Source organism: Eublepharis macularius, chromosome 12 (assembly GCF_028583425.1).
Source record: "Eublepharis macularius isolate TG4126 chromosome 12, MPM_Emac_v1.0, whole genome shotgun sequence".
Classification (NCBI taxonomy): Eukaryota; Metazoa; Chordata; class Lepidosauria; order Squamata; family Eublepharidae; genus Eublepharis; species Eublepharis macularius.
The window spans coordinates 13,022,159-13,150,498 of record NC_072801.1 but is presented as its reverse complement, the minus strand read 5'-3'; the positions used below and the strand labels follow the sequence as shown (position 1 = coordinate 13,150,498).

Here is a 128,340-nt window from a genome sequence, read left to right as displayed (position 1 = left end):
CGGCTTCGCAGCCCCCCGTGCTGCTTTCATCTGCCCCGCAGTACAGGGGGCGGCCGGCTTGCCACGCACCCCCTGCCCTGCAGGGCAGGCAAAGGGCAGCACAGCTGCCCACACCATTCGCCTGCCCCGCAGGAGAGGGGGCAGCCAGCCGCCACCTGTCCTGCAGGGCAGGTGTATGGCGCGGGCGGCCTCGCAGCCCCCCCGTGCTACCTTTCTCCTGCCCTGCAGGCCAGAGGGGTGCGCAGCAAACCGGGCGCCCCCTGTCCTGCGGGGCAGGCGAAAGGCAACGCAGGGGGGCTGCGAGGCTGCCCGCACTGCTGCCTGCGCCCGCTGGCAGCTGCTCCCGGCGCCCCCTCCCTGGTGGCGCCAGGGGAAGACTATCCCCCCTGCCCCCCCTCAATTCGGCCCTGAGGGGCAGTGCCATGTAAAGTGCATTACTGTATAAAAAAATTAAGTTCTAATGTCTGTGGAAATTTTCCAGATTGTATTTATTGTATGGACTTTTGATTTTACTGTATTGCCATTTTTTAATTTTTGTAGCCAATTCTCTACAAGGCAGGCAGAACATAAACCTAATTTGAATGTAATCATAGTATGGATTACTGGGACCCAAGTGGAAAAGCCCTTCCTTTCTTTGGGGGCAATTGCAGTCTTGTGTTATGGGGGCAGGCCGTATCAGCAGCGTTAGGGCGCGGTCGCTTTGAAACACACACCCGTCCTTCTCATCCCACAAACTCCGAATAGTTTTAAAAAAGTAATAGTTTCATGTTATATCAGAACTGGGTTTGTGTGTTTTTGTTGCTGAATCTATTTTCAATGGCTGTTACTGTTGTAGATGGTTTCAGATGATAGTTGCACTAGTAGAACAGAATCGGAGTCCCGTAGCATCTTAAAGTAGAGCTTCATTATAACAGAATGATTCAGGAAGATTGTTTTACTAAAGAGACTGGATTATACCATTGTGTAGAGTACATACTCTCTGTTGCTGTGTGTATTATCCTGTTATATAATTTATGCTTTGTTTAATATGCCATGTTAATAATACTTATGCTTTGTTTCAGATTATTTAGTTTTGATTTCCACATCCCAATCCTATCACATTGCTTATTGGATGTCCCCTCTTAATGATGTCATTGATTTACACTCTGTAATCCCCCTTGAGTCTCAGTGAGAAAGGAGGACTATAAATAAAGTAAATAAATAAATTAAATAAGGAAGAATACAATTTCCCACGGTATAAGCTTTTGTGTGTCAAAGCTCATGTCATGAGATACAAACAGAATGGAACGCAGTTCTAGACAATTGATGTTGACCTCAGCAGTGAAATCATAAATCGATTTAATTCATTCTAAATTCATAAACTTCAATGGAATTAGAAAGGCTAATGCAGTTACATGGCCATGCAACCCCACAGGTAAGTGAGTAAGAAAGGGACTTACTTTCCACAACGTTAGGTGTTATATATCAGTTGTATAAAAGTGGATACACTGCTGATAAATTCTGATCAGGAAAACAGTATGCAAAGTAGAGGATTAAACATAGCAACCACCTTATCGCTGCTTTCCCAAATAAATGACCAACCCCCTTCTTGGAGACTGCTCGCAAGTGAAAATTAAAATGTCTGGAGATCAGATCAGTGATCTCTGGTGTCTCCTCTGTTTGTGCCCTTAGGCACAGTTGGATGTCATAAGAACCCTGTCTAACCTGGAAGCTTTTCCTGCTAAACTGGTTGTGTAGGGATTGTTTGTGCTTACTCCACGAAGAGGAAAACATTCTGTATGTGCCCAAAGGCTCCCTATCATTTCATCCAATTCAGAACTGATATAAGTTCTGGGACTAAGCACTGGCTGACATTTATCATGCATAGAGTCATACCTAAACACAGGAGTCAATGTGTTTGGGCTTTTCCTTCCCAACTTCCCGCAAGTTCCCCTCCCCTCTCCTTCGTCCTTCAGGTGGAACACTTTCCTTTTTCTTGTTTAAAGTGATGCTTGTATGATGGGTTATGTGGTATCCTTTAAAAAAATTAAATATCACTACATTCAGTATTGTACGTATGTCTGCATGTCTGATTAAAAGTGAATACACTTCCATAGCAGCCCTCCTACTCAAGTTCTGTTCAACTTCCGTTCATACATTCTGATTATATAGTTATAACATTATTCTAGCGTTTTACTCTGTCAAGCGTACTTTTCCTCTTCTTCTGTATTGGAAAATTAAAAATAGAAATGATTTCTTTACTCCATTGGCCAACATCAATGAAAATAATTTTTATAAAAAGTAAATGCAAACAGAACTCCAATTGGTAATATAACTATGCACTTCAATTACAATGATTACAGGAAATTTCTAAGCAATATACATGCAAATAGCATTATTTGGGCTCATCATACTGCCATTAATCCAGATTATATGCAACAGTTATAATCATCGATATGTTTATCAATTTTTTTAACAATTAAAGCCTCATCAACCCCCACACGCTTTCATAGTGGGCTTACTTGCATATATTGATCCAGGTGCCTTGCAGATTGAAAAAGTCTGTGTGCACAGAGTACATTAAAAAAGATGTCACCTCGTGAGAAATCAAAATACAATTTGCAGTGCAATTGGGGGGGGGGAAGCATTCTAGGAGTTGACCAGGAGTTACACCGCTGTATCTTGGACTTACGCCACCATAACCACCCCACACTGGTGCCCAGGCCCTCCACCAGCATCTGCCCACCTCAGCCAAGTGTGGGTGTAAATGTGACATAAGTCACAGCACCGGCATGCCAGGGGGCGGGCCAGGGTGGGGATGGGGTGTGAGTTAGTTGGCTCCCGAAGCTGTTTCAGGCTCAAGAACGCCCCCAGCAGCGGTGGAAAGTTATTCCATGGAAAATGATAGCATAGCCCATAAACGCCCATTGTACAGGAAGTCAATGCCCACCCCACACCCCACCCTATGCCAGGCCCCAGTGGCACATAGGATGCCAACTACCTTGGAGACCAATCTGTTTGCATCCCCGTGACAGCTAAGCCCTCTTCCCTATGCCTAATCAGCTCCTTGGGCACGCTACATAACCTCTGGTCCATGACCCCAGGTAAGTAAGGAGGTGGCCGGAGGCTCTGCCCACAAGCCCCCTCCTGTGGGGACAGAGTGCAAGGCAGGAGAGGATGCTCGTGGTGGCAGGGCAGGAGTGCACAGGAGAAACTGCAAAATTCAGGGTGTGCCTCACACTCCTATATGGGAGGAGAGCCACGTCCAGAATTTCTGACTAACAACTACCTGTCTCCTGAGTCCTGGTTCAGGGAGGGGCGCGGGCACAATGACAGGCAAGAATGAGCTGCAGAGGCAGCTGTCCCAGTTTGCTTGTGTGCACTGGTCTCCCCTCTCTCTTCACCCCCACCCCCACAAACATTGGCCTCTGTGGTTGAGGCTCGCCAGTGAGAAGGGGTGCAGCCCCTGCTCCTGAGCCAGCACGGCCCATGCATGCCACAGAGGCAGTCACTCAGGGAGCCACGCTCAACACAGCTGTTTCAGGGGGCTCCAGTAACTCATGTCTGGGCTCCATTCAGACTCACTCAGCCGGGCTCCCGCTCGGGCAGAGGAGAGAGCACATGGCTGCCAGTCGAGGTGAATGGGTGCTTGCTTTCATGACTCCCCTATAACGGCAGGCGCACAACCCCATGATTGTCTCCCTCACAGGATCAGAGCTCCCAGCAGCCATGCAGCAGCAGAACATCCAGATGCAGACAAGAGCACTTTTTCCCTAAGGGGCATCCATCATCTGGTTGCTGGCAGCACCTGTGGTGATGGAGGCCCCCCCTCCAGCCATGGACATTTTCCCAGGATGTGGCAGACCTGGCTGTGGCTTGCGTGAGGTCAGGCCTGTTGCCACACATCTCCATTTCTCTTTTAGGCAGGCCACAACCCGTTAGGAAGGCTGAGGAACATGGCTGTTCCAGGCCCCAGTAATCCTCGACTGCCATTTGAGCCAGCCCCAGGAGTGGTGCCCCAGGCAGCCCACAAATCAACCCCACTCCTGAGAAAGCAGCACGAGGAATGGTCCTCCTGGCCCCAAGTGCCGCACTAACAGGTGCAGCTCCTTACCCAGGTGAGGGAAGTTGGCAACACATCCAGACATCCTCTTCGGTTTCGGCTGTTCAATAAAGTCTGTGTCGAACAACAACTCCCTCCCTGTTTGCTTGTCTGTGCATGACAGTAGCTCCCCCTCCACTTCCCCATAAGGCTGCCCTTTCACACCTCCCAGCGAATGGTCTCTGGCTCTGGGCTGTTACTGATGGGGTGGCCCCGAAGAGGCTTCAGATGCCTCCGTGGCTCTGCTGCCAAAAGGAGGAGGTGTCCAGTGGCACCTTGCAGGCTCCAGGCCAGCCAAGCTTCCCTCTCCACCTTCTCCCCCTCAAATTCACTGCAGGTAGCGGGGTGGGACTTGGAGTATTGCCCAAGTGTGTCTGGCCAGGGGCGCCATGGAGAACTCTCATTCTCCAACAGAGTTGTTGGCTTCTGATAAGCCAGGCAGAAGACTGCTGCATGTAGGGGGAAAGGTTGATGCCAGGATATGGAGGGGGTGTGGAGCAATGTTCCAGGATCTCTGGGGCTCCTTCCATGCAAGGCCAGATCATAGAATCATAGAGTTGGAAGGGGCCATACAGACCATCTAGTCCAACCCCCTGCCCAGTGCAGGATCAGCCTAAAGCATCTCTGACAAATATTCATCCAGCCTCTTCTTGAAAACTGTCAGTGAAGGGGAGCTCACCCCCTCCCTAGGCAGCTGCTTCCACTTTTGAACTGCTCTGACTGTGAAAAAGTTTTTCCTAATATCCAGCTGGTACCTTTCTGCATGTAATTTAAGCCCGTTGCTTCGGGTCCTACCCTCTGCTGCCAACTGGAACAGCTCCCTGCCCTCCTCCAAATGACAGCCTTTCAAATACTTAGAGAGCAATCATGTCCCCCCTCAATCTCCTCTTCTCCAAACTAAACATTCCCAAGGCCCTCAGCCTTTCCTCGTAGGGCTCAGTCTCCAGACCCCTGATCACTCTCGTTGCTCTCTTCTGCACCATCTCGATTTTGTCCACATCCTTTCTGAAGTGAGGCCTCCAGAACAGCACACAATACTCCAGGTGCGGCCTGACCAAGGCAGTATAGAGAGGGGCTATGACCTCCTGCAATTTCAATGCTATCATTCTCCCTTTTGTTGTTTGCGGAGGCAGGGATGGACTTCGGGAATCATGCACTGGAGGGTGGGATGATGGCCCTAGAGGAGTTTCTCTAGTCCCAAAGCCATCGTTCCCCTCTGGGGGCCATCATCCAGACACTGGCGCACTTCTCTCAAGGTCCACCCCACAGTCTCCTCTCATCTTTTTGATGCAGTGATGTATTTAAGTGGAGCCTCTGCAAGTCGATGGACATTCACGGCTCCCATCTTAGCCAAGGTGCCTTCCAGCCTCTTTCCAGTGGGCATTTTTGTGATTCATTTCAGAACCTGCCACCTGCTTGCCTTTAGGGAGCTGCCTCTCCAAGACTTGGAGCTGATCCTTAGTGCCAGGAACTGCGGGTACAACCCTTGCTGGTCCCGCTGCCTTTCTGGTGTTACTTTTCAAGGGAGGGCATGTTTCTTAGTGGTGGCAGGGTGAGGAGAGGGGGAGTTTGCAAGCGAGTGGTGCTTCAGCTGCCAGACTGGCCCTTGTGGGACAGGAGGGGTGGTACTGTCAAGCCCGTTCCCCAGTGATCACCACCGACTGAGCCTCGCATCCAGGTCCTTCCCCATGTCCTTTAAGCTCCTGCCGCTGGCACTGCATCTGCTGGACTAATCCAGTAGGTAGCTAGTTGCCACTGCCCCCTTCTCCCCAAGGTCAGGGGGATCAGGGATATAACACCCCCAAAGAAAAGACCTAGCAAATAAAATAGACTTCCAAAAAACAGTGCCTTCCTCACCTCCAAAGGGAGCCCATTCCACCAGGTGGGTACCACAACAAGCTCCGGTAGATGCCAAGTGAGCAATCTTATGGGGGGCGATCTGAGGGGGACAGCTGGAGGACTATAACTGGGGTTCATCTTAAGGTGCTTGTTCTTGAATCTGTCATGATACATCCAGAAGGCCATCTCTTCTGGTGTAGGGACATGGGCGCCGATGCTTTCTGCTTGTTGTGTGGGATGATATGTTCATCTATAGGGCTGGCTACAGGATTTTTCAGTCCAGTCAGTCCAGAGGAGGTAAGGAGAGCAACCTCCTTGTTGATCTTAGAGATTCTGCAAAGACAATGCTTTTTCAGAGAGCTCTCTATTAAGTTTGCTGTAAAGTTTGGTAGTAGGATTGGCTTCTCATTGGTATGTTGATGCCACAGATTTATTCTTTCTTTCTTTCTTTCTTTCTTTCTTTCTTTCTTTCTTTCTTTCTTTCTTTCTTTCTTTCTTTCTTTCTTTCTTTCTTTCTTTCTTTCTTTCTTTCTTTCTTTCTTTCTTTCATTTATGCAGTTGCAATATTCTAAGCTGTTTTGGCCTCATGATTTCAGGAGAAAATGTGGGTTATATACATATCTTAAATAAAGGTAACTAGAACAGAAGTAGAGGAGTTAGCCGTGTTAGTCTGTGGTAGCAAAATCAAAAAGAGTCCAGTAGCACCTTTAAGACTAACCAATTTTATTTTAGCATAAGCTTTCGAGAATCAAGTTCTCTTCGTCAGATGCCTGATACAGAGACTCTGACGAAGAGAACTTGATTCTCGAAAGCTTATGCTAAAATAAAATTGGTTAGTCTTAAAGGTGCTACTGGACTCTTTTTGATAGAACAGAAGTGAATCCTTTCTTCATTGATCCTCACTTCTCCGTGCCTCCCTGTCCCTCTTCATTGTCTCTCTTGTGTCCATTTTTAAAGCTCCTTTTAAGCCCATATTCTTATATTCCATTAAAAGCAATGCACGTGGATTGAGCAATATGAACGAAACAAAACAAAAACCACACCCCACTTTTAGAGTAATCTCAACAGTTTGAATGGCATTTACTGCAGGGGAAACTGTTCCCCGATCTCAGGCTGCATAGGAGTGGAGTATTGGGCCGAGCTGTCCATTGTGAGGGTCTAACAGCACCATGTTGCCTTGTTGACTTAATGTCCCGTGCCTTGATATCACGGTGCTGTGCAAACAGAGAAGGCTTTCTAAGAGTGATAACAAGATACCGTTCCTTTCTGCTCATCAATAGAGTATATGCTTAAGCCAAACAAACACATTCTCATTTGCGCAAAATAAATGGCCTGACGCCAGTTAGATCTGCTGCTCTGTTCTAAAGCTCATTTTGGTAAACTAGCGCTGATTTGATTCTGTGTTTGATCCTGAAATCCTGTTTGAACACCGGCAACTTCTGCACTGCAGGAAACCTCCTCTGCGCCTGTAATTTAAAAGGCAGTTTTGGAAAACAGAGGTGAACGGCACACCAGCTGCAGCTGTGGATTCAATAGCCAGATGCCTTTCCTCACTAGTTAGCCAACACATTGGGAGCTGGTAAGGAAAGCCTGTCGTGAGAGATGCACCCCTGACCCAGTGGAGGGGGACATACAAAGCAAGGGAAGCAAAGCTATTACTTTAACATCAAGGATGTGGCTGCATTTCTCTCTTTATCGAAGGACAACCTTTCCCCCTCATTAGTCAAGCTGTACATCTTCAAGGTGACATACTGCTTGACCCATGCACAGGACCAGGGCTTTTTTTCAGCTGGAACACGGTGGAACGGAGTTCCGGCACCTCTTGAAAATGGTCACATGGCTGGTGGCCCCGCCCCCTGATCTCCAGACAGAGGGGAGTTTAGATTGCCCTCCGTGCTGCCAAGCAGCACGGAGGGCAATCTCAACTCCCCTCTGTCTGGAGATCAGGGGGCGGGGCCACGAGCCATGTGACCATTTTCTCCGAGGGCAACCCACTGAGTTCCACCACCTCTTTTCCCAGGAAAAAAAGCCCTGCACAGGACCATATTCTAGGCGAATTCAGTTGGTTCTGGCAAATTTTGAATGTTACTCCAGAGCATCTATATCAGCCCACTTCTATTTCATCCTGCCCTCTTGATAGAAGGGCAGACTACAATAAATTGTAATAAAAGTAAATGTACAACGTAAATGTAAAATAAATATAAAACATACAGTTTCTTTGGTAATTTTTATTTGAACCAATGTGGCTAGCTGGAACCCCTTTGCTCAGATTATTTTACTCTAGTTTTAAAGTAGTTTTTGCTGTGGGTTGTTTTTGCGTTATATGATACAGTCTGGAAATACTCCAAACACTGGTTGTTTAGGTTTCATTGGTTGGATTGTTGTGACTTTTTCTTTTTGGTATGCATACATCAAGAATATATTATCACAGTAAGCACTTTCACTTTCTCTCTCCCTCTCTCAAACACACATACACACACACACACACACACACACACACAAATTGGAAAGAAGCCAGCATGCTTAGAACTTGGAATACTGCAGTCTCTCCTTTTTGGTGCCAACGAAATTTCACAGTTACTTGTTTGTCTTTGACGTTCAAATGTAGTGGCTTCATAATGGAAAAGAATTCTTCATAACAAAGAGTCTAATCAAAGAGAGAGGCTGTGGTGGTGAAGCAGAGGGTGGGTGAAAAAACAACCAATCCTTGAACTCTTTTAACTCATTTTAATTAGGTAAACCAGGAGTCCCCAGATTTATTAAGCCCTGCAAAACTTTTTGAATTTTGTGAACGGGCAGTGGGCTCCATTACAAAATGGAGCCCATGGAAGGCAGAACCAATCATAAAATGGCAGGCATAGGGGCAATTATAAAGTGCTGGGAGAGAGCAAGCTCTGTATCCTCCTATGATAAGAGTAAACTGTTTCTAAAAAGGTACTTTGGATACCCAAAGGTGATGCCTTCTGGAGTCTTCCAGAGCACCTCCTGCTCTGTTGAGGTCGAAGAAAGCCATGATTGGTTCTTTGTGGAAGAGGTGTTTCGGGGAAGAAGTAAGTGGGCAGCAGTAAACATATTGGTGGGTACCACTGTGCTTATGGTCAGCATGTTTGAGATCATTGGGATAAATGAAAATGAGGACACAGATAGCTAAGCCAGTCCATGGCAAAATCCAAAATTAAGTGGAATGTAGTACTTTTGGTCTTAACCAAAGATCTCAGTAAAGGGTATTACACAACTTTGTTTCTGGCGTACATGAAAGTATGTCAGAGGGAAACTAACCTGCATTTTAAAAAAAAATCACACAAGTCTACTTGGCTAGCAAAACCATAAACAGTGTTAATGGTGCACTCCTATACAGAGTTACTCTAGTCTAAGCCATTGAAAGCAAGGGGCTCAGATTAGAGCAACTGTGCATGAGACCATAGAGTGTAATTCTAAGCAAAGTTAGACCTTCTAAGCCCACTGACTTCAAGAGGCTAAAAACGGTTTACCTATGCATAGGATTTTACTATTTGTCTTCCAGCCACTGAAAAACAGTTTTCCTATTATAATGACTGTGTGCCATGTTAAAGACGCACAGTGCCCGTTGTAAAAATCATATGCTACCAACTAATTATCTCCCGAAATTGCGAAAAGATAAAGGAATTATTCGGACCAGTCTAATTTTAAAAGGGGTGGGTAAAAATTCAAACCACTCAACTCTCTTTGGCTTGGTTTGATTTGCTTCTTATTTGAGCAGCGAAGGTTAGGTTGCAAACTTGCATGGGAACTGCGCTGTTGGTTCAAAGGCAGGCAGAATCTCAGCTGGGGGTCAGAGGGGCTGAATGCTTAATAATCTAGGGGAGGAGACATAGCTTGAAAATGAATGAATAATATGCTGTTGAATTGCAACCATCTCATAGGACATCATCAATCAGGAGTTCAAGGCAAGAGCCGAGCTGAGGTGGTTGGCCATTGCTGCTGTCTGCGTAGCAACCCGTGTCTTCCTCGGTAGTCCCCCACCCAAGTATTAATGAGGGCTGACCCTGCTTAGTTTCCAAGTTCTGATAAGCCCAGGGTAAGCTGGGCAATTCATTCTGTTTCAATGACCCAACCAGTTCCCAAAACTGCATTCTTGCATTCATAGTATTAGGGTTGCCAACTCCAGGTTAGGAAATTTCTGGAGATACGGGGGCAGAGCCTGGGGAGGGCAGGGACTTCAGCAAGGTTTACTGCCATACCCTCCACCCTCATGGGGTCATCTGCAGATCCGCCAAAGGATCAGCTCCCCGCTCACAACAGGCGAGCAGGAGTTGAACTGGAGGTTGTTCGAGTATATCGAGTTCCCACCCCACGTCACTATAATATCAGCCCCATGCTGATGTAGATGGAAACATTTATTTCTTCAACAGATCTATTTCTATCTATTTCTTTAACACTTGAACAGCTTGGTGGCTTGCTGTCACAAGGCATCTGCTGTCAGCTGAAAAACGGAAACAATCCGTCCCTCTTTTCTTTCACTGATATGCACTCACGGTTGCAATTGTACAGAGTATCATTTGATGGGGCTTAAATAGTGCTCAAAATTCCCTGTCTTGACAGCAAGTTATGTATGTCTGGGAAGGCTGACTGTGTGATCTTCCCATTTCTGGCAAACGGGCAGGTCAAGAGTAAAACGGGGCATGAAAAACACCTCCCCCAGGGACTCTGGGTCTCATATCTGACTGCGGGAAATGAGAACAGCATGGGCTTACCCTCCCCTCTACCTTACACAGGAATCCCGGTCAGCCGCCCTTCCTGTCTGCTCTAGTGGCTCTTTCTTTCCAGTTGCAAGTTCCATGTCTTCTGTGATCATTGTAGCTCTAGGGGGGGAAACATGAGCTTCCTTAGGTACTGCTTACTGGAATTTCTGCCTCTGCTTGGCAGCCCTGTGGAGAAGAGGGGCATGTTATATACTGGCCTGAACTCCATCACCTCCTCTCTGTTCCGCCCCCCTCTTGGCACTAAGATGGGCTGGCTGGTTTCAGCCTATGAGACTCTGCCTGCGGCTTCAGATATTTTACAATGATGCTAGTGCTGAGGCAGCATTCATTGTTACAAGAATGCACTTTGTTTTCAATAGTATTGGGGAAGCAGAATGATGGTTATAGTCAGGGGTCATTTCGTAGAAAAAGAGCTAGAGGAACTCATTAGCATATCACATTTGCATAACTCATTAGCATATGCCACACCCCTTGACATCACCAGAAGTGTGTCATTAGCATAACTGATTTCCATATGCCACACTCCCTGACATCACTTATCCTGGCTGTTTAGGACCCAATCCTGGCCATTCAGGGCCAAAATTGGGCTCAAAATTGTAAAAAGGGGCCCTAAATGACCAAAAGTGGCCATTTTGGACCCTTTCAGGCCTGGTTTGGGGCTGAAATGGCCCAGATTGGGTCAGTGCTGGGTAGAGGAGGATTCCCCTGCCCGGCACCGATCCAATCCAGGCTGTTTTGGCCCCAATCCAGGCCGAAACGGGCCCAAAATGGCTGAAAGGCAGGTGGGTGGGGCCACCTGACGTGAACTCTTTGGAGAACTGCCGGAACTGCATTCCTGCGCGCGTTCCCCCTCGAAATGAGCCGATTATAGTGTCACAACCTATGAATGCATGAAAAAAACAGTATTTTACTTGTGTATTGGCTCTAGTGTCGATAAAAGTTAGGCTCCTTCCACTCTGATTCTCATTGGATGTTTTCAGTTGGCAGCAGCCAATCACCCTCTCTAAATAAAGGCCAATCACATTCATGTAAATATGTTATATTGTAGAAAGTTCATGCAAATAGTGGTATCCTAAGGTGTTTGTTGCTATTGGTTGATAGTTAATTCAGGGGCGGGGTTTGTATATATATATTGGGGCTTTCTGTTCTGTTGAGTGTCTGTCTGTTCTGGCTGGCAATAAAGCATGTTGTGCCGAGCTGAAATCACTCTGGCTGAAATCATTTGGTGCACCAAGCTCAATATTTAATATCACTCTTCTCCTCATCAGTTTCTGTAGCAATAAGACAACCATCTCAGTAGGTGAACTTCATCCCAGTACTGGAACTGGGATTGGAACTAGGGTTGCCAGTCCCCCACTGGAGGTGGGGGATCCCCCTCTCCCACCCTCCATACCTGTCCCTGCTTACCTAGCTGGCAGGGGGAAAGGTAGAGAACATGCCCCCTGAGGTGCACTCCCAGGTGGCGCAGCACACTCCACAGTGGGCTGATTTGGGCCCCAAACGGGCTGAATCGGGCCTGTGTGGGACCAAAATTGGCCTGCTGCAAAGTGCAGGAGCTCTCCAGGGCCTGTTGCACCATACCAGCAGCGTTCCCACACTCTGCAGTAGGCCAATTTAGGCCACAAACAGCCTTGATTCAACCTGTTTTGGAGTATGGGAGTGTTGCTGGGAGGGCCTGGGAGAGCTACTGTGCTTCACAGTGGGCCAATTTAGGCCCCAAAACTGACCCACTGCAGAGCACGGGAGTGCTCCTAGGGGTGGCACAAGGCCCTGCACAATAACATCACTTCCTGGAAGTGACGTAATCACACAGGGCTGGAAGCTACAAATGTGATTGCTAGGTCTCCTGCCTCCCACCCGCTTTTCTGCTGAGGACAAAGGATGGAGAGGTCCTCACTGACCATGAAAAAGGGGCTACACCGGGGATCATAGGACGTGGATATACAAAAGCCATTTTGGGTGGTGGTTAAATTAAAGGGGGAAATTGGGTGAGATTGGATTAAAAAGAAGGCTGGATCCAACACCTTATCTGCAGTTAATCCAGTGGGAATCTGAAGAAAGAATAGCATAGCGAGGACTATGATATTAAAACCGTTCTGACTAGAATTCTTAAACCACCACTAACTAATGAGGGCAGCAGCATGAGCTGAGGATGATTCTTGAGTCAGTTCCTCATGAGTGAGTGGAGCAACGTTACTGGTGTCAAAATGATTGGAATTGGAAATGACTAGCACGCCGTATGTGCTGATCTGGATCACGTTGCCAACTCTCTTTCGAGATCATCTCTGCAGGAAAGTTGAACAGTTCCATCTTGTTTTCATCAACTCTTTGGAAGTCGTGCCAGTTGGTGGGCAGCCCTGCTAAGGAAGTCATTCTATATCTGATGTCTATGTTCATTTGACAAGTTGGCCAGCCTAACCCACAAAGAATATGAGGGCTACCAAGGCTGTTCACCAAATCAAACCTGTCAAGAACTCGTGCGCTCCTTTTGGGATGAGTGAAATCTGACTCTGAGAAAAAAAAAACTTAACTGTGCATAGACTTTGCACCAGGTTTGAGTTTTCCAAGTGCTGTAATAGCTGGTGGCCAGGAATGACTTGCGTATTTCAAGACATCTTTGAGATCTCTTGAGATATTTAATCACTTGCCAACTTTGGAAAAATATTCAGATCTTTTTAATAGCACTGCTTTGTTCCTTGTTTGGAAACAGCATCCTTTCCTTCCTTTGCCCAATACAAGGAACAGTTCCGCAAAATTATGCTGTCCTTTGTCCAGCAAAGAAGTTTTGTTGCCCAAAACATTCCCAACTCTGTCTGCTCAATATTGTATGTAGGCAGGGCATTTTTTCAGTGGGAATGCAGTGGAACGGAGTTCTGGCACCTCTTAAAAATGGTCACATGGCTGGTGGCCCCGCCCCCTGCTCTCCAGACAGAGGGGAGTTTAGATTGCCCTCCGCACTGCTGGAGTAGCGCAGGGGGTAATCTAAACTTCCCTCAGTTTGGAGATCAGGGGGCGGGGCCACCAGCCATGTGACCATTTTCAAGAGGTTCCAGAACACCGTTCCACCACGTTCCAGCTGAAAAAAAGCCCTGCCTCCAACAAAGACCAGGGTTGCAGAGGCAAGCAATGGCAAGCTAACTCTGTTAATCTCTTGCCTTGAAAACTCTAGCACCCGGGGGAGGGGGTGGTCACCATGTCAGCTATGAGTTGATGGCACTTTCCATCACCAAGATTGGGCCACAAGTCCAGAAATGGTTACAATCCATTTATCTTTGAGATGTGTGGTGTGTACCCATAGTCGCAGCACATGATTCTTCAAGACAAGCTGTGCTCATATTGCTAACAATCAGTTGGCATGGGCTTTAGAAACTGCATTCCCAGATCCCATTTCATTTATGGTCATTTCCACATGTCTTACCTGCCTGTGGTACATTGCACAAAAAACCCAGAAGACACCGTCTTCTTGCGCGAAATTGTGCCAGGAAGACGTTGTTATCCGGGAATTTTGAGCAAAATTGTGCAAAACTCCCAGATAACAGCACCTTCCTGGTGCAATTTCGCGTGAGAAGACGGTGTCTTCCGGGTCTTTCTCGCGATGTTCCGCAGGCAGGTAAGACGTGTGGAAACGGCCAACATCAAATATGGAGGTTAATTTGCAACTGGTATACAATATAAGCAAGTTAAATAACATCTTGTGTAAAATCTAGCAGAATTTGTATATTGATTTGAAATCACTGGCTACAATTTGGGTTGTAAGCCTAGGGGGATCTACTTTCCTTAAAGCAGGAGTTTCCACCAGTATTTTGTGTCAATAAGATGCTGGTTAGTAAAGCCATAATTATGGCCCACAAGCAACCACGCAAGCCCTCGGCCTTGCATTACTAATTCCTTCCCAAGTCATTATCTTCATGATTTGATTCTTTAAACCCATTTAATTCAAACATTTTCTAAAAGCACCACCGTCGAATTAGCCGATGTTTGCTAGGTCATTTCAATCAAGACGGGGTGCTTTCATCTGAAATTTGTTTCTTGAGCTTCTCAGCATTTGCAAATATTTGCTAGGGCATCTCTTTTGTTTTTCCGGTGAGGGGAAAAGGGCCTGGAGATGAAAGCATTTCTGTTAGCTCCTGAAAATCCAATTCTCACTATGTCCATCATCATCATCATCAGTCGGTAGTTCATTTTTTACCATTCCAAGAACTGCAAGGAATCGATGCTGTATTATCTCCTTCTAACCATCTCTCTCCTTCCTCCACAGCCTCTAAGTGAAATTATGGGTTGGTGCAATTTGCTGTTAGAAAGCCTGGTCCAACATTGATTGGGCTTGTTAGGTACCTGGAAAGCACATGAGAAATGAAGAGAGCCAAGGAGAGCTGATCCAACTTGAAGGAATGCCATGACGAAGGGACAATGCTGTAGAATGAAAACAAGTGAATGCCTCTCGCTGTATTTGTTTCCTTGGCATCTGGCAGCCTACAGCGTCTGTTCCAAAAGGAGTGCAAGAAATGGCTGAAGGATTAGCTGGATTCACGGGCAGACATCAGAGACACACAGAGATACTAACCGTAAGTCTCAATTAAAAAATCTCAAACAGAATTCTCCCCTTGTGCATCTTTTAAAATTGGGGGTGGCGAATGAGCGGTGGGGAGGGTTGCTGTGAAAAAGTACTGTGATCATACAAGAAAGCAGGGCAAGCAAACAAAATCAATTAAATTAATTCAGACACATCTGAACAGTTTGAAAAACAGTGGACTCCTCCTTGCTCACAGCTAGTAAGTAGGACATGAACTAAACTGGTGAGTGCTCCAAATGCCTGTTTCCAGGGCTTTTTTCTGGGAAAAGAGGTGGTGGAACTCAGTGGGTTGCCCTCGGAGAAAATGGTCACATGGCTGGTGGCCCCGCCCCCTGATCTCCAGACAGAGGGGAGTTTAGATTGCCCTCATGGATAGTAATCTCAACTCCCCTCTGTCTGGAGATCAGGGGGCGGGGCCACCGGCCATGTGACCATTTTCAAGAGGTTCTGGAACTCCGTTCCCCCACATTCCAGCCGAAAAAAAGCCCTGCCTATTTCTAATGATTATCCAAACGGTACTCTTGCTTTTGTGAGATCTGGCTTCTGGGATTCACTACGAATTTTCACGCACATTATTTCACTTTTATGGGCTAGAAATACAGGGGGGAGAAACAGTGAATCTCAGATCTTCAGGAAACTGAATCCCGCATCAAATACAGCATTCTGCATCTGTTTGGCACATGACAGACTCACAAAATATAAACAACCCTCCGTGTAATCCTAGATGTTCATAGTTTCGTTACGGTACTGAGCTAGTGGAGAGCTCCCGCTCTTTTACAAAATTACGGTCCTCATCTTTATGGTGAAACCATTATGTGGTTTGACTGTCTAGACATGACCGTAAAGATGCAGGAACCCTCTCTAGGTGTGGGCCTGGCCATCCCAAAAAGCTCCTGATCCATTTTGCTGGGTTCAACTACTTAAGAAAAGTTTAAGCACTGCCGGGTCTTATCTATTATTGTGCTTTATTATTTATATGGATCTCCCCCGACTCTGAGACATCCCTTCAACAGCATTGGGCTGGCAGCACGGGTTGTAAAATTTCTTAAATAAAGAAAGGACTCCAAGCCCTTGGTACAAACAAGGCTATATATACTTCAGGGCCAGCTCAAGAGATTTAGTCACCCTAAGCAAGGTAAACCACCCCTTCCTGGGCCCTGTGCCACCAGTGAGAAGTACAGAAGATTTGGCTACCGATGCCCATTGAGAAATAATCTTTACCCCAAAGGCACCGTGATGCCACAATTAACAATCTGTCGGCCACATTCAATTCTCTCCTTCAATCAGGGCCTTTTAACTTTTCACAAACACTCATATATACAACCACTACCTCCCCTCATTTTTTTCTTCGTACTGCAGTCTCTGCAACCAAAGGTGGTTTTTTAAAAAATGAACAAGAAGTTTGAAGAAAATCCACTCAGCTGTTTCTGAGTTATCGGAGCATGAAAATAACATCTGGTTTAGAGGGGGAAAGAAAAGACAGCCCCCTCCCTTTTCTTTCACTCTCCACTCATCAGATTCTAAGGAAGAAAAAAAAGAAAAAGAAAAAAAGAAAAAAGGATGTGATTTAATGCATCTAATTTGGCATGTACACACTCTCCTCTGGAGAATGGAAGGCAACACTTTCATTGATTAATTGGGGACGGACTTTGATTGCAAAGTAACAAAATTAGAGAAGTCCGAGTGCAAATCTGGCATGTTCTTTTGCTGCTGGGAACAACAACTTCAATCAATGGAAGTGTACAAAGGGTGGGGGGAGTGACTAAGAGAAAGCTCATACATGTGGCCTGGTGCAATGGCACAGGAAGTGAAGCAGGGACCACTGAGCAGCTGGAATATTTGTGGCCGTTCCATAAGGTCACACCAGTTCAAGAAAATCTGTGTCAGGGGCTTTGCTGCTGTAAATAAAATGAACTACGACAACACAAAGCACATATATTACATGTACCTCGACACCACTTACTTCTAGGTACCCCTATATGGATCCCCCATTAAATAGCTTCCTTTGCTATATACACAATCTCGCATCACTAGAAATGGTTGTGTGCACATTTTTTTGGCTTCACCTTGAGAAAACAGCCCGATTAACAACTCTGTCTCCGCCTTCTGTATTCCTGAGCTGGATGAGTGAACCAGCGGAGTCATCTCTGACAAGGAGATGCGCTGAGCCCGTCTGTTACCGGATTCTAATGCAATCTTACACATCAAGAGGATGGGAGCGACGAGAATGAATGGCACGGGCCAACCGTATGCCTTGATGTTCTGATGAATTGATGGGCCAGCACATCCATCATTCTGTCCCGCTGTCAAGAGAAATTCCAGGTCTGGAAGATGAGTGTGTTTTTTTAACATGGCATTCTAGAGGAAGAAAAAAATGTAAATTAAAAAGGCTTACTTCACACTACGGAGCCCAAGATACAGAACCCCACGGTGCAGCTTCCGAACAAGGCACCATCTGAAACCATCAACATTGGGGATGATATTCATCCTGCTTGCAGACGCAGGGGGGGAAAAAAAACCTTTTCAGTTGAGAGAAAAAAATCATAGAATCGTAGGTTTGGAAGGGACCTCCAGGGTCATCTAGTCCAACCCCCTGCACAATGCAGGAAATTCACAACTATCTCCCCCACACACTACCAGTGACCCCTGCTCTTTCCCCAGAAGATGGCAAAACACCGTCAAGATCCCCAGTCAAACTGGCCTGGGGAAAATTGCTACCTAACCCGAAGGTGGCAATTGGCCTTACCCTGGGCATGTAAGAAGGGGCCACGAGAACTAAGCACTGTTAATGGCAGAGGGACAGGATGGAGGTCTATAAAATTAGACAGAGGGGGAGAAAGTAGACTAAGAGAGCTTTTTCTCCCTCTCCTGTAACAATAGAATTCATGGGCACCTAACGAAGATCATGGGCCATATATTCAAGACGGACAAAGGAAGTACTTCTGAATTCAATGAGCAACTACATTGTGGGACTCACTGCCAGCAGATGCAGTGATGGCCACTAGCATAGATCCAGAGGGGTTAGCCGTGTTAGTCTGTAGTAGCAAAATAGTAAAGAGTCCAGTAGCACCTTTAAGACTAACCAACTTTATTACAGCATAAGCTTTTGAGAAGCACAGCTCTCTTCATCAGATGCAACTTTATTACAGCATAAGCTTTTGAGAAGCACAGCTCTCTTCACCAGATGCAACTTGATTACAGCATAAGCTTTCGAGAACGACAGCTCTCTTCATCAGATGCATCTGACGAAGAGAGCTGTGGCTCTTGAAAGCTTATGCTACAATAATTTTGGTTAGTCTTAAAGGTGCTACTGGACTCTTTATTATTTGGCCACTAGCACGGATGGCTTTACAGTGGGGATTTGACAAATTCATAGTCCATCAATGGCAACTAGCCACAGTGACTACAGGGAATGTCCACACCCGAGGCAGCCAACTTCCGAACATCAGTGCTAGCAAATAACATAGGGGAAGGCCTTGGCCTCTAAGCTCCCTTCATTGCCTCTAAAGGACAACTGGTTAGCTGCTATGTGAGACGGGAATGCTGGACTAGATAGACCAGCACATAAGTTTCACCAAGGTTAGTAACAGGGTAGGCCTTATGGTCAGGTTACTGTGTTGATTTCCGTACAGGGTTAACAGAGCCATGTAGATCAGACCACATCTTAGAGGACAGTTCGATAGCCCTTGGGCTTATATACAGATCAAGTCACATCTAAATGTATTTATCTCTGTTACCTTTTTTATTTCATCCTTCCTCCAAGAAATACGGGATGGTGTCACACTATTCTGTCCAAAAAAAACACAACACTTTATCAAGGCAGCCAATAATAAAACAATCCTCATAAAAACAAAGTTGTACAGAATAAGATTCATTAGTCAAAACAGAGAAAAGGGGCTTCCCAGACCACAAGATTTAGCTGATCTATAGAATCATGCAGGGCTTTTTTTCCGCTGGAACGTGGCGGAACGGAGTTCCGGAACCTCTTGAAAATGGTCACGTGGCTGGTGGCCCCGCCCTCTGATCTCCAGACAGAGGGGAGTTGAGATTGCCCTCCACACCACGGCAATCTCAACTCCCCTCTGTCTGGAGGTCAGGGGGCGGGGCCACCAGCCATGTGACCGTTTTCTCCGAGGGCAACCCACTGAGTTCCACCACCTCTTTTCCCAGAAAAAAAGCCCTGGAATCCAGCAGCTAAAGCAACCGGTCTACATCCAATGCCCTCTAGACCAATTAACAGTTCAATCCTAGGCCAAGTTACTCCAGTCGAAATCCATGTATTTCAATAGCCTTAGACTGGAGTAATTCTGCATAGGGCTGCTTTGCATCTGTGCCTCACAACAGAAAACAATTTATCCCGAGTGTTTGCCCACTCCATAGTGAAGGAGACATTGGGAATTTGATCTAAGATTTTGGGTCATTTCACAGGAGAAGGTAATCCTTCGACGCTTTTGGTCCCAGAACATTCATAGCTAAATTCTTGACTGGGGCCATACTGCCCTCCAGAGGGCAACCTATGAATAGGAGGCAGGGGTATTCAGAATTTTAGTAGGCTTTTGGGATTTTAGGCAGCCCCCTCTCTCCTCTCGCAATGGCTTCTGACAAGTTGTTTCATGCTGCTCTGATAATCCAGTCCCAGATCTTAGGTCTCCCTGATGCCAGCCCTTAAAAAGCAAAATAGCCAGAACTAACAGCCTCATATGCTGGACCACAGAATTGACTTTCATATCCAAGCACACAAAGCCACAAAACAGAGAAGATGAAAATAATTTTTTTCGGACTTGAAATTGCATCTTGAGAGTGAATGGAGAGTCCCCGGTTCCTCCTTATGCTCATTTATACAAGCCCCCATCTGAAGTCTGGACCAGTGATTCTTAATGGGGATGATTTAAGAGGCATCCAGAACTTTGAGGGGCAAACATGGGGCACTCCGGATTTTTTTCAGGGGGAACGTGGTGGAACAGAGTTCCGGCACCTCTTGAAAATGGTCACATGGCCGGTGGCCCCACCCCCTGATCTCCAGACAGAGGGGAGTTTAGATTGCCCTCTGTCTGGAGATCAGGGGGTGGGGCCACCGGCCATGTGACCATTTTCACCAAGGGTGATTTAAACTTTAACCCTCCCCCCCGTTCCAGCTGACCCAAAGTAATGTCATTGTGCAGTCCTGAGTTCCACCACTGAGTTCCACCACCTCTTTTCCCAGAAAAAAAGCCCTGGATACCACCTATGTAATGCACATCTTTTCTTTAAAAGGGGGGTCCTCCTACAGATGATACAACAGTGTCAAACGAAGAAACAAACCCTAGGAATATACATCAGAAGATGTAAAGTGTTCTAGAACAAAGGCAACCTTTGACAGTAATAGGGTCTTTCTCACTTGCCTAGTCCCTTGTGCGGGCCTGTGGTTTAAAACATGGTGCTATGTATTCCTTCTGCCCCAGCACGTCCACTGCATTTTCAATAGATGAGTCATAGAACTAAATCCAGAGGAGTTAGCTGTATTAAGTCTATAGTTGTAAAATAGCAAAGAGGTCAGTAGCACCTTTAAGACTAACCAAGCTTTTGAGAACCACAGCTTTGTCAGATGCATCGTCAGATGCATCTGACGAAGAGAGCTGTGGTTCTCGAAAGCTTATGCTACAATAAAGTTGGTTAGTCTTAAAGCTGCTACTGGACTCTGCTATTAAAGAACTAGATGTTAATGATCACTCAGAACTCACAAAGCAGCTAATACTTTCTGTTAAAGGATTTTTGGAAGAGAAGCCAGTTTTCTCCATTTGGGCCTAGAAAGAAAACCAAAGTGAAGTTGGTCTTGGCTCTTATATTTCCCCTGATATTTTCTTTCCCCATTCTCATATTAATTGTGTAATCTAAAGAGGAATGTGGTGAAAGGAAGGCCATTTGAAGAGACAGAGTGTTTGGGGTAGCGTGTTTGGAACAGGCTCCAGGGAAGAAACCTTGAAGGTTATAGATTTTTTCATAGCATGCTCCCTCCCAGCCTTGCGTATGCTCCTTCGGGGGTTTTCAAAGACATCAAGCAAAGCCAAGCCAGTCACTTACGTCCTTTTAGTTTATATGACCTGCTTAAATTTAAAGCTGACCTGTCACTTGTTTGCATTCATTATAAATCTTTGAAATTCCATTTAATTTCTGTTTGCCTGTCTGTGCAAATTCTTTATATTTATAAACAATATTGTTTATTTTGCTCAGTCGATGAGAAGGTATAAATGCTAGTCTAAAAATCTTTTTCTGGGTATGCTCTATTGCTGTATGAGTGCATTAAGTTTATGTGAGGCTCTCTCTCAATAAGATTTTCCTTTTTTAACCACCAAAGTGTCGTCTGCCTTGACAAGCTAAAAACTGGGCTCTCCAAAATTGGAGAAGTGGAGAAAATCCCTTCAGACTATCCTAAAGAGTAATAAGTCAGAGGAAGCAGGGCTTGGAGGGATGAAAGCATGCCGATGTAAAGCAAAAATACAGAGATTCAGAAAGAATACTAATAAAATCTGGGTGGCATTACATTCTTTACTAGGTGAAAATCTGCTTCCCACCCTTCCTTCCTTCCTGATCTTCTAGTAAGTCTCTTTTGCTACAACATCAGGAGAGAAGAACACCTTCGGTCAAAACTGCATCTCTATACTATGAAAAACCACACTGGTTGAATTTCTGCCAGCCACACAGCTGTTAAGGACGCTGAGGAGCCTGCTGCACAAAAAGGTACCCCGGTAAGAGCTCAGGGCTAGAGATGGGCATGAACCACAAAAAAAAACGAACCATGAGGTTCATGGCTCATGGGTTTTCACAAACCAGGAACCACGAACTGGCATGAACTGGGGCAAGTTCACGAACTGGTTCGTGGTTCATGGGGTTTAAACGGTGGGAAGGCCATTTGGGGCCTCCTTTGCCACCGTGCAGGCCTGCAGGGCGGTGGAGGAGGCCAAAAATGGCCTTCCCGCCCCTCAAATGGCTGCCGCGGCAGCCATTTAAGGGGTGGGAAGGCCATTTTTGGCTTCCTCCACTACCAGCGGGCCCGCAGGGTGGTGGAGGAGGCCAAAAAGGGAAATGGCCATTTAAACTGCCCCTTTAATACGAACCAAACGAACCAGTAGACCAGTTCATGGACGTTTGTGGAAATGAGCTTCCACGAACCACTGGTTCGTGAACCACGAACCGGGCTGGTTCGTGTTTTTTTTGGTTCATATTTGGATTCGTGTCCATCTCTACTCAGGGCTCACCCAGAATATGCTAGTTGAAAGAAGTCTTGCCAATGTAACCGAGGCAGCACAAAGATTGCCGTTGATGGTGTGCTTTGATTATAACTTGGAAAGGCAGCTTATCCCCCAAATTCCCCGTTCTGGATTCTGATTGCTGTTTCAGATGCCCTTGGTTGCTCCCTGGAGATCGGGAAGCTGTCATGCTTGTGACAGTATTTGCAAAGCATGCAAATGTTTGCCCTTTCTGAGTGCCTCTTGCAAAGTGAGAATGGTGACACTGCGCAGGTAACGAGGACTTGGCCAGTTGGGGGGCAGGAATGACTGGCAAATACCTGATGTGAGCATCTGGCACTCGACCAGGAAGCCTGTCTTCTCGTTTTGCTTGTTTCTGGACTTGTAGACGTCTGCCTCCAGCAGGGGGCAATACATACCTTTGAGAGCATTCTGCCTTCTATCCCATTTCCCAAACGGAAGTTGTCACTGCATAGCCTAAAGCGAAAGGCAGGGGGATTTGGGAGGTCCTGCTCAGCTCCAGACCTATGTAGAAAATAGAGAAGTTTTAGGATAGTTTAAATCATGCCAGCACAAAAGTTCAGATAGCTTTGGCAGAGCTCCATTTTGAAGCACCGAAGAGCTTCAGCTCCTTGATTGTCAAGGCAAGCAGAGGTTCTCAGACTTTTTGATGGGAGTCTCACTTCTAAACCTACACCACCTTTTAGGACCCACCTCCACAGTTCCACTGGTTGCCAACACTGCTGGTTTAACAGGCAATGAGCATTTGGATACATCCTTCCTCTCCTGTGCCTGGTGAGGCTGGTGCAAGGTGAACCACTGGGGATGGGACACTTCCACCCTCTCTTCTCTCCCCACGCTTGGGATCAGGTGGCCCAAAGCCTGCTCTCCAAGCTGAGGGCTTGTGCCTTGGACACATGGTCGTGAACAGGGCTTTTTTTCTGGAAAAAGAGGTGGTGGAAGTCAGTGAGTTGCCCTCGGAGAAAATCGTCACATGGCTGGTGGCCCCGCCCCCTGATCTCCAGGCAGAGGGGAGTTTAGAGTGCCGGAGGGCAATCTCAACCCCCCTCTGTCTGGAGATCAGGGGGCGGGGCCACCAGCCATGTGACCATTTTCAAAAGGTTCCAGAATTCCGTTCCACCACGTTCCTGCTGAAAAAAAGCCCTGGTCGTGAACCACTCTGAGGTCCCACAACCCACAGTTTGAGATCTGGGGATTCAGCTTGGCTAAAACAACAATGCTTTCTATTTGATGCCTGGGTAAAGGTTGGGAAGGAAAGAACGTAGGACTCTTAAAATGATCATCTATGGCACTGGACAGTAATTCTCTGGTTAGACCTCACCTAGAGTATTGTGTTCAGTTTTGGACACCACAATTTAAGAAGGATATAGATAAGCTGGAACATGTCCAGAGGAGGGGAACGAAGATGGGGAGGGGTCTAGAGGCCAAGTCCTATGAGGAAAAGCTGAAGGAGCTTGGTATGTTTAGCCTGGAGAGAAGACGACTGAGAGGTGATATGATAACCATCTTCAAGTACTTGAAGGGCTGTCATATAGAGGATGGTGTGGAGATGTTTTCCTTTGCCCCAGAAGGCAGGACCAGAACCAACGAGTTGAAATTAAAAGAGTTTTCAGCTAAACATGAGGAAGAATTTCCTGACAGTTAGAGCAGTCAGGCAGTGGAAGAGGCTTCCTCGGGAGGTGGTGGGCTCTCCTTTTCAGGAGGTTTTTAAGCAGAGGCTAGATGGACATCTGACAGCAGTGTTGGTTCTGTGAACCTAGGCAGATCATGAGGGGAAGGGAAGGAAAAGTTACATCAGTGCTTAGTTCTTGTGGACCCTTCTTACACGCCCGGGGTGTAATGGCAATCACCACTTTGGGGTCAGGAAGCAATTTTCCCCAGGCCAGTTTGGCTAGGGATCCTGGAGGTGTTTTGCCATCTTCAAGGTATGGAGCAGGGGTCACTGAATATGTGTGTGTGTGTGGGGGGGGGAATAGTTGTCAATTTCCTGCATTATGCACGGGGTTGGACTAGATGACCCCGGAGGTCCCTTCCAACCCTATGATTCTATGATTCCTCAACATGGCACCTATGGATGTCAAGGGACCCTCTGTTGTGTTTCCTGGAACCCGCTTACATCTTCCCTGAACCAAAGAGCGAGGCCTGGCTTCTCTCCGTCTTATTGGAGCAGGAGTTGCCCAGCCTTTGCATCTCCAGGGAGCATGCATTTGGAAACAGCTGTCATAGGAGGACGCTTGGCTTGCAATCTCCCAATATTTTGTGATTGTCCCCAGCATCCCGGGGGGGGGGGGCTGCCTACTCGATGTTCTCAAAATTCCAAAAGTGCCCACAGGCTCCACAAGGTTGAGGACTCCAGCGACAGCCCAGCTGAAACTTGCTGGTACACAATGCTGAGGTCCCCCGAAGAGGTAGCAGGAAAGACCCTGGAGAAAGGGAGTGCCGGCAACCCACCTAGCTACCCTTTGCAGTAACCCCGAGAGAGAGAGAGAGCTTTTTTCAATACGATTAAGAGTTGCCAAGGGAGACATTAATATGAGGCCACTGCCTGCCACAGAGCTAGCGGATGTGCCTTGGCCGAAAACAGGCACAAGAATGTTATTAATGTAGTGGTACAAATTCAATTACTGGGCAATTACTCAGATTAATTACATACCCGCGCAACAACCTCTCAAGATCTTGGCATTAGATCCTTGATACGGTGATCATACTAAGGGCTCCGGCACACGGAAGATTCATTGCAGCTCAGGACCTCCAGAGTCAACCAGGTAAAGTGTACGGGGGAGGTTTTGACACAGAACTGAGCAGCCACAGACCCCACTCCAACGCAGACCACAGCAGGGCAGTCATTATCAGATTCTCTGCACCCCGCCCGGAACCCATACAGGGGAAACAGCACCTGCCCGGGATTCTACATCAGCCTCTGGCAGGGTGGTGGTGCAAATTTTGTTGATTGTTCTGTCTTGGGCAGCTGGGCCCTGAAGTAGAGTATGGACTTCTCAGGAGCAGGGATCTGTGCAGTATCTAGAGGCTGGATCTGTCCTTTGGAGCAGCACATCGTTCAAGGTCACAGTCTGGATTGTCCAGGTTGAGATTCACAGTGAGAACAGAAACCCATTGGTTGTGCGAACTAGTTAGCCCAGGGCTTACGTATTTTGGAGAGCAAGAGGCTCCACCTATTCCTGGACTTCGTCCAGCCAGTGCTCGATTCAGTCCTGATCCTGCAAAGCTCTATATGCGCGCAGAAAGTGGTCGGGCGCTGTAGCTGGAACACAAGCCGCCGACATAGTGCCTTGTCATTCTGAGCTGACTCCCACTTTCAAATCTATTTTAAGGTCTAGAAACATTTTAACGATTAAAATGAAACTGACATTCAAAGTATACTGAGTCATGCATCAAATTCTATGAAAACCCATGAACCCCCCCTCCCAGATAAGATCCTAAATTTTGCAATATAATGAATAAATGCATGCATGTTTATGTGTGTACACATGCTTGCATTCTCTTCCCAGCCCCCAATCATGCCCACTGCAGCTTCTCTTACGTTCCATCCCATTCCATCCGCTATTGCCACAATATGACTCCAGGAAGGGCTGTTCATCTCATGAGAGGCATTTGCATTATGGGATAATAATATAAATGCTTATTGGTTGTAACCTCTGGATCTAATATATCTACAATAATGGAATCATGGTGCTGCATGTTGATTGCCCCATTATGCAAGGACATTTTAGCGAGACATTTTGCAGTGTCTCAGCAGGCTAGGAGCTTATTCACACAACCCCCATAGCACAATGTGATGTAATGCATATAAGATTGGTAGATAATGTCACAAAGGTTGTAACTAGGGATGCCAGACCCCCGTCCCTGCCCCCCACACCCCACCCCCACTTACCTGGCCAGCGGAGGGGTGCACACCTTCCATGCGCGCACTCCTGCAGTGCTGTGCGCTCCCGCGTGCAGCAGCCATCAGGATTGGGCCCGTTTGGGCCCAGATTGGGGCTGCTGCAGAGTGCGGGAGCGCTCCAGCGCTCCACAGCGGCCCAAAACAGTCAGTAGCTAGAGCCGACTAACCACAACCATACGGAAGGCAATATACAATGAACTATAACATTAAAGAAACATAGTACTATGTTTCTTTAATGTTATAGTTCATTGTATATTGCTGTCCGTATGGTTGTGGTTAGTTATTTTGTCAAGTGGTGGCACCCCTTTGTTTTTTGCAGTAGCTAGAGCCAGGCAGCTGAGGAAGAAGCTGGTTGCTGGGGAGCTTGGTAATAATTAATGTGCTCTTATCACAGTGAATAAGGGAATCAGAAATGTTGTATGTGAACAATATGACTAAAAGTGGTGTGTGTGTATAGTATTTGGTGGGTGTTATTCCTGGGATTGTATTGTTCTCGCAGGGCAGTAATTCCCCAAGAAGAGGACAGAAGCCTGGGTTCCAGTTGCTTCAAATTGGAAGGACAGTGAAAAAAGACTCTTATCACTTGGTAGGATCTGACAAGTTGAACTGTTTCCCTTTCCAAAGACATTGTTGGCTGAAAGTTTCTGTATGGTTGCACTTGTGAGTTCAGTTAAAGAAAAGAAAAAATAGTTGTATTGTACTAATTGTTAAAAGGTTTGAAAAAAATTCTTTTTCTTAATTTACGTCCGTGTGAAAATTGCTTCCTAAATTAGCCCCATAGAACCTATACGACAGAGCTTACAGATGCAGTGTGATCCTGGTGGCAGCATAGCTTGTGGGAAGACCTGGGTTCCAATCCTCCACTCAGCCATGCTACTGAGCAACCTTAGGCCACTTACTCTTTCAGCCTAACCTACTTCACAGGGCTGTTGTGAGCATAAAATGGACTAGCACCAAGTTGCATGTGCTGCCTAAAATTCTGTAAAGGAAAGATTGGATGAGAGAGAGACAGAGACTGAGACATTAACGCTACATTTAATTGATTCATCAAGTAAGAAAAACCTTTGACCATCTCATAAAGATGCCCCCATTAATTAAGCAGCACTTTAAAACATTACTATTGTTAATAATTGCACTTATGAAAAATTGCCACCTCTGGAGAGACGTTTCACCTTCTTTCACACAGAGCAAGGCAGTGCAGCTTCAAGATGATGCTGTCTACAATGAACATATGCATCACCTAAAAAACAAGGTGTGCTCTTAAAAAGAACGTATTTTACTTGAAATCAAATTCATGCAAATGTTACTAGTTGATCCAAGACTGGCTCAAGGTATTTTGTTGCCCTATGCAGGGTGCACCCATAGGCAGCCCCCCAGCCTTTGAATCCAACCCCTCACCCTTCCCCCCCAATACAACCGTATTTATTTAAACAATAGACAGTGAACATAAGAAAAGACACAGCAATCTAAAAACCAAACTAACAGTACATATAAACACGAGAAAACAAACAGGAAAAGCAATTAATAATAATATAAAGAAAATACAAAATAGAAAGATAAAAAAGAAAAGAGAAACAAAACTACAAATTGAGTTCCGATTTTCTCCATGACAAATATATATCATTTTCAAAGTCTCACTTATTCTGTGTTAGAAATAAGAGCCCTCTTTTTTCTATTGTTTATCATTCTTAATCCATAAATTCAGATATCATTAAATCATTGTTATCTATTTAATGTAAAAAGTCTATAAACAGTTTCCATTCAAGAATCCAATCCCTCACCCTCGAGAAATTGAGGAGAAGTTGGGGGGGAATGGCTCAAAAATAACTTCCACAGTGATGTTCTAGGAATTTCCCCATCTCTATGTTCTTTACCATGGAGATTAGGGAAGATTCCTAAAGTGTCACCCGGATGTAATGTCACATTCTCCTCAAACTCCACCCACCCCAGGTATTATCATCAACATCCTCTCGCATTGGCAAAGGCTGTTTCATGGACCATGGACCATTCACGGACCCGCCCCAGTTCGTGGACCGGTTTGCTGGTCCATGGTCCATCATTTCCAGGGGCCCTAGCACCTCCCTCTTCACACTGAGAGACGCCAAACTTGCAGCATGTCTTCAACAGACTCTCCTCCAGCCGCTTTCCAAGTTTGGCCAAGATTGCATTTCGGACATCCAAGTTACAGACCCCCAACGCGGCCACCCCCAGGAAACTTCCAGTACATAGAATAGGAGCCACAAAGCCAACTGACTTGCATTGGCTTGCAGCAATTGGCAGAGCCATAGGCTTGTCCAACACTCCACAATCAAATAAGAATTGAAAGGGGGGGGGGTAAGACAGAAGAGTGAGCCCTCAAGGCGACCAATAAGCTGCAAGAGCCTGACTGCAGCTTTGAGACTGGGTTGGGGAACAGCCCTAGGCTATCCCACAGCCCCACAACCAAATAAGAATTGAAAGGGAAAAAAAGAGAAACAAGTGTGAGCCGAGGAAACCCAATAAGCTTGCACCCAGAGCCTGACTGCAGCACAAACCTCAAGCCTCCCACTGGTGCAATCTGAAAAAAACACCCACAACAAGCAGTTCCTCTGAGCCAGTAACCAGCTGGAAGGTGAAACTGTGCCTCAGCGCTATGTCTTATATACTAAATGCTCACATAGAAAATAATGGGAGCTTTCTGGTTGGCAGCCAGAGCTGCCTATCAAGGTTTTCAGGGTAAGTCTGGTGTGTTTCAAGGGCAGCAGAAGGTCTGCAGGCGGCTCCTACGTTGCCTAGGAAATTGATTGCTTGGCGCCGGGATGTCCCATGACCCACCGACTTGTGAACGTCGAACCAGCCTGGTCTGTGTAAAATTTTGGTCTGTTTTTTGGTCCGTGCCCACCTCTACTGTGGATGCAAATGCAGCAAAGAGGGAAGTCAAACAGCATCCTGTGTGAACTGAGTGAACCACACGTCAGATAAATAATTCTGCCAAAATGAGCGATGGCCACCATATGAACAGTTACTTGAGGCAATGTTAGGGTTGCATGGAGATCACGTTTGCAGGTAGCTGCACCAGAAACACAAGAAACTGCACAAGACAGCCATTTTTAGGGGTTGCCAGTGAAGCCACACACAGGGCATTCCACAATCCCTCTAATTTGTATAGGACAGTCATATTTTAAGGAGTATTGATGAAGCCACAAACCGTGCATCCCACAATCTCATGCCATGTCTGCAATACCCACAATCCCTTGCAAAGTCTCAGAAAAACAGCAGGATTTGAACTCAGTGGCACCTTAAGAGACCAATAAGATTTTTAGTGTATAGGTTTTTGAGACTCAGTGCCCCCTTCTTCTGCTGCAGACTAACACAGCCCCCACCTAAAACTAATGTCACAGAAGAGTTGCTCTACAGTCAGTCAGGGCCAGCGCGCCCATAGAGGCCAGGTAGGTGGTGGCCTCAGGTGCGAGGGCCCTGGAGAGGCACCAGAGGGGGTGTCGGGGGTGGAGGCATGCGCCGCGGAGCTGGCATGGATGGCCCGCAGCTGCTGCAGCCATCCATCCCCGTGCCGCTGCTGCCGCCGCTACCGCTACACGCCCCCAGCCGGGCGCAGCAGCCACGAGCTGCTGCCGGGGCGGCATGCGGAGCGCGGAGCAGCCTCCGCCCGCCACCCTAGCCATCTGCCAGCAAGTGCCCCGGCTTGCGCTGCGCGATGATGTCATTGTGCAGTCCGGGGGGGGGTTGCCACAGGGGGTTGCCACAGGCGCCAGAGAGTCTGGCGCCGGCAGTGCAGTCGGTGCTCACAATTTTATCATTTTATACATCAACAACCTAGATTTAGAGGTCAGCCAGGTATGTGCCCTTTTTTCACACACATGGGAGGCTCTACACAGCTCATCCCTTTACAGTCTACTAGGAGGGAGGGCAGACACTTAAAATTTGAAATGATCAATAAATGCTTACTTAATCAAAAAGCATTGGCTACTAAGCTGCATGCATTTCATGACCTTTCAAACACAGGTACGTAAAAGTACGTGATTATTAAAAACCTGAGCATGATACAGGCTGCCCTGAGCGAAATGCTGACGTTCTAGTTCTTACCCTCATCAGTAAAAACAATGAAAGGTGATGATTGTTGTGAACATATTTACAAAAATGGGATTCCAGAATTTTTAGGAAAGCACGCTCCTAGGTCTGTAATGTCTGAGGGAACGCTCCTGCTCCTGAAAAAAAGGGAGGGAGGCCGACATCACACAAGTTGCTGTTTCAGACCTTCAGGGTTGCAAATCCCAACGCAGCCCTTTGGTGAAACTGTAACGAGCTGTTTTTCAGTGTAGCACTTTGCTTCAAATTTTTTGAACAGCAGGAAGAGACCAGAGACCGATGTGGGTAGTACTCAAGTCATCTCTACCAAGAGAAATTCTTTTTGTCTCTCCACCAAAAGATTTGAAAGTTTTATTTCCCATGGTGTGCGCACGTAGGGAGAAGTGACCGAGATCCTCAATTCACATGGAATTTCATACTCTCCTGGAGATTTTCGATCAGCATAGGAAAACAGCTTGAAAGAAACGTACAGTCAGTGGCAATGAGTTGGACAGGCCTAGAAACAGACTAACAAGGCTATTATCTGGAACTGAGGTGGAAGGGATGAGAATAGCTGTTTCGGCAAAACGCACGTACACTCCTCCCTCCCGCCCCCGCCCCGCTCTCTGCACTTTTTCAGGGGGACACAGCCTGGGGGGATTTGGCTACCTTACATGCAGTTTTCTAAAAAAACCATTAGGGTGCATTTTTAAAGGGAAAAAAGGAGAAAAGTATTTTCAATTAGCAATGCATAGCCATAGTGCATAGACCCCAACGAAGGATGAGATTGCTTTCTGCTTAGGGGAGGCAAGCACAAATCCACACAGTGTGCCGTCGGAGTCGACAGATACAGACTTTGCTCTCTGAAATAGGATTTGCTTAGCTCCAAGGCGGCCTTATCTGCCCAATCAGCAGCCAACAGAGTCAAACTGTACATTATATAAAGTTTTCCCTCAAGGGATTTTTTTGGGTTGTTATTGCTTGCAAGGCTGTTGGGTGGAACTTGGAGCTGAACTGTCAGAAGATTGTAAGGGGAAGCAGAAGCTGTCTCCCCATTTCATTGCCAGCTGTTTTCTCTCCTCAAAATTAGCCTTGCTTGGTTTTTTCCCTGCTCAAAGACGTAAAGCTGTGGATTCCCATGGGCTTTCTGAGCTCCCATTTCTGCTTCCCCTTCCTAAGCAACATTTAAAACAGGTGCTTGACATCTATAGTTTGTATGGGTCTGTCTTTAGGGCTTCTTACAGATAAACGGGAGAAACTGGGACAAAGATTTGGAGGCCTTTCTCAATTCCTGCAAATGTCAATGGAGTACCAATTATGGGTGATATTTCCTCCCCATGTAATTTGGGGAAGTCAAAATAGATGTGCTTTCCAGTGTTGGTCTTCAACTGGTGAGTCAGGATGCTACGCTTGACTGATGGCGGGATGCCATTCATGATATGCATGGTTATTGTTTGCCACTTCCTGTTTTGTTTGTTTCTGTATCTAATTTTTAAGTGAAGGAAAGGCTGCAGTGGGAGAAACAATGAGGAAGGAGAAAACTGAGTGCGTGTGGCGCTAAGAGAAGGACCACTTTATAGCGTAAAAATGGGTCCCATTAGAAGCTTGTCTCAAGGCTGAACACTAAGAGCCAAGCTACAAGTGACGAATAACACTTGAACAGCAAGTGAACGGACTCATGTGTATTCCTCCCTGTTCACTTGCGCTCCACTTGATCACTATGTGATCACTACGTGATCAAGTGGAGCACAAGTGGAGCGCAAGTGAACAGGGAGGAATACACGTCAGTCCGTTCACTTGCCGTTCAAGTGTCATTCGTCACTTGTAGCTTGGCCCTGTTTTTTAAAAACATATGAAGCTACCTTCTGCTGAGGTAGGCTGTTGGTCTATCTAGCTCAGGATCTTCTACTCGGACAGGCAGCCACTCTTCAGGGCTTTGGATGGGGGGTGGGACTGAATCTGTTATCTCCTGCATGCAAAGTTGATGCTATTCACTGAAGAGCCAGCATAGTATAAATGCTGCAAGTGTGGCACTGGGATCCAGGAGACCCAGGTTCGAATCCCCGCCTGGCCATGGAAGGTCATTGAGTGACCTTGGGCCACTCATTCTCTCTCGGTCTATCCTACCTCACAGGGCTTTGAGGATAAAATGGAAGAGAGGGGAGAATGGCATTGTAAGGTGCTTTAGGCCACCACTGGGAAGAAAAGTGTGGTGTAAATATATAAATAGTTCCTCTCAGGGCTTTTTTTCAGCAGGAACGCAGGGGAATGGAATTCCGGAACCTCTTGAAAATGGTCACATGGCCGGTGGCCCCGCCCCCTGATCTCCAGACAGAGGGGAGTTGAGATTGCCCTACGTGGAATTCCGGAACCTCTTGAAAACGGTCACATGGCTGGTGGCCCCGCCCCCTGATCTCCAAACAGAGGGGAGTTGAGATTGCCCTCCGCGCTGCTGCGTGGAGGGCAATCTCAACTCCCCTCTGTCTGGAGATCAGGGGGCGGGACCACCGGCCATGTGACCGTTTTCTCCGAGGGCAACCCACTGAGTTCTGCCACCTCTTTCCCCAGAAAAGAAGCCCTGGTTACGACCCCCTTTACCCCTTCTTTTAAAAAAGTGCTCCTTGGCCCAGAGAGAATTTGCAAAGCCTCCAAAATTGGGGGGGGGGGCACTAAGATAAAATATTTATGCATTGGCAGAGGGCAATGCCCTCTGATAATGATTTGTAACTATTGTACCGATAATGTTTGTAATTATGAAAAGGGGGAAAAAACAGGCCTGGATGTTTGCCGCGGCTAAATCGAATTTAAATAAACTACTAAGAACACTGCCTGGGAAAAGAGTTTGCATTCTTACTCAGTAACTGTGACATCACAGGGCATACTTAGAGGCTGCCCACAGCATTTGTTTATGCAATTCATATTCACCCCAAAAGCTCTGAGCAGGGTACATGAATATTTGAACACAAACCTTCAAAATGAGAAATAAAAAACGCCCTCCAGAATGGTCTTCTGTCTGCTGATGGTTCTTGCAAGGAGGGAGAGCATGCAATCTCCCAACATTTGGCAAGGAGGAAACATTTTTTTTTCCACTGCAAGGTCCTGTTGGTAAGAAAAAGAAGCACGGATGGAAGAGCGGCCTCAAGGAGCCATATGCAACAAAGGATTAATATGTGCTAATTGTGCAGAAAAGCCCTGAACTTTGTCCCTGACAAATGCCATTTCTTTAGCAATCAAAAAAACAAAAGTACAAACTCCTCTTCTTCTACCTCACAACATTCCTGCAAGGTAGGCCAAGGTGGGTTATAGAAGGGGAAGTGAGGCTGAAGTATAACAATTTCTCCAAAGGTGACCAGCAGAAATCTCCCACTAGGTCACCCTCTCTGGTGTCTTTGATCTGATTTTTTTCCTTCTGGACAGAAACATTTCAAAAGTGATGTTAGAGTGACAAACTAGGACCTTGGACAACTGGGTTCCGATTTCCGTTCGGCCATGGATGCTGTCTTGGTGTCCTCGGCCAGTCATTGTCTCTCAGCCTAACCTACTACTTCGTAAGTTTGTTGCTGTGAAGATAAGGTGAAGTGTGGGAGAACGATGTGAGAAGCTGCAAGGCGTCCCAATTAGGGAGAAAAGTAAGATTGTTACCCAAATAGGAGGTCTCCTTAATTGGTTGGGGAATTAGCATTAAGGAGGCAAGCGAGAGTGGGTAACTAGGAATCTCCACCAATGTTTACGGGGATTATTTCCTTAGAGAACTCTCAAATAAATCAGGCAGATGGTCAACCGGAAAGGGTTTTTAAAAAAATTAAAGAGAAATAAAAGGCAAACTTACAGAAAACCACATGCAGCACGCATATAAGGCTAAATAAGAAAATAAAGGAGGAAAATGAGAGAAAGCAGTTTCAGGGAGGATGATAATTACGAGCTTGAAGAGCAGAGGTCCACGACCAGCCTTTCACAAAGAGAAGAGAAGCCCAAACGAATTTGGGTGTGTGTGGATGGATCCAGAACATACAAACAGAGCACATGGCTGGGGAGCCCAGTTATAGAGTGAAATGCTCCCTGGGGCAAGCTAACATCTGTCCCAAAAACAATGGTTTAATGGGTTGTTCAGAGGTTGGACAATAAGTTTGATGGTTCCTATCTGAGGTAGATTATAGGTGAGAAGTGTTTGATGATGCGTTAAACACCAGGTGGGAAAGCTACCAGGTTTGCTGAACAACGTGAGTGTTGCTTGGTTAGGGTGGCTAAGTGAGAGGAAGCCAGGTTGGGTGTTGTTGGGATGAGTCAGGCCCTTCCTTGGGGGGCTCATTGTCCTAAGTTATGCATCTCTGGGGCATGGAGGGAGAGGTTGGCATCCATTCTGCCTTGGGTCAGGCAGCACCTTGTGCTTATGGAATATGAGAAACGGGTTTATGATATTTCATCTATAAACTGCCCTCTTAGCGCGAGGAGGCAATCTGACTGCTAACAAGATATAAATTAAAAACTATAATTAAAAAAATGAAATGTGGCATTTCAAGAATTGAGAAAATTCCACCAGACTGTACAGAGTTTAAAACTTAAAAGTCTGAGCTATACGGTACAATTTCTAGATCCAGTGCTTATAATGACGCCGTCATTTCATAGATGTGAGATTTCTGAATTCTCATAATGCTTCTTATGAGAAACTCATCTGCGATATTTCCATCTGTTCTGGCATTTCCATTCAGTAGAGGGGGAAAAATAGAAAGCAATTTTATCTCCCCCAACCTCCCACCCCCCCCCTCCATATTATTTGGAAATGTTGTTCCCTGATCCAATAAACAACCAGTTAAATATTATATGAAGAAAGCAGGCTTATTGAAAAGAAAGCAAGCCAGATGCTTTGTTTGCTTTTCCAACACAAGACTGTAAGCGCACAAACCTCCGTGACTCACAGCAGTCAACTCCAGTCAACTTTTGAACTTCCCTTGTAACACGAACTCATCTGCTCAGATAAAAACACCCCTGCAGGGTCATTCATAAATCAGTACTGAGAGAGAGATTCTAGATCAATCAGTAGTACCGGAGATGCTTCCAGGCAGGGCTTTTTTTCAGCTGGAAAGCGGGGGAATGGAGTTCCGGCACCTCTTGAAAATGGTCACATGGCCGGTGGCCCCGCCCCCTGATCTCCAGACAGAGGGGAGTTGAGATTGCCCTCCACAGAGTTCCGGAACCTCTTGAAAATGGTCACATGGCCGGTGGCCCCGCCCCCTGATCTCCAGACAGAGGGGAGTTGAGATTGACCTCCGCGCCGCTTAGCGGAGATGGGAGGTGGGACTGAATCTGTTATCTCCTGCATGCAAAGTTGATGCTGACTATTCACTGAAGAGCCAGCATAGTATAAATGCTGCAAGTGTGGCACTGGGATCCAGGAGACCCAGGTTCGAATCCCCGCCTGGCCATGGAAGGTCATTGAGTGACCTTGGGCCACTCATTCTCTCTCGGTCTATCCTACCTCACATGGCTTTGAGGATAAAATGGAAGAGAGGGGAGAATGGCATTGTAAGGTGCTTTAGGCCACCACTGGGAAGAAAAGTGTGGTGTAAATATATAAATTGTTCCTCTCAGGGCTTTTTTTCAGCAGGAATGCAGGGGAACGGAGTTCCGGAACCTCTTGAAAATGGTCACATGGCTGGTGGCCCCGCCCCCTGATCTCCAGACAGAGGGGAGTTGAGATTGCCCTACGTGGAATTCCGGAACCTCTTGAAAACGGTCACATGGCTTGTGGCCCCGCCCCCTGATTTCCAGACAGAGGGGAGTTGAGATTGCCCTCCGTGCTCCTGCGCGGAGGGCAATCTCAACTCCGCTCTGTCTGGAGATCAGGGGCCAGGGCCACCACCTATGTGACCATTTTCTCTGAGGGCAACCCACTGAGTTCCACCACCTCTTTTCCCAGAAAAAAAGCCCTGCTTCCAGGGCATGGCGAGGGGTGAGGTTGTCCTCCCAAACTGTTTCCCACTATGCTTTCTGACACCCTATTCATCTGATCAGTAAGCTAGATGAAACACAGCAGATGGTCAAACCAATCATACTCAATTCCAGTACCATCCTGGACAGAGTTACACCCAGGGCTTTTTTTCTGGGAAAAGAGGTGGCAGAACTCTCAAGAGGGAAATCGGGGAGAAACTCATGGGTCCTCTAACAAAACACTCCCCTTACAAATCTCTCTGTCTGGAGATCAGGGGGCGGGGCCACCGGTCATGAGAGGTGCCGGAACTCCGTTCCACTGCGTTCCCGCTGAAAAAAAGCCCTGGTTACACCATTCTAAACCCACCAACTTCAACCAGCTTAGGAAGCTTCAATTCTGCTGAGGTTTACCCTGTTGGCTTCTGACTTGGCAGAGGCATAGCATTCATGGTGCATGGCAATGCGCATGTGACCAATCACAGCTGTCCCCTCCCACTATACCGTGCCACTTTCCCCCCTTGCTGCAACTGGGCACCCTCCCCCCATCCTGTAAGCAGACCTGGCAGAGATTTCCCAAATCAGACTGGAAACCAGGGGCTGTGTTCATCCAAACTCTGTAGTGAGGATCTGCCAAACAACTCTCAAAAGACTTCACTGCAGGCCGTAAAAGAACTTTATTGAAAAGCTGCTGGTATCATGAGCTTTCTCCATCTTTGCCAGGAATAATGTTCACATGCAGGCATCAAACATATATAGGCTTCTAAAGCATGGGCAAATTCTAAGATCCTCCCCCTAGTCTAACGGTCAGCTAAGTTTAGCAGGAAAGCATTTAAGCGGGAAAACAGCAGAATGGATGAATGGGATTTTCAAAGTCATGGCGTCTGTGCAGCTGCCTCTTCTCAGAGACTTCCCAGACTTCCCAGAGAGAGGCCCTGGTGCAATTCAGAGAAGCATACAGATAACAGCAGGAACAAACTCCTCCCTTTCCTAGTTTCATATCGCAAGTCCGAAAGACAAGGCGAGCAATATTTGCAGTCCAGTCAAAGAATAGCCCCAGCATTTAACCACAACACGAAGCATTAGACTACAATCATAACAGCAGGGGGTTGCTGGGTATGACAGCTGATGCTCAGCTCCTGACACTCTGCCCTGAACCTCAAAGCTATTTTCCTTTTGTGGTAATGGAAAAGTGCATCCTGCGCCTTAATTCTGCAATGCGCTTCTCTTCACTCATTGCACAGGCTGTCCCCTGGCAATTCCACTTCCATTTTTCAAGAAGACCAAAGTGTCCAGCATGAAAACAACATACACACCACAGAGGAGGTTTGCCTCTACAATGGCCGAAGAGAGGCACACGCAGAACAAACGTACAAGAGCCAAGCCCAAATCAGTAGTAGTGGAGAGTAGACATGGGCACAAACAGAAAAAAAAACCCCACGAACATGGTGTTTGTTGTTTGTCGCCATCCACAAACAACAAACATTGACAAACATGACCTGTTCACAAACATGTTCGTTGTTCGTGGGGGCCAGCAGGCTCTCCTCCAGCCATCAAGATCCCTACCGCACCACTCCCAGAAACCCTACCTGAGCAGGCAGCAGGAAAGGTACCAGTAATAAATAATAGCTTGGCCCAGAGCCTAGCAGCAGCCCTGGAACTTGAAGAGTTCCCTATCCCACCACACACAAAGAAAATTCAAGCCCCAATGCACTCTCCCTGTCTCTCTCTCAAAATGCCAACAGCAACTGTCTCTCCCTCACTGTCTGCAAAACCAGAACTGGGAGCCCCCTCCCCCTTGCTCTTTATTTCTTTATAACAAATTTGGAGCTCCACGCTTGAAAGGAAGACCTGCCTATCAAGCTAAATTGGGCTTAGATTGGGGTTTCCAGGGCAACAGCAGGAGTTCAGACAGAGTTCAGGCAGTACCTGCCTCCGATTGCCAAGGGAATGGATTGCAGGTGCCAGATTGTCTGGCTTGACGAACAGCAACGAACAGCAACAAACGAGGCTTGCAATGACCACCTGTTAGTTTAGAATGGGGCCTCACAAATAGCTTGTTCGCGAACAGCTAATTGGGCTGTTTATGGCTTTTTTTAGTTCGTATTGCTGTTCGTGCCCATCTCTAGTGGAGAGTTGTGCCTCCTCCTAAAGAAATCTGTGCCCCATGTTTGTTTAAAATTTAGTTTTTGAGCCATAACACAGTGGGAAACTTCCTCGTGCACTACCAACTAAAGCAATCGCCTTACACTCATGGGATTGCTAAATGTTTAGCATCGCCTCATCTCAGCACAAATGTAGGAGCGTGTATGCAACAAGATCATAGGTGAGACCCGACCACCAGCCAATGGGGGACATGCTGCCCTATTGAAATGATACTACACTTGATCTTAGCCAAAAGGCGGTTTAAAATAAATACTAGAAACCTTCTCTCCCCAAGCTCCCAACCCAGCAAACAAGGATACACGCTGTTCTCTAGGCAGAAAAATTACCTGCAGAGGTATAGCCCAGTTAGTCTGTCATAGCAACACCATAGAAGTCTAGCGGCACCATAAAGCTGGAGGCAGCGCTGCCTAGCACTGTATGACCTGGGACCATCGCAAAAGGAACACTTGATCTGCTCAACCATGTTGCTTTCCAATCTCTTTGATTCCTGGCAGGACTTGTTCTACAGCTGCCCCAGATGATGCACATGTGTTACATGCGAGGAGTCCCCTGTTCAATCCACAGCACTTTTGGATACCAGCATCTTAGGTCATAGGGCCTGGTAAAGGCTTAGGGTTGGCAAGATGCAGCCAGTGAGAGCAGGCCGTTCAGGCTCAGTGTCTGATTCAGAAAAATGCAGCTTCTTATTTGCACAGATGCTATTTGCAGTGTAATCCAGAGTTACACCCTGTAATGGTGAGGCAGTATTCATGCACTTTACTGAAGAGCCAAGAACTGAGCAAGTATCTCTTGCCTGTGGGCTGGGGCTATGCTCTCTGAAGCGCTTTATTTATTGACTGTATTTATAGTCTGCCTTTTTCATTAAGGATTGCACAGTTCAAGTTGATACAGTCAGTATCATAATTAGAGATGGGTACAAACCGGGAAAAAAATGAACCATGTGGTTTGTGGTTTATCAAATTTCACAAACCACCAGTTTGCGAACTGGTTCGTTTGGTTCGTGAAAACGTCACATCCAGGTCAGAAAATTGTCACTTCCTGGTCAGCAGAAGGTCTCTTCTGGGCCAGCAGGTCTGCAGGAAGTCCATCTACTGTTGCCTAGGAAACTGATTGATCGGCACCAGGCTGTCTGCAGTGACGAACTAAAAAATGAACCAAATGAACCAGCCTAAAGTTCGTGGCGGTTCATCAGAAATGGGATCTGACGAACAGCTGATTTGTGAACCACGAACCGGCCTGGTTCATCATGAATTTTGGTTCGTATTTTGGTTCGTGCCCATCTCTAATCATAATACACCTAATAAAGTAATGTATCCTTGGAGTCAACACTGTAATATAAAGCACTGCCTTGTCTAAGTAGTCCTGTGACACTCTTAACCCGCAATTCTGACAATGCACAGGAAAAAAAACACCAGTAAAATAGCCAGTATTGGTAATTGGTGCTGAACTCTGCAGGAGTAAAAAGCAATGCATTGTCCTTGGAAAAGTTATAGTTTTAAATTGCTACCGTAGCAGCAGTTCAAGAATCTGAATTGTCGACTTGAGAGATAAAAAGGGGCATCAGGAGAAGTTTGATTTTTAAGTGTGTTAAAATAACAACATTGCAAGTCCCTGCGGCTGCATTGTTTCCCTACTAGGATGCATGTTTGGACCTCACTTTTATTGCTCCATCTATACCATTTGTGTGAAACCTTGTTTTGAGAGACCCCCTCCCCCATTACTGCCAACTCAACACTCCTTTTTTTCTGAATCTTTTCCTGAACTAGAGAAGCTCAGGAAGGAATGAGCCGCATTCCTGTAGCAGAAAGGCCATGTTTCTGGTCTCAATTTACATAGTAATTGTGTATTTTCTCCGCAGCATATGAATTTTTAAAATCCTGCCAATAATTGAGAAATTCCACATAACACATTGCTTGCTACTAGGCAAATTACACAGCACAGCAGAAGGGATACATCTGCAGCTATCAGCACCAAAACACACCATAGCCTTTTACTGCTGTGCAGTGAGAGAGATTCTCCGTTGCTGTTAAGTATATGTTTCTGGTTTATCCTGCTGTACGCCAGGCATGATCATTAACTTCAGCAAGCCACCTCCCCTCCACAAGGGGGCAGTATTAGTTCATAGCTAAGGTACTCAGTGGGGGAGTATGCTGAACAGAAGATACAGTAAAAAGCTCTGATCCTTCTGTAGTTAGAAAAACAATAATTTTATCAGCCACCTTTTGAGGATGATTTCATTGTTTGTTAGCCTGTCCACAGGATACCTGGCACTATCCAGGGGTAGAATTACTATTATTTATTTAGCACATTTTTTATCCTGTCTTTCATCCAAGGAGGAGTTCAGGGCGGCATGCATACATCTCCCCTCCTCTATTTTATCCTGACAACAACCACGGATGGTAGGCTGAGAGAGAATGATTGGATCCATGCTATGGTAATATCAAGACTTGACTATTGTAATACACTATACATAGGTCTCCCACCTAAGTTAACTAGGAGACTCCAATTAGTGCAAAACACTGTGGCTTGACTGTTATCAGGAGCGAGCAGGAGCAGAAGCATCACTCCCATCCTGCAGTCACTCCTTTGGCTACCTATCAGTTACCATGCTCAGTTCAAGGTATTGGTTATCACATACAAAGCTCTTCACAACCTTGGCCTGGCATACCTGTGAGACCACCTCCCTCCCTATGTTCCTCCATGGCAACTTCACTTGTCTGAACAAGGTCTCCTGCAGGTACTACCCTGCACATGGGTGAAATCAATAGCAGCCCGTACATGGGCTTTCTCTGTGGTGGCTCCTACCCTGTGGAATGGCCTGCCTAAGCAAATCAGGAGAGCCTCCGCTCTCCTAGCTTTCCGCAAATGATGCAAAACCGAACTATTAAAAAAGGCTTTTGTATTGTAGGGAGGGGCTCTCAGATGCTTCGCTAATGAGTTAGGGACTACAGACTCCACCACTATGTTGCCTTACGTGCTGTTACCAGAACTGCTATTTTATAGGGGAAATGAGCAAGTAGTTCAGCTTGAGCTAGCGTGAATCTTTAACCAATGTATACCAGAGTCAGTCTTCTGGATTACTCAAACAAGAAAGAGGAGGCCAATATTCAAATAAATGATGTTTACTAAAAAGGTGTTGCGTAAGCCTGATATAACAATTCCATAAACCAAACATACAAGAACTCAGAAATAAAGATTGGAAAGAGTTACGGAGACATTTGCATTAGCAGGTTTCCACTTGAGATCGATGGCAGAGAGAGAGGCAATACATTACCTGATCATGGCGAGAAGCAGATATTCCAGCAGCGGGGATGGAGGGGTCTGAGGTACATAATGCCAGCACTATGCACGCAGAGGGTCTATCTGGGTCAGGGATGGCGCCCAGCGCACCTCATGTCAGGCAGAGCCTGCTTAAATAGCTGAAATGTGTCCTGAGGCGGGGGCCATTCAGTCTGCCCTGGGCTGGTTCTCAGGATGTCTTAACAAAAGATATAATGGGTTAATGTAAGGAATTTGATAGGCCACTTTAGAATCTAATTGTGTGATAGCAACACCCTTGGGGATGGGACGAAAGGAAGGGAAGGAGTGCAGGGCAGGTTGATTGAATCTGACTGGAAGCCAGATTGCTATTCATGTGATCGGCTAGGAATGCCGATGTTTGATGGGCATATTGATAAGCGTCCATTATCTGCCCTGTACAGTCTGCACATCGCTCCTGTCCCTGGGCAAGCGATCTGCACATCAGGGCGAGGCATAGCTTTGGACATGACAGGAGCCTTGCGGTGAAATGGTGGACTCAGGGAGAACCATCCGTAGTAACTGCCTGTTGCCTGTGAACATGGCTGCCCTCTGGTTTGCTTCTGTGCATTCGTGGGCTCACTAGTGTGCTTCTCTGGGCATTCTGGCGGGCCCAGGAGTGTTCTGCGGTGACTTCCCTGTGGAAGGCGGGCCAGGGGCCACCTAGTCCATTTCACGGAGAACCCTTCCTTCCTGCATGTCATTGCTAGCTGCCAGGTTCTTGCCCCAAGGTACAGTTCATGCCCAGCACAAGAGATGCAGCGGGTCTCAGGGCAAGTAAGAGAGAGAGTCCGTAATCCAAGGGGGCAGAAAACAGGCACAGGTAACATAGTCCATGATTCTTAAGGGGGAAGTTGGCAACAGTACTATCTGTTGTTTTATGAACTATTTGGGCTTCATGTTGTCTAATGTCAGCCCTAGAATTGCTTATGTTCTCTTTCAGCATTTCTTCAGCTCTGTACTGGATTCTTGCTAATGTCTGTCTTTGTAAACTTGTGTTTATCTACCCCCTGGCATTGTTTATGGAAATGGCCTTGATATTGACTGAACTGATCTCACACTGTGTAATCCGCCTCGAGTCTCAGTGAGAAAGGCATAAATGACATCAATAAACAAATGAAAAATAAAAGTCATTCAATGTTGATGGCAAGCAGATATTTGAACCTCAGTCTCCCTGGTTTTATTCCAACACGAACTACTAGGCCACACATTAGCTCTTAGTAGTAACTCGAGGAGGAAGGCCTGTCTGTAGATGATATGTGGCCAGTGCTGTCAGTCTTCCATATTCCAAGCTACTACACTGTGCCTCAAGCACCAAGTTCAAGCACAAGAACTATAATTACAATTTGAGCAAAGCCAAGACCTCCGTAGTCTATTTAAACGGGGTGTATGAGACCAGACTGCAGTGTTATTGGCTCTGCATGTTTCTAGTTAAAACACACACATCTATACATATGATTCAAGTAAAACAAAGTAAACTGAAATTATGAGCCAAGCCACAAGTGACGCCTGACCCAGGTTGGACACTTGTCAGCTTCCCTCAAGTTTTGATGGGAAATGTAGGCATCCTGGTCTTGTAGCTGTAATGGAGAGCCAAGCTGTAAAACCAGGACGCCTACATTTCCCATCAAAACTTGAGGTAAGCTAACAAGTGTCCAACCTCTGTCAGGCGTCACTTGTGGCTTGGCTCTAAGTTTTCTAAAAAGTTCCATTGTCTTGCTGTGAACCTATCACAAGACCCCAAGATAAAAAAAACAACATTCGATTTATATACTGCCCTTCAGGACAACTTAATGCCCACTCAGAGCAGTTTACAAAGTGTGTTATTATCCTCATGAAAATCACTCTGTGAGGTGGGTGGGGCTGAGAGAGCTCTAGAGAGCTGTGACTGACCCAAGGTCACCCAGTTGGCTTCAAGTGGAGGAGTGGGGAATCAAACCCAGCTCTCCAGGGCCGAATCCACACGTCCTTACATTTGCGTCACTTTTTCGCTACTGCTGCACTATACTTACTGCCAGGGCTTTTTCTCAGGGGGAACGGAGTTCCGGAACCTCTTGAAAATGGTCACATGGCTGGTGGCCCCGCCCCCTGCGCTCCAGGCAGAGGGGAGTTCAGATTGCCCTACATGCCACTCAGCGGCACGGAGGGCAATCTCAACTCCCCTCTGTCTGGAGATCAGGGGGCGGGGCCACCAGCCATGTGACCATTTTCAAGAGGTTCCGGAACTCCGTTCCCCCGCGTTCCCCCTGAAAAAAAGCCCTGCTTACTGCTGTTCCACACGTTCTCTATTCAATTCCGTCATTCTCTTGCTATGGTTGCGCTTCAGTTCAGAACGCGTGAAAAACATTCTCCCGCTTGGAGACACTTCTTTCACGCTAGTTTCAGTATGAATGTGAATGCTTACAAGCGCTTCTCAAGAGACCGGCCCCCAAACCACACCTCCTTCAGAGTGCCTTGCCTTAAAGGAGCAAGGTTTCCCTCTGTAAAGGGATGCTTATGCCTAGGACTGTGTCCGAAGCTATCCCTCTCCCCCTTGTTTTCCCCTTCCCGCCCCCCACCCCCGATGACAGCCATGTCTTTAAAAGGGGAAGGCTGCAGCCTGTGCGACTCGGCGGCCGCCTCATGCCCGCCTTGACTCCATGGCCGCAAAACTGAATTTCTCGCTGCTTCCTCAAGTGGAGGAGTAGGAGTAGGAAAAGGAGGGTAACGGTGGGGGCATTGCAGACGGGCCCCTTGGCTGAGCGCTCAACTGTGCGCCCGGGCCGGCGGTGGAGCTTCCAGCACCGCCCTCCCCTCCTCAGCCCATGCCCCTCACTCTTCCCTTCTCCCTGCCATGTTGGGTTGTCGGGGAGAAGTTGGATGTTCAGAACCGCTTGGGAGGAGGCGGCGGTGGGAGAAGAAGGGGTGAGGAGGCAGCGTTGCCTCGTCATTGGTGAGTCTCAGTCTCGCTCTGCCCTATATCCCCCATTTTTCACAGTAATGTGCACAAAGGATAGCGCCATGCAGTCGCTATTTGGGAAGGAATGTGAACAATCGCTGGGTGATTGCAGAATAGAAAATAACACAATCATTGCGAGAGAAAAGCAAACGGGAAGACAGTGTGGATTCTGCCCTGCTGCTCTTAATCACTATACCAAACTGGATAGTTTGAGACTATTATATTGTGATTAACAGCTCTTTATTATAGCAAACATCTTTATTGGAAGCTGGAAGCAGGCAGACAGCAGACAGGCTCAACAGTAACTAATTTATACTTATAGAAACCACACCCACTTTTAACAACAACCAATACAAGGTAAGCAGCTGGAATCCTTCATTTGCATGAACTATATACAAGGTAACTACTTGCAGCGCAGTGATTGGACTATAAGGCAACAGTTTTGATTGGCCGTTACCGGCACAAAAGACCAATAGCCTTGTAGGCCTCAGGAGGAGCCTTCCTTCCTACTCAGGCAATACATAACAGAGACCACTCTTGCAAATGCTTTGGCTGGCTGTGCCCTGAATGTTGCTCCCGCCTGCCTCTTTTAAGGACCAATCTGATTCCGATTCTATTGTGTCTCCACATCAGATTTGCCAGGTTCTTCTTGAATCCATCCACAGACCCATCAAGTTTTCCCTGGAACTGTCTTCTTGACTCCATCCTGTCTCAACTGCACCAGCAAGTTTTTTTAAAAATCAAAAAGTGGCAGCTCGTGACTGCGCAGTCCCATCCCAGAAAATCCACTGTGGGGTCGGGACCTCGTCAAATCCGAAGCTTTGATAGGTTAGGACCTTTACCAGTACAAAATACAGATGATGCAGCTCTCCATCTAAGCTATCGTGTTTCATGACAGACCAGGAAGAATTCATCTTTCCAAGACTGCATCTTTCCAATGCTTCTGGGCCAGTGAGAAAGTGGTTTTGCGGCAATTAAAAATGCATTTGGAGAGGATCTACACTACAAGTGTGTCTTGGTTTTATACCCTCTTTGGCTTCCCCCAAAGAGCCCTGGGAAAGAAGCGCTGGATTGTGTATTTCCTACTCCTACCCCCCCAAACTTCCTGGAGAAATACTGGGCCAAGCTACAAGTAATGAATGACACTTGAATGGCAAGTGAACAGACTCACGTGTATTCCTCCCTGTTCACTTGCCCTCCACTAGGTGATCGAGTGGAGGGCAAGTGAACAGGGAGGAATACACGTGAGTCTGTTCATTTGCCGTTCAAGTGTTATTCATTACTTGTAGCTTGGCCCACTGTTAAACTTGTTCAGATCTGTAATGTAGGGTCATGCATGTCAACAACAGCCTGTTTTGTAATTGCAGTCTGTTTTGTCTAAGTCTAAACAAGGCCCTCTCATGCATCTTGCTGCAGGCGGCCTTCCTGTTTTGGTTTTCTAAAGGAACCAGTGTAGGATTTGCAAACCAGCCAGGCCTGTGATGAATCCCTTCTCAGCATATCAAGTCAGAGACTTCCGTTTCAGTTCCTTTGGGGTATTCCCCAGCTCTTGATTGCAGCAGAAGGTGATACAGAGTCACACGCAGCCTTGCATACGATTTCATCAGACATAAGGACTGGAAACAACCTACTGGAAAGAGGAGAGGCAGCAAATACGTTTCTTTCTCCGGCTCGTACAAGTTTGGAAGTTAAGTACAACTTTGATGATGGTCCCCGCGCTGTATCAGTCAGCAAAAATGTACTGCTGTAGGGTTTAGAATTATCCAGAGATGCTGCAAAGAGACAAAAGGAATCAGACCAGAGAATGCACTTTATATACTTTAAAACAAGATGAAAGGAGCTTTCAAGTTTCAGGGTTATGACTTTATTTGCCACAAGGACATCTGATCAGCGGCAGTGGCAAAGCCCTTGTACTTGGGCATTGGAACCCAGTTAAATTAATTGCTCTCGCTGAGAATTATTAAACTCCTGAAGAAATATAATGCTTATCGGGAAATATTGCCAGGGTACAATTCCTACCTATTATTATCTAGTTTTTCCAAATTCTCATCATCGCATCATGATAAAAGTTGGGTGTGTGTGTGTGCTGAAACTCAGCACAATTACAAGGGAGAAAGCCTTTCAAATTGTGAGTAGGGCATTCAGTCTTCTTGAAAATCATTTTTAAAAGCAAGTTTCAAGTCCTTATGATTGCCAAGATATTCTTCAAAGTGTGTGATTAAAACTGCTGGGCTAGGATTGGGGAAGCCCAGATGCAACCCTCCCCCTTCTGCCATGGAAGTTCTCCGGGTGACCTTGGGCCAGTCACACATCAGTCTAACCTACCTCATAGGGCTGTTGTTATTGTCAAGATAAAATGCAGGCAGGGTAAAGCTATGCCTTCCTCAGTGGATGAAAAGTTGGAACCAACATTTATAAAATAAGTAAATTATATCTCCAAAGATGGTTCAGTAGGAGTCTCGTTGGTCAGGGAATAGGGCATTGGTACTATGCATAGATTAAAAATGAGAAGGTCTTATTTGCAAGCAGTTAAATACATATGTACTTAGCAGGCGGTTTCTTGTAGCAAAGTAAATGCAGCCTCAATAACAGAAAACCCAGTAACCCAGGTTCCCCTCCATTCAACAGTCGAACAAACAGAATTCAGTCTCACATTAACATATCAAAACACTTTTCATTTGTTATAATGTGTCTCTATTAAAAGGTATGACTTGTGTACCCGGCAATTCTTTTCATGTTAAAATGATAACAAAATAGACATTTTAAAAATGTACTCAAGGCTTTTTTTCTGGGAAAAGGGGTGGTGGAACTCAGTGGTGGAACTCAGGACCGCACAATGACATTACTTTGGGGGGAGTTTTTTAACGTTTAAATTGGCCTCAGTGAAAATGGCCACATGGCTGGTGGCCCCGCCCTGATCTCCAGACAGAGGGGAGTTTAGATCGCCCTCCGTGCCGCATGGTGCAGAGGGCAATCTAAACTCCCTCTGGAGATCAGGGGGCGGGGCCACCAGCCATGTGACCATTTTCAAGAGGTGCCGGAACTCTGTTCCACTGCATTCCAACTGAAAAAAAGCCCTGAGTACTTAATTTTAACTGAGTTGAGACGAGAGGGGAAGAGCTTATTTGGATGGTAGGATTTTGGTTGAGGGGGAAAAGGTTCCTTTGTTAAGGGAGTATCAAAGGAAACCACCTTGAAGGACAACCATTTGGCAGGTTCAGAGTCTCTCTGAGCATCCCTCTTGGGTGCTGGGTGTGTGAGTGGGGCATCCTGGGGTGCCAACAGGAAGCTGGCTGTAGCACGCAACAATGAGCTAAGGAAGCGATCTGAAAATGATGGAATGAAGCAACTCCGATATGATGATGAAAGACGCAGCCCAAAGCTCATTAACAACCTGGTCCTTTTGTGTTGGGTGATCACTTATAGGGCTGGCTCATCAGCCAAGACACACTAAGCAACTGTTTGGGGGAGACACAACAAGGAAGGTACTGATGTGCCACAAGAGCTCAGCTTGCTTCCCTCCATCAAAGGTGTCTGGCACCCCTTAAACTTCTCCTATGACATTGCTGCTATGAGTGGGTGACAAGCCACCTCAAACCACCCCATATCATTTATATTGAGGGACGTTCCAATCAGTCTCTGAATTTTCGTAAATGTCCAAATGTCTGCCCAACTCCATAAATAGGAAAGGAGGATAAAGGGAATGACACAGTTCACTGCTGTGTCAACCTTCTCTTCCTATGCTATCACTGTTGTTTTTTTAGGACTTCCGTGCTTGTAGATCTGTGATTTTGCAACCAGTACATTTCCTTGAAAGGAATTGCAACAACTATGTAATGTGAGAGGCAGGTGAAAGTGTGTGTGGGGTATGACCATGAGATCACAATTGCATTACCAAAAAAATCTAGAAAAGGTTGCAGAAGAGTTTCTCTAAGGCTAGTTGATGCAACTTCCACATATGTTCTGGTTAGCCTTGGAAAGAACTCAAGGACCCTCAGAAGAGGCAGTTCCCCCAACTGGTTTGGTGGGACCAAGGGTGGACCCATAAACAGGGCAACATGAAGTCAAGCCACTAAAACAACTGCCTTAAATGGGCCCATGGATCTGACTGCCGGGGTATGACCAGAAAGAACTTGAGAGCAACCATCTTGCTGAGGATAAGCGGGACTGAGCCTGATGAGTGCTCAGGACTCGGCAGGGAGATTTCTTGGGCATCTATGCCAGCCCCCTTGATCTCCATGTTAGAAGAAAGGCAGGCTCTAACTGCAATAAATAATAAGAGGTAGATTGCACGGAGCTCTTTCCTACAAAGTATTGCTTATCCAGCACATTTGTAATCTATCCTTCCTTCAAGGAGTTTAGAGCAGCATACATGATTCTCCCTCTTCCATTTTATTCTCCCAGTAATTCTGGGAGGCAGCTTAGCCTGACAGAATGTTACTAACTCAACTGGGAGCTTCATGGTGGGCTTTGAATACAGCCAGGGCTTTTTTTCTGGGGAAAGAGGTGGTGGAACTCAGTGGTGGGACTCAAGACCGCACAATGACGTCACTTTGGGTCAGCTGGAACGGGGGGGGGGTTAAAGTTTAAATTGCCCTCGGTGAAAATGGTCACATGGCCGGTGGCCCCGCCCCCTGACCTCCAGACAGAGGGGAGTTTAGATTGCCCTCTGCGCCGCCGAGCGGTGCGGAGGGCAATCTCAACTCCCCTCTGTCTGGAGGTCAGGGGGCGGGGCCACCGGCCATGTGACCATTTTCAAGAGGTGCCAGAACTCTGTTCCACTGTGTTCCCACGGAAAAAAAGCCCTGAATACAGTTCTCCAGGTTTCTAATCTGGCGCTCCACCCGCTACACTGCAGGGTTTCCCCCCCTTTGGGAGTTTCAGTTGCCCTCACTGGGCCGCAGCCGTATGGTCACCTTTGCCATCAGCCTGTGAGACCGTGGGAGCTCAATAGGAGACGATTGTTATTCTAAGCTCATGCCTCGATTGATTGGTACTGTAAGGTCACAGCAAAGGCTGAGAGGAGGCGGAAGAGCACAAAGAGATCCTGCTGGGATAAGGTCACGTCCTATCAGTTACACTACTCTGCAGAGGCTGGCATGCAATCCATCACCCTCATCCTCCCAGCCCCATCAATATCACATTTTGAGGCCACGGAGGCTGGATTCAAAGGGCAAGGCGCTGTTCCAGCCTGAAGTAGATCCATGGAGATAGGCATGTATGCTCTGCCTCTCTGGAAGAGGCAACCAGCTTTTTAAGACACCGTGCCTAGTGACAAGTGCTTCAGTGGGATCAGGGTGCTTCTCGGCTTTGTGGGATTTGAATGGTCAAGTTGGGTAGGGAGCTCATATTCTGGAGTAGAGGGTTTGGAGTTCGAATCCCAGGAGGACAACAGGGCAGGGCTGTATCCCAGAGTGACAGACTCTCTTGGGGCTCCACGTAGACACCAAATGGGGCTCCTGGAGGTGTCTTGGATGGTCCTTCTGCCCTCCTTTTTCTGAGGGGCTCAGAGCAGCACATGGCTCTCTCCTCCTGTTCTTTATCCTCACAACAACCCTGTAAAGTAGATTAGGCTGACGGTCAATTCACACGTTACAAAATCCTGGTGTCCCCCGCATGTCTACCACAGGAAGGCTTAAGTGCTCCTCTCTGTGCTGCAGAGGAGTTAGCCGTGTTAGTCTGTGGTAGCAAAATCAAAAGGAGTCCAGTAGCACCTTTAAGACTAACCAATGTAGCATAAGCTTTCGAGAATCAAGTTCTCTTCGTCAGATGCATGATACAGAGACTGGTCAAATATAGGAGGGAGAGAAGAGGCAATTGGGGGGGGAAGGGGGAGGGAGCAACCAAAACATTCCTTTGCTAGTATATGTAAACATCTCTGTGCTGTTTCCCCAGCTTAAAGCAGTTTGGGGGAGCTGCGATTTGCTTCATTGGGAAAACTGATGCGTAATGATGGGGTACAATCAATGGAGAAAACAGCATCTGCCCTGGGCATTTCAGGTGAGGAAAACAGTCTCTGGGATGGGGAGGCTTATCCAATCAGGCTCACACACACCTGAAAAGTACATCCTGGCTCCACTCAGTGAGCATCATGGTAGAGCAGAGATTCGAATCTAGGTCTCCCCTTGTCCTAATCTAACCCTGTTACCACTACACCAAATGTGCTCTTATGATCCCTTCATGTGGGTTGCCAACATGGCTGTCCAGAATCTTATAGAAATTTCTCTGAGTGTGTGCCCCAAAAGCCTCCCTAGAGTTTTCCCACCATGCACAGGGGGTTCCTCACAACCGATGCCAAAAAAGGGTTCCCTGCCAGTTAAATAGTAACCACCACCACCCCGAGCGCTGTGTTGCACAGCAGCGTGCAAGTGGGTATGTGTTTGTTATGGGAAACAAACACGTGCTTGTACATTCTCTAGCCGTTACAGAGCTCGAGAGGTTACTTTCCATGAGTAGGCAAAATTAAAGAACCCAACCTTTCTAAGCTGGGTTGAGTTACGTAACTATCTGACTCCACCCCTCTCTCATAAAAAGCCTAAACTCAACCTGGTTTCGTCTAACAAGAGCAGAGTGCATCATCATAAGACATTGCGAAACTGTTACCTTTAGCTCCAAACCTTGATCGAAAAGCACAGAAAGGTGCAAGTAAGTCAAAGAAAGATCAGCTAACCAGGAGTCAAGATGGATCTTCTCCCAGGATTTTCCACCGAGACATGGTTACTTCTTGTCGTTCTCCTGGGCCTTCTAATGCTGTATGTATTATTTTGCTGTTTGGGTTTTTTTTTTTGCTGTAATGGGCCGTTTTCACACTGCTTACCGGCCACGGAACATTGTGCCGAGTTCCTGGAACAACAGCGTCTTCCTGGCACGATTTCGCACAAGAATGGGAGTTCTTGCGCGAAATCGCACCAGGAAGACACTATCGTTCTGGGAGCTCGGCGCGATGTTCCGTGGCCGGTAAGCAGTGTGAAAATGGCCATGCTGTTTTCTGATATGTGAAAGGGGGAAAATAGATTGTAATTCTGCTGGTTCTCTAAAGACTGTAGAAACTTCTCAACCACAAGGTATCCCTAGACTGAGAGACCCCAAAGGTATCTTGAGTATAAGGAAAGGGCATTTTGACCTGCACCCAGGTGTGTTTTCAAACAGGATAGGAACAGATTGTGCAGGTGCATGGCGATAACAAGGCCATCATGATATATGAAAAACACAAGCTTCTGACTACCAGACAAGCCAACCGACTAATTTCTGCCACAATGGACCATTAAATTAGATTAAGTGTTTAAAAACTTTGCTGGAATTTAACATTGACCTTTATACTTAGTGAACCAGAATTAAGATTTCCACTTTTAAAAAATGGTCATGGTACTCCACTTGCCACCTGTAGTCTCTCCCACCTTCCAGGTATCCATTTCCATGCCAGCACATGCTGCACCTGTTGAATACCACCTACCTGCACAAATGCTACTGTGGCGTGAGAGGAAAAACTGGGTGCCCTTTTATTAGTCAAGAGTTTGTGAGCAATCTTAAGTGGATCTTCTCAAAAGCAAGCCCTACTTTATTCAGTGGGGCTCACTCCCAGGCAAGAGCATTGTTAACTTTCCCTAAACTTGTAAAAATCCACTTTTTATCAGTGTGATATTGGGATTATTTAACATCCCCCAGTTCAGTCAGATGTGACTGAGGATGGGTCAGCGACTGCAAATGTTAAAAAGTCTGCAAAGGGTGATTGTTTATAGTATAGGATAGAACTCTACCAGAATGATACCTAGAGATATTAAAAATAGTCAGAATTCCTTGGGAGTACTATAGACAACTGTTCCTTACTTATTTCATCTCAAAAGCTTTCTGGTGATACAATTAGTACTTTCATACTTTAATGATACTGCTCATACAGCCGATTCAGCTCTGAACAGCGTCACACTAGGATTAAAATAAGAGAAAATGGATTAATACGTAACTGAGAAAGGAAATTGGCAACTGCCAATGTAATATTAAAATCCACCCCTGCTAAAAAAACCTCAAATTGTCCCCTACACAGCTAGAGTCCTGGATATAAGGTTTTATCCAACTATCTCTTGCCATATTGAGCATGTCACAGTTGAACAATGTTGAAGAGCAGGGCTTTTTTCTGGGAAAAGAGGTGGTGGAACTCAGTGGTGGAACTCAGGACCGCACAATGATGTCACTTTGGGTCAGCTGGAACAAGGGGGGAGTTTTAAAAAGTTTAAATTGCCCTAGGTGAAAATGGTCACATGGCCGGTGGCCCCACCCCCTGATCTCCAGACAGAGGGGAGTTTAGAGTGCCCTCCGTGCTGCTGGAGCGGCACAGAGGGCAATCTAAACTCCCCTCTGTCTGGAGATCAGGGGGTGGGGCCACCGGCCATGTGACCATTTTCAAGAGGTGCCGGAACTCCGTTCCACCATGTTCCCGCTGAAAAAAAGCCCTGTTGAAGAGTGTCTCTTTGGCCAGAGCCACATTGGCACACTCGCTCAGAAGAATAAGGCACCTTATTTAGATGTACCAGCAGCAATCCTAATACAATTAGTAATAATTTTAAAAAGCAGTACTGAATCATTGACAGCTCAGCAAGGCCATCCAAGGAACTGCCCCTCACTGGGCACAGATTCTGGCTGCCATTCATGAAAATATAATTGGGATCTAGGGTTGCCAGCCTCCAGGTAGTGGCTGGAGATCTCCTGGAATTACAACTGGTCTCCGTGCCACAAAGATCAGTTCACCTGGAGAAAATGGCTACTTTGGGGGGTGGACTCTATGGAATTATGCCATGCCAAGGTCCTTTCCCTCCCCAAACCCCACTTTCTCCAGGTTTCTCCAGGTTTCACTCCCCAGATCTCCAGGAATTTCTCAACTTGGAGCTGGCAACCCTATTGGGATCAGAGACTGTAACCAATCAACCATCCATCGTGCCTTGACCAATGGAGGGCCTTTTCTTTCCACGTCTAATTTTGAAATTGCTTTAACATTTAAGAACAGTTGTGTGGGAAAGCAGTATATGAATATGATGCATCAAAAATGATCAATTCCCTTACCTGATCTGCCGCATCCGCCTAAAGTAACACATGGTTAAACAAGCCCCTTCACCACGAGGGAGGTTAGTTAAATCACCAATAACTTGAGAATGTAGTGTATCATTTCTTCCTATTCAATTCAACAGGGGGTCCAACAGACCCCATTGCCTTTCTAATAACAGAATTTCATTCAATGTACACACAAATACCTACACTGGAAGGGGAAATGCAGGAGAATATATGGACTTAAACACGGCAAATGTTGAGGGGTGTAGTTTGACACTTTTCCAGTATTTTTTTTGGGGGGGGGGTCAGTTATGACTCTGTAAGTGCTGAAGATTTAACCAATGTTATGGAGGCCACATCAGCAGGTGCACACATTATTTAGAAAGCTGAAAATGAGAGGAAAGGAAGGAGAGAAAGCGGAGTATGTTTCTTGCTGATGACAGCGTGCCTGTCCTGGCATGGTGACAATCCAAAGGCTGCCCTGAAGGAAAAACGTGTAATGAAGAGGTTTAGAACAGTAAAAACAAGGAAACAGAACAGTGAAAAGGAAAGAAGAAACAATATTTGAAATGAGGAACCTGCAGTTGGCCTTGGACAGTTTTGTCTACACGTGCAGATAACGGGGTGGTTCAGTACTCAAGACAGGAGAAAGGACCGTACCACTTGAAACTGCAAGCGGTTGTTTGCGGCTTGCCTTGGAACTGACAGGGACAGCAGGAGAGGAAGGTGTTTGAGATAACAAAACACACCGAGCTGGCCCTGGCCTTGAACCATTCAGCAGTGTTTAGCCTTCTACAAAGCAGCTGATGGTTCCTATATCATTCTGGTGTTTGCTATGTGGGAGGAGAGATCAATGCATGAGTGCATACACGCTCGGGCAAACACAGGCACACCCCTATTCTTCCCAGCTATTTTCAGCATATGAAAAGAAAAAAAAATACAGTACTAATGCAATCATTTATGACTTGACTGGCCACAAACTAGTTCAAACAACTTATAATTCATTGCCGTGTCTTCTGTGCAGTCCCAAATGGGAACCGCGCATGCGCAGGCCAGCCTACATGCTCAGAGTCACTCTGGAAATTGTGTGTGTGTTATGTGCCATCAAGTCATCTCTGACCTCTGGCGACCTTATGAACATGAGACCTTCAAAACGTCCTGTCATTAACAGACTTGCTCAGAACTCTGGAAATTAAAGATGGAAAAATGCTTGTGTAGGTCTGGTGTTCGTGTGGGTTAACAGGGCCTACAGTGTGGCTCTTTTGGTTGACAGTAGATGTGAATGTGGCTCTTTGTCAGCCACAGACTGTATCCCACTGCTATAACACTGCTTACCCTATAACCAAGTATTCATGCTAATAGAAAGTCGTAACTTTTGTTTTCATGGGATGTTTGGACTGGGTCTGGGGAGGGCAGGTTCAAGGTCTTTTGTCACCACAAATGGGAGCCTGGCTTGGGCCTGGCTGGCAGTAGCATGAACCCAGATGATGATAACAACCAATCTCCTCTCAGGCTGCTGACTGCTCACCAGGTCCCCACAGCGGATCAACGGCTTCCACATGGCCGTGCCTTAATGTTTGGGTACTCTGGCCAGGGCCTGTTCCACAGCCAGAGTATCCAAACATTAAGGGGATGTGAGGGGAGTGGTGTGAAGGCGGATGCTCAGAGACAGTCTGTACTGGAGGGCACATGGTGGCTCTTGGAGACCCACCCTGCAGCTCCACCTTCCAGTTCCAGCCAGCACCTCTGTTGGCACTAGGAGCCAGAAACCAGGTTTTCCATTGTATATCTGGCAGTGACAAAAGTGTTCATCTTTTCCTCAGGCAAACAGCACTGACTTCCCGCTGAGCTCCAAAGTCAAAGTGTTGTATTCTCCTGAGAGGCAGTGGTTAGAGTGCTGGAGAAGCATCTGGGAGACACAGGTTGAGATCCCCACACTGTCACGGGAGCTTGCTGGGTGACCCTGGGCTAGTCGCTCTCTCTCTCTCAACTTAGCCTACCTCACAGGGTGGTTGTGAGGATAACAACAACAACATTCAATTTATATACCACCCTTCAGGGCAACATAACACCCACTCCGAGCAGTTTACAAATTGTGTTATTATTTTCCTCACAATAATCACCCACTGAGGTGGGTGGGGCTGAGAGAGCCCTGAGAGAGCTGTGACTGACCCTAGGTCACCCAGCTGGCTTCAAGCGGAGGAGTGGAGAATCCAACCCGGCTCTCCAGATTAGAGTCCCGCGCTCTTAACCAATACACCAAACTGGATAAAATGGAGGAGGGAAAAATGATATAAGCCACTTTGGTTACCCATTAAGGAGAAATGCAGCGGCGGAGGGGGATAATGGAAGTAAATAAATAAATTAATTATTGTGGAGAAAAGCAGCGTGTATTTAAGTAAATAAATATTCTATCCATGATGGTTATATCTCACCTTTAAATCTTTTTTATTAAAAAATAGATATGGAATATGGCCGTTCCGTATGTTCAAGAGGTTAGGAATTCCAGGCCCCATGCCGCTACCTTTCTTTGGGACCGTCTTAAATTACCGCCACGTGAGTATTTGAGAAATTCATACCCTGCCTGCAAGCTTCCCCCATTGGAAACAGAGTGCTGGTTTACAGGGTGAGTTCCAGCAGTGAGATTTCTCTCTCCCTCAATGTCTTCCCCAGGGTTTTGTGAAGTTTGATAGCAGTTGTTACAAGAAATATGGGAAAATCTGGGGGTAAGTAAGCTTTTTAATACCAGATTGTATTTCTGAGAATGGCCCAATAGCCCAAGGAGGAAGTGCTCTCAAATAATGCTTTATCTGCAATTGGACCTTTTAGATAGGTCTCTAAAGCTATGCAGTAATCTGTCATTCTTTCCACCTGAAATGACTATTGTTATTTTTAACCCCTGAAGGCCAATGATGGTTTAGTGTTTAGAATGTTGGAGCAGAACCTAGAAGACTTGGGTTCAAATCTCCACACTGCAACAGAGCTTGACCTTGGGCCAATTGCTCACCTTCACAGCCTGCCCTCCCTCACAGGACTGCTGTGATGGTAAAATGGGGAAGAGAGAACCATGTGTACTGTTCTGAGCTCCTTGGAGAAAGAGCTGGTTTAAAACATACTAGATAGATAGACAAGCATACTAAAGGCCTGTAGCCATATTCTGCCGGCTATTTCAAAAACAGCATGCGAGTGTCTATCTTCTTCTGTAGACCTTTTTTCTCTGTTCACTCTCTCAGTTTTCCTTCTCTTCATTCTTCTGGCCTATTCCCAGTTTTCCAGCCATTTCCATGATCTCTGCCTTTCCCTCCTGCTACTTCCTTGCACTCTTCTACCAGTGCTGCCTCACTATGACATCAGAGAAGTTTAACCAATCAGCGGACAGTGACCCTTCTGCATACCCTACCTCTCTGTGACATTAGGGCAACTGCAACCGACACGAGAGGCACCATCTCCACCATTTACCATTACAGACACTCTCAGCATATTGTAATATACATTTTCATCAGAAGAACCCAACCTTACTTTCTTATTCTTACTGCAGAATTTATGATGGCCGGCAACCTATATTAGCTGTATTGGATCCCATCATCATCAAAGCCATACTAGTGAAAGAGTTCTATACCACCTTTACCAACCGCCGGGTAGGCATCCAAGTTTTAACACTTCATTGGTATGGTGGGAAGGGGGATATTTGGGCATGCCCCTGCATAAATGCCAAAAATGACTGGGAGCCAAGCTCTCGGTCGAAACTCCAAAGTTCAACTCGTCATGCAATCACCAACTTACCCAGGGCTCACTGGTTTCCCACGTTCCAGCTGGAGACCTCTGAAGTATCAGGTCTGGGATCGGTCACAAGTTCAAATCTTGACAGTGTCACTTATCTAGGGAAGGATGCACAGCGTCTGTACTCTTACATGCTTTCCTCTTTCACCTCTAGAAACTTGGCTTAGCAGGGATATTGGAGAGCGCAGTTTCAATAGCACAGGATGAACAGTGGAAGAGGATTCGCACCGTGCTGTCACCGACCTTCACCAGCGGGAAGCTGAAGGAGGTAAAAATGCATCGAAGGGATAGGGGGCGATCCTAAACAGATCCAGAGGAGTTAGCCGTGTTAGTCTGTAGTAGCAAAATCAAAAAGAGTCCAGTAGCACCTTTAAGACTAACCAATTTTATTGTAGCGTAAGCTTTCGAGAATCACAGTTCTCTTTGTCAGATGCATGGAGGGCAGAAAGAGAAACTGGTCAGATATAGAGGAGGAGAGGGGGCGGGGCAGGGTAGATGCAAACAGCTCCTTCTGATATGCAGATGCAAACAGCTCCTTCTGATGTGGAGATCAGTTTGCTTCTGTAAAGGTTCAGAGGACTTAGCCGTGTTAGTCTGTAGTAGCAAAATCAAAAAGAGTCCAGCAGCACCTCCAAGACCAACCAATTCCACTGCAGCACAAGCCTTCAAGAACCACAGCTCTCCCCGCCAGATGCATCTGACAAAGAGAACTGCGATCCCCGAAAGCCCACGCCAGGTGCCACTGGACTCCCCCTGACCCCGCCTCTGTAAAGGAAATCAGTTACCGGTGATAATGAGATAACCATTCATAGTCCCTATTCAGTCCCAGCTTGACAGAGTCAAATTTACATATGAATTCCAATTCAGCAGCTTCCTGTTGGATTTTGTTTTTGAAAGGTTTCTGTTGAACTACAGCTAAACAGTGTTACTCTAGTCTAAGAGCATTGATTTCAATGGCCTTAGACTGGAGTCACTCTGCTCAGGATTGCACTGTAAAATCATGATTTACTCAGCACTTGCACTGGCAGCTATCACATGTGTGGCCTTCCACTTTTCCTAGCATTATTGATTTTTCCAGTGCGTCTTGTCTTTTCAGGATGTGACCAAAGTATGGTAGTCTCAATTTTGTCATTTTAGCTTCTAGGCTTGATGGGATCTAGAACCCACTTATTTTACTTTTAGCCGTCCGTGGTATCTGCAAAATATAAACAAATATCACTTACCCAGCTCAGATACATTTTATATAGCCTACCCTGTCCCTACTTTATGACTAGCAAGAGCAGTTACAGCATAGCGTAAAATACATTTGATGAAATCCAGACTTCAAATCTCATCTAAGCCATCGATTTGCTAGGGGGAAACTGACCAACAATGCCATACTATACAGAGCTGCTCTCTTCCAAGACTGGAAAAGAGCAAGAGTCCAGTAGCACCTATAAGACTACAACATTTGTGGTAGGGTATGAGCTTTCATTCACAGCTCACTAAAGCTCATACCCTACCCCAAATGTTGTTAGTTTTGTAGGTGCTACTGGACTCTTGCTCTTTTCCGCTGCTACAGACAGACTAACACAGCTACCCACCTTGATCTCTCTTCTGAGTCTATTGAAATCAGTGGGGCTTAAGAAGAGTATAAATGCTTAAGATTGCACTTTGGGGATTAATGTTCCTAGCATCTCAGGGCTGTTTGTAAGAATTATGGAGATAACGTCAGTTCGGTGCTTTGAATATTCAGGAAAGTACTGTATAAATGCTAAATAATATTGAGAGCCAGTATTGTGCATTAGTGTGCTAAACTAGTACTGGAGGTGGTGGAGAGTGCCCTCAAGTCATAGATGACTTATGGAGCCCCTGGCAGGGTTTTCATGGCAAGAGACTAAAAGAGGTGGTTTGCCATTGCCTGCTTCTGCAACCCCGGGCCTTCGTTGGAAGCCTCCCATCCAATTACTAACCAAGGCTGACCCTGCTTAGCTTCTGAGATCTGAAGAGCTCAGGCTCACCTGGGCTATCCAGGTCAGGGAAGATTACTATTGGGGACGCTGGGATTTAAATTTCCATTCTACCATGAAACTCCTTGAGTAAACTTAGCTCACTCTCTCTCACCTTAAACTACTTCACAGGACTGTTGTGAGAATAAAAAATGTCAGGGAACCTTATTTAGAAGACAGAACAACATAGGCCACTTTGGGTCTCCGCTGGGGGAAAGGTGGGTTATAAATTAAGAAAAGAAAGAAAGAAATTTTCTGCTCTCACCTTCCTGGTGAGACAGTGCAATAAAGATGTATTAATAGATAGATGTATAAAGAATATGTTACAGACCACATTAGCACACCAGCCAGTTTCACACCTCTACCTTTCTCAGGAAGAAGAAAAATAATTCAGCAGAGAAAGTTTTTTAAAAAAGCAATTGCACCACAGGGCTTCTCAGAACTCATTGGTGACTAAGGAGAAAACTGTACATGGCGTAAGAGGTACTTGCTGGTCGTGTCTTTCAGATGTTTCCCATTATAAAACAATACGGGGAAATTCTGGTGCAGAACGTGCAGAAGAAAGTGGACAGGGACGAGCCTATAGAGATGAAGGAGTAAGTAGTTTGACCGGAAAAAGATGCCAATCCTGTCCGAAGTAACTTTTTAATCCACCTACTATGGGCAATACAGATTGCCTGTCTGGAGTGGTGGCTGTCAGACTTTTTGCTGACATGCAAACTGGGGTGGGGTTATTTTTATCTGATAGACTAGATCATGGCTGTTTTCACACTGCCACGGAACATCGCAGTTCTCGCGTGAAATTGCGCCAGGAAGACGCTGTCGTTCCGGCAGCTTGGCGTGATGTTCCGTGGCCGGTAAGCAGTGTGAAAATGGTCCGTGTTTGTTACACAAACACATTTTATTGTGACGTCTCAGCGCAGCCCAACACCTTGAATTACATTAACACAAGTGTAAGTGGAGGAGCGAGTGTCACCTATTCCCCAGTTTAGACCCTAATTTTATTCCCCTATGCTAATTCTGGGGAGGGGGTCCCCCAATCCCAAAGAGTAGGATTTGTAGGGAGTTGATTATTTCATTCTAAGGAAGGAAAGGAGAGAACTCAATAAACAATCTCACAAATTGACAGAATGCCTTGATAAATACCAAAATTTTCCCTTTGGGTACCTAACATTTAACCATGGCCTTTTCCACACGGCTTACCTTGTTCCGGAAAACAGCGAAATCTCGCACAAATTCGTGCGAGAAGACACTTTTATCACGTCTTCTCATGCAATAACAGCGTCTTCTCGCACAATTTCGTGCGATAACAGCGTCTTCTCGTGAGATTTCGCTCTTTTCTGGAACAAGGTAAGCCGTGCGGAAATGGCCCATGATGATAGAATTCCCTCCCCTAAGGGTGTCACCACAAAGAAGGCCCTGTCCACACTTGCTACCCATCTTAACTCCAGAGGGAGCACACATTGCTGATGCGCCTCCAGTATCAATTACAATTTATGGACAGTTTAGCAAGGAGACAGGTGCTGCTCTGTCATGATTGCACACCCCCTCCCATTCCCCCACAAGCGAGTCACATTTCTTTGAGGTACGGTTGTACTTCTAGTGTCAGCAATCCGGTCACTGTTTAAGTGAGGGGTACAAAAACAAACTGGGATGACAGTCAATGTTTTCATGAACACACATAAAAACCTGCTTGGATGCTCTGTCTCTTCTTCTCCCACCCCAGCATCTTTGGTGCTTACAGCATGGACGTCGTCACTAGCACCTCTTTTGGCGTGAACATTGACTCCATGAACAACCCCAATGACCCTTTCGTCAAGGAGGTCAAGAAAATGACCAAGTTTAGCTCTTTCGACCCACTCTTTCTTTTGATGTGTAAGTTCTTTTCAGATTGCCAGAAGCCCTGCAAAGGTCGACATCCTTGTAAGATGCAGCTTTGGATGCCATCACATTTGGGCTCAGTTGGACCCAGGAGTGGCTGGTTCATTGCAGAAAATAAGTGTCTCTCTTGACGGTTTTAGCCCTATTAGCCTGCATCCTAGTCATTCAGCAAAGCATGGAAGAGCTTCTTAAGTTGAAGGAGGGCTCTTTAGACTGGAGGAAAATAGCAAAGAGTCCAGCAGCACCTTTAAGACTAACCAACTTTATTGTAGCATAAGCTCAAAAGCTTATGCTACAATAAAGTTGCATCTGACGAAGAGAGCTGTGGTTCTCAAAAGCTTATGCTACAATAAAGTTGCATCTGACGAAGAGAGCTGTGGTTCTCGAAAGCTTATGCTACAATAAAGTTGGTTAGTCTTAAAGGTGCTACTGGACTCTTTGCTATTTTGCTACTGTAGACTAACACGGCTAACTCCTCTGGATCTTAGACTGGTGGAACGTCCTGCATCTTGAAGTACCTGCCATCGTTAGTTGTACTTTGCCAGCTGGCAGGGATGTAGTCCAGTTTGCTCTTTTGGCTGGACCACGGTACTTTCAACTGGGCTCTGCAAAGTAGTGGAACACAAATCTCTCTTGGAATGTTGAGTGCTTTGGCCTCTTTCATAACAACCCTCAGCCTCTCCCCCCAGCCATCTTTTGTTTGTTCTTGGGTATCTCTCTCTCTGCTCTTAGAGGGTAACACTTCATGCATCTGAGAAAAGAGGCCCTGGCTTACAAACATTTATGCCATAATGTTAGTCTTTGAGGTGCTCTCAGGCCCCCGGGGGCTTAGCCACCTTCCCGCTGATATATCCCATCTTCTGGCTCCTGGCATGTGCACAAAACAATGGCAAATGTGCATTCTTGTGTATTTTGTGCATTCTTGTTATTTTCAGATTCTTAATGTGTGGGTGGGTTACGCTAGCAAGATGATCGTTAAGCTTGCAAGCCCTGAATGGTCTTCCCACAGTTACAGGAGGCAAACATTAGGTTTTTTGCTCCAGGGAAGTAGCTTCCTTCTCACCATGAGTTTCTCTCCCTTGGCAGTTGTGTGCCCATTCCTCATTCCTATCCTTGAGAAAATGAATGTGAACGTCTTCCCCAGTGACGCTTTGGATTTCTTCATGAGATCAGTTGGAAAAATAAAGGAAAAACGGAAGAAGGAAGGCAAAGGGGTAAGAATTGGGGCACTGCCTGATTCTGGAAGCAAAGACTTTCAGCGCAAAAAGGGGGGGGGGCTGTTTTTGCAGAGGTCTGAAACGCTCATCAAGAGCAACCTGCAAACATTTTCCATGATACTCCAACTCCTGGCCCCAGCACTCAGTTCACATGCCTGGAATGGCCAAAAGGTTGTTTTTCTTGACTTGGCAATAAAGGCTTAACACACCTTGGATCAGTGCCAAGAGATACTTAGCTGCTCCTTGTCCCAACTGGCAGCTGATTTAACACGATTTTCCCAAGGAGGTCTTTTTCTGCTTAGGAGCAGCGATGTCAACACGTGGCCCATCAGCTCTGACAATGCTACAGTGGCACTGAGAGCCACTAATGGAACTGAATTCGCAGCGAGGGCACAGTCACTGCTCCTAAACAAAACAAGACCTCTCTGAGAGCTACAACAACATAAAACCAGGTGGCAAAAAGATACTGCAGCTGACAGGCACACAATGGCTGAATGTTTTCACTTCTCTTCTTGGGCCCTGTTGAAAAGTCACCAGGCCGCAAACCCTCCCCCATTTTAGTTCTAATTAGACTCAAAGAACAAAACAGCACACTTGTTAGAGAAGACCAACGTTTATGTTGTCCAGGGCTCTACTTCAAACGGCAAGTTTTGGGTACACTTTCCATGTTGCTTCCCCTCAGCATTTAGTATTCAGAGAAGTATACTGCCTCTGAACGAAGAAGCTCCATTTAGCTATCATGGTTAATAACAACAACAACAACAACATTCTATTTATATACCACCCTTCAGGACAACTTAAGGCCCACTCAGGGTGGTTTACAAAGTGTGTTATCCTCACGACAATCACCCTGTGAGGTGGGTGGGGCTGAGAGAGTTCTGAGAGAGCTGTGACTGACCAAGGTCACCCAGCTGGCTTCAAGTGGTGGAGTGGGGAAATCAAACCTGGCTCTCCAGATTAGAGCCCTGCCGCTCTTAACCACTGCACCAAACTGGCTGTTGATAGACCTATCCTCTTTTCCCCTGTTCATCTCCCCATTGATCTGTTCATTTCTAGGACCGAGTGGATTTCCTGCAGCTGATGATAGACTCTCAAGGCACCAATGGCAAACAACAGAGCAATGGGGTGGATCATTCATTCAAAGGTAACGCCACACAAATCACCCCTACTACTTTGTGATTTGGGGGCCCATGAGCAGAGGTGGGCCCATGCATTCCCTGCTGGATATCAAAATGATCTGTTCTCATTTGGGAAAGGAACCACGGCAGGCAGTTCCAAATCTCACAATACGTGCAAAGTAGAAAGATACATCCAGGAAATGATAAGTGAACTTTTGGCACAGCATTGAGACTAGTGACGTGGTACCTGGCCTACAGCCCCAGCAGGACCACCATTCAGGCTCTGGTCAGAGTTGCTCAGAAGGTCAGAAACAGAAGGAGAGAATTCTCCGCTGGCATTTTCCTTTCTCTCAGGTTAAGGGAATCCTCAAGCGACAATTGCCCAAAGGCACGCCAAATCCTGGCTCCGGCACTCAGTTCAGATAGCTGGAATGGCCTAAAGGTTATTTTTCTTGACTTGGCAATAAATGTTTAACATACCTTGGATCAGTGCCAACAGAATCCACAAAGCAACCTTGGCAAGACATCAAGTCTTCTTTGGCGTGTTCTGCAAGCACAAAATAACAATACCCAGAAAATGGATCGCCGCTGCTCTTGGTGTTAACCAGGAAGTGCTTTTCTAGAGATTGAGGGAAGATTAAAAAGAAAAGAAAGAATGACATGTGAACTTTTATGGGGGGGAGACAAACAACATACTATGTTTTTGTTGTTATTGTACTACCTGAAAAAGAAGTTCAAGAAACTTCGAAACCTTTTCTCATCATGTCCTTAGTCGAGTCACACAGATCTTGACTGCCTGGTTCCCACGCTCTACTATGGCTCTATCTAGGACAAACACATACATCAGACCCTTGCATACAATTATGCAGTGCAAGCTCAAAAGCACACTGGAGTATTTGGGTTTCACTTTTTCTATCTCCATTTGTTCATAGGGTTGACTGATGTTGAAATTCTGGCCCAAGCGATCATCTTTATTTTCGCTGGATACGAGCCATCCAGCAATTCCCTTGGCTACACGGCCTACCTCTTGGCCACTCACCCCGATGTCCAACAAAAGCTTCATGATGAAATCGATACTATTCTACCCAACAAGGTAAGCACCTCCATTAGCACAATGAAGCCGGTGTATCTCTCTTGAGATCGCTCCCCCAATTAACAACATTCATCCCCCAAAACAAAAAAGGCCCCGTACAATCAACAGGCAGTCTTGCAATCCTGCAGCTGCTTTGAAGAGCACAGGAGTTACAATAACTGGTAATTGGTAAGATACAGGCTGTTTCTATACACTCTTAAAGGGACGGCTCACTCACTGAAGGCTGGCTGCTTTTTTCCAGGAATCGAGACGTCTCCATTTGCAAAATGCTTGTGGACCACTTGGCTTCCATTTTTTGGTGCATTTTCTGGGAATGCACTTCCCACGGTCAAAGAAAAGGTGCCAAAAATGGAAGCCAAATGACCCACAAACGTTTTGCAAATGGAGACGTTGCCAGTGTTTTGTGAGTGGGCCGTCCCTTTAAGGGCGTGCGGAAATGGCCACAATAACTTTTGGGGGGCAATTTCATTGCAAGACCTGAACGCTTCTGTCTTTTTGAAGATTTGTTCACTTTAGCCCTCATCTAGCTCCTGGAATAGCCCTCTGAGTAGCACCCCCTGCAACGGCTCTTCATAGAATCTCCAATTCCTTTTAAACTAAAAGTACCCTTCTGTTCTTATAAAAATACATCTGAAGGCATAAAGAGAAAATATTAAATAACTTTTAACAATTCCAAAAAAATAATAATTAATGGCTTGCTAGAAGTCTATGTACAGTACACTTTTAGTCTTATCTGGTTTCTAAGTCCACAGATAAGATGAGGTTATTTTATCCCCTTGATGGCAGGCTGAAGTTTTCACGTACTTGGGTAAAAATGGCAGACGAATGCTATGCACTCCTGACTTCCCAGTGAGGCAAGACTTTTCAGGGCCTGTGCTACCAGGTTTAGTTTTACTGGATAAGAATTTTTATTTTATTTTATGAATTCGACTTTTAGCCCTCCCTCCCCACAAGTGGGCTCAGGGCAGGTCACAACAAGGATAAAACAGCAAGCATAAATATAAATACATCCGCAGCAATAAAACCAATAAAACCACATCAAACCATAGCACTCCAAAAGTTGCAGTTCATTCTATTCATCCCGGCCAAAAACCGTGTGGAGGAGGGGGTTCCAGCTGTTCCGATCAGATCGTCTCATGAGAGTTGGGGTGGGAGGTAACAGGAGACCGGTAGGGAGGCTTATCAGATGGATACCTGGCAGGCCTCAGCCATATGCCCGGTGGAACATCTCTTTCTTGTGGGCCCGCTGAAAGGATAAAAGACCTCGGTGGGCCTGAGTATCTACAGACAAGAGAGTTCCACCAGGTTGGAGCCGGGACTGAAAATGCCCTGGCTGTGGTCGAGGCCAGTCCAGCCTCCCTGGGTCCAGGGAACACTCAACAAACTACTTAACAAAGCTATTGTTGACCAGCAATCCTGACAAGAAGAACTGGTCGTTTTTTCAGTTGGCGGTGGGGTAAACATCTATGATTTATTTTATTTTTTTTAGAGAAAGGAAACCTGCTTTAGACTCTTCTAAACATGACCAATCTTCTACTTTTTTTAATTTAAAAGGCTCCTCTTACTTATGATGCTATAATGAAATTGGAGTATCTCGACATGGTGATTAATGAATCACAGAGGCTGTATCCCCTTGGAGGACGGATCGAAAGGGTCAGCAAGAGAGACGTTGAGATAAATGGTGTGACTATTCCAAAAGACACGGTGGTGATGATTCCACCTTACATTCTGCATCGGGACCCAGAATACTGGGCAGAACCAGAGGAGTTCAGACCTGAGAGGTAACAGCCCTGTCCCCAAATCCTTATTTGCTGATTCACAGAGTATCTTTCTACATGAGACGCCTCAGTGCGTGTTCATCAAGTGTAAGAAGATACAATGTTAGATGGGAAGCATAGTTTAAAAAGACAGCGCCTGCGGAGATCGCTCCTCAGAGTGTTTGTTAATTTCATCTTCCCCTCCCAGAAGGCTCTGTCAATTTCACCTCTCCAGTCTAAAACTGTGTGAGATCACAACCAGAGGGCAGCTGGGAATGGAAATGGACTGGAGCTGCCTTCCAGAGCCGGGCTTAGACCTGGAGAGGTTATAGTGGGCTGAAGTTTCTTTTCTGGCATTTCACAGTCCCTTCACACAGCTCCTGTGTAAAGCCTTTGCCCTGCTGCAGGCTCTGTCTTTTTAAACTACCCTTCCCAGCTACCATTGCATCTCCCAACATGTGTTCTTCATGTGTCAGATGTCTCGTGTAGAGAGACTCACAGATTATAGAGTACACAGGTTGCGTCTGGTGTCCCCATTCTGTATCTCTTTGGCTTGGGCCCCCAATATTTATTGGGATAGCAGCATGGGGAGTGGGTTTAAGCCCTCCCACTCCAGTATTAGAGTGGTGGTATCAAATATTATCAAGCTGCAGCCAACTTATGATGACCCCATTGGGCTTTCAAGGCAAGAGGTGAACAGAAGTGGGTTGCCTTTGCCCGCTTCTCTGCACCGACCCTGGACTTCCTTGGTGGGCCCCATCGACGTACTAACCAGGGCCAACGCCACTTAGTTTCTGAGATCTGACAAGACTGGGCTAGCCTGAGCCATCCAGGTCAGGGCTTCGTCTTATTGTTCTGATCCAAATTTTAGTCTTCCTGCAAATAATGTCCTTTTAATGTTAAAGGAGTTGTTTAACACTGTAATATCTAGTTTATTGCTCAGACACCTAACCCTTTGCTACTCCGGTCAGCAAGTCTTTCATTTCTCTTTTCTGTTCTGAACACAACCAGGTTCAGCAAAGAGAACAGTGAAAACATTGACCCTTACACATACCTGCCCTTCGGAGCTGGTCCCCGGAACTGCGTTGGGATGAGATTTGCAATGGTCACTATGAAAGTTGCAATCGTAATTCTCTTGCAGCATTTCTCCTTCAGAACCTGCAAAGAAACCCCGGTGAGTGTCCCCTAAATGGTGGGAACTGTTAGGCTGTGCCTTCCAAGAACTTTAGGTAAATTTGGGAGAAGTTTTGCTCAATCAGATATTTTAACTGTATCAGACTCTGGTCACTGGGATCCTTTCCCTGTGGTGTGACTCTTTGCTTCCCCTTCGGTCTGTTTGTTCCTTAGTGTTGGAGACGGAAATGGGAAGTAAGGGGGACTGTGGTTCAATGGTCTTGAATGCAGAAGGTCTCACGTTCAGTCCCCAACATCTCCAATTAAAGACTCAGGTTGTCGGTGATGCCCGAGACCATGGACAGACACTGCCAGTCTGGGTAGACAATGACCTTGATACACCAACTGTCTGACTCCATATAAGGCAGCTTCAAAAAATTTTTTGTTTGTTGCAGCACCCCCCATCCCGGTTATAAAAACTGCCCTAGCCTGCTGCCGACGTTGGTATGCAAATGATAGCAGTATATGCCTTTCCTGAAGGCCATTAAGGAGGCAGGAGAAGTAATGGGCCAAGCTAGAAGTGATGAATGACAGTTGAACAGCAAGTGAACACTCACGTCACGTGTATTCCTCCCTGTTCACTTGCCCTCCACTTGCTCTCCACTCGATCACGTAGTGATCGAGTGGAGGGCAAGTGGAGGGCAAGTGAACAGGGAGGAATCTATGTGAGCCTGTTCACTTGTCGTTCAAGTGTCATTCGTCACTTCTAGCTTGGCCCGATGATTGAGTGGAGTGCAAGTGGAGCGCAAGTGAACAGGGAGGAATACACGTCAGTCTGTTCACTTGCCATTCAACTGTAATTCGTCACTTGTAGCTTGGCCCCCAGGTTACTTTTATTTAGACCAAGAAAATGTCTGTTTTCACATATCTTTGCATTGTGCAAAACTCATGAAACGAGGGCGTCATCATGGCATGATTTCCAACATCATCCCACCACAAAAATGGAATTATGATGGGGTGACATCAGAAATTGCACTGTGAAGATGCCCTCGTTCCGTGAGTTTTGCTCCATGTAAAGACGTGTGAAAATGGCCAACCTAAGAGTTAACATACCAGACGTCTAATCTGGTTCATGCAGAAGGCTTGTTGTTTAGTTAGGTTAACCAGCCTCCCGATTTATCCATATTTACTTGCTGGACCTTTCACGGCTGTTTCTTTTCTTCACTTGCTGCAGATTCCCCTGGAGCTGAGCGCTCAGTTATTCTTAATGCCAAAGAAACCCATTGTTCTGAAGTTGGTTCCACGAGAAAAGGAAGAATGAAGCCTGGCTGTGTTTCGGACATCTTTGCAGGTGATGCAAACTCTTGAGACATTGCACTGTGTTCAAGGCAGATTCTTGGAAGGGAAATTTAATTTGTTTGGAACGCAAGATCTGTCAACAGACTGATGGATGTTAATAGCTTTCATAACTATCCAAGTCAACATGATTCATCTGATTAAAGTTTATCTACATTAAACGTGGAGGTGTGGTGGTGGAGAGTGCTGTCTAGTCATAGCTGAGTTATGGCAAACCCCTAGTGGGGTTTTCAAGGCAAGAGACTAACAGAGGAGTTAGCCATTGCCTGCCTCTGCTTAGCAGCCCTGATCTTCATTGGAGGTCTCCCTTCCAACTACTAACCAAGGCCGACCCTGCTTAGCTTCTGAGATCTGAGGAGATCAGGCTCACCTGGGCTATCCAGGTGAGGGCATACTAAACATACATCAGCTCAATTTCTGTTTAACTGTCATGGCTTCCCAGCAGAGAATCCTGAGAACAGTGCTTCAGTAAGGAGGAATTGTTGTCAATCTCAGTGCACCCTGGAGGGAGGGAAGGAGTCAGCCAGACAGTACAGTAGGTTCATGCCCATCACGAACAAAGTCTGGCGTGCCTCTGAAATCTGAATGCGGTATTCAGCACTATATGAATGTTAAGTAACATTTCTGCATCCCGTTGCTAAAAACACTTTCTTGAACGTACTACCCATGCACCAAATACGCATGCCAAGGACGTGCAGATTGGTGCCCTTGCAGGCAACTCCCTTGAGGGAGGCTGAAGGCCTCGAGCAAAACTTCAGGGAGGAACTGATGACAGTGAAACATTTTGCACAGCTGAATACATCTTTTCTGGTGCAATGTGTCACTCAGAATAAGAGGGGGCCCACCAAAATGACGCTTCCAGCAACATTTGTACATCCCTTGACCTGTCCTGATGTGCCAGGCATTATGTACTGACCTGGTTTAAATAGTGTGTATGTGTGAGAGTCGCCAGTATGGCTCTGTGTTTACCAGCTTTTCTTCTTTTGTAAATGACGTCTCTTCCTCCACCCCAGTCCCCAATGTTAGAGCATTGGGGAGGAATCCTATAAATGAATAAGGGACGAGCATGCAGATGAGTTGGAACAGCAGTGAAATCATGTTCCAGGTGAGATTTGTCCCATAGGGAATCATTCCAGAGAGGGAGCTGCATTGGTCTGTTATGGCCAAAGAAAACAGGGATTTTTGAGTCACTTAAAAGACTTAAAACAATTTTTCTTCCAGCATAAAGCTTTTGCAGGCAAAAGCAGCTGGGAAGAAGTGGGATCTAGTCCATGAAAGCTTTATGCTGGAAGAAAAATTGTCTTGGTTGTTTAAAATAACTCAGTACTGCTGGATGGCTTTGTCCCTCAGTTTGACTTTCACTGGTTGTGGAACTCCCTGTCTGTGGAGGTTCACCACATTCTCAGCACCAGAATCTAAGGACTGCTGTTCTGGACCAGATGAAAGTCTACTCAGTCTCAGAGGAGTTAGCCTGTAGTTGCAAAATAGTAAAGAGTCCAGTAGCACCTTTAAGACTAACCAACATCATTGTAGCATAAGCTTTCAAGAACCACAGCTCTCTTCATCAGATGCTTTCTGACGATGCATCTGACGAAGAGAGCGGTGGTTCTCGAAAGCTGACGATGCATCTGACGAAGAGAGCTGTGGTTCTCGAAAGGTGATGATGCATCTGATGAAGAGAGGTGTGGCTCTCGAAAGCTGACAATGCATATGACGAAGAGAGTTGTGGTTTTTGAAAGCTTATGCTACAATAAAGTTGGTTAGTCTTAAAGGTGCTATTGGACTCTACTATTTCACTGTAAGTATGGCAGTCTGTTTCCTACTGCGGCCAGCCTAATGCCTTTGAAAAGTTCATGTTAATACACCCTTCTCCTCTTGTTTGTTCCCTAGCATCTAGTATTCAGATACACACTGCCACTGAACATGGAGGTTCGATTTAGCTAACAAAAGTACTAGCCATTGATAGACCTATCCTCCATCGATCTGCTTGCTCCTTTTAAAAAGCCATCACATTTAGTGGCCACTGCAATATCTTTGTGACCGAGAAGCCAACGTTTTGGGTGTTTTCCACCCCATATGCCACTATATGAGGAAAATGCCAGACGTAAGGCACAATTGCTCAAAGCGTGACATTGAACCTCCAAAGAGGAAAGAAGGAGCCATTAAACAGAGAGCATTCACTCCTGAACTGCCACCTGCAAGTGAACCAAAATTGGAAACGATCTTAATTAAAGACAGCAATACATATCCTGGAGAAATAACTAGGCAGCTTAATTAATAGCTTCAAAAGAGAAGAAGAAAAGCCACTGAAGGATTCTTAAGGCCTTCACCAGACAAGATGTATTATTTTTTCCTTGGAATGAGCAATTGTTACTCAAGCAATGATAATGCATTTTTTTAAACCCATGCGTGCCCAGTGAACTGAAATTTTAGAAATGAAAGTATTAGCATACATACATCCCCAGCTCATTCTTTGAAAGCTTGAAACAAAAAAAAATTAAATAATTTCCCAAGCAGAGGCAGGTACAGCTCCAGCCACTGTGAGGCAATTAAAACCAAACTTTCTTTAGAGACAAGATCGGCTGTGGTTTAGTGGATTAAAAACCTTTGGTTAAATGCAGGTTTAACCTTGTATGCCCCAGTAAATTTTTGTACTATTACTTAGGGCTAACAGATTGCCACTATCAAATACAATAAGAGTCAGACAAAGTTTATGAACTATGATGTTTAATGGTTATAAACCATCATTGTTTTATTTTTCTTCGGCAAACAAATATACATTATGCCATTGTAATGTCAAACAAGAATAAACTATTACTCATAATCACAACAGAAAACCCTGTCTTCATGTCTTTTGTTGGCAATGTAGCACAAAAATGTACACTCTCAATCAGTAAGATGCTTCAGTGAGATCAGAAAGCTGACACTTCAGAAAATTGGGATCATGAAACTGATTTATTCTGAGTGGGACTCTTGGTATTTCAAGGTTAGTCTTGTGTAGGGTGGCGAGATCCCCTTACCCTTCCAGTAGCACTCACCTTTTTGGATGTCTTCATGGGCATGTTCCCGGGGTGGAGCAGTGATGTCATGTCCAGGAAGTGATATCATGCAGGAGCCAGGAGTGCTCCTGCATTTCACAGCAGGCTGATTTGGGCCACAAATGGTCCTGCTTGGCCTGTTTTGAGCCCAAACCACCTCACTGTGAAACGCAGGAGTGCTCCCAGTGTTACCCAAATGGTGGGTTTCCTTCTGAGTTGGGGGAATTAGAATACAAGGGGAAGCAGCGAGAGGGGGTAACTAGCAGGCTCTCCACCAATGTATATGAGGCTCATTCCCTTAGAGAACTCTCTGAAAGAACCAGGTGGGTGTTCAACAGGAATGGTTTTATTAAAGGGGCAGTAAGAGCAAACACAACAGAAAACACACGCAACATACGCACAGAGCTAACTAAAAAAACAGAGAGAAAGAGGAGATAGAGGACATCGGTAAAGAATAGAGGCTGAGTGACCAGCGCTTTTTAGCAAGACCAAGGAGAAGGTTTAAACATGCATCTGAGTGTGTGCATAGGGTCCCAAGAACACACAAGCTAATTACATGGCGGGGCAATCCAATTATACCTTGGAACATACCCCGGGGCAAGACCGCATCTTCTGCCCCAAAACAATCGCTTAAGGGCTGTGTCTGGAGGTGAGACAATAAAATGGAAAAGACTTGATTAAACCTTCCTGGGTGTTACTAAACATAAAAGAAGTGATTGATGACCCATGATTGTTGGATGGGAAGAGCTTTCAGATACCTGGGTAGCCTTGATTAGGAAGGTAGGAGAGGGAAGATAAGAAGGGTGTGGAAGAGATGAATTCAGGAACTCCTGGAAGACTTCTTTTGTCCTTACATCTTTGCACAGCTCCGGAGTGTGGGGCAGCTAGCCAGTCCTGCCTCATGACTCCTGCTCCAGTGATTTTTCCCTTCCAGCGGGTTCATGAACTGTTCTGCCTAGCCAGACGATGAGCCATGTGCTTGAAGCACACAAGGAGAGGGGTTTATGATATATGATTCATAAACTTTCCTGTTAGTGTGAGGCTAACAAGCTTGCCTGCTAATACCACGGCGGCATGACAACATAATCCCAGGAGTGACATCGTTGCACCGCCCTGGGAGCGCACCTGTGGTTGGGATTTAGCAACTGTTTTCATTTCAGTCATGAAGTTAACCTGTTTGTGTTAATTAGTTAGTAAACTTATTTGCATGTAATCACTTAGGCCTCGAGTAAGGATTCCCACCAAGGAAAGGGGAGTCTCTAAGTTTAATGAAGTAGAATTAGGATTTTCTATTGGGCAACCTGTTTATTGGAGGGAGGGGCAAGTAAGTGAAGCTATACACTGAACTTTTATTGTTCTTTGTCTCAGTCTTGTGCTTCAAGTCTTAGGACTACCTTTTAATAGCAAGTCAATCTAGCAATTTCTTCTTCCAATGTAACCCTATTTTTATCCTTTACATAGTAAAGTATTCTTACAGAGCTAAACTGGAGTGTGTGTCTGTTCTCATTAATTCCAATGCACAATTCTAAGTGGTCATACTTGCCTTCACGATATTAAGGCTTATGAATATGGCAATACCATAAGCCCCTCTGTGCGTGTGTTTAAAACACAGACAAGCTGCCTGGCTAGGCAGGAGGTGGAAAAGTACTGGAATGTGAGAAGTGAAGTAAGACTGACTTAACCCCACACCCCAGAGTTTGTGTATAACCATAGAACAATGGAGGTCTCCAGAGGTACTTGGATGAATCCGTTCACACACCCTGCCAATTCTACCCTTTACCCACTCTCCTATCATAGTCTTACCCATCCAGCCATTGTGGATAATCAAATAATCATTTTACACCTATACACCTATACACCTCTCAGGAAGACCAAATCAAACCTTCCTAGTTCATTGTCCCACCTTGGAGACAGTTCAGCAGCCTTATTGTCCCACCCGAGACAGTTTCCCAATCGATGTATTGTCGAAGGCTTTCACGGCCGGAGAACGATGGTAGTTGTGGATTTTCCGGGCTCTGAAGATGCCAGTCACAGCTGCTGGTGAAACGTCAGGAACTACAATGCCAAGACCATGGCTATACAACCCGGAAAATCCACAACAACCAAGTTTCCCAATCCTTTGTCCCACCCTGAGAAGAACCATTAAGGCATTGTCTTAGGGCAGAGACTCTCAGTCCTGCCTCAGGGCATGTTTCACAGTATATCTGAAGGAGCCCTTCTCCTTCTTGCCATGGTCACTGAAGCTGCTCTCCCTCAGACACCCCCAGTCTTCTGGACCTGGTAACTATAAACCCAACTCCACAACTCTGTCTAACTTTCCTCCCTTTTTTACTAGTTAGTTCTGTGTGTGTGCTGTGTGTTTTGTGTGCAATTGATCCATAGTATTTTAAATAACCCTTTTTGATTGAACATCTGCCTGCTTATTGAAAGGGTTTCTAGAGGAAAGGATCCTCGTATACATTGGCACAAAAGATCCCAGTTACCCCCCTCTCGAAGCTTCTCCTAGTTGCTAATTCCCCCTACTCACAAGGAGACCTGCTATTTGGGTAACACAATCTCTGCCTTAAACTCTAACTAACTGTTAATTTACTACACCTGGGAGGCCTATTCCACTGCCTTCCCCCCGGGCAAGGTGAGTATTGGCAGGGGGCAGAGGGTGGGAGCGAGGGATCCCCCGCCCCCACTGAGAGACCCGGGATCTCTAGTCTTGCGTCTGACTAGCAGCAGCTCTCCAGGTTCTCAAAGAAAATCTTTCATATCACCTAGTTTTAATTGGAGCTCCAGGGACTGAACCTAGAACCATCTGCAAGCAAAGCAGATATTCTGCTACCAAGCCAAAGTCTCTTCTTGCCTCAGTGTGAGCTATCAGAGTCATGACTGTCTACTTTGACTGGCAATGGCTCTCAGGGATCTCAAGTAAAAAAGTTCTTGCGCATCACCAATTCCAGGAATTGATTTCCTGCCAGCTCCAAGTCGGGAAATTCCTGGAGATCTGGGGGGTGAAACCCGGAGGAACCTGGAGAAAGTGGAGTTTGGGGAGGGAAAGGACCTTGGCTTGGCATAATTCCATAGAGTCCACCCCCCAAAGTAGCCATTTTCTCCAGGTGAACTGATCTCTGTGGCCTGGAGACCAGTTGTAATTCCGGGAGATCTCCAGCCACTACCTGGAGGCTGGCAACCCTAAAAGCAGTCCCTGAACACAACTGAAGCTGCTTTCACCTGAGCCAGGCTCCTGGTCTCTGAGGTCAGCATTGTCTGCTCTGGCTGGCAGTGCCTCTCCAGGCTCTCAAGCACAAAACCCTCTCATTGCCCCCCTGCTCCCACGTGTTTCTTCTCCAAAGCAAAGAGCGGATTCTGGCTTTCCTTCATTGCATTAGAGCAGGCGGTGCTCCAGAAGGCCCAGGAGGCATTGCCTTTAGGTCTGCAGGGAGCACTGACTGGGAAATAGGTGCTGCCACCACAGGAGGATGCGTGGCTTGGAACCAGGGAGGCCAGGTCTCCTGCTTCAGAGGGAAGCTTCCCTTCTCCCTGCCAGCTCTGTTGGCTGGGTGGCGGGAGAAAAATGGTTGAGGAAATGGAGGGTGTGATCGGCATATGCCACAGCGTTGCTTCCAGCATGACCCTGAAGTGACATCATCACATCAGATGGCATTCTAGCATTCACTCAAACCATAGAATTTTGGGCAAATGCTTGACCATTGCCTGTGATGCGATGATTTCACTTGTGGTTCAGGCCAGAAGTAAAGTGGCTGGCAATGTCACAATGTCATTGGTGAGCGCCCCCTCCCCCCTGACCAGGTAAGTATTTCACTGGTTGACAGACTTGGGCTGGCAACCCTAATTGGAAACTTATAATGTTTTGTTATTGCTCCCCTGCCAAGGCAGCCATATTGTGACTGATTCCATCCCCCACCCCACAACTGCCATTCTGTAGCAGCACCCACTAAACTTTCTCAAAATTCCAATAGTGGCCACGGGCTAAAGAAGTCTGGGGATCCCTGATACTGTTAGAAAAGGCTGACATCTTCCAGTGAGTTCTCGTCACAGATAAACATTTACAAGTGTTTTGATAAACCCACTAGGCCAAAAGCATTGTTTGAAAGACAAATGATGTGAAGATTTTTGTCAAAGGATAGACTATCTTTCTGAAGGGTGGGTGGGCAAAGTCTCCCATCTGTAAGACTTTAGCTGTAAGCTACGACTCCCAAAAGCTCATACCCTACCACTAGGGTTGCCAGCCTCCAGGTGGTGGCTGGAGATCTCCTGGAATTACAACCGATCTCCAGGCAACAGATATCAGTTCCCCTGGAGAAAATGACTGCTTTGAAGGGTGGACTCTGTTGCTTTATATCCTGCTGAGGCCCCTCCTCTTCCCAAATCCCACCCTTTTCAGGCTCCACCCCCCCCCCAAATCTCCACGAATTTCCCAGCCCAGAGCTAGCAACCCTACCGACCAACAATTTTGTTAGTCTTATAGGTGCTGCTGGACTCTTGCTCTTTTCTACTGCTATAGACAGACTAACACGGCTACCCATCTTGTTCCATCTTTTTTGGCAGCATAAAGTAGTTTCATATGCTCACTGATGCTAATAATTCTACGACATGCAATTAGTGCGCAAGCATTTGAGACTGGCAAGAGGACCAGTTAAGACTCAGAGCAGAACCACAAGTGACAAAAGGCACAGGTTGGACACTTGTCAGCTTCCCTCAAGTTTTGATGGGAAATGTAGGCATCCTGGCCTTGCAGCTTGGCTCTCTGACTGCTGTCCAATGGACTTTTCAACTGTCACTTGTCCAACATTCCGCCAAGCTGCCTACATTTCCCATCAAAACTTGAGGGAAGCTGACAAGTGTCCAACCTGTGCCTTTTGTCACTTGTGGTTCTGCTCTCTGCTTAAGTTAAGAGGAAATCAGTGGGTTAGATTCAGCAGTAGATTTCTAAACAGAAGTTGTGGGGTGGGGGGGGACGTGATTTGGTACCATCCGCCTGCTGCTGCAGATTCACCCTTCATGCCATTCCGGGGGGACCCACGTGCCCCCCAGGAGAAGCATTTGGGGAGCTGTTTGGCCTGCAGAAAGATAAGCTGGAAGTCCCACTCTGCTAGTGGAAATCTCTTCCACTGGACCCAACCCACTTCTTGGTTTCCTGCCTGGTCGGGAATAGCGCTAGCCCCCATCTACCCCAGGAATGCTGGCTATCGCTCGGATAAGATCTAGCCTGAACTCAGCTGCCCTGCAAACACATCAGCCTTGCCCATTGACTCTTTATTGGTACTGATCTAAATGGTACCTTTGGAAGTGTAGAAAGCAACAGCTTCACTCTTTGCACCATGAGATTATTTTCCTCTGTTTATAGAGAGAGAGAGAACAGAAGGTCTCCCTCTGGTACTGAACTCTGCTGACCTCCCTCATTACACAAGTAAGTTGACACGCTCAGGTCACCCTAAAAGGACTCTGTGCCTAGCCAAGGACTCGCGCACAAGGAGGCAGGAGGAAAAAGCAACAGCCTCCTGATTTTCATTTTATTGATGCTAAATCTACCCGTGGAAGGAAACACAAGGCTAATTTTCTTCTCAGGGTGGCTTAGCTTTCCTGCAGTGCTTTTCAGACCGGTTTTCAAAAACATCTCTCTCTAATTTGTGAGTAAAGTGCAAAACACAAAGCAACACTGTGTGTCTCACTTTTTGCAAACTCCGGAGGCAATCATTGGAGCGGAGTCACATGACAATGCCAGGTTGTCGTAGCGTCAAGGGATCTTCTATGTGGGTGGTTCCACAGTGGCACCACTCTCCACAATCACTGCTGTTGCAGCATTAGCAGCAGGAGGAGTTATAACAAAGGCCCCACACCGTGGTGGATATTGTGTTGAAAAAAATTTACCTCCAGGTTTTCCTCTACTACATAGAAGGTTGTGTTTGATCACGACCACGGATCTATTTCCCGTTCTGTTTCCTGGCTTTGGCGAAAGCATACCCCCATTTGTTTCAGCTTGAGCTGTTTACACTATTACATCATGCTATCACACATTTTGCCGTATGGTGGAAATTGCAAAAGTGGCAATTCACAACAGCGCAATAGAAACAGTTTCGTCCTTTAAACAAAGGGTGAATGTAGGAAGCCGTTTGGAAGTTGCTAGCCAAAACTATGCTTTCTAACTCATGCTAAAACTCTTCATCGTTTGTGAAATAATAGCACAAAGACTCATCCGCAGACCACAAAAGCAGAAAAACATAACAAATCAGCTCCTTGATTTAAAAAAGATGTAAAGGAGTACGGCCTGCTGCTCCGATTGACTGGGACGGAAGGAATCACCCAATGTTGACTCCCAAAGGCTTCAGGCTGTGGGGAAAACAAATTACATGACCAGCCTCCAATCTTTTGCTACCCAAAGAGAAAAAAACTGCCATGCTGCACAGCAGTCTCTTCGTTCTCCAGCCTCTTCCACAGATAGAAAACCTGCTACCCTTAATATCAAGGTTGCCAACTTACAGGTGGGGTCTGGAGAGCTCCCAGAACTACATCTACTTTCCAGACTACACAGATCAGTTCCCCTGGAGGAAATGACTGTCTTGGAGGGTGCAGTTTATGGCATTATATACCCTGCTGAGGTCCCTCCCTTCCCCAAACTCCTCCCTCCCCAGGCTCCACCCCCAAAATGCCAGAACCAACCAGGAGTTGGCAGTCCTACTTAATGATGGATGCATGCCTCAATGTGCGACAATTTCATGTTGGTTCAGGTCACCTCTGATTGTAGGGATAACATCAACAGTTCTTGCACTATTAAGTTTCTGCCACCAACCATGGTTGGATTCACTCACCATATCAAACTCTCCTTCTCTTTTTTGCTGCTGGAAGCAGGGCCAACCACACCCGAGAGGCTGATGAGACGGACAGACCGATGTAGTTAATTCAAGCTGGAAACCAAGGGATGTGTTGTATTTCAGTCTCTCTTTTTTAAAAAAAATTTTAAATTGAAACTATCATGCTCAAAATTACAATAAGTAGGGCTTTTTTTCTGGGAAAAGAGGTGGTGGGACTCCGTGGTGGAACTCAGGACTGCACAAAGATGTCACTTTGGGTCAGCTGGAACAAGGGGAGAGTTTTTTAAAGTTTAAATCACCCTTGGCGAAAATGGTCACATGGCTGGTGGCCCCGCCCCCTGATCTCCAGACAGAGGGGAGTTTAGATTGCCCTCCACGCCTCTTAGCGGTGTGGAGGGTAATCTAAACTCCCCTCTGTCTGGAGATCAGGGGGCGGGGCCACCGGCCATGTGACCATTTTCAAGAGGTGCCGGAACTCCGTTCCACCACGTTTCAGCTGAAAAAAAGCCCTGACAATAAGATAACTATATATAACAATAAACAATACATAATGAAATATAACAATAACAGTCTCGATGCTCAATCCTATTTTCTGCATCTAAATGCAACCCCATACTTCATAGCCTCATTGGTAATAGCCAAGTCAGTAGGTGCGGCACTTCATCCTAGAAACTACATCCCTGACAATCCAGCCTCTTCTTGAAAACTGCCAGTAAAGGGGAGCTCACCACCTCCCTAGGCAGCTGATTCCACCTTTGAACTACTCTGACCATGAAAAGGTTTTTCCTAATATCCAGCCGGTACCTTTGTGCATGTAATTTAAGCCCGTTGCTTTGGGTCCTACCCTCTGCTGCAACTGGAACAGCTCCCTGCCCTCCTCCAAATGACAGCCTTTCAAATACTTAAAGAGAGCAATCATGTCCCCCCTCAACCTCCTCTTCTCCAAACGAAACATTCCCAAGGCCCTCAGCCTTTCCTCGTAGGGCTCAGTCTCCAGACCCCTGATCATCCTCGTCTCTCTCCTCTGCACCCTCTCCATTTTGTCCACATCCTTTTTGAAGTGAGGCCTCCAGAACTGCACACGGTACTCCAGGTGTGGCCTGACCAAGGCAGTATAGAGAGGGGCTATGACCTCCTGCGATTTCGATGCTATGGCCCTTCTGAGTTTTCCTTTTTTCCCACTGCATCACACTGACTGCTCATATTTAGTTTACAGTCCACTCTTACTCCGAGATCTCTTTCGCATACACTACTACCCAGAGGTGTATCCCCCATCCAGTATTTGTGCTTCACATTTTTGTGGCCCAGCTGTAATACTGTGCACTTACCTATGTTGAATTGCATCCTGTTCACAACTGTCCACTTCTCCAGAGTATTCACCTAATGTACAGTGTCTTAAAAAAAATGTCAAGGGGGAACTAAGAGACACTGATCTCCTGGTTGCAACTAGTTCAATTTGTTCCTGGAACAAATTGTGCTTTCCTTTTTCATCTACCAACAATGTCAATGTGACCAGAGAACAAAGGAGCAACCACCACTTACCCTTCCAGTGTCCCTGAATCCAATACCGGCTGAGAATTGCTCCTACTTGCAGCTACCAACTGCCAAACATTGACACATGCAATGAGCTCACCATGGGCTGCAAGCCACAGTGGAAACTTCTCTGACCCCATCAAGGACTGTGAAGGCCAGGCCAGCAGGAACAGCCTCCACAGAGCATGCAGCATTTTGCAAGTTCTCTCCGTGCTTGGGGATGCTCGCTGTGCACTCATGAGGAATCCATGCGTACCCATCACTTATCTCTTCACAGGGGGCTGGGGCAACTTCCGATTATCATTGCGCATGAGTTAGATGGCCAACTCCTCAAGAAAAAAACAGTTAAGGCATTGTAAGCAACACCTGGTTTACTGTCAGGTATGTGTGTGTGCGGTGGAGTCAATTCCGCAGGGCTCCATAAGGCTGAGGGGCTCCAATGTAGTTATTTCATACTGCTTAAGGTGGCAAACTAGACTTCACCAGTCAGACCTTCCAGCTTTGACCTTTGGGGCAGTGGCTTAGAGAACAAGAAGACAAGTTTCCTGTCTAGTGAATTGACACTCATGGTTTATTAATACATTTATCATAATTAAGTATGATATCTTAAATTATATAATACATGTATTGGGTTATTATTCCAGGAACTTTGTCATCTCCTTACAGTTTTCGAAGGGAGTACAGGGGGTTGACCCTGGCTTGCCCCACTGCAGCCCTACTTGCTGTCCCGAGCAGGGCTTTTTTTCTGGAAAAAGAGGTGGTGGAACTCAGTGGGTTGCCCTCAGAGAAAATGGTCACATGGCCGGTGGCCCTGCCCCCTGATCTCCAGACAGAGGGGAGTTTAGATTGCCCTCCACGCCTCTTAGCGGTGTGGAGGGTAATCTAAACTCCCCTCTGTCTGGAGATCAGGGGGCGGGGCCACCGGCCATGTGACCATTTTCAAGAGGTGCCGGAACTCCGTTCCACCACGTTTCAGCTGAAAAAAAGCCCTGACAATAAGATAACTATATATAACAATAAACAATACATAATGAAATATAACAATAACAGTCTCGATGCTGTTATTGCCCTGGTCCTGGGGCAACCAAACCCTGCATTCAGGCCAGAGCGCTGTAATGCAAACAGATTCCAGTGGGACAGTCCTGGTTGCCTCCATTGAGCTTGTCTTCCTTTCTCCAAGGAATCTTGGGATGACAATTCTGAGAAGCCGCTGGGAAGTTTTGATAAGGAATTCTCAGCATACCACAAAGCTGTAAGTCCTGAGGTATGTTGTGGGAATCCCTGATGACCAAAGCAGATTCAATCCATTTGTTGTCTGGAGACTAGCAACGAAGCCCGTTGTGTGAAAAAGTACAATGGGCTCTAGAAAACTGTTGTTGGTCATTTTTTTTATTTTTTTTTATTATTTGAGAGCCAGTTTGGTGTAGTGGTTAAGAGCACGGGACTCTAATCTGGAGAGCCGGGTTTGATTCCCCACTCCTCCACAAAGCCAGCTGGGTGACCTTGGGCGAGTCACAGTTCTCTTGAGCTCTCTTAGCCCCACCCACCTCACAGGGTGATTGTTGTGGGGTAATAATAACACTTTGTAAACCGCTCTGAGTGGGCATTAAGTTGTCCTGAAGGGCGGTATTATAAATCGAATGTTATTATTGTTATTATTATTATTTTCATGAAACATAACAATCAATAGAGCTTACTCTGAGAAAACTGTCGTCAGGATTGCAGCCAGGCTTCTTTACAGAGGAGAGAATAAGCTCCAGATGATGGAGCGGGGACCCCTTCCAGGCAAGCACGGCCAGGCGCCCAACACCACTGGGGCTTCCGCCTCCTCCTCAGCGACATTCAGGTGAGGCGCGGGTAGAAGTGGTTAGGCCATCAATTTGGCAGGCCTCTTCTTAGCAACGTGCTTGCGTGAAGATTGATTTTTAGTCTGCTCTTCTTCCCCTCAGTGCCCTCCTGCTATGGCCTGGGGGCTGCCATGAAGTGCCCGCTTGCTGCCACGAGGGGTCTCAGCAAATCAATGGCCTGAGCACTCCTCCTGGAAGCAAATGGGCACTTTGCAGAGGCCTGGAGGCCAGAGCAGGAGGGTGCTGATGGGAGGTGCAGGGAGGAGTCCTTAGGCCATCAATGCTACGTGCCTCCTCCTGGCGGCAAGCAGGCGCTTCGCCGTAACCTCAAGGCCAGAGTGTGCCTGTGCGAGGATAAAAAGTGAGTCGTCACCAATATGGCTTGCCTTTTATTATCTGGGGATGGGTATCCAGTAGGGGTTGTTTATAGCCCTCCCCCTCAATAGTCAGGACTGGTCTACTGCATTTAACAGGGAATCAGCAAGTGAAACTTTTCACATGACCTCCTTGCATTTCCCCCCAGAAGCATGCTTTATAGCAGAATACCTCACACCTGCACTACTGACTCAGTTTTGTAGCACAGTGAGTCAGCAAGATATACCCAGCTTCCAAGCAGTCACTGTTTTTTCATCTGAAGGACACACGAGTTTTGCCCTGGACCTTTCCTAATTAAACACACAGGAGTCTTGGGCCAATGTCTGCTCTTCTCACAACGCAATACAGAGCTAAGCATGGCCACCTGCTGATTGCTGCTGCTCAGACAGATGTTAAAGGGGCAATACCAAGGACAGGTTCCAAAATATGGTATGAAAAGGAACGCTGGGCTCCTGTGTCTTTAATCATTGTGCAGAAGAGGGAATCGGTTTCACCATGTGCATCTTTTCTTATCTTGGCAAGACAAGTGATATCTCATGATATTCCATCTTCTGCACAAAAGAACCTAGAGTGAAATTAAGAATATGTTAGTAATTGCTGAGACTCTGCATTTCCAAACAGTATCCAGATATTCTTCTGAAAGAATCAAGTACATATAAAGGGTATACTGAGGCTCTTAAAGAGAGAGCAAACAAAATAGTACTAAACAAAAGTATGCAATTACAATGTGTGATAAATAAATTATTGACATTATTTCAGTATTCTTACGAAATGTGCATACAGCCAATTGATGTGTGGTCTTTTTATAAACTGTTACATCTAAGTAACTGACTTGTTTGCATGTCACTAGCACTGGTGAATTTAATATTGGGGTCGATGGTATTGAGCCATTTAGCCCATAAGTCCACTGCTTCCTGATTAGCAAAAATGGCGAAAATATCGTCTATGAAGCGGCCATAGTAGATCAAATACTGGTGGTAAGGATTCTGATCCCCATTTAATATGAATGATTTCTCCAGTCTCTGCATGTACAAATTTGTGATCGAGAGTGCTGCCGGGCTCTTAACTCCTTTGATCTGTATGAAAAAATCATCTCGGTATCAGAAGAAATTCTTCTCCATAATAAGATGGGCTAAGGACAGGAGGAATGAATACTTCTGTTTAGTACTTATATTGAATTGAAATAAGAGTGGCTTTAATTGCATACTTAGAGAGCCCGTGTCTTTCTTCATATAAAGGGTATGGCAGCTCCTGGATCATGTATTTCACATTACACTGGGCTCTGACAATGGCGCTCTCTCTGAGTTTGAACTCTCTCGGGCAAATTGGCAGATGACATCATTTGGTACCCTCAGGAGGACACAAACAAGCCAAGGTCACCACTGAAAGAATGTCTATTAGGTTTCTGAACATGGTTTAAATGGGGGAAATGGTTGGCCTCTGTCAATCAGAAGAGAGATTGCAGTCTAATGATGGGATGAAATGAGTTCAAGGGTCAGTTTGGAGTTCATCTGTCATCAGCCTTTATGTCTACACTGTAGAACAAATAATTGGTGCTTTCACCTGACACTCGTGTTTTCCACAGAGAGTCCAAGGTCCAAATGAGTACAGCATGTGAACTTCTTTCACTCCTAATATGGTCTGTCCGCCAGATTGTTAAGAGAAGCAACGATGAAAGGTGTTGAGGTTTCCAAATTAAAATTCAACGGGCTTTCAGCATCACGTAAGCATCTTGAACTTGGGAAACCCCACCCCCAGTGTTTATTATTTAATTGCTTATTTGGCTGGCCGTTCCTTCATGGAGTCCAGGGAAGCAAGCCCCTGGAGATCAAGACTCCAAAGACGGGGGTGAAGGAGATCGTTTGCTTGGTTTCTTGCTTTCTCGCAAGGGTAGCATAGAAGAAAAAATGTCAACAGACATACATGATGCAGGTAACTTGTACATGTGGAAAATACCACATTTCATTAAACACTCTTTCTCTCTCTCACACTCACAAAATGTATAGAGACAAGATGGCGGTGAACTCCCAAAACAGATGTGTTTAGAGATTGGATCTGTACAATCTCCCCCCGAAGGGTCTATGTACCAGAATGTAATTCTCCTGCATTTCTCTCTTCCCTCCCTTCTTAGTACTCCTGCCATTGGCAGATACAAAACACTGAGCTTGATACAGCAATGGTTACATTTGGGGAGCTGACTGTGGAGCTATTCAGATGTGTCCAAATGATTCAGACACCCCTATATGCGTGATTACAACCCCACATGTAATTACAGTGCTTTTCTCACAACAACCTCCCCCCCCCCGCCACCTTTCATCTACTGCCTCCAATTTTAAAAGGCACTTTCCCCCCTTTTTTCTAAAAAAAATCAGTTCAAGGTTTTGGTTTTTTTTGAAATGGAGACTCACTGCTTTTGCCAAAGTCTCCTTTAACCGCTATATCATTCTGGCTCTCAACAAAGGCTGTGACACAAGCATCAAGGTTAAGTAACAACCAAATGAACTGGTTTGTTGACATACTACAGTGCTCCGGGTAAAAACCATAAAAGGCTGCATACCTATGAAATGACCATTAAAGGAAATCAGCAAGGCCTTTGCCGAACCAGAAATACTTCCCAGAACCTTGGATCTCTGTTTTAGGATGGAATTCTTTCCGCATCCCTTCCATTGTACGAGCTTTCAGATGACCCTAATGGTTCGCATATAGATATGATAACAATTCTACAATAATCACATCATGTAACATTAAAACTGCTGGTTCTTCACTCATTTGTCATTTTTTGGGGCAAGATCTTATGAACTCCAGAGATTAGGTACCAGTTGCACAATCCTTCTCAGCTCAGTTGATTTCCCCTTCTTTGGGGGTGGGCCCCCAAAGTAACAGCCAAATAAGGATAAGTTTCACAGGACTCCTTACACAGGACATAAATGGTCAACTCATTCAGTCATCAACTCATTCAATCACCAAATTTCCTGAAGCCGATAAGAACAGCAACACAAATCATTATCTCATCTCATCCAAGAGTGCCTACAGTTTCAAAGGTCGTAAGTGGAGATTCAGACCAAGAAAATCCGGAGGCACAGAGCTACAATGGGCCTCCTTCCAGATTTCTCCATGGAGATTTGGATAAGTCTACTGATACTGTAAGTAAAAACTGACATATTGTTCACACTCTTGCTGTTGTGGGGATCAGTGATGGTGAGGACTCCTCAGGAGGAGAGGAGCCTCCGTAGCCAGCCCTGACTCAGCAGAAGCCGGTGATTAGGGAGAACAGCTGCTGGCTGATCAGAGTCCACGGTCAGCAGCCGAGGCAGAGGCACCAACACCCTCCAGCTCCAACACCACCAGTGAAGCTCAGCCACCTGTTGATCCAAGTCCTCAGTTAGCAGCCGAGGCAGAGGCACCAATACCCTGCAACTCCCACACCACTGGTGAAGTGCAGCCAAGCATGTCCAAACCTCCAACTTCACCCAGAGTGTCACACACAAAGGCAGCATATGGAGCTGCAGGAGAGGCATCAAAGCCCATGCCTCCTGGCCAGACGCCAGCTGCTGGTGGATAGCGATGAGAAGTAACCACAGGGTAGCTCCCAAGCAGCTGGCTGCAAGCCCAGCCTCACTATAAAACCCAGCCATAGAAGACCAGGAGGCGTGGAAGCAACATGTCAGAATCCTGCCACTGCTGTGGCCGGTCCATTTTTTAATATAAAAATTATATTGAAAAATGTAGCAATAGAAAGTGCACAAAAACTTATACAAGCACTACATTTGAAATTAAACTAAACTAATAAAAAGACACAATCAGAATATATAACAACACCACTTAATTGGGTAATAGCTCTCCTTCCTTCTCCTTGGTTACTTACACTCAAACTTTAATAACAACTATTTTAGTTAATTATTTCCCTGTGTTTTATCTTCTTATCTTGTATCGAGTTACCTTAATTTATCTTAATTTTAGCCTAAATAGTCAACGTAATCCTTCCATTTCCCCCCAAATTCAGCTATTGGTCTATTATGTACGTAAGTAGTTAATTTGGCCATTCATAGATCTTACCTATCCACTCTGACACGTCAGGGCACGTATCTGTTTTCCATTTTGCTGCATATATAATACTCTTGCTGCTGTCACCATGTAACGAAAGAGGTCTCCCTGTTCTTTTGTAACATTATTTGGTAAAATGTTTAATAGCATGGTTTTTTGGATTTAACTCAAACCTGAGCTTGAAAATCTTCAGCCTCTAATGACCACTCCATTGAATTGTGTCTTGCTCTTCCAACCTTTGGACTCTGCCTTTGCCTAGCCCTCAAACCTTGCTGGTAAACTGACCTTTGGACCACCTGACCTTGCTATTTGGACTGACCTTGGACTGACTTTGGAATGGGCTCTGATCACGCTACTGGACCAGCCCACGACACTTCCATTCTTTCATGACACCCGCCCCCCTGAAAGTTCAGAGTCTGTCTCTTATTTGCCATCTCCAGGGCTTTTTTTCTGGGAAAAGAGGTGGTGGAACTCAGTGGGTTGCCAGCACAGGGGGCAACTCTTGGTGGGAGGTAGTGTCCCTGGTACCACATGCACGTGCACAAAGAGTGTGCATGCTCCCAGGACCGCACAATGACATCCCTTTGGGTCAGCTGGAATAAGGGGGGAGTTTTATAAAGTTTAAGTCACCTTTGGTGAAAATGGTCACATGGATGGTGGCCCCGCCCCCTCATTTCCAGACAGAGAGGAGTTTAGATAGGATCTAAACTCCCTTCTGTCTGGAGATCAGGGGGCGAGGCCACCAGCCATGTGACCATTTTCAAGAGGTGCCAGAACTCTGTTCCGCCACGTTCCAGCTGGAAAAAAGCCCTGGCCGTCTCCCAAAAAATAGAAGCTGCACTATATTGGATCAGACCTGTGGTCCATCTGTCCACTCTGCCTGGCAGGGGCTGCCTAGAGCTCCACACTAGGACCAAATTCACACATGCCATTAAAGCAGGAAGTCTGCGACTTCTTGGACTTCAGACCCACATCTATTTTTTTGAGATCGACCTGCAAAATACCACCGCACTACTTTCCCCCTCCCGAACATAAAACGTAAGAAACTGACATCAGCTGACGCGGAACAAGTTGGCACTTTCCCCGTGTTTAGTTTTATGTAAAGCATTATTAAGCAACATCCTACATTTTCAGAGCAATCCTAAGCAGAGTTACACTGGTCCAAGCCCATTGAAATGAATGGGCTTAGACTGGTGTAACTCTGCTTAGGATTGCACTGTTAGTGATGGTTCCACATCTTGTGTAAATTTGCCGTTGAGCAACGCAGAGTCTTCTCTTCCAGGTCATCCTGTTCCTCCTGGCCTCACAACCCCGTGGGAGTGTCACGACTCAATGGGGGGGGTCCTACAGTTTGAGAGCCTCTGCTTCAAAGTCCCTTTTAGCCCCTCTTCCACTGCTGGAGTGCATGTGTGAAAACCAAAAGGGCATTTTCTAATGCATATGTTGATTGATAATCATGTCACAATCTTCCTGTGCTTTGCAATACTCATGTGGTTGTGGATCATAACTTTGAATGGGAGAGGTCAGGGATCAAACCCGGCACATGAAGTTGCCATGTACTCAACGTCTCTACACGAGATGCCTCGGTGCATGTTCCTCAAGCATAGGGATACGCAATGTTAGCCAGGAAGCGTAGTTGAAAAAGACAGAGCCGGCAGAGATCGCTCCTCAGACAGCTTGTTCATTTCATCTTTGCCTCCCCAAAGGCTCTTTCAATTTCACCTCTCCAGTCTAAAACTGTACAGGATTGCAACCAGAGGGCAGCGAGGAATGGAAATGGGCTGCAGCTGCCTTACAGAGCTGGGCTTGGACCTGGAGAGGTTATAATGGGCTGAAGTTTCCCTTCTGGTGTTTCACAGCCCATTCACACAGCTCCAGTGTATAGCCAAGCCTCTGCCCTGCTGTTGGCTCTGTCTTTTAAAACTACCCTTCCCAGCTAACATTGCACCTCCCGACATGTGTTCTTCCCGTGTCAGATATTTTGTGTCAGCCCACTGGCCTATTAAGGGCAGAACTTTCTACTCTGACTGGCCGGAGCTCTCCAGGGTCTCTGATGGAGGTCTTTGACATCACCTACTACGCCACTCATTGTTTTTAAAGTGGAAGATGCCAGGGATTGAACCTGGGACCTTATGCATGCAAAACAAGTGTTCTAACACTGAGTCATAGCCCCAGCCTGAGCTTTAGCTAGGTTAGCAATTCCTTCAATTAAACTCACAACAAAAGTGTCAGAAGTGTTGCAGCTGACACAATCCTGTAATCTTCTTGGCAAGCATTCAGAGCGATTCTCTCCAACTCAAAAGCTGCCTTGGCACACTGCCAACTTGGGCGGGGGGAGGAAGAAACCTTGAATCCAAAATGAAGAACTTCCTTAATGAAAACACTGTTTGGAGCATAACTTCCAGTTCTGCTTTGATTTCTCAGCAATAAATACGTGTAAGCAGCAGCATTTTTATTTCTCTCTGCTCTCTCCTCTCCAGCCCTTTTCTGTCTTCTTGCCTGGAGCTGGGAATGAACCTAGAGAGAAGCTTGGCTTTTTTCGCCCTTTTAAAATTTTTTTGCTAAAGCCGCTTTTACTGGGGCAAATATTCCTTTATGAAATGATTGCTTTTACCTTGGGGTTATCTCTCTCTGAAGATTTTTGCAGAAGCAGCAGGCATCCAGGCGTTATCAGCTATGACTCTTACTAAACAATCTTACAAAGCAGCTTTGGGGGTGGGGAGGGGGGGTGCTGAACATTTCCCCCCCCCTCCCCAAGTAAATGCTTAACTCCCGAGTTAGCATTAACAACTCTACTGCCTCTGGGTAAAGGTTTGAGGATCTTTCATCCCAACGCTGTGTTCTATACATTAAGCGATGGAGAGCCGGCATTTAAAATGGAACACAACTTTATTTTTATCAGCGGCAGCCAGGAGGCTGGTTTTGTCTTCCACCTCAGCGACACAATAACCCATTTGCGAAATGAATAATGTGCTCAACGCTGACATCTCCGTTCCTGCCCTGTCCCCCCAGCCTTGATCACAGCTGCAAGCCACAGCGGAGGGTTAAATAGTCAAGAATCTCCCCACTTCCGATACTGATTTTTTAAAGTAACTTTTTATTTCTGAATTTTTAACAGTAAGACAATAATAATACAACAATAACAGGACTCCAAACATGAATACCTTATACATGGATTATATAGTTAACATCTAAACAGGTCATAAACAATTAACAGAGACAGATGTCAACATATTTGTTAGATACAGTATATTCCTTAATAGGATGCTCAGTAAAAATGGTTTAGAAAGGGAAGCCAAATCTCCATGAAGATCGACTGATAACTGGGATTCTCTGATGAGCTACTTGGTCTGTTATTGTGTCAGATACTAAGAGATTCCAGACGTTTGACATCTATTGATTAATAGTAGGTATACTGTCACTTTTCCATTTTTGGGCTATGGCTATCTTGGCTGCTGTTACCATTAATGAGACAAGGGTCGAATCCACATTCACCCATTACCCGCATGTTTATCGGATATCTTCCGTTTGCCTCCAATCCGTGATTTTTTCCTCTTCGTTCACATCCCTGCTTCCAATCCGTCTTTCTTGCGCGTCCCTCCGGTCACATGGCCGCTCAAAAACCGCTTTTTTGGGCGGGACCTTTTTTTCCCCGCCCATTTTTTTTAAAAAAAATTTAGCACACTTTTCCGTTATTTCGATCTTACCTTATAAAGAAACATCATTGAAGATAATGATGCCTCTCTTTCCCCCACTGACAGCACTGATGGCTCTCTCCCATTTCTTTTTTGGAAATTTGGAAGCATGTGGGAAGCTTTTGTGGGCATTTCCTATGCAGGACAGTTCAGTGCCTGAAGTTTACTGAAGTTTCACTTCCTTGGAGTGTCATTATTTCGATATTTCATAATTTCGATATTACAGTAATATAAAATAAAAAAATAAAAAACAGTTAAAAAGGAAGTTTCACGAGTCCGTTCTGAGAATGGATTCACCCCAAAATGATTTTTCAAACTACCAGATTTGATTCAGAAACAGCATAATCAATAAATCCAATGCTATGAAGTCAAAAACAGTCTTTTGCAGACTACGGAGCACTTGCAAGTTGAATCAGCCAATAGGAACTCTCAGAACGGCCGGAGAGACAGGAAGTGGGGGGGTTTTTAAAAAAACGCATAAATTGCGCATTGGCCCATTCACGGCCACCGTGAAACTCCCGTTGAAAACCTGTGACCACATATTCGGGAGAAATGCGAATGAAATGCGTCTGTTTAATGAGGTAATGTGACCGGCACTCGGGATTGCGTGGGGAATGCGGGGAACATGCGACTTAGAATGAGTAATGTGGATTCGACCAAGATCTATTCTATAAGTAGGAACATTGGTTTTATTCCATAAGTTCAACAGTATTGTTTCTGGATTCCATTGTATTGTGTAACCTATTATTTTTTCTATAGTGGTAATAACTTTTCCACAATACACCTGGATCTTTGGGCATGTCCACCAACAATGGTCGGTTCTAACTGACTTTATAATAAAATGGCTACCATTTCTTGATTACATGACAAAAAATAACAAGCAATTGCCTAAAAATTTACTTCTTACCACCCTAGATCAATGAAATGAAAACAATCTGGTAATACAAGATAGAGTCAATCACACTGGTTTATTTGATTTTTTTTTTATTACTCATCACTTTTTTATCACTCTTTATCACACTTATCACTCTTATTATTTCCCCCCAGTACTGCCTAGCTACCTCACAAGTCCACCACATGTGGTACAACGATCCTTCATGCTTTTTACATTTCCAGCATTTATTAGACATGTTCAAATTCCCTAACGCAATTTTCTTTGGTGTCAAATACCAACGGTAAATCATTTTATAAACGTTCTCTTTAATGTTAGTGCATGTCGTGATCTTCAACGTATTCTTCCACAAGTATTCCCACGCCTCCATTGTTATTTCTTTATTAAAGTTTATAGCCCACTTCACCATTTGCACTTTAACTGTCTCATCTTCTGTGTACCATTTTAGCAACACTTTTTAAGTCTTAGAGATTTCCTTTTTATCCTCTTGTAAAATTACCTCCTCTAATTCCGAATTCTCCATTCTTACCCCTCCTTTCACACAGTCCGAGTTATAGAGATCTCTAATCTGTCTATATTGAAACCAATCATAGCTTGGAGACAACTCGTCTTGCGTCTTTATTCTTAGTTTATTTGATTATTGTTTAGGTATTCACAAAATTATGTACAGAATTTATAAGAATTTATAAGCTTTTAAAAACAGTTAATGTATAATTACTGTTACCTGTGTGTTATATATAACGTGTTTGTACTAATAAAATATATTTTGAAAAAACAAACACAATGGTCGGTTCTACATGTTCCTTTTTTTCGGGCTTTCTCTGTCCTGAAGCCGAGTCTTCCCAACCCACTTTCATAACTCACCTTCCATACGCAGCATCCTCAAGCGTTTCTTGTGTGTGTTCGTAGTGGAAGGACAAAATGTCCCAAAACAGAAAGCGCGTTCTTTCTGTACCTTGTCACAAATGATGGTGCAGTCCCAACGTTCCTTTTTTTTTTTGAGCACATGTGAGATTGCACTATATTGTTGTCCTGTCTTTCAGTTTCTGTAGAAACTGGGCATGTGTAGTACTTCGTTCTCTACTGTTGATTTCCCACAGTTTTAAATGCAATAAGTATGCAAACAGTAGAAGCAGCGCAATGGCATGATTTCATATCCTACTATATAAAAGGCAAACCATGTTCCCTAGCACTCACTCCTTATCCCCGCGGAGGCGCAGTATGCAGGGATAAGAAGCGAGTGAGGGGCAAAATGGTTTGCCTCTCCGCTGCCTCCTTGGGGTCTCCAGAGGCCTGGTAGAGCTCAGCACAGGCTGCAGGAAGGCTCAGTGCTGCAGCGAGGCCCTCCCAACATCCCACAGCAGCGGGGGTGGTGCTCTCTGCTGCCTCTGTGGGGTCTTGGGAGGGCCAGGCACAAGCCAAGCGGTGGCTGAGGGATCAGAGGAGGAGGGAGCCCCTGCTCTCTTCCCCATGCCCCTTTTGACTGATGCCACGGGTGCGGGGGGGGAGCGGGTGCGGGGGGGGGGGAGCGCTGCTAGGAGCTGTTATATTTTCCAAAACCTTGTAATAGTGCAAGGACTGTTTTAAAAAGTAAAAAAAAAAACGGGGGGGGGGGACTTATACGATCGCACATGCGAGCCAGACACTTGTGTGGGAGGGGTAATGGCAAGAGATGGGGTTGGAGATTTGTGGGAGGGCACTTCAAAAGCACAAAAAAGCCTCCAGATGCATTGATACGTTAGATAATCACGTGAAAAAAGCGGCATCAAAAATGAAAACGGAACACGTTTCACAAAAAACGCTCAAAACCTGGGATCATGATGACCTGCTCGTGCATGGGAAACGATGACGGATGTAACGAGTGAGATAACCCGCCAAAGTTCCGTTAGCAGGCTGTCTCATTAAGGACGTGTGGAAGCGACCAATGTAAGAATGTGCACGTTTATCCACAACCGATGTTAAATTTAAAATCCCCTCCGTCAGTCCTCAAGACAAAGTTCTTTTGCTCCAAAGAGGTTCCAGCTCCATGTCATAAGTGATGTCACAGAGCCCTTAAAGGCTGACTCCATGCCCCCTCCCCCTCGGAACCTCTGGAATGTATTCTGCCCCCCTCCCAGTAATTTCTGTTGTCACTATTCAGTATGATGCCTCCCTTGGAACCCTAAAACTGTCTCTGAGCTATTCCTCAGAGGCTGAGTCACTCACGCACACACACCATTCGGTAGTGTTGAGGACTGAATGTATGAATCAGGGATCCACAACCTTGTTGAACACCTGGGAATTTTGAGGAAGGGAGCAGCACCGCAAGAGTGGCCACCATGGGGCAGAACTGATCACACAATGGATGCTACAGGCTTGGGGGCCCAGCATCACCCTTGTGTCAGAGGCAGCTGCTTCTGAACAGGCACAGCCTGCAAAGAGAAAGAAGATGGATCTTCTGGAGCACCAGAGAAAAGCCAGGATGGGCTGCTTAGTTCGAAAAGGAGGTGTTGTGTAGTGATTGAGTGGAGGGCAAGTGGAGGGCAATTGAACAGGGAGGAATACACGTGAGTCTGTTCACTTGCCGTTCAAGTGTCATTCTTCACTTGTAGCTTGGTCCACTGTTGCATTTTCAAAGAAAGAGGAAGGTTTGCTCCTCATGTGGCCACAGGGAGAGGGTTCCAAGCACAGAGCCATAAGGAAGATGGCGCTATGACCAAGCAGATGGCACACAGCAGTAGCACACTGTGGATGAATTCAGCACGTTGCTAGTAATTCAGCAGATAGGGAGCAAATTGGAGCTCCCATTCCCTGCCCAACCTCCCATTCCATTCAAGAATCCTTTGGATTTTATGACCAAAAAGAAGCAAACAGGTGCCTGAAAACATAGCTGTGGGTGCCATGGACCCCCTCCCTCCCCCACACATGCCAGAGATGACTGGTATTTGACCCAAACAATGTGTCTGAGAGGATATTTAAGTTCTACGTCCTCACTTGATGTTGCAGCCACAAAGGGATGCATGCTTGTGTGTCAAATGGACCCTCAACTAATTCAGTTAGTAACAGGGGTGTAAGATTGCACCAGAGTTAGATGCTGCAACAGCTCTTTGCTTCCTTAGGCACCTGCTATTGTAACCTGGACTTTCAGACATTTCTGATGTCTCACTATATATTTCACATTTGTTTTACAGATATGGGATCTGGCCTTATGGTGTCTTCAAGAAGTTGGGTATCCCTGGACCAAGACCTATCCCTTTCTTTGGCACGGCACTATCCTAGTGCCATGTAAGCTTAGACTTTATAACAACTACTACCCCAACAATATTCGATTTATATACCACCCTTCAGGACAACTTAATGACCACCCAGAGCGGTTTACAAAGTATGTTATTATTATTCCCACAACAATCATTCTGTGAGGTAGGTGGGGCTGAGAGAGCTCTGGAAGAGCTGTGACTGACCCAAGGTCACCCAGCTGGCTCCGAGTGGAGGAGTAGGGAATCAAACCCGGCTCTCCAGATTAAGAGTCCTGCCGCTCTTAACCACTACTCCAAACTGACCTTGACAGAGGGCCTTAGAATGAGGGGGTGGAGCCTGGATGTGCAGGGGTGGAGCCTGCCAGCACTTGACAGAGGCTGTTACCCATTAGGTCAACAGGGGGATGGCAGAGCTGGGCTGTGACAGGCGGCTCAGAGGCAGAGCCTCATGACGTAAGGGAGCAGCTGACAGCAAAAACTCTCGAAACTCCCTTTTTGGTTCTAGGATCACACTGTGGATCTTACTCCTTTCACTAGAGACTTTGAAAAGGAGATTAACCCATGAAATATTGGGAGTGGCCACCCTGAGGCCTGGCCACTCCCTGTTTTCGTCTAGTTAAATGCCATGCTGCACTTTCAACTGAAAATTAAAATGTGCTTTGCAGGGGTTAATTAAGTTTGATGAAGAATATCAGGCATCTGACGAAGAGAACTTGATTCTCGAAAGCTTATGCTAAAATAAAATTGGTTAGTCTTAAAGGTGCTACTGGACTCTTTTTGATTTTGCTACCAGACTAACACAGCTAACCTCTCTACAGGGAATATGGAAAAGTCTGGGGTGAGTATCCTTTTTTTTTTGTTTTGGCCTTCTAGTGCTATAAGCTGCAACTGGCTTGGTTGGTCAATCTATTGACTAAAGCTCTAGGTAGTTAATTGGAAAGGGTAAATTTTAATTAGTAAAACTGCAAGTTTATCATTTGAGGCTGTTTTGGCTATAATGAATACCTTCTTTAAATAAATAGAAACTTCTTTAAGTTACTACCTATCCCAATTCCCCAATGCCAAGAGGGCTTTTTTTCTTGGATCCTTTTAACAACAACAACATACAATTGATATACCACCCTTCAGGACAACTTAACGCCCGATCAGAGCTGTTTACAAAGTGTGTTATTATCATCCTCACAACAATCACCCTGTGAGGCAGGTGCGGCTGAGAGAGCTCCGAGAAGCTGTGACTGACCCAAGGTCACCCAGCTGGCTTCAAGCGGAGGAGTGGGAAATCAAACCTGGTTCTCCAGATTAGAGTCCTGCCACTCTTAACCACTACATCAAACTGGCTCTCTGGGGTCACCAAGTTTATCTTTAATAAGAGCTACTACACAAGCTACCTGTGGGAGATCCCTGCCTTAAACAATAATAAAGGCTATGGTGATCTTTAAAAAAAATTCCACACTAGATGCAATCTTCCATTGCTGGAGTTGGATAGCTCAGGTGGGAGGAACTTTTTTTAAAAATATACCTTTATGGATGGAGAGTGTAAGGGAAAATTTTATTACCTCTGTTGCCAGTTTTGAGGTCCCCTTCTCTCGTCTGAATAATAAATCAAGGCTTCAAGCTTGGTGATCTTAGAAGCAGAAACAGGTTATTCTGAGAAGTTCTCACATAATCCTGATGCACACTCTATTACAGTAGGCTGCGTAACAATAAGTCGTCAGCATCTGCATTTATATCTTTCCAGCAATACAAGACAATGGCTGTTTTCACGCTGCTTACTGGCCGTGGAACATTGCGCCAAGCTCCCGGAACAACAGCATCTTCCTGGCGCAATTTCACACGTTCTTGCGCAAAATCGCACCAGGAAGACACTGCCGTTCTGGGAGCTTGGCGCGATGTTCCGTGGCCAGTAAGCAGTGTGAAAACGGCCAATATTGTTTACAGTACAGAGGACCTCATATAGTTCTATACATAAACAGGTCTTAAAATGAGCCAAGCTACAAGTGACGAATGACATTTGAACGGCAAGTGAACAGACTCATGCGTATTCCTCCCTGTTCACTTGCGCTCCACTCGTCACTTGTAGCTTGGTCCATAATCAAAGTTACATGATTTCCTCGATGTGATGGAATGACAGGTCATCATGACTAGCATTTCGAAAGGTCACTGTAATAAAAACACTCTACATGGCACCATTGTGTTTTATAACACACGAAGTTAACATGCCCAAGGCTGAGACTAAAAGTGTGGACCTAAACAATTATAATTTTTAGTGTGTAATGAAAATTACTTGCAGTACTTGCTGTGCTTTTTCGAGGCCCATAGTTATTGTTAATTGTAGGAACGAGAATGTTAAACAAAAAGGGTGTAAAAAGAATTCATTCACAAGCTTTAAGTGATCTAGAACAATGGATTTTAACTAGTATAAAGGGGGCTTCCCCAAATTGCCTAACAGAGAGCACCAGCTGCTACAGGTTATTTTCAAGACCATGTTTTCCTACTCTGAATACAAATGTATTCTTTAAATGAAATCTTTCACATCACTTTTTAAATAATCCGCTTTTTCCTGACAAATTCCTAGGTAGGACAAACCAGTCTCCAGGTGGGGCACTACACCTGTTAGCCTACATCAAGGTATGAGCAAGATGCCTACTAATTTAAATATAGTCAATTAAAACTGTAATTGAGTATCAAGCAACAAAAAAACCTCCTACATTGTAAGTAAGTATGCTTAGGAAATCAGTCGTCGACCACCTCTACAGATCACATGGAAACCCGCTGAATCCAAAGATTCCTTATGTAAATGTACATACTGTGGGAAGAATCCAGTGCTAAGATAGGTCTCCTAAAACATTTTGGAGTTGCAAGCATATAAAACAATGTCTGTCCTGAGCATTCATTAAAGGTGATGCCAATGTTCTATAAAGCAGAGCAAGATTCAGAATAGAAAGCAATGTGCTTGAAAAAAGCAATGCTTAAGAAAAGAATTCCAAGGATGGAATTACATGCTGTGTACAGTTTCAGTTATCCTCAGATCTTAACAGTAAATCCCTTATTCTTAAATGGTATCAACTGTATTATATAGCTGTCCATTCCCAGGGACGTGGTCTGAAGCACAGAGAGTACAGAGGAATGCCATTCCCATGTAATACCAATATGGTGGTGATGGAGAGTGCCCTCATAGTTGACTTACAATGACCCTTCCTCCCCCAGAGGGGTTTTCACGGCAAGAGACTAACAGAGGTGGTTTGCCATTGCCTGCCTCTGTAATCCTGGTCTTCACTGGAGGTCTCCCATCCAATTTCTAATCAAAGTGTATTTGTCAACACTGCAATCAAATGAGCAACTGCACCCCCCTGCAGTGCAGATAATGCAGGCACTGATGAGCACCCAGTGTAAAGAACAACCAGTGAAGACTGTGCATATGTAACAGTTGTCACACATCTTAGGGTAAAACTAGCCAGCTGAACCGAGCTAGCACATGCACAACTTCACCCAGCCAACACTTTTGCAAGAGTCAAGCTTTTTATAAAAGCATAATAAAGATGAGAGCCTAGAACCACCAGAGGGAAATGGGGCTGGAATTTCCACTGAGGTTACTGTTTTCCATTTGGTTACCGGTGGGGTATTGCTCAGTTTAATTACCTGAATGTTTGTTTGCTCTAGGTTTTATGATGGTCAAATGCCCATGTTAGCTGTCACCGATCCAGCCCTCTTAAAGCAATATTGGTGAAAGAGTGCTATTCCATCTTCACCAACAGGGAGGTAAGTTCTTAAAAGGGTATTGTCAGTCCCTGGCAGTTAGGTCCCCAAGTTCTCCACAGTTAACACACAGGTGTTCCAGTTGAAGTAACTTTATTAGAGATCCATTCAGTACAGGTTGCACAGACAGTGAAATTGGCAGAAGTGACGTAGGTGGGGCAAGCTAGGTTAGTTATAGGGAATATTCCTGCCTTTGACCAGGACCGTTAACAGGGAGAGTTTGGGGCGAGACGTTGTTTTAGAGCAGAGAGTGAGAAAGGAGGAACTTATCTGTAGTTCCCATGAAGAGTACACTATGAGCCAGCTTCAGCTGGCAATCAAGGACGCTGGCTCTGCAGAGTGAGAAAGAGAAAGTAAATATTTGCAAGATAACCTACTGGCATTATAGCAATAAAGAACTTCCCACACTCTCAGAGGCCATAGGCAGAACCCCAGTACATTCAAGGCAGGTATGTAGGAGACATATATGACAGGTATAAAACCACTAGGAATTCATTTAGTCCATTTTTCTCTCACCTTTCAAGCAGCTCACGAGACACAGTTTCTCCCTCCTTTATTTGATCATCACAACAACTTAGTGAGGTAGGAAAGACTGAAAAAGTGAGGATAGTTTCAGGTGGGTAGCTATATTGGTCTGTGGTAGCAGAACAACATTTGAATCCAACAGCACCTTTGGAACCATACACAATTTTCCAGGGTATAAACTTTCATGACTCCAAGTTCAATTCTTAAGATCTTTAATTTTGTTCTGAAAAAGTTACAGAGAGCGACCAAGTGCATCCAGTCAACTTCACGGTCATAGAGATTTGAACCCAGATCTCTTCAGGCCTAGCCCCATATTCTAAAAACTACATCACACTGGAAGCAACTCTGCCAAGAAACAAAGCCCTTAGATAATTACATTTTTTATAAGAGAGGTGTATCAAGGGTATCTCCGTAAGAAGATCAATCATAACAGAACATCTCTGAAAGGAAGCTTGACATAAAGAGAAGTTGGAGTGCTCATTTCGGACTACCAGATCTATTCCACACAAGCCAAGAGCGAACCCCCTAGGATACACCCAAGTATATCCTGAAGACATGGGCCGTTTCCACACTACACCTTCATCCAGAACGGGGCGCAACGTCGCAAAAAACCCCGCCCAAGATAGCGTCTTCTCGCACAAGTTTTGCATGACGTCGCGCAAAACTCACACGAGAAGATGCTATTTTCCGCGGTTTTTTTCGTGACGTTGCGCCCCGTTCTGGATGAAGGTGAGTAGTGTGGAAATGGCCATGCAGAGAGCCGGGTGAGTAGTTAAGAGTGGTGGGACTCTAATCTGGAGAACTGGGTTTGATTCCCTACTCCTCTCCATTTGTAGCCAGCTGGGTGACCTTGGGTCAGTCACAGCTCTCTCACAGCCACCCACCTAGTTGTTGTGAGGATAACAATACACTTTGTAAACAGCTCTGAGTGGGCGTTAAATTGTCCTGAAGGGCAGTATATAAATCGAATGTTGTTGTTACAGGTGTCTTATACTGAGTCAGACCAATGGTCCATCCAGCCTAGTATGGTTTCCTCTGACTGGAAGTGGCCCTCCAGAGCCTTAGGCAGTTCCTTCTCATGACCTCCTCCTAGTACCAACTGTGTGTTCTACCACTGAGTTATGGCCCCATCATGGCAATGCAAAAGGGGGTCTGTGGCAGACACTTGCAGCTGCCATTTAATAACCCAGAGCCTGTTTTTCCAGTTCAGTCTTGTTTCCTCTGACTGGCAACAGCTCTCAGGGGTCTCAGGTGGACATCTTCTACATCACCTACTATCCGATCCTTTTAACTAAGTGGCCAGGGATTGAACTTGGGACTTGCTGCATGTGAAGCTGTCACAGCTCCTGGGGTCTGTAGGCTGCCGCCACTCTGGTACAGGTTTCCTAAAAAAGGGCCCAGAGCACCCAACCAACACCTTCTGTTGACTCTTTCCCAGTAGGTTTGATTTATTACATGACCAAATGAAGCATGAGGACCCAGGCAGAATCATAAAGAACTTTATTTAAAAGGTTTATTAATAAGTGGTTCTCAAACTTTGTAGATTAAAGAGAATAGTAAAGGTTGGTGCACAAACAAAACTAGAATATCCTAACGCGTCTAACTAGACTGTTCTTACTGTCTCCTGGTGACTGTCTTCCAACTGTCTCACCCCTTCTGGATGAGGGATCCCTCCGTCTGGAGCCACCTCTCCTCAGCTCTGCTGCCTAGAATTGAACACCCTCCCACTGTGGTGAGGCCTTTTATCTCTTCACTCAGGCACCATCCCCTATTTTCCTAATGGTGCAAATTTTCCCTCCAAATCCCCTCTTACCCAATCACAGGGGCCAAAGGGAACCTGGGAAATGTAGGCCTTGCAGTAACTTTAGTGCAGGCTTCCCCAGAGCCGCTAGGCCTCACTAGGCCCAGGCTCATAACAGAAGCGGATGCTCTTCCACCGAGCAGTCTCTTCACTGTATATTCTTTACCACACTCACAGACAAGTCACAGTGAACCTCATTGTTCAATGAAAATATAAAGTTTGAAACACAACACTTTAAATAAAGAATGCCTAGTGACAATACACCTGGGAACCAAGGCAGGAATATACTATGATCTAGGAAAGCAATGATCTCTGGATTCTGTTCCTTGCTCTTGAATCTTTGCCATATTCTCACCACCTCTAGAGAAATCCATTACAATGCTGTGTGACTATGAGCCAAGCTACAAGTAACGAATGACACTTGAACGGCAAGTGAACAGACTCACGTGTATTCCTCCCTAGTCACTTGTGCAAGTGGCGCAAGTGAACAGGGAGGAATACACATGAGTCTGTTGACTTGCCGTTCAAGTGTCATTCGTTACTTGTAGTTTGGCCCTATGACATCAAAGAAATGGTTGCTCTCTTTTTGCTCTCCCATTCAGGATTTACCAATGGGTAAACTGGAAACTGCTGTTTCAGCAGCAAAAGATGAGCAACGGACCGTGCTCTCGCCAGCCTTCACCAGTAGAAAGCTAAAAGATGTAAGGCCAGAGAGGTCACTTGCAATAAAACCCACCAAGCCAGTCTGATACTCTTTTAAAAATCCCAGCCTAATCTCTGGCCCAAATAGTAGCGTACCTATTAAAAGCATACTAAGGGATAGTATGCAACTCTTTTCGCTCCTAGAAGATGCTCTATATTATCTGAATACCCACTCAAGCAGTGATGCTCTTTTTCATTTTTAAAGTTCTCATCTTAAAACAATCGATACACACAGCAGTGTCTTAGTATGCTTACATGAAACACAAACTGGAATAAATTAAAGATACATTTAACATCAGATGATGGTTTCTGCTTTGTTGCACTGATGCTCAATAAACAAATGCCAGTTTTCATTAGCATTACAATTTTCCTCCTATCACAAAATGTATCAGCGTAGCCATAATGGCAGTTTACCCATTTTTTAAAAAAATAGTTTTAACAAGTTTTTGACACCTTATTGTATCTTTTCATGTATTTTATGATGCATTGTAGCTTTGTAAGGTACCTCAAGTGTAAGAGCATATGAAAAAAATCTTAACTCTGTTTTGTAATTTCTCTACCCCCAACAACTCAGACGTTTCCCATCATTGTGCATCATGCACAAAGTCTAATGAAAAATATTCAAGGAAAAGAGGAGCGGGAAGAACCACTGGACATTAAAAAGTGAGTAACTGCCTGGTGCAGCAAGTCAAGTGACTTGTTCATCATCTGAGGGAATAGAGGCTGCTTTGGGTAGGTGGGAAGAGCGTACTTTTCAAGGTGATGGATGGGTCCACCTGGAGAACTAGGCAGAAAGAGGGAAATTTAGGAGGATTTTGACTGAAGCTGGTGGAATAGCCTCCGAGGAAAAATGATGACTGGGCCTCTGAGGGCTCCCTCTGAGTGGAATAGATATAACTGGAAGAAAACCCTGCAGTTTTTTTAAAAAAAAACAAGTTTGCCATTTTTTCTTAACGGAAATGGACATTCTGTCCTGCCGAGGCCAGGCTGAACCCTCAGGGCAATAAGCCAGACCTGGCCGGTATATAATTCCTTCAGTTGGAGTCATTTTCAAAGTATCTGTGCACATAAAGCTTGGATCTGCTTCAGCTGTGAAGCAGGAGGGGGGCATAGAGGTTAAATTTAATGCTCAAATGTAGTAGGAGGAACACAGATGAGTCCAGTTCAAGGGAAAGTGATGAAGAGATAGAGAACAATATAACATTCGATTTATATAACACTGGATTCATACAGGGCTTTTTTTTTAGCAGGAACGCAGGGGAACGGAGTTCCAGAACCTCTTGAAAATGGCCACCAGCCATGTGACCATTTTCCCTGAGGGCAACCCACTGAGTTCCACCACCTCTTTTCCCAGAAAAAAAGCCCTGGATTTATATACTGCCCTTCAGGACAACTTAACACCCACTCAGAGTGGTTTACAAAGTAAACCCCACAGCAATCACCCTGTGAGGTGGGTGAGGCTGAGAGAGCTCTGAGAGAGCTGTGACTGACCCAAGGTCACCCAGCTGGCTTCAAGCGGAGGAGTGGGGAATCAAACCTGGCTCTCCAGATTAGAGTCTTGCCACTCTTAACTACTGCACCAAACTGGCTCCTGGTAGGGAAAATAGCAGAGTCCAGCAGCACCTTTAAGACTAACCAACTTTATTGTAGCATAAGCTTTTGAGAACCACAGCTCTCTTTGTCAGATGCAACCTTATTGTAGCATAAGCTTTCGAGAGCCACAGCTCTCCTTGTCAGAGGCAACTTTATTGTAGCATAAGCTTTCAAGAACCACAGCTCTCTTCATCAGATGCATCGTCAGAGAACTGTGGCTCTCGAAAGCTTATGCTACAACAAAGTTGGTTAGCCTTAAAGGTGCTACTGGACTCTTTGCTATTTTGCTACTGCAGACTAACATGGCTAACTCCTCTGGCTCTGGTAGGGAAGTATGCCTCTGGTAAGAAGGAGGCAGCCTCTTCACCCTCACACTCTTTTTGCTTGTTAAACTAGACCCCGCTCTGCTTTCGCTGTGGTTGGGGCAGAGCCAGATTTAATCACAACGATCTGCCATTGTAGTTCAATCCTCAGTAGCAGGTAACAAGCCCAGTCCCATTCAGAGTCTGGATCTGCAGGCCCCCCGTGGGCTTTCTTAAGAAAGTTCAGTGTTAATTGCCCGTTAAAGCAAAGAAATTAAAGGCGTGGCGTGCCTGGACACATGCTGACACCACCAAATAACAGCCTGAAATCACATCTTTTGCCATCACTGCTGGGCAGGGCCAGCGCGTCCATAGAGGCAGGTCTGGCAGCCGCCTCAAGCACTGAGGCACTGGAGGGGGTGCCGGGGGTGGGGGTGTGTGCCGCAGAGCTGACAGTGGCAGTGCTGGAGGGCTGGGAAGCCACCTGTGTGTTGCCCGGCCACCTGCTGCACCTGGCCCGCAGCTGCTGCAGCCTCCCAGCCCTCCCGTTCAGCTGCCCCGTGCTGCTGCCACTGCCAGCATGTGCTCACAGCGTCCAGTAGCACCAACTACGGGCGGCCGGGGTGGCACATGGAGCAACTGAGCGGGACGGCTGGGAGGACGCACGCAAGCCATCCCAGCTGCCTGACGTCAAAACGCTGTCCAGGTGCATGCTTGCGCTTTGCGCATGTGCGTGGGGGCAGCAACAGTGCTGAAGCTGCCCCTGCCTTCAGGTGCCAGAAAACGTGGCACTGTGCCTGCTGCTGGGACTCTCCTTCCTCCAGCTGTAAGCTAACTGCCATTGGGCTTTGAAAGAGCTGAACTGACCCTCTCTGGCTGGAGCCTTTTCTTTGCAGCATTATGGAGTTCCCATCACAGACCTCTGATAGGATGGAGCCAAGGGCTATGAAACATCCCAGACCATCTGCCTCGGCTTGAGGGCAGAGTCTGAGGAGCCCACTGACGCAAGTTGGGGCCTAGGTTTTTTTAAAGCTTCCTTAAAATAAGCCAATTTCCATAAAACAGATGGATCTATTTTACAATTTCCCCTCCTCCTGTCCCGTTTCCCACCTCTGTTCAGCATGTTGGGCGCTAACTGCATGGATGTCGTTACCAGCACCTCGTTCAGCGTGACCACTGACTCTGTGAAGCAGCCCAAAGACCTCTTTGTCAGGGAGCCGCAGAAACTGGTGAAGTTTGATTTCTTTCCCCCACTCTTCATTTTGATGTGTAAGTTGCCTCGGCAACCGTGCAAATCTGTATTGGCAATCTGCAGCCAGTGAGCTTTCCTTAATTATGGGTTTTTGGGATCCTTTGCCGATAAAAGTCAACAACCAGCAAACCCTAGTTGTGAAATGGAATATATTACTAAACCTGTGTAAATTTACCTGTAGCCTGGGGCCTAGCTTTTGGTTACAGTGCCTATGGTCAAATTCTGGTGCTTGCTTACCTGATCTGGAGTATTCTGTTACAAACTAGAGCAGGGCTTATTTCTGGGAAAAGAGGTGGTGGAACTCAGTGGGTTGCCCTTGGAGAAAATGGTCATATGGCTGGTGGCCCCGCCCCCTGATCGCCAGACAGCGCAGAGGGCAATCTCAACTCCCCTGTCTGGAGATCAGGGGGCGGGGCCATCAGCCATGTGACCCTTTTCAAGAGGTTCCAGAACTCCGTTCCACCACGTTCCCGCTGAAAAAAAGCCCTGAGCTAGAGAATCCCTGTGCTCCACACATAACAGGAACTCCAGGAAGGCTAAATCATATGATTTTGCCCTTTCTCTGTTTACTTAAAACATTTATATCCCATCTCATCTCATTAGACTCAAAGCAGCTCACAAAGCAACCACAAACTGCAAGCAGTATAATGTTTCATCAACAAGGCAGAAACAATACAGAGGATTAAAAACAAGAACAAATTAAAGAATCCCATCTCAGTTTTGTGTTTGTTGGAGAGTGCCGTCACGTCATGGCTGACTTAGGGCAACCCTAGTGGGGTTTTCATGGCAAGAAACTAACAGAGGTGGTTTGCCGTTGCCAACCTCTGCAACACTGAAGATTGGGCTTGCCTGGGCTATCCAAGTCAGGTGTTCATATACACAAAATATACGTATACATATACATGGAGTGCCTATGTACACATAGAGAGTATCTGAAGCAATATTGTGCCCTTCTTATGATGCTTCTTTTACCCCTCTCTCCAAGATGTATTCCTATTCTTAAATCCTCTTTTGAAGATGATGAACGTTAGCATTTTCCCTAGTAAAGCCATAGAATTCTTTGTAAGATCAGTTGCCAAAATCAAGGAGAACTGAGGGCCAAGCTACAAGTGACGAATGACACTTGAACGGTAAGTGAACAGACTCACATGTATTCCTTGTCAGGGTTAGAGTGTATGTATGTAACCAAAGAGACTCCATATTAATTCTTTCAGTATTCTAAGTGCTTTGTTCACAGGTGCCAAGATGTTCCCAGCAGCTATCTTACAGAAGAGGATTGTTTTGGCTATCGCTTTTCCAGCCTTGGGAAACTTTCGCTTTCTCAGCTTCAAAGGGATTGTTTTGAGAACTATGGGGGGAGGTTGGGTCTGCTGGGATCTGATACTTTGTACCTCATGCTTTGCCTGTCATTCGTAACAATACACGTGTACCAGCCTGGATATTGTATCTAGGCCAGTGGACTATAATGAATACTTTCTTCAGTAAACTTTTTAAAAACAACGGACTCTTGTCTGATTGCAGAAGGTAGTCTGGAGTATAGACATTATCTAGCCACAGGTCTGACATTCCTCCCTGTTCACTTGCGCTCCACTTGCACTCCACTCGATCACTATGTGTCATTTGTCACTTGTAGCTTGGCCCTTTGAGAAAAGGAACGAAGTGGTAAAAGCAAGCAAGTACAAACTTCTCTTTTTAAAACCTTTATATTTATTTTAAGATCTTAGGTCTTTAATGACCAACAATTCATATTTTATGAATCTGCTGCAGGGGTGTCAATAGTGTACTTTACAAACAGATCCCAAATTAGAAAATAAGTCCCAGGACTAAACTACTTAAAGCTATTAAAATCAAACTTTGACACACATTAAACATATTTCTGGAATTCTCAAATTTATGCACATAATCTCTACAATTTACAACAAAAGGTACGCCTTCTCTTGAGTTGGATGAAAACTTTGGAACGGAGAACTAACCACAGAAGAACTGACAGTACAAAACAGCGTAGGCTTGACTAAATCTCATTTTTTTTGCTCTGCGTACACTGTATTCCTCTTTGCTTATGGAATACTCAAGACTGGAGATTACAGAGGTTGGAAAAGGCAGGCAGGCAGGAAGAGGGGGCTGGCAAGAACTTGTCCCCTGCAGTTGGGAGCCTGTTAATATTTAAATAGCCAAGGGACTGATCCTCATATGGATGAGGAAAAGGGAACAAAGGGGCCAGCTCACACAGCTATAATTTAGGGGGATTCCGTGTTCGCAGAAAAACACAATTAAAAAAAATTATGTGGTAACAGCTCCCCTCTCCAAATAGTAAGAGCACAGATATGAGGAAATAAACTGATCTGGACTGGTCAGTGCTTTGATAGGATGTCTCCAAAGAACCCTACGCATGCCACCTTGAAAGTATTGGCAGGATATCAATCATTCATACAGTGATAAATCATAAACCAGCCACGCTGTACAGGAGAAGACGCCTTCTGGATTCATATAGTGTCTTCATGTTGTTGTGCTACGTTAGCTCTACCCACAATATTGATAGAAATTTCCCACCCTGGTCCTGCACTGGACTGCCAAAAACTGTTCCAACAAGTTTGGAGTTGTACATAACAACAACAGCAACAACATTCAATTTATATACCGCCCTTTAGAACAACTTAATGCCCCCTCAGAGCAGTTTACAAAGTATGTTATCATTATCCCCACAACAATCACCCTGTGAGGTTGGTGGGGCTGAGAGGGCTCCGAGAAGCTGTGACTGACCCAAGGTCACCCAGCTGGCTTCAAGTGGAGGAGTGGGGAATCAAACCCAGTTCTCCAGATTAGAGTCCCGTGCTCTTAACCACTACACCAAACTGGCTGTCAGCAGCATTATCCAGGTATAAAGGTTTTATTTGGTGGCATCTTTAGCTTTGTTTCTTCCACTAGATTTAACAGGAAGGAATTCTGAGCAAGTATTGTTTGGAATTTCTGCCCCTTCTCAAAGAGTAAGGATGTCCAATATTCTCTGATCCAGAGGAGTTAGCCGTGTTAGTCTGTAGTTGCAAGATCGTAAAGAGTCCAGTAGCACTTTTAAGATGAACCAACTTTATTGTAGCATAAGCTTTTGAGAACCACAGTTCTCTTCATTAGATGCATCTGACAAAGAGAGCTGTGGTTCTTGAAAGCTTATGCTACAATAAAGTTGGTTAGTCTTAAAGGGGCTACTGGACTCTTTACTATTTTGCAATATTCTCTGCTTATTTCTGTTCTGTTGTTTCCATTCCCAGGGCAGAGTAGATTTCTTGCAATTGATGATAGACTCCCAAAAATCAAAGAACACAAATGAGAGCAATGGTGCGGCTCACTCCTATAAAGGTAATACTTGCAAATTATTCTCAGCTGAGAAGAACGAGAGAGGTTTCAGATCCCCCAATCGATTTTTGTTGCCAGGGAATATTTACCTGGGAAAATATGGAGGTATGTAATTGGCGGATTTGGTCCAGTTTGGTGTCTATAGTGGAGAGGGTTTTTTTAAAGCAACCACACAACATTGTCCCATAATTTCTGAGGGGGGGGGAATGGCAGCCCTGCAGGGGAGGGGGCTGAGGCAAGGAAAGTGTAAGGGAAATTGGCATGTGGCCATTTCATTGTGGCAACAGCATTGAAAGCTATCTGGAGAATTATTGCCATGTAGAAGCAGCCTATGAAATAAAACTAAAGATCATAGGAGCATGTATAGCAGATATGCTGTTTAAAAGAAGTACAGAAGAGTCTACTGTAATGATAGGAAAGAGTCCAGTAGCACCTTTAAGACTAACCTACTTCATTGTAGTGTAAGCTTTTGAGAAACACAGCTCTCTTTGTCAGATGCAATTTTATTGTAGCATAAGCTTGCTACAAAGAGAGCTGACAAAGAGAGCTGTGGTTCTCGAAAGCTTATGCTACAATAAAGTTGGTTAGTCTTAAAGCTGGTACTGGACACTTTACTATTTTGCAACTGCAGAGTAACAGAGCTAACTCCTCTGGATCTATGCTGTAATGATTACAGTGTTGGATCAGGATCAGAGTTCAAATCGAGCCTCTGCTATGAAGCTTGCTGGGTGGCCTTGGGCCAGTAACTCTTTTTCTCTCAGCCTAGACTACTTTGCAGGGTTTTTGCAAGGAATAAAATTAGGACGCAAGGACCACCTACCCTGTGCTCTATGCTTCTTGACAGAAGAGAAGAATAAACAAGTACTAGAGAGACCCGTGTTCAATCTCCAGTTCAAGGGTCTCAGCAGGCAAAAAATGTTCTTTGTGTGAGACCTTGAAGAGCGGCTGCCAGTGGACATAATTCCAATCTATGCAACCCAATACATAAAAAAGCCATAATAATTCATGGGAACAACTATCCTTGCAAAAAAATCCGAGTCATCCAACCTGGGTTTGTATGCACCAAAAAGGGGGGGGGGGAGGATCCAACAAGCTGGTGGGCAATTCATGACAACCCCGGTAGGACTCCGTCCTTTTTTACGGTGTCCTGAGAACATTACCAAACAATGCTAGGAACGCAATTCCATTCTCTAGTCTTGCCTCTATAATCTGAAAGGAGGTAACACCAGTTTGGTTGTAGTGGTTAAGAGCAGCAGGACTCTAATCTGGAGAACTGGGTTTGATTCCCCACTCCTCCGCTTGAAGCCAGCTAGGTGACCTTGGGTAAGTCACAGCTCTTTCAGAGCTCTCTCAGACCCACCCACCACACATGGTGATTGTTGTGGGGATAATAACAACATACGTTGTAAACCTCTCTTAGTGGGCGTTAAGTTGTCCCGAAGGGCTGTATATAAATCAAATGTTGTTGTTGTTATTGTTCTACCTGTTCTTCACGTTGTCATGTGTGCTGCTTTTGTTTTGTTTCCAGCCTTTACCATTCCCTTCCTTTCTTCTGATGCCTTTTACAGAGAGTGAGATTCTGGCACAAGCCATTACATTTATATTTGTGGGATATGAGACTACCAGCAACATGCTCAGTTACCTGGTTTATGAATTAGCTATCTACCCTGATGCTCAGCAAAAATTTCAGGAGGAGATTGATTCGGTTCTGCCCAATAAGGTATAGTAAAGTTAGATGTCAGAATTGGTGGATTTCCTTCTACTACAAACTGTACAAACCACAGCCATTAGCTCATTTTCCTCTTCTCCATTTTGTAGGTTAGCCTGCCCATTTCCACAGCTTCCCATGTTTGGAAATTAATTCTCAGACCTCCATTCAAATTGTGACTGCACCATGGGAGGATAGGGAGATAAAGCCTTTCCTCTCCCACTGTTTTCCTAGCCTGAACTTGTTCCAGGGAGTTGCTTATTTTGGCCCCTTGAAGAACCTCATGTGTCACCCTAGAGCACATATAATTATCCCAAAATGTGGCAGAGCTGTACTTCGTTGGTTTGGACTACCCATAATTCTCTCCTCTGACTGGCCATTCTGATATTACAGAATACGATGAACTAGAGCCTGATATATAGGAGATCTGTGGGATTTTACAGTGAATTTTTACCTTGTGTTATTATCAGACCAACTTGTCATTTCACATGTTGTAAATAACCAAGCACAACCTTCTCCTTTTTTGTCTGGAAACAGGAGATGAAAGAGAAAATAAACCCTTATGTGTTCTTGCCTTTTGGAGCTGGCCCTAGAAATTGCATTGGAATGAGGTTTGCTCTCTTTATCGTAAAGGTAGCTGTTGCTAGCCTGATGCAGCATTTCAGCTTCAAGCCCTGCAAGGAAACACAGGTGAGAAATCTGGATCGATTTGTGCTTATCTAGACAAAAGATGGCCAGTCGGAATTAAATCATGTTTTCCCTCTGCAGCAGAGGCACTGTGTGTTATGAACCGCCCATGCTAAAGATGGCATGTGGCAAGTGTAACCTCTAGTGGAAATGCTGTGTATGTTGATATGCATAATGTTGAGTATCCTGAAAGACAATCATTTAGCCCTCATCCCCCAACAGAGATTAAGTCCATGCAACCGCATGCAGGACTGATACTTTCGTACAGAATTAGGGCCAAGCTCGAAGTGACGAATTACACTTGAATGGCACGTGAACAGACTCACAGGACCACACAATGATGTCACTTTGGGTCATCTGGAACAAGGGGGGAGTTTTTTCAAGTTTAAATTGCCCTTGGCGAAAATGGTCACATGGCTGGTGGTCCCACCCCCTGATCTCCAGACAGAGGGGAGTTTAGATTGCCCTCCGCGCCGCTCCCCTCTGTCTGGAGATCAGGGGGCAGGGCCACCAGCCATGTGATCATTTTCAAAAGGTGCCGGAACTCTGTTCCACCGCGTTCCAGCTGAAAAAAAGCCCTGCTGTTTCCAACTCGTGTCGTTTAAAATGAAAGCTTCTTGGAATCAAAACCCTCTGTACTTAGAAAACTAGGGAGAAGGGATCTAGGCTAGCTTTCTTACTATGGGGGGTAGACTGGGAGGAAAAACGTCTTGGAAAAAGGTGCCAGCCTCCCTCACCCCAAAGGAGGGAGAAATAGCCAACCCAGAAACCCTATGCATCTTGGCTGGGCATTTCTTTCACCACTTGCCTCATTCCTTGTCAAGCACGAGAGGAAGGCTGCACCTCTTGCTTTGGGGCAGGGTGGCACCCCAGAGGCCATCAAATTGACCAGGACTTTCCCCGGCGTCCTTAATCGCCAGGCCACCCCTGCTTAGCCCAAGCCAATTTTCTTTGTGCCTGTTTTCTTCAATTCAGACATGCATCTCCTGCTACCCAAGTGGAACAGCCAAGGAACCAGGGAATAGAAGGGAGTTTGAAAGAGAGATTGTTACTTGTGGGGTGTACGGAACACTGGTGACCAGCTTGGGTAGAGTTTTGCATTGTTTTCAAAACCTGTGAAAACTGTTCGATCAGAGGATCAAAGCAATGTGTACACACTGTGAGAAGGGAAGCTGTTCTCCAACCTCTTAATTCTCTTGCAAACTGTTGTTAACCTCTAGTCTTAAGACTGGATTCAGAGTAATCCGTCCAGCCCACACAATTCAACTCCTTTGCTGCAAATATCTGATTTAAGCAAATTGTGACACAAAAAAATATGCTGCATTTCCCCCCTGCGCTTTTCCTATGATCACCCCCGTTCAAGCTTTCAAACAGGGCAGTTCACGCTGCAGTGAATGCTTTAGAAGCCGCAGAAGAAAAAGCAACCACCCGAAAACTGCAATATTTGCTGCAGAACAAAAAAGCACGTAAGGATTTCTTAGCAGCCATGAAAGGAAGGGAAAAATACAATCTTGGCATTTAGTAAGCCAAACATGCACTTCTAAATAGGATATTTAAAATGAATGATTGTTAATCTAGCCATAATACGTTAAGAACGTCACAGACTTCAGCACATGAAGTCTTCAGAAACGAAGTCATTAGTGTAGCCACATATGCTGTTCATTCTTTTCAAGATACGAAAATATGAGTAATTCCCTGCCAAGGGACAATTACAGTCTGCCATCCCTGCGACACGAGGCCATATGCATCAAGGGGCAACAAGATAACGTTAATAAGTATTCTGCAGAGAAAATTAGATCAATAATGGCTTGGCAGCATAACATCTCATTTGAAAACGATATCCGCAATGACCTGGCAGTCTACAGCAGAGATGCCTTTTTGCATACCCCAAATATTTTCCAGAATTCTTTCACCTTCATTCCACCTTCTCTTATTTGAGCTCTGAAAGGCGAGAGCGGCTTGTGTTAAATGGTACAAAGGTCTGGTGGGATTCATATCAAAGAATCATGGAATTGCAGTATTAAAAAGAGGGATGCATGTAAGGTAATTGTATCAATGGCTATTAACAGTGACCAGCCCCCCGGGGGGGGGGCGGGTTGCGGAGTCTGCAGGAATCCTGGGAAGAGGAAAAAAGAAACAACTCTGAAATCCAACCCCTGTTCCAGTATCTATAAGCTCTCAGGGTCTTGGCCAGATGAATCCCCCCTGCCTCCATCAAGTTGCTTTCTCTGTGCATAAATGTATGGGCACACGCATACCGCTTGTCTTTATGACAGTCACATTTCATCCTAATGCATCACAGAACATCAACTCTAAACTGCACCATCTCCCTTTCTTCTATGATCTGCTATCTGTGACTGGAATTTTCTTTGACAGTAAAACGCTCACTCCTTGTTTTTCCCTATTAGATTTGTCGTAAGGCATATTAGATTTGTAGTAAGGCCAAAGAAAACCACTGTCCCTTCAGGACAGAATCCAAAAGAATGGGGAAAAATAAGAGGGTTGTATCTTGTGCCTGTAGGTAATTCGGGGATTTTGCGAAAGGATAGGAGGTGCTGCCACAAAATGGCTGCCATGGAAGGTGGGCTCAACCACAACAGCGGCCTGGGAGGGGGGTGTTAAACCATATGCCCTCCCATGCAATGTCGTTGTCCGTCTTTTTATATTTTTGTTCTGGGAAGAACTGCTGTATGGAACGTCCAAATCAAATTATGTGCGGCCTTGTTTCTTTGCTCTATGTATGTGTGTGTGTGTATAATATTTATATAAATGTAATTTTAATGATAAGATGTCGTATTTTTATAGTTTTAATGATAAGTTAAATATGTTTTAAATTGTGCTGTTATCCGCCCTGAGCCCGCTGATGTGGGGAGGGCGGAGTATAAATCCAATAAATTAAATTAAATTAAATTACAAAACATTTCAAGGTTTCAAGCTAGACATGGGGGCAGCTATTTTCATTCCCTGAAGACCCAAAAGCTGATCTCTCTTACAGTTTCCTGAAACAGCTACTGCTCCAGTGAGGTGAGGGAATGCCAGGATAGGCTCTTCGCTTTGGGGAAGAAGGAACACCAGCAAACACAACGGAAGGTTCCATGGCTCCCATGCGCATTGCGTTTGGGATCACGGCTTTAATGCAGTAGATCTGCCTTTGAAAAAAGAGCTCTACATGCGTTAGTCCCAGTCAGGGCTTTTTTTCAGGGGGAACGTGGGGGAACGGAGTTCCGGAACCTCTTGAAAATGGTCACATGGCTGGTGGCCCCGCCCCCTGATCTCCAGACAGAGGGGAGTTGAGATTGAGCGGTGCGGAGGGCAATCTAAACTCCCCTCTGTCTGGAGGTCAGGGGGCGGGGCCACCAGCCATGTGACCATTTTCTCTGAGGGCAACCCACTGAGTTCCGCCACCTCTTTTCCCAGAAAAAAAGCCCTGGTCCCAGTGACTTCTACAAGAGCAGGGGAAATGTAAAAATGGGTTTAAGTCTCTTTCTGAAATCAATACAGCTTTGGGGTTTATTGCGGCAGGATCAGGTTGTTAGTCTTGGCTTCAGATATGATATGGAGGTGTCGGAAGCAGGAATCCCAAGCACTTTGCATTACACATCTGTATCTTTTTCACTTCAGAAACACATTTTGCCTCTTCTCACTGGGACAAAGCTCTAATGGAGGGATCTAGGGATGCCAACTTTTAAATTGGTCCCTCCAGCAGTCCCTTTACTATCATTTCGATATGCAGCAAATACCAGATAATTTCATTTACCTTCACACCATGAAAAAGCTTCACTTGCCCATTTCTACATATTAAACATCTTTTAAAGGGAGGAGACATTTTTCTCCTGGCAAGTTGGCAACCCTGGAAGGACCATAAATAAAGCCAATTAAATTGGTGGCAGCACCCACCAATTAAATTGGTGGCAGTACTCGCTGATTCCACTACTGGGAAGAGGTGGCCCCGTGATGGAAACAGCCTCACCGCTGGTCAGCAGGAGCAGAGCCCCAATGCCAAGGCATGTCATGAAGCCCCATCAATAAGCCTACTCTTGGCAGTAACAACCCGGCAGGCATGCAGGGTCAACCTCGCACCTCACCCCACATGCCTGGCATGAGGACAGGCAGGAGGAAGGAAGGCAGAGTCATCGACCGCAAGGACAGAGGCCGAAGCCAGCGAGAGGGAGGACATTGCCAAGAGGAGAAGAAGAAAGGGTGAGCTGAGCCTGAGAGACAGCAGGGCAGGAAAGGATGAATGAAGAGGGGGATAAATGGGACAAAGAAAGTGGATGGCAGATGGAACAGTGAGCAGAGGAGACAAGGAGGCAAAAGCAGAAGATACCAGGAGGACCAAGGGGGAAAGCCAAGGAGAACACTAAGGGTATAAGAGTGAGAGAGAAGAAGGAAGAGGAAAAGTCTAGGCCCAAGACAGAGAAAGGAAAAACAGAACCGGAAGGCGAGGCCAAGGGAGGTAACCTGGCTGAAGAAGCCTCCCTTTGGCTGGACTTACCTGTTCAAGACCTGAGCGCCACCCCTCGTTAAGAGCTGCCCAGCATGGACTGCTAAGAAGCATCATACAATGGTAGTGTAACCTGAAAAAGTAGGAAGTTAATATTAAGCTATTTGGGGCATTCGTGTCATTGACTGCACTTGAGAACCATCACAGTGAGTTTGGGAACCACTGGAGGTTAGGATGGGAATAAGGTAGAGGTGAAAGGAATTAAAATGTCTTATCTTTCTCGGGGGACTCAAAGCAGAAGATGGGAGGTACCACAATGACCACTTTCTTACTGGTATTCTATACTGGCTCATCCTGGCTTATTTTCAACTCCAGGATCAAAAGAAGTAAATAATAAATCAATAAAGAATAACACATAGCATTTATGTGGTATTTTTGGGTATTCAATATGATTCAACATCTCAGTAGAGATTACATTAACCCCATCAGACTAGTCAATATTTGTGACAAAGTAGGTCTACTTCCTTGCAACTGTCTAAACAAATATTCTTGCTAGCCTCATGTAGCCTTGAGATATTTATCTATTTATTTGACGTCTATATCACCTCTCCACCATGTTTAGGGCTCGAGAAGGTTTACATCATAAGTTATAAAATAACCAATACTTCAATAGAGAGCCCTGTGGCGCAGAGTGGTAAGCTGCAGTACTGCAGTCTAAGCTCTGCTCACAACCTGAGTTCGATCCTGGTGGAAGCAGGGTTTAGGTAGCTGGCTCAAGGTTGACTCAGCCTTCCATCCTTCTGAGGTCGGTAAAATGAGTACCCAGTTTCCTGGGGGTAAAGTGTAGATGACTGGGGTAGGTAATGGCAAGCCACCCTGTAAAAAGTCTGCCAAGAAAATGTCATGATGTGACGTCCCCCAGGGTCAGTAATGACTCGGTGCTTGCACAGGGGACTACCTTTACCTTACCTACTTAAATAGTCTAAAATACAATAAATAATAAGTTAAAATAGCGTAAATACAAACATTAAAACTGAATACAATTTAATACTAGTACAAGCATTAAAACCCAGAAATCACAAAGAACTGCACCATTGCTTTGTCATATCACACACATTGTGACTGCATAGCTCCTACTGTCCCCTTTACAACAATGGGGCAACTCTGCCATGGGGTAGGGCTTTGCTCTCCATCACTACCTTGGGATTCTGCTATTTCTGAACCACTGAGGGCCAAGCTAGAAGTGACGAATGACACTTGAATGGCAAGTGAACAGACTCACATGTATTCTCCCTGTACACTTGCGCTCCACTTGCACTCCACTCGGTCACGTAGCAATCACATAGTGACCGAGTGGAGTGCAAGTGGAGTGCAAGTGTACAGGGAGGAATACATGTGAGTCTGTTCACTTGCCATTCAAGTGTCATTCGTCACTTCTAGCTTGGCCCTGAGCTTCCTCCTTATGCCACTATGTTGGAGCTCATCCTATCCATAGTAACCTCATTTCCTCTCAGGCATAAATTCTCTTTGCTCACCATTCATGTATTTCTTTTAAACATTTTGGTCCTACTCTTCCACAAGCTCAAAGCAGGTTTTAAAAAAAGATTGAAAAGCAACCACAGAATAAATAAGCAGGGCTTTTTTTCTGGGAAAGGAGGTGGTGGAACTGTGGGTTGCCCTCAGAGAAAATGATCACATGGCTGGTGGCCCCGCCCCCTGATCTCCAGACAGAGGGGAGTTGAGATGGCCCTCTGCGCTGCTGAGCGGCGCAGAGGGCAATCTCAACTCCCCTCTGTCTGGAGATCAGGGGGCGGGGCCACCGGCCATGTGACCATTTTCAAGAGGTTCCAGAACTCCGTTCCCCCAAGTTCCTGCTGAAAAAAAGCCCTGTAAATAAGCCTCCTGCCCCCAAATCTTGCCCAGTCAAAAATGCTAGCACATCTATATCACAAAAACAATCTCCAAATGTTACTTCTCACATTCAAACATGTCCACAGAAACCTCAGGAAGAAAGAGTTTCTGAAAAAAGCTTTTAGAGGCCTTTCTGAAGGCCGGAAGGGTTGAGATTCAAGGCTTTCCCACACTTTGGAGAGCTGCCACAAACAATACCAGATCCGTAGAAGGTATCAGGCACACAACTTGAAGAAGACATGAAGAAACAGCTAAGCAAGGGGTCCAAAACGCTACAGACTGCTGCACTACAGGGTGGCTATTTATGCATTACCAACAAACGAGAACAAAAGAAAAAAATTGGCTTCATTTTTACATATGCTAAGTGGATCCAGAGGAGTTAGCCGTGTTAGTCTGTAGTAGCAAAATAGCAGAGTCCAGTAGCACATTTAAGACTAACCAACTTTATTGCAGCATAAGCTTTCGAGAGCCGCAGCTCTCTTCGTCAGATGCATCATCAGCTTTCAAGAACCACAGCTCTCTTCATCTGATGCATCTGACAAAGAGATCTGTGGTTCTTGAAAGCTGACGATGCATCTGACGAAGAGAGCTGTGGCTCTCAAAAGCTTATGCTACAATAAAGTTGGTTAGTCTTAAAGGTGTTAATGGACTCTTTACATATGCTAAGTGACATTCATTGATGTAAATGAATTGGGAAGCAGTTCCTAATGGGATCAAAAGTGCAGTTATGATGATCCAGCCCAGGAAACTGCTTTCTGGATAATCTCTGAAGGACCTCAGGGTCGCTGTTCGGATGTCCTAAAAGCAAAGCCAAACGGCAAACTACCTCCAAGCATTACTTCATCCCCCTTAATTGGTATATACGTATGCACACATTTATCACTCTCTCCAGCTGTCTGTCCGATTGATCGGTATTGCTTTGCTCACAGGTTTTGTGAGGGTCGGCAACCTGTGCTGGGTTTAATTGATCCAGCGATAATTAAAGCGGTGCTTGTGAAAGAGTTTTATACCACCTTTACTAACTGATAGGCAGATTTCACTGTACAATGTCTGTGGTGTTGTGGGGGGAACGGGACACTCTGGGGTGGGTCGTAGTGATTACCACCATTGGCTTTTAATGGGAAATGATAAAACCACTTCAGAATAAATGTTTAAAATGCAACAAACCAAACAGCTCTGAGGCAAAAATAAATAATCACGTGCCACAGACTCACAACTAAAATGAGTATTTTAATATGCTCATAGCATTAGTTAGCATCAGGTTGGCAGTGCAACCCTGTTCATACTTACTCAGAAGTAAGTCGTGATGGATACAGTGGGACTTTCAACTCAAGGGACAGAAGCCTGGCAGGCATAGGATGCGTGCCCAGATATTTGGTTTTATTATTGCACATTGTTTGGTATTTCCTCTTTGAAGATCCACAGGAGTTAGCCATGTTAGTCTGTAGTTGCAAAATAGTAAAGAGTCCAGTAACACCTTTAAGACTACACAATTTTATTGTAGCATAAACTTTCAAGAACCACAGTTCTTTTCGTCAGATCTGACGAAAAGAACTGTGGTTCTCAAAAGCTTATGCTACAATAAAGTTGGTTAGTCTTAAAGGTGCTACTGGACTCTTTACATCTTTGAAGAATTATTTCTTAATGCTTCCAATCGACAGATAAATAAAAACCCTATGATACCTACAGTGTAACATTCAAAATTATGCTCTAGCTACTCAGAAATTAAAGACAAGATTGGAAATAATGGGGTCACAAAACATAAGAAACTTGTTCCTATAGACTTACTACTACTTTTTGAACACAAGGTCACCCAGCAGATTTCCATGGCAGAGTGGAGGTTCGTCTGACACTCCAGCCGGAGTCCGACACAGTATCCACTATACCATACAATGTGAATTAGCAACTTGTGCACTCTAAAAGTTAGAGAATGTGTTTTAATGTGTTAAGGAAGTGAGACAATTGAGGATTCTACTGCAAAACTGCTGTCAGTTGCAGAAGACTTCGGGGTCTTTCATTATTTAATTCTCAAACATTCTTGAAGGCTTTCATGGCCGGAGAACGATGGTTGTTGTAGGTTTTCCGGGCTGTATTGCCGTGGTCCTGGCGAAACGTCAGGAGCTACAATGCCAAGACCACGGCAATACAGCCCGGAAAACCTACAACAACCATCTCAAACATTCTCCTGTTAAAACAGTCAGTTCTCTGTGATGATCTCCAAATAACTGGGGAATGGGGTGGAGAAGAGAGATGTGTCTTCAGGTATCTCCAGTCTGAATATAATCTGGAAAATACCTTATCAGGGCAAATACAGAAAACTTATCAGTACTTTCCAGACAGATTTGGGTATCCAGAGCAATATCTGGATTTTCTGAATACTGGAAATCAGGTTCTGAAAAATTCCAGGAATATTTGGGGCCAGCATTATAAATTTCTATTAGCTCGCAGTGGTAATTTCTGCCAGGCATATGGTTGACGCCGGGCGGTGCCCCCCCCCCGTGGAGGGGGGGTTAAACCATCGCCCCTGTGCAAACACAGAGGCATGTATGAACTACTATGCAGTATGAACTGTAATATTTAATGCTTTTAAATGTTTTTAATGGTTGGGTGATGTTTGTATTTGTTATCCGCCCTGAGCCTGTGAAAGCGGGGAGGGCGGAATATAAATATAATAAATTAAATTAAATTAATTAAATCTAACAGTCATTAGGCCTGTTAAGGCTTTCCCTCACTTACTGTTTTTTTAAAAAAAGTTTAGTGAAGTTTTTCAATACCAATTAATCTGAGAGGTTGGGTTCTTCTGTTGATCTCAATTGCGTCTTGAAAGATCTACTGAGATGCTTGCTCTAGTAACTTCTTACTATGATAGGGACGTCAGACTTTCACTTGGATATAGTTGGTCCAGAATGCAGCAATCGCTTAGATTTCAGGAGAAAATAGTAAAAGTCCAGTAAGAAAAGAGTAAGAGCCCCCCCCCCAAAAGACAAAAGAGAAAGACTAACAAAATCTGTGGTAGGGTATGAGCTTTCATGAGCCACAGCTCACTTCTTCAGATACCGAGGATGGATCTCTTTGAGTCCATTTCCTTACAGAGCAGCCATCCTATCTGAGCAGGGACGGATCTAGGTGCCCGGGCGCCCGGGGCAAACCTTGCCTGTGTGCTCCGCATGTGCGCATAGCGCGCACGCTCCCGGTGCTGCGTGATGACATCACTTTCATCACTTTCATGACATCATCACACAGGGGCGGGAGGCATGCCCGCCTGCACGGCAAGCCGGCCGCTCCAGTGCCTGGTGAGCCATGGAACTGGTGACGGCGCGGGCATGTGCTGGGGTGGCTGGCTGGCTTGCCACGCGCGCAGAACCTCTCAGCCCTGCACTCAGCCACCCGTGCGGCAAGCCAGCTGCCCCAGCGCACGCCCTCGCTGCTGCCAGTTCCACGGCTCACCAGGTGCTAGGGTGGCCGGCTGGCTGAGCACAGGGCTGGGAGGTCCTGCGCGTGCGGCAAGCCAGCCACCCCATCGGGGGGCTGGCGAGGGTCTCCCAACCCTGCGCTCAGCCTCCCGGGTGGCTGGCAGCCGCGCCCAGTGCCCCCTCTTTGGCGGCGTCAGGGGCAGGCTACCCCCTGCCCCCCCTCGATCTGGCCCTGTATCTGAGGAAAAAGCCCTCTTGAATAATTCAGTTTTGCATTGTTTGCAGAAAGCCAGGAGAGCGGGAGCTTTTCTAACCCCCTCGGGTAGACCACTCCATAAAGCGGGGCACCACCACAGAGCACGCACGTGTACTGGCAGCTGTTGATTTTGCCCATGCAAGAGGCCCTGTTCAGATGAACAAAGCTGCCATGGTGGGACAGAGGCCATCACACAGATTTGATGGACCAAGGCCATGAAGAGTTTTGTGCATGAAAGCCAATACCTTGAATGGAGCCTGGTAACTGATAGTCAGCTGAGTGACTGCAGAATGGGAGTAATATCCGTACCCCTCCTAGCTCCCAATAAGAGCTGAGCTGCAGCATTCTGCACCAATTAAGAGTCTCTGCATTAACTTGGAGAGGGGACTTATATACAGGGCATTACAGTAGTCAAGTCTCGATGTTACCATGGCATGGATCCAGGCGGCTAGATTGGCCATGTCAGGGTAGGGGACCATCTTCCAGGCTAGAATGAGGTTGTGGAAAGCATTCTTTTTACAACTGTCTATACGTGCTTTTCTAGCAGTAGCACTGGATCCAGTATAACCCTTAATTTCTTAACTGAGTCTGCAAGGGTCAGATGAACTCCATCAAAAGTGGGGAGTATGCAAACAAGCCAGCCAGCCAGCCAGCCTTTATTGGCATATAATATAAAATAATATAATATAAATAATATAATATAAAATTGGCATATAATTTAAAATATAAAATTTTAAATACAGAAACTCCATACAAAATGAGATTAAAATTACAGATAGGAGCACAGCAACAGGGGAGCAAAACCAGTACAGAATATTACTTGTCAGGGCATATAGCCCTGGCACTGCAGAGAAACTTGGCTACTATTTCAGTTATTTCCCCATCTGGGTTGTCAAGCAGGAACTGAACTTTAAAATCATCAGAAAACTCTGAAAGTTGGGCTAATATAGGATGTAGAAGATCGTGGCGTGGCGCCAGATAAAAAGAGCACTGGAGAAGAACATGAGAAACCGTTTCAACACAGCCCATCAAACAAGGACAACACCTGCTATAATAAGGAATCCCATGAAATCTGCCAGATAAAATGGCTGAAGGAAGAACATTAAATCTGGCCAGAGAAAAGGCTCTACGTAAATTGGGAGCCAGGAGTTGGTAAAGGTATACTGCTGGGAAGTTTACATTAGGGACAATCCCCAAGTTTAGGGGATGTCCTTCAAGCTCTCTGCCTCCCCAACCAGCATCACTTCTGTCTTGTCTGGGTTCAATTTCCATTTGTTTGCTTTCAGCCATTTGAATCCAGCCATCAGGCAGCATTCCAAGATCTCTACTGCATCTTGTGGTGATTTGGATAACAAGATATAGAGCTGAGTGTCATCTACATATTGATGGCATCCGATTCCATAGCTACAAACCAGTTCTCCTAAAGGCTCTACATAGAGTGTGAATAACATGGGGGATAAGACTGCACACTGAGGAACCGTGAAAGAATTCCCACTCTGGAGATAGCTCATCTCCAACAGCAACCTTTTGAGTCCGTTCCGTGAGAATCAATTTAAACCAGTCCAAGCACATCCCGTGATACTAACTTCTACCTCCAGATGCCTCAATAAAATGGCATGGCCTACTGTATCAGAGGCAGGAGGAGCAACAAAGAAGTGTGGTCTTTGTCTACATTCGGGCAGTGATCACCAACTAATGCCACTAGAGCAGTCTCTGTCCCATAGCTTGGTGTGGTGTTAGCCACAGAGTGCATATCTTGCCTGCCCTCATATATGTTCTACTGGTGGTCTGTCAACTTCTGGGATAATTTCAAAATTCTGGTTATCTTGAAAGCTTATTACAGCCTTGGCCTGGGATATCCGAAGGTGGGATAGGGCATGCCCAGTGGGAAGTGAGAAGGTACCATCCGCAAATTTTCCGATCTGATTTTGATGGCTGGGGAAGAAGGCGGCACCTCGGTGTGCTTTCTCCCATTACTTCCCAGCCATAAAAATCAGATTCAGAAAAAAATTCTGGCGGTACTTTTCACTTTAGAAAGGAAGCAATTAATGTTTTTTTAAAAAATATTCAGGGCATACCTAATGTACAGAATTTTTCTTGTTTGTTCTTGACATCATCGTATTACTCAAAGCTTTCAAATCCCTGGTGACTCTGCACAAGCACATCTTTCTTGTCCCCCCTGAACTTGCCCCCTCAAACCTAAGATAAAAGTCCACATTCATCATAAACAGAAACTGTTGCATTTAAACACAGCAAACTGCTAGCTCAGGTTATTGCAGACTTTATCTAGCGAATGTTTCCCCCCGCCCCCCATCATATAATCGGCTTTGTGGTATCTTTTTTATTACACTGTAATCTTTTATATGAATTCAATGGCTACGACAGGTGCCAGATAAAATAGCTTTAAGTAATAAAGCTGTCTTTAACCAGGGACTATGGACAAGCTCCTTTTTCTCAAGAGCTCTGAAATTTACCTAGGACCAGTCCCTTACAGATGTAAAGAAACAAGACCTTTTTCTGGACAATAAAACAACCTACCGGGTATCCCATTGGGAGAATGCTTCATACCATGATGTAGCAGGTAGAGGTGATTAGCTGTGAGCAGAGAAGCCATCTTTTTCTCATGCCACACAATAGAACATATGAAGGTGACATAATAGCAAATCAGAAACAAAGAAAAAAGGAGGAGGAGGGGAAAACCCAAACTCAGCCCGAAATATTCTGAAGATGCTACAAGGGTCAAGCTATATCAAATAAATATAATCAAAAATATTTTATTTGATACAGCCTGACCCTTGTAGCATCTTCAGAATGCCAGGTCACACCATTGATCTAGCTATCTCCAATGCTGTCTAGCCTGAGGATGTCATCTCTGAACACCTGGGCCGTTTCCAGACGGCTTACCTGCCTCCGGAACGTCGTGCCATCTTGCGGGGAAAACGCGAAATATCGCGTTTTCTCGCGCGAGTTTTGCGCAACGTCGCGCAAAACTCGTGCGAGAAAACACGATATTTCGCGTTTTCCCCGCAAGATGGCGCGATGTTCCGGAGGCAGGTAAGCCGTCTGGAAACGGCCCTGTTTGCGATCCTCCCTGGAACTTACCACCCATGACCAGAAAGTGGATAACCAGAAATTCCATCTCAAGTACTGTCAACAACATCAGGTTTTTCTGGGGCACATTCCATGGAAAACATTGACGCAGAAACCAGGCCTGAAAGGTCACTCTTGGCAAGAAACATTTTTTCAGTGGCTGCTGAATCCGTATCACAACACAAATGCATCTTGAGCACTCGTAGAGGAATGCCAACAATTGTTTTCTTGCTTCGATGCATCGACAGTGCTGTGCAGACCTTACACAACACTAGCTGAATCACTGTGAGGCTCCATACATTCTTCTTTTATATATGAGAGGAGGAAGGAAAGGGACTTGGGCCGTTTTCACATGCGATTTGCGCTACAAACCAGAACCATGATGGGAAATTGCTCCAGGAAGATGCCGTCGTTCTGGGAGTTTTGCGTGATTTTGAATGACCGGTAAGACGTGAAAATGGCCTTGGTCTCCAAATTATTCATATCCAAGGGTTTAAAAAGTTCATCAAAACATAGAAGTAACATATGAGACTGCGCACAGAACTATATGTTATAAAAGACACAGGAATCATATTGAGAAGGGCATCTCCATGTTGAGTTCTCAACACCCTTTATGACTTGTGAGGACACTCAACTTGCAAATCTTCACACGAGCTCTTGTGCCTGGCAGCTGTAGTCAGTAACATCAATAAACAAATACACAAAAGTACCCGACATAGCATGAAGTGTTATTGCAGAGGACAAGGGTGACCTTGGCACAAGAATGCTTTTAAAAGTGACAGCCCTGTGTCTTTCGCAATGTGCAGTTCCATCTAGAACTATTACTACCCTGACGTGACTATGTTGTTAACAAGCTTTATGGGAGGCTCCAGGAAGGACAGAAAGTCAGCGGTCAAGTTTATTCTGCAGCACCTTTCCCCCCCCCCCCCAGCGTGTGGGAGTTCAGAAAGGAGGAGTGGGTGACCGATGCAAGAATAAGTTGCCTTTCCTCTTCTTGAAAGCGTGGCACTGCTAAATAAAATGATCCCCTGTGGATCCTATCCTTTCTCTAAAGAACTCAAAGCATGGGGGTGGGGGAGAAGTATTTTATTTCATCCTCATAACCATCCTCTGAGACAGATCGAACAAGTATGGAACAGTTGAACACTGTAGAATTTTAAAGGGATTCAACAGAGCTGGGTGCGGTGGTGCGCGCCTGTAATCCCAGTCTAACCACGGGAGGATGAGGCCGGCAGATCGCTTGAGCTCGGGCGTTCGGGACTGCAGCAGCATAATGTCAGTAGACGATTGTTTCTGTATCTGTGAGCCTGAAGGGTCCAGGAATTCAACAGGAGAAGAACAACAGACATTTTCACAAGAGGTGCTCCCAGACAATGGCATCGTTAGCTCCTTGGGTAATAATCCTGCTCCAGCAATCAACTGCCAGAGGCCAATTTGGCACCACAAAGGATTGCATAAGGAGTGGCGTCTGTGGCGAGCAACTCATCAGCATGCCAGAGAAAGTATGGTGGCCTCATCCTTGGCCCTTAACCTTTCACTCCATTCTCAGTGCAGCCTTGCAAGGCAGCTGGTGGTTGATCAGAGCTCTACGCAACAGCACCGCTGATCATCGGCAGAGGTGGATAACATGGAACTGTAAACAGCCAAAAACTTATATCTAAATAGCCCTCCCTAAATCAGACAGGCAGAAAGGACCTGTCAAGACTTATGAATCAGTCTTCCGGAAGAAAAAACAGGGAAAGGACAAGAAAGTGGCACTGCCAGTCAAGCTGTCTCTATTTTCCTAGGCAGAGTATAGGGGAGCAGCACCCACATAACAGAATATGCCTGTTTAGACAACAACAATGGCAATAAGAAACATCTAAACAGGTTGAACAGTCTTTCTCTGACATGAACGGGCACTGGGCACTGTCGTTCTGTCAGGGGAGTGACGGGGTCTGCAGCACAGAATTCTCAGCATCCAAATATGGGGGAGGAAACCAAAATAATTCAACCTGGCATATGACTGAAAAATCATTGTTGTGCAAACACACTCTTATGACCCACAGTAGGGCTTCTGCACCAACATTACTCCTTCCCATGTTAAAGACAATTGGGATGTGGTTACCTACACTTAGCCTGTGGTTCTGACCCCCCCCCCCGTAATAGAGATGGGTGTGGTTACAGCCTTAGCTGTGCATAGGCATTAGGGGGTGGTTGGTGGCAAGCTGCTTCACTGGATGAGCACATCTGCCTCTCCTCTCAACGTGGCCAAGAACAGCCGACTGTTAATGCTGTTTTTAACTTTGCTGTCAGTATGATCCTCATGGTCTGGCATGTACAGAGAGATTGACAGCTGGCAGCACAGCCTTGACCAAATAGGCACAATGCTCTCAGCTTAATCTGTGGCAAAGCTGCTGTGCACACAGAGCATGGGCAAGCCAGTTGCAATCTAAGCATGAATTCTATGGAGAGGTACAAATTCAGGAAGAAATATTCCACCTAAGTGAGATGGAATCTTGTTGCATTTGGGAAAAGATTAATTGGGTCAATCTTGAGAATGCTATATAAAACACTGCATGTCTTCCAGACTTCCAATAAACAGGATTGTCAGAGAGCCCCAAATAGCTTCCAGTTCATCCCAACCAAAATGCTTTAAAGCTCAACCCTCTACTGCACACATACATAGGAAAATATATAGCATTCCTGCTAAACTGACATAATTTAATAAAAAGGAAAGGATTTATTTATGGAACATGTTTCTTTACTTCCCTTTACCATGTTAGTGTTAATAGGGGTGACTTAAGAGTTCCTGCCATAAATAAACAAGACATCCAAGAAATTAAGACACAGCAAAAAGAACTTAGAGGGATACAAGAAAAAAACAAATTAGCTACAAGCTACTACAGAACTACAAGAACTACAAGCAAGCTCCTTGACAGAAGCAGATCAAGGAACTGAAATCTTGGAAACAAAACTTAGGAGCAACAACCTAAGGTTCTGTGGAATTCCAGAAAATTTGGGTGATTTATACAAGAGTATCTGAAGGTGGATTTCAGTAAAGCTTTTGATAAGGTTCCCCATGATATTCTAATGGGTAAACTGGAAGACTGCGGACTGGACTATAGGACAGTTCGGTGGATAGGGAACTGGTTAGAGGACCACACCCAAAGAGTGGTGGTCAATGGCGTTTCATCAGATTAGAGGGAGGTGTCCAGTGGGGTGCCACAGGGCTCGGTTTTGGGCCTGGTATTTTTCAATATTTTTATCAATGATTTGGATGAAAGGCTAAACAGGCTACTCATTACATTTGCTGATAATACCAAATTGAGAAGAGTGGAAAACACTGAAGAAGATAAGAGTTCAAATTCAACGAGACCTGAATACTCTGGAGAAGTGGGCGGTTGTGAACAGGATGCAATTCAACATAGATAAGTGCACAGTATTACAGCTGGGCCACAAAAATCTGAAGCACAAATACAGGATGGGGGATACACTTCTGGGTAGTAGTGTATGCAAAAGAGATCTTGGAGTAAGAGTGGACTGTAGACTGATTATGAGCAGTCAGTGTGATGCAGTGGCAAAAAAGGCACACTCAGTCTTGGGTTGTATCAAAAGGGCCATTGCCTCAAAATCGCAGAAGGTCATAGTCCCTCTCTATGCTGCCCTGGTCAAGCCACACCTGGAGTACTGTGTGCAGTTCTGGAGGCCTCGCTACAAAAAGGATGTGGACAAAATTGAGAGGATGCAGAAGAGAGCGATGAGAATGATCAGGGGTCTGGAGACTGAGCCCTACGAGGAAAGGCTGAGGGCCTTGGGAATGTTTAGTTTGGAGAAGAGGAGATTGAGGGGGGACATGATTGCTCTCTTTAAATATTTGAAAGGCTGTCATTTGGAGGAGGGTAAGGAGCTGTTCCACTTGGCAGCAGAGGATAGGACTCGAAGCAATGGGCTTAAATTACATGCAGAAAGGTCCCGGCTGGATATTAGGAAAAACTTTCATGGTCAGAGTAGTTCAAAGGTGGAATCAGAGGAGGTGGTGAGCTCCCCTTCGCTGGTAGTTTTCAAGAAGAGTCTGGATGGATATTTGTCAGGGATGCTTTAGGCTCATCCTGCATTGGGCAGGGGGTTGGACTAGAAGGTCTATATGGCCCCTTTCAACTCTGTGATTCTGTGCAAGGTGATTTTCTGGAAACTGAACAGATTTTTAGAATAAATTCAAAGTACACAATCAAAAAGAAAGTACCACGGGACATATTAGTTACTTTTACTCATACCTCCCCCCCACCGGAGGATATAATCTTATTACGACAGAAACAAACCACTAAAAATGAAGGACAAGAAATACAAATATTTTAAGATCTAGCACCAAACATAATAAAGAAAAGAATTTGGAAATTTGAAGCGAGTATTGCAACAGAAGCAAATAAAATATTGCTGGAAAGTTCCCTTTGCTTTAGAAATATTTCTGGCAAAGGACAGGAAAAAAATAACTGTTGAATAAACTGAAGCACTTCTACAAGAGCCGTCAGTGAAGGACAGTGATCAAAGCTCAGGTTCGGAAGATGCTGGCCTTTTACCTAGAGAAGAGGAGGGGGCGGGGGGGGGGGGCGGGCGGGGGGATGAATGGTCTTAAAACAATTTCAGTGAATTTGAATAGTTTGCCCTTCAAATGATCAAAAATCTTCAATTAATTGAAGAAATTAAACGCCAATATATGCTCAAGAAACTTATATTTAAAAAGATCAAGAGTATATATTAAATTGTAAAAGACTGGGCAAGGTTTACATTGCATCTGCACAAACAAAGAAAAAAGGTATAGCAATATATATTAATAACCAAAGTTTGGAAGTTCTCAAAGAATTAAAGGATCATAATCGAAGGTATTTTACTCTGAAGATTAAGCTACCAGAAGAACTGCTATGGATACTGGTGCCAGTATAAGCACCAAATAATATCAAAAATGATTT

The 128,340-nt window shown here is 45.6% G+C and overlaps 1 protein-coding gene and 1 pseudogene across 2 annotated transcripts; both read left to right on the top strand.

The window, feature by feature from the left end:
• Positions 1–51,316: 51,316 nt before the first annotated feature.
• Positions 51,317–71,974, top strand: LOC129338280 (cytochrome P450 3A9-like). 2 transcript variants are annotated; one of them, XM_054992363.1, is made up of 14 exons: positions 51,317–51,529; positions 56,279–56,372; positions 56,490–56,542; positions 57,355–57,454; positions 57,751–57,864; positions 60,092–60,180; positions 61,311–61,459; positions 62,552–62,679; positions 63,739–63,826; positions 64,733–64,893; positions 66,448–66,674; positions 67,662–67,824; positions 68,998–69,114; positions 71,010–71,974. In XM_054992363.1, the coding sequence occupies exons 1-13, from the start codon at positions 51,459–51,461 to the stop codon at positions 69,082–69,084; spliced, it is 1,524 nt and encodes a 507-aa protein (XP_054848338.1). In that variant the 5' UTR covers positions 51,317–51,458; the 3' UTR covers positions 69,085–69,114; positions 71,010–71,974. The 2 variants fall into 2 exon arrangements, with proteins under 2 accessions (XP_054848338.1, XP_054848337.1); XM_054992362.1 differs by lacking the exon at positions 71,010–71,974 and having other exon boundaries at positions 51,318–51,529; positions 68,998–69,284.
• Positions 71,975–82,274: 10,300 nt separating this feature from the next.
• LOC129339055 (cytochrome P450 3A29-like) lies at positions 82,275–105,626 on the top strand (annotated as a pseudogene).
• Positions 105,627–128,340: the final 22,714 nt, after the last annotated feature.

Bases quoted from the DNA above. Each gene is read 5' to 3' on its own strand.
- LOC129338280 (XM_054992363.1), top strand. From the start codon at position 51,459: ATGGATCTTCTCCCAGGATTTTCCACCGAGACATGGTTACTTCTTGTC. The intron at 61,460-62,551 runs GTAAGTTCTTTT...CTCCCTTGGCAG, and splicing joins CCCACTCTTTCTTTTGATGT to TTGTGTGCCCATTCCTCATT. The intron at 62,680-63,738 runs GTAAGAATTGGG...GTTCATTTCTAG, and splicing joins GGAAGAAGGAAGGCAAAGGG to GACCGAGTGGATTTCCTGCA.